Raw genomic sequence first — 108,939 nt, forward strand, 5'->3', positions numbered from 1 at the left:
TTACAATGTATTTATTTATGTCTCTTTCTTAGGAGAGAGGAAGGCTTTTCCAGAGGTTCCTCAAAAGCCTTTCCCTAATGTCTCTGTGGCCAGAATTGGTTATTTACTCAACAGTAAATCAGTTGTAGGCAAGAGGATGGGGAGTTCCATGACTGGTATAGAATGATCAGTCTGTACTGCTAGAAGTGGGGTGTGGGGAACTGGGACTGGGAAGAAGTCTGAGCAAAGCTGGAGGGTGGGAGTAGACAACCAGCAGTGTCCACTACACTGTCATACTCAATTTGGTGAATTGCACAGAGATCTACATATTATATCTAGATCCATATCTATGTATCTACTTTTATGTCTATGTTTACATATAAAATAGGAAATCTGGCACTTTTTCTAAGAAAAAAAATTTAGGACAAATTAAAAAGTGTTACCCAATGCCCATTAACCAGTATACGGACACAAGCATTAGATGATTTAAGCTGGAGTGGAAAAGTCTGGGGCTGTGGGAAACAAAGTACTTATTCTAAAATCTACAACCTTGTTGGGTCAACAAAACAGAACTAAAACAACCTACTAACATAGGCAAATGGATTTTTTCACCCACTTGACCAACAGTTACTGGGTGATCACTATAAACAAAGATCTGGGGACGCCTGGGTGGCTCAGCGGTTGAGCGTGATCCCGGTGTGCAGGATCGAGTCCCACATCGAGATCCCTGCAGGGAGCCTGCTTCTCCCTCTGCCTATGTCTCTGCCTCTCTCTGCACCTCATGAATAAATAAATAAAATCTTAAAATAAAAATAATACTAATACAGGGAGTAGGGGAAAGGTATAGACAAAACAAGATGGTGATTTGAGCCTTGTTACAGATGGCTGTTGAAGGCTCATCATAATACTCGGCCTACCTTCGCGTATGTTTGAAATTTACCCTAACAGAAAGCGTAAAGCAAAGCTTATTGATGTGCTCAGGGATTCGGTGAAGGGAGGTGTTCGGGAAGCCCCGCCCACTGCCCTGGGAGGCCCCGCCCCTGGCCCCGCCCCCTCCGCCGTCTGCTCTCGCAGGGTTCCAGTTTATAGTGTCTCCCGACTTTCTCACCTCTCCTCGGGCATCCACTGCCCTCGCACCCCTAAGTCGCTCTCTCTGTTCTTCCCCAGGCCACACAGGCTGCTCCGAGTCCCCAGAAGTCACCCGCGGCCTCCGGACCTGGAGCCGCTGCCGCCCGCTCCCCTCCGCCCCACGGCCCTGGGGGGTTTGGTAGCGTCCGACCGCAGACCACACCCCCTCCCCGGAGCGCGTCCGCGTCGTCATGGCGACGCTCCCGGCGGCGGCCGGCGCCCGCGGAATCCCGCCCTGGAACCATCTCCCGTGTGAGCAGCCTGGGACCTGGGGCCAAGGGGCCCCCCTGGGCTGCAGCTGAAGCAGCCGGGGCCCCGGGCGGGTGTCCAGCCTCCGGTCAGCCTGAGCTGGGGTCAGAGGAGAGGTTAAGTGAGGACTGGGATGGTGCGTGGGTCTGGGGTCGACCCCTACCCCCAGCAGGTGATGGAGTAAAGGGGCGCTGAGGGGAGCAGGCGTTTGGCTGGGGTGAGAGGGCCTGCCGAGTAGAGGATGGAGCGAGGGGACCAAGGGTGGGGGGTGTGAAAAGAGACAAGGCATCACCCTGGAGTGAGTGAACTGGGATAGGAGCACTGGTGAAAATGGTTTAGCCTCTAGTGGTTCCTGCCCGAAGTACCCGCAGGGAATTTGAGGGACCCGAGCAGAGGGAGCTGGGAAGTGAACTTGAGGCAGGTGTTGACCGGATGGAGGGGAACCAAGCAGGTGTGGTGGAGGCTGTGCTGAGGAGTGGGGAATTTTCAGAGATGCTAGGGAGAGGGAGTAGGAGTAAGGGGAAAGGAGAAACTTTCACAAAATGGTTGTTAAGTACTTTCTTCAGTGTACTCAGTGTATTTTGCTTGATGTTGTGGACTGTGGGGAATCTAAAGCTATGACCTTCTCCAGAAAAAAACAAAACAAAAACAAAAACAGACACATAAAGATCCACATAGGATTCACGTTCAATCTCAGTGGCATCACAGAACTGCACTCCCAAGCATGTACAAGGACCCCAAGTTTAGAGACTTGGCTATGGAAGATAGCAAGATGTGTGGGCTCTGTAAAGTGCCGTGTACACGGCGATGAATCATTAGTACCGATGAATAGTAGAGGCAGTAGTTGCTAAAGAGTGTTGAAGAGTGTTGAGGTCGGTGTGGACTTTATGAAGAGGGTAGAGTTTAACGTGGATGTTAAGGAAAAGAAAGTCCGACAAAGGGTCCACATGAAGGGAACCCTAGATCCTGTGACAGAAGTCCTAGAAATCCCTTCTGTTGGTGCTAGAGGAGGTCGATTGGCTACTCCACCTCCTCATCACTCCAGAGACAGGCACATGAAGGTAGCTCAAAAATGCTAGTGTCTGATTTCTGAAATCAGAGAGGGAGACAAACCATGAAGGACTCTTTAGAAAACAAAGGGAGGAAAAAAAAAAAAAGAAAACAAAGAGAGGGTCGCTGGAGGGATGTGGCTGGGGGAGATGGGGTACTGGGGGATGGGCATTAAGGAGGACACATGATGGGATGAGCACTTGGTGTTGTATGCAACTGATGAATCACTGAACTCTACATCTGAAACTAATGATGTACTGTGTTGGCTATTTCTATTTAAATTAAGAAGTGTATATATAAAATAAAAACAACAACAACAAAATGCCAGTGTCTCCAAATATTAAAGGGTTTCATGATCACATGCAATGAAGAAACCAATTTGGAGAAATCTCAGAAGAGGCCTGTTGAATGATTTACTTCAGCATTTCCCAATTTTATTTGACTATGAGTGCCTTTATTTTTCCCTTCAGTTTGCCGCTCCTCATAGCTCGAGAGCATCTCAGGACTACATTTTGGGAAAAGCTCTTTTTTTTTTTTCCTAAAATTTTACTTATTTATTCACGAGAAACACAAGAGAGAGAGGCAGAGACACTGGCAGAGGGAGAAGCAGGCTCCATGCAGGGATCCCAACGTGGGACTCAATCCCGCCCGGGTCTCCAGGATCACACCCTGGGCTGAAGGCAGCACTAAACCGCTGAGCCACCCGGGCTGTCCCATTGGGAAAAGCTCTTGAGGAGAATTAAGGACCATGGGTGGGTTTTGAGCAATGGCATGTTATTGGGTCATGATGTGTGACACAAGATTAGATTAATAGGACATCCCTGTGTGGGAACGGAGTAGCAGGAGAGGTAGGGAGGTAGAGAGGGTCTGGTTCACAGTAAATCATGCAGTCACAGAGGTACATTTGTCCAAGACTGAGAAAAAAAATATGTGTGTGCTTTCTCATACTGCCTCTGTTTTTTTTTCTCCAGGAAATGACCTTTGGCTCTAAAAAGAAGACTCGTTTTTCATGATAAAATGGCAGTGGTGAAAACCCCCAGCAGAGAACTAAACAGTGCGGAAGAACCTTTTACTAACATATCCACCCTCCTTCTGAAGAGCCTAGTGGAGGAGCCCAAGAAAAGAACAGAAGTACCTAATCACCTTCTAGAATCAAGTAAGTGAGTAGAAGAGAGATTTGCTTTACAATTTACATCTTCCCAGAGGACCCAAAGTCCAGAAAGTGTAATGGGATTTTTGGTGCTGATTTCTCTATATTGTTTGATAGGCTCACAATAGCTTTTATTATTAGGAACAATGGTTCTATTTAGGTCCATCTACTCACGTGGTAGAGTTTTGTGGTGTAAATGAGTCACCAAGTTCTGTTGCTTCCACTTCCTCAAACATCATACCTATCTGTCCCCATCGCCTTGTTCCTCATCCTCAGCAGGTCACTAGGATATCATAGTGCTCTCCTCTGGATCACCCTTCACACCCTGTCAGTTTCCTTTGTGGAATCATGGCTGGCTCTGTCCCTATCTTGCTCAGGTACTCTCAGCAGTTCCCCATGCATATGGAAGAGAGTTGCATTTCCTTCACTTGACATTTGGCTCCCTCTGCTGTGGCTGTAAGACTGCCCACCCAGCACTATCCTCATGCTCCGGCACCTCTCATCCACAGCTCCAACCACACCATTACTCCTCCTCTTTCAAGACAACACCCACCTTATACCACCTCACCTTTTCCCATGTGCATCCCTTCCATTCCATGCATCTGGAAAGCCTAGTAAAATCCTCTAGCTTTTATATAAGAGGTTAATCATTTTGCCTACATTATTCTCACTTAATCCACACACATCAACCTCCATTTTTATTTTACTGTTGGGGAAGTCGAGACTCAGAAAGGTCAAAGGAATTCCCCAAGGTGGCACAGCTGGGTGGAGAGGTGGTGTTCAATCACAGTAGCCCAAGTCCACCTCTCTACCATCAGAGAAGTAGGTTGGTTACTTCTCACATCTTTCCAGGCCCTTTGAAAATTCTGGAAATGTAATATTTTGATGTGGCTCTTGTCACTGTAGAACCTATTGAGTGCAAATTAGTATATTTGACTATTTCTGGGAATTAACAGAAAAATACCTGTTTGATGTCTATTTTTCAGCCCTAAAAACTGAAGGAAAATGTTCAGCATTTAAAAAATTTATCAAGTAATGTTCATTTCAATACTTACAAAATGATCAAATAACCTAGAGAAATTACCCATCCCCCAGAAACATCATCCTTACCCCATTCCAGCCTTTTGGTCTGGCCCAAAGCCGATGACAGTGTCAGCTCATCTGGTAAGGAGCAAGAACACCAATCGTTCATATGCACCCCAGATGTTTACAAGAATCACAGTAGGCTAAACAATGCGGGAGGGTGTGTGTGGCTCATAGGGTTTGGTGATAGCCAAAGGTGAAAGGTCATGACTTGTAAGAAACCAGACAATGCATTGGTATTGAGGAAGGCAGTTTAGTGGTTGGAATCCAACAGACCGAGGCTTGATTTTTAAACTACCAGCTATGGGCAAGTTGATTAATCTCACTGTGTCTCAGCACCTTCACCTGCACAATGGAAATAGTACCTACTGCTTAGCGCTGGAGTGAGGATTAAGAACAAATGCCCGGCATAAGCAGCGGAAGCACAGAGACAGTTGTGTAGTGGGTTCTCAGTGCCGCCCCTGCTTCTGCCTAAATAAAGAGCTGGGAAAAGTCCAAGTTAGATCTGGACACCCTTGTGAGATCGGCTGTTTTAACCTTGTTCTCAAAACTGAAGAAAAAAAGAAAGACATTCACATTACACTAATCCAATTTGAAACTTTACTGTCCAGAGCGATAATTATTCAGAGCTTTACAATTATTCTATCACATTATAATTCTATTCAGAGGAAATCAAATGATAACCGGTAAATACACAGTAACAAAACTAAGCAGTTGGTGTTTGGATTCTTTGAACTGTGCATTCATTACATAATAAGTAATCTCAGTGTTATATGGAGCAGCAAAGATAGGGTGCGTGCTCTTACAAGCTCATGTTTTATTATGAAGACTTGTACAAAATGTGAAGAGCTGATTATTTTAGTAGGTAATAAACAATACATGAGAATTTGCATTGTGATGATAACATCTCCCAAATGATGTGTAAAAATAGAGGGAGAAGCAGTACAGTTCATTTGGAATAGATCATTAATCTTGTTGACAGCTGTATCCTCTGTTTGAAACTTTCATATGCTTAAAATATCCTAAATTAAAGAGAGCCCACATTAATAGGATCTTCATTTATTTAATATTTTCTTTTATGTCTCATCTCATGGTGTACTTATCTACATTGTTTTTATAGAGGTTTATGCAAAACTTCTGAAAAATAAGGTCATACAGGCAAAACCTGGCATATTGCATTTTGGAGGCTATCAAGTAGACAAACAACACCAACAGATTCTGGTAGGTTTTTTTTAAGTGGGATAATTTATCATAGTAATGAAATGACATGAATGTTCTGCATTTATATTACTCATTCATTTAAAGAACAGCAGCATCTGCAGAAGTGCAGATGTTAAATTGGGCCAGAAAGGGGGTTCTAGGATGAGAAATTCTTAAGTAACACCAGTGTCTTTGGAGAAGCTACTTTCCCCCTTCCAAAGGCTCCTCACAGCATTCTTTCCCAAGAGGTGTCATGGCTAACTGACTCTTAGAGGCTAAGAACTAGGAACTATGCTTTATGTCTCACATGATGCAATTTCATCCTTTATACCAGCTCTGTGGAGGTTGTTCTATTATTCTCGCTATATATGCGAGGAAACAAGGATTCCAGAAGGTTAAATAGTTGGCTCAAGAATACACAGCTAGTAAGTGATAGAGACCGACTGACTCTTAAGCTGCCCTCTTCCAAACTAGTGCCTGCTTGGTCCAGCCTACACCACCAGGGAAAGGGGTATTCCTCTTCTAGGAGGCTCCAGTGAGCTTTCTGTTTCACCTGCTCAGGTCCAATGCCCATGCCTAAATCAGCCATTCTGGTCAGGTCTAGAAATCAGATAGATTTTAGCCATGTCTGGGTGGCAAGGGTCAGCTCTACTGAACAGGTTCCAGAAGGGACATTTAAAAGGATGGGCTGCAGTCCACCACAGAGTTTCCTGGGTCCCCTTCATTGACCTGCATGTTCAGACTGGGTGGGTTCTGGGTGGCTATAACATTCCTAACCTCTATGCTTATAGGGACCTGAACAGTTGTTTTTTTGTTTGTTTGTTTGTTTGTTTGTTTTTAAGAGAGAGAGTAGGGAGGGACAGAAGGAGAAAGAGAGAGAGAATCTTAAGCAGGCTCCATACCCAGCCTATAGCCTGATGCAGGATTTGATCTCACAACCCTGAGATCATGACCTGAGCTGAAATCAAAAGTCAGATGCTTAACTGACTGAACCACCCAGGTGCCCCAAGACCTGAAGATTGAAGTCAGCTCTACAACCTTGGTGACCTCACATTGATCCCCTAAGGTCACACTGAGCAGGACATCTCAGAACTACTCCCACTGGGCTCTGGATCTGAGCAAAATGACCTCTGTGTGTGGTTGGAGCGGGGCAGAGGCAGGCTCCCTTCACATGAGCCCTCTGAGACTCTGGCTCTGTACACGATGTACTCCCTCTGGCTCTGTCTCCAGACACCACGAGAGTCTCTTCTTTTAGATGTGATGCATTCTTAGAAGCCATGTCTTAAAGTGGATCATTTTAAGAACGAATTCTAACTCTTGTATTAGATTTCTCAGAGCAAGAGGAAGAAGCTGACAAATGCTAAAGCTGTCAGGAAGTGAAGTTAGGTTTCTATCAGGCAGTTCCCAACAAACAGAGGATGCCATTTTTGTGCATTGAAGTGGGTAGAGAGAGAATAAATCCAGAGACAAACCTGTTAGGTGCCAAGTGTTTCCCCTAAGGAAAAGGGTTACTTATTTTTTTTAAGGGTTACAATTTAAAACAGCGATTTAGGAAATCCACCCATCAGCCTACAAGGATGTATTTCTTAGAATACCATCTCAAAGATGAAGGTTAATAATTGATTTTGGAGCCTATTTTTCCTGGTATTAGGTTTGACATCTCAATGGCGATAGGGTAGATCTAAAATCATTATCTTTCGTAATTGCTCACTGTTTATAATAAATAATGAATGTAATGAATACACAATTCACTCCCCACCCCCCAGTTCCCTCAATCTCCTTATTCCCCCCACCCAGTCTACTCCTACTATAGGCAATCATGAATCTGCTTTTGGTTGGTATGGATTTAACTGTTCAGGACATTTCAAATGGAATCATATAATATGTAATCTTGTGGGACTTCTTTCAGTTAGCATAACGTTTCCCAGGCTCATCCAGCTTATAGCATCTATCAGTACTTTGTTCCTTTTCATGACCAAATGCTATTCCATTATATGGCTCTACCACATTTTGTTTATTCATTCAACAATTGATGGACATTTGGGTTTCAACTTTGAGGCTATTATGAATAACACTATCTGGACATTCGTGCATGTGTTTTTGTGTGGACATATTTTCAGTAGAATTAGATTTAGATATATACCAAAGAATAGAATTATTGGGTTGTATATTATGTTAGCTTTTTGTGGCTGCTATCATAACCACAAATTGAGGATCTTAAAAAAACAGAAATTTATTCTGGAGGACAGAGTCCAAAATCAAGGTGTCAGCAGAGCTGTGCTCCCTCCAGAGGCTCTTGGGGAGAATCTTGTTTCACCTCTGGCAGTTTTTGGCAGATGTTCCTTGGCTTGTGGCTACATAACTCCATTCTCTACCTCTACCTTCACATGGCTTCCTCTGATTCTCTGTCTTCTCTTCTCTTAAAAGGATACATCACTGGATTGGGCCTACCCAGGTAATTCAGGATGATTTCACCTCAAGGTCCTTAACTGAAAATCTGCAGTGATCCTTTTCCCAAATAAGTTCACATTCACAGGTTCCAGGTATTAGAATGTGAACATACTTTCTTGAGGCCACCATTCAACTCATTATATATATATATATATATATATATATATATATATATATATATATATAATTTTTATTTTTATTTTTTTAATAAATAAAAATATATATTTTTATTTTTATTTTTTATTTTTTTAAGAAATAAAAGCTTACTGAATACACCACAAGGGAGCAGCAGACAGGACAGCAGAGCAGATGCTGTCTGCTCAACTCACTATTTGTATTTTTTTACTTGTACATTTCATTTGCATTTCTCTAATGACTAATGATGTTGAACATCTTTAGACCAGGAGCTTACGGGTCATGATGTAAAAAAAAGCTTGTGAAGGGCTTCTGGCTGGCTTAGTCAGTAGAGCGTGTGACTCTTGATCTTGGGGTATAGGTTCCAGCCCCACCACATTGGATGTAGAGATTACTTAAAAATAAAACCTTAAAAAAAGAAAAGAAAGCTTATAGAAGAGAAACCATTTGAGATAGCCTAAAAGGAAAGAGAAGTGGGAAGGAGATATTCAGGGCATAAAGGAAGATGTTGAGAGAGGTTCATGGTGCATGCTGCATATTTGGGCACTAGTATACCATCTGGTTTACCTGGATTGCAGGGTTTGGGGAGGAAAATAAAAGCTTCATTCTGTTGTAGAGCAGACACCGTCTCTTTTATACAGCACAATGCCTAACACATAGGAGGCACTCAGTAAACACTTGTGAATGACACTGAATTCACTTTACTGGAAGAGAGTGACTTGGTGAAGACTTACTCCAAGTAAATGCAGTGTAAAGTCTAAATAATCATACTGCTTCTCTCAGACATTAAAACAAACATGCATAGATAAAAGTACAAAATGATTTCATCTTTATAACATTCTGGGAAATCTTGGGAGGGCCAGCCTCCTATTTCCACCAGCAAAATTAAGCGGAAGGCTAAGGCAATTACCTTGAGATTCTGCCAAACAAGAGGGAAAATCCAGCTCTGCTTTTATCTTGGTTTTGCTACAGGAAACTATGCAAATTGCCCAAGAATGGAATGATTGAATGTGGGATTAAAACCACAATAAATTGTTCATTAACATTTGAGATTGATCCAGGTGGTTAAAGGATTTAAAGTGTTTTATTTGGATTCTTATTGAGATCAATGCTTTGACTTACTTTAAAATTTGAAAGAATGTTTTGCAATTTTCTCAAAACAAGATCTCTTAAATTGTTTTTTCTCCCCTCTGTAGAAAGATTTTGTTTGTCTGGAAAACTGTATTTAGTAAGTAAATAATTAGTTTTCTCATGAGACAACCGGTGTTGATGTTGCCAACCCAAAACAAAGTTGTTAGCCTATACAGCCTCATCTCAGATAAATTAACAATTCCTTAGGCTGATCTGTTCTGAAATAATATTAGTTTTCAATTCTCTATTGCAGCCTTTAACACCACTCCCTCAATACATAGCCAAATACATCTTTTATTATCATGAATGGGATCTATGTTGTTTTAATTCTTTGTAAAAATTTTTCTAAACATACATCTATTCATTTTAGAGAAAAAGAGAGTGCTTGCACACAAGCCAGTTGTGGGGAGGAGCAGAAGGAGAGGAGATAGAGAATCCCAAGCAGATGCCCCCCCTAAGTGTGGAGCTGGATGTGGGGCATGATCCCAGGACCCCAAGATCATGACCTGAGCTGAAATCAGGAGTCGGAGGATTGACCAACTGAGCCACCGAGGCACCCATTTAATTTTTAAGTTTTAAATTTCTTTTTTTGAGAGAGAATGAGAATGCACAAGCAGGGGTGGGGTGTGAGGAGAAGGTGGCAGGGGAGGGAGAAGGGGAGCAAAAATCTTAAGTAGGTTCCATGCCCAGTGTGGAGCCCAGCTTGGGGCTCTGGATCTTTAACCCCAAGAACATGACCTGAGCTGAAATCAAAAGTTGGGTTCTTAACTGACTGAGCCACCCAGGTGCCCTTATGTTGTTTAAATCTTTAAGAAATTAATTCAGTATTTTCTTATTGCTAATTATTATTCATTTGACAATGTAGATATTTTTACTAAATTCCAATGCTCAGCCTTCACATACAAATGAGTAGTTGGGTGTGTTTGAATTTGCTCTGCCACAGTCAGGTTGGAAGAAGCTTGAGGTTTCTGTATTTTTTTAAATCAAGATGTGGCTCAGCCATCACCCACAGGTGCTGGCTGCATCTCCAGTCTCAGGAGAGCCAGCGCCTGTCTCCTCCCTTGGGACCATCCAGGAATATTGGAACAGCTGAGCTGGCTCAGCAGCTTAGAGCACAGACCTCTGGTCTTTAGACTGTGATGCTGCTTGTTGCAAATTGACCTAAACCCATGAAGTTATTTCTCATTGTCAGGTAGATAATGAGAATCCAACTCTGACCAGAGGTGGGAGTCATACGTTCCTTCCCACCAACCTTGCTACTAGGTACATCTACTGCAATGAAAACAGGTCTGAGAAGAAATTCTACATGCATATGACACTTGCTAGCAAGCAGGCAAAAAAGAATGGCCATACTTGCAAGCTCCAGGAAAGCCCAGCCACTGTTCCTTGCAAGGAAGCTTTGCTAGCAACACATGTAGTATCATCCGTTGGTAGGGTTGGCCTGCCTTCCAACTGGCTGACGGAACTTTTTTGTGCTGTGCAAAAAAGGGATTTCTGGGTCTTTGAAGTCACTCTAAAGTATACTGGCCTCTGGGCTCACCAGATTCTCAGATCTCTTTTATTTAAGAGCAGGAATCCCTGTATGGGAAATTTCTAGTTAGTACATATATCCCGAACATCCCCTATGCTAATATTGTAGACCTTCCAGTGTCAGTTCAGGTGAGCAGGACTGACATGCTCTTAGTAGCCACCTCTGGAATAAGGACTCTGGATTAGGATCTTGCAGTGTGTACTAAGCACTCCCGGAGTGTGGATTACTGATTTCTTCTAGGGTTAACCACCCTTGAGATGCATATTAAAAGCAATCCCTATACCCTTGTTTGTTTCCCTGTCCTTATTGGATTTTTTTTTAAGTGACAGCCAATATAACCTCCTCTGCTCCCAGTTCTTCCTGAACTCTGGCTCAAGGTCTCCAACTTGAGGGCCTCCCTTGATGACAAGCATGGGGACAGAGTTCTCTGTCAAGACATCCAGGCTGTGGGGCTGCATGGTTACTTCTCCATCCCTAGACAGGTCCCACCACCCCAAGATTCTAGGTGTGATGGGCACAGATCCCGGACATCTTGGGTCCCAGCATACCTGTCTCCCCAGTCTCTCTTGGAAGGACCATCTTGTGGGTAGGGCCCCAAGCACCCACACCTTCCCCAACACTGCCCCTGCGCAGGGCACTTTGGAGGTCCAGAGCAGCCTGGAGAACTTTTTTTTTTTTTAACTTTTAGCATATTAAAAAAAAGAAAAGCTATGCCAAAACAGGTCAGCAGGTCACTTTAGGAATGTTTACAGGTGACAAATAACTTTTAACAAATGCAAACACCACTGTAACCTCATCCAGGAATAATGTCTGAATTTTAGTTTACGGATTCATTGAACATGAGGCCTTGGGCAATGGGCCCTGTGACAGGCCCACCCTCTGGCCTGGACTTTGGAAACCAAAGGCCTCTTAACTGTCCCCTGGCCCAGGTGAAGCTCAAATCCCCAGATCCCACGGTTCTTGATCCCATCTCAAGAAAAGGGGGGAAACACTTCTACTGAGAGACCCAGTTAATTTATGCAGCAGGTTGTCCTGCCTCACAGGAGTGGCCCTCTCCTGCCACCATCAGAGAACTCCTGACTTCCAACTTCTTTTCCATTTACCCCAGGGACGGATTGGAGGCTACACTAGCCACATGCTTTTTCCTGATTTTTTTTTGACCACCTAAGTGTTGCAGGGCCCCCAGGATCAGTGGCATGTAATTTGAGAAATTGTGGAAGTTGGTGGGTGGCTGGCTTCTTAGTTGAATCACAGAATGAAATGGAGTTGTGAAAATTGATTAATGAAAGACAACATGGTTCATAGTGGAGGTGGGAGGCTAGCAGCGAGAGCTGTCATGCCCCATCACTCCTCTGTGATTACAGACCCAATAGGAAGAGATGTGACTTGCAAGTCCATACATTAGGTATTGCTTGACTATCCTAGCAGGAAGAAGGAAAGTTTTCCTTCTTCCCCAGCAACAGCCCAGCCAATGAGGGACGGTCACAACTAAGCCCCTATACTTCAAACTCCCAGTTTACTCCAATGGACTTTGTGTTTATAACAATACTGCCCCCCCCCCATAAAAGACCATTCCTCTCCCTTGGTCTGGGGACTTGTCTATGATTTTTTTAGTATCCTACTTGTCCTGGTTTACAATTCTCTGCTATTCCTGAATAAACTCACTTTTGCTGGCAAGATAACTGAAAGTTTTATTTTTGAGGTTAGCAGAGCTCAACAAAAAGGCACACATGGTAACTAGTCAGGATTGGAGATGATAGGTACATAAGTAGGATACATGCCTGGGGACTGAGGCTCTGGTAAGTGCCCTAATCTAGGCAGAAGGCACTTGAGTATACTTTGTTATCCTTTACAGGGTGTTCTTTTCAGGGTTCCTGGCTGGCCCAGTTGGTAGACCATGCAACTCTTGATCTCAGGGTCATGAGTTCAAGCCCCACATTGGGGGAGTCTACTTTTAAAAAATTGTAAATAGTGTTGTGTTCATTGTTCTTTAAATGGTGTATAGTGCATTTCAAATCTTTTAAAAAGTTAAACAAGTTCTATCTCCTCAAATCCCTTTAGAAACAAAAGGAGGTATAAATAAATGAAGGGAATATGCAGATAGATAAAACAATGTTTTTTCTGAGTGCTTCTTTCTCTTGTAGAATCTGGTCAATATTTCCAACGGAGACATACATGTGCATATCTTACCCCCTCAAACCAAATACTTTCAGATCAAGTATGTGAAAAAGGTAAGCATGTCCAGTTGCCTCTTCTCTGTGGTGTTCTTTGTTGAGTTGTGGCTTTCTGTGTGGTGGATCTATTTGGGATGGGTGTGTAGTGTGCTGCTTCCACAGCCCTGCTGTGTGCCCCGAACCTACTTGTCTTCTAGGAACACTGTCTTGTCCCCGGCTTGTCCCTCACAATCACCATTACATTTTCTCCAGATGAGTGGCGATACTATTATGACTGTATTCGGGTTCACTGTCAGGTAAGTTTTCTTAAAATTGTTTTTTAGGGGGTTAAGGGAGGGGGGGGATGTCAAAACTTATATCCTGAGGGAAGAACAAAGAGGAATGGAATGAGAACTTTGTGTAGTTTTTCTCTGGTTTCTCGCCCAGTGCATGGGTTCCTTGGGCAGCCAGTGTGAGTGGCATAGAGGGTCCTTGTCCAGTGACATGGGTTCCAGGTACAAAAGCCACCAAGAACAAGGACAGAGCCATGAGATATCATTTGCTTCAGGTTTTCTGTCTGCCCTGGCCCAGAAACCTTATTTATCATGTAGTGCTAGGAGTTAAGAAAGTCTTTTTCAAAGAGCTTAAATAAACTCCTTTAAGTGCTAGGCTACCAAATTAGCAACACCCCCGAACTGTGATGATAAACCCTATGGACTAGGTGGTGTCATGTAAGAATGTCCTCAGAAGCAATTCTGGGGGTATGCAGGGAGATAGGAGCCTGTGTGGCCTGACCCCAGATGGCTGTGCCATGTGAGTCCCTTTGAGACTTTTCTAGGTTGCCCAGTTCATCCTGTGGCCTCCAGCCAGAGCCAGTTCTGCATGCTGTCAATCCCTTTCTCCAGACAATACCCCCTACGCTTCCCTTTGCTCTCCTAGGTCCAGCTCTTACAAGTCAAGAAGCCTTAAGATGAACTAAACTTAAATTTTTAGAACTAAAGTAGAAGATTATCTTTTAGTAAACAATGAGTTTCAGTCTTTAAAAAGAAAATTAAAAAGCTAAACTAAAAACAAAATTAGATGGGACAACTAACAGCTCAATATCCATCTTTTTATATCTCGAGAGACAGTTGAGCATCTGCCTTTGGCTCAGGGCATGATCCCGGAGTCCCAGGATCGAATCCTACATAGGGCTTTCTGCTTCTCCCTCTGTCTATGTCTCTGCCTCTCTCTCTGTATCTCTCATGAATAAATAAATAAAATCTTTTTAAAAAATAAAAAAATAAAAACAAAATTAGAGTACGCTTTCAGAAGGAGTATTTATACCAAGAAAATGAATCTCAGGGACAAGTATGGTACAGAGTGCCAGGGATCTCCTGCTACTCAATGGTAATGCTAATCATACCTATCTGCACTTACACAGTGCTCTTAACTCTTTCAGGCCATCATCTGCTTCAATTCCTAAGAATACCTTTCAAGTGAAGGCAGAAATATTACCATTTTGCAAAGGAAGAAACAAGGCTGGAGAGGTCTTGTTCAAGGTCATATATTAACCAGGACAGCCAGCAGCCCTCTGTACCCAATGTCAGTTCCTTGTTGACCAACGGGTGTTGTCTGGATCAGCTAACTGTGATGGTTTCTATGTCTCAGGCTACTAAAGATTGTGTTTGCTTATAATTTTCTCAAATAGAAGCAGGTAGATTACTGTCTTTGTATTTACATGAAGGCATTGAAGGCATCATTATCTTTAGCTTTCCTGGGTAATAATGAATACTGCTTGGAGGAAATGTACTTAAAATTTCCTGCACTTGGTTTATAGCTAGGAAAGCTCAGTATTTCTAATGTTATAAGTAAGCACTCAGGTTTCTTCAGGAAATATTTTTTAGCGATAGAAAACAACATAAGAAATAAAGTATCTACAAGTTCATCTTTGAAAATTATAGCCTCCAGTATGGTAAACTTCACCTTCTTTTCCCCCATTAATTTTAGGGAGATGAGACTCTGCTTATTCCCATCCATGCCTATCCTGTCGCCAACACACTGGACTTTCCCTCATTTATAAATCTATCCAACGTTCTCCTTGGTGAAAGGTGAGTTACAAACATGAACTACCAAAATGCAGGGATCCCTGGGTGGCGCAGAGGTTTAGCGCCTGCCTTTGGCCCAGGGCGCGATCCTGGAGACCTGGAATCGAATCCAATGTCAGGCTCCTGGTGCATGGAGCCTGCTTCTTCCTCTGCCTATGTCTCTGCCTCTCTCTCTCTCTCTCTCTCTCTCTCTCTCTGTGTGTGTGTGTGACTATCATAAATAAAAAATAAAAATAAAAAAAAGAACTACCAAAATGTCATAGGTCATGAAAAGTTAAGAGACATGCATATCGAAACTTAGATTTGTATTTTTCCTAATGCCAGGTTATGCTTGTGGCTGAGTTAGACTGTACTTATAGTTGAAAAGGCAAGACAAAAACAAAAGCCCACATCTAAATAGAAAGGGAATACACTGGGCCATATAACCAAGAGGTGGATCTTCAGGCATGGCTGGATCTAAGGGTTTAAATCAGCTTGCGGGAACCTGACTTTCTTCATTTCTTGGTTCTGCTTCTCTCTGTGCAGGCACCTTTCACAAAAGACTCCCCTATCAGGGGTAAGAAAGCTGCCAGAAGTTTCAAATACTATTGGCAATGGGGGTGGTAGGGGCTAAAGGGGTTGGGGGTGTTCAAGCAGAAGTCCCAGGATTAAGTCTTATTAGACTAACTTGGATCACATGCCTGTTCATTAACCAATCTCTGTTTTGAATGAGAAAGCAGAGAGAATAGAAAGTCATTATTCAAGCGAAATCTCAGATTCCTCACCTCTGTCTTATTGGAAAAATAGTTAAAGATTCCAATTGTAATTTAAGATATGTCTTGGGTTTGTTTTTTCAGTAAATATTTATTAAATACCTACTACCTGTCTCTCGAGATCTAAAAAGATGGATATTGAACTGTTAGATAAAGATATATAATGACCACAACAGTTGTTAATACTTCTATACTGGTTGGGAAATATATAATGTCCTGAGCACTCCTCCCTTCATAAATAAGTAATACCTACAAAAAGATGTCTAATCATCTGTAAGGTTTGAATGGTAATAATATAATGAACACTGGCTTTAAGACATAAAACATGACCAGTAACTTTGCAGCTTCTACTCAGAATTTTGTGATAATCATTTCTTTGATTTAATAGTTTCGACACATACCTACGCAGCTCTAAATAACACATTGTTTCACATTGCCAGTGTGTGTTCTTTATATAAATGGAATCATACTGTATGTAAGTTCTTCTGTAAGTTGCTTTTTTTTATTCAACATTGTGGTTTTGTGGTTTCGCCATGTTAACTCACCACTACTGGGGTGTCCACTGAATGGATTGACCATAGTTTTTTTATCTGCTTTAGTTCAAATGAACCTATGGGTTGTTAACACTTTTTTTTTTTTTGGCCATGACCAGCACTGTTGTTATATATTCCTGTTTGTGGTCTGGGGCACGTATTCTAGATTTTCTCCAGGGTATACAACCAGAAGTGGAATTGTAGGTCTAGCACGAGTTCCGTGTTAACTGTGTAATGCCAAATTGTTTTTCAGAATGGTTGTACCCATTCACAGGCCCACCTTCAGTGCATGAGAATTCCTGATTTCCTGCGTCACTGCCAACAATGGGTATTATCAACTTTGACATTTTCACTGACATATATTCTTGGCCTCTTGCTCTCCCATTCTTCTATTTATTTTCCCCTGACATTTTCTGCCAGAACTCCATCCCACTGTTTTCTCCCTCTCCCTCCTCAACCTTCCTGTCTTCACCCAGGCCTGTTAGTACTAAGTAGTCTGCAAAGGTGAATCCCTCCTGGCAGGACCCACTCACTCTATGTGTTTTGAGGCCAAACATAGCTGTTTCCTTTAAATGAGCGAACATAGCAACTTTTACAAAAACCGAAGTGGAAGGAAACAGATAGCTTCCTAGTTCATGATTCCTTTCTTCCTCCCTCCGTTCCTTCTTCCTTCCTTCTTTTCTTTCTCGCCTCCACAAATTTCACACTATGTTTTGTTTGGATAATAAAGTAGGCTTAGGAGTTGAGTACAATGATCTAATAAGCTGGTGGAAACGATGTGGCTTGTAATGCAAACATTAGTCTTCGTTCTTAATACATAAATCTAGCAACTTCCCTAGAAACTTCTCCCAAACTATTCTGAACATAATCCCCTTCATTTATAATCGAATGAAAATCTCAGCCAAACAGTTTATTAAACCAAGTTATTGTATATAGTAGTATAAGATTTTTAAAAATCCTTCAAAAGATAAGCATGCTCCTCTTTTCCTCTAAACATTCTGGCAGCAGGCAATGTCTTCCCAAGACTTAATGCACTTTACTTAATGGCTTTTTACCAACTCTTAACCATCCAAACTGTCCTCTGCTGCATTCACTCTTAAAATATTGGGTAGCAGGATGGAAGGAAAGCATTTGAAAGGGCTTTCACCTGAAATGTTCTCAGTTCTTTGTGGGCTACTTTGAAGGTTGAAGGTATCACCTGAGTGGGTTCCTTATTCAGCATTCACTCACTCTTCAGAGGTTTACTGAATGCTAGTATGTGCCAGGCACCACATTAGGTTTTGAGTATGCAGAGATGCTTGAGAGCTGATACCATGACTAAGCAGACAATTCTAACATCTAATCTGGTATATTCAGAGGAAGGACACCTAACCCAGCGCAGTGGGAAGTGAGTCGGGGGCAGTCAGGATGGAGGAGCTCAGTTACAACTTCCTAGAGGAGAACATGTCTGAGCTGAGTTTTTGAAGGACAACCAGAAATCAGCCAGCAGGAGAAGGGAACAGAATAGGAGAAAAGAAGGGTGTTCCAGGCAGGGCTAGCTTGCCCAAAGTCAGAGGTGTGAAATGGCACAGCACATTTAGGACTGTCCAAAACATTCGTGCAACTGTATGTGAGTTGCAAGATCCATGGCAGGGGAAGCAGGGCAGGGGCTGAGCAAGAAGGGCCTCATAGGCTTTGCTGGGAAATTTTAGATTTTTACTACTGAAATATTTAAGCATGGTCAGATCCACTTTTCAGAAACCTCACTCTGGTGACTGGGCCCATGCAGGCAATTGCAGGGGGCTTGGCCAGGACCATCCCCACCCCCCTACTCCCCCAGGACACCTGGGACACTTTAAACATAGCCATTAGTTGCAAATATGTATATGTAGCATGAGGGTCTCAGGCCAGTTTTTTTAGGCAGAAACAAGGATTCCTTGCATATGACATATTAAGGTGTTACCTACAAATGATGGGGGTTGCCCAGATCCCAGCCAAGGGTATTTCACTGGTGAAAGGTCAAGCAACAGCAGTTCCAGAGCTGGGTGATGAGTACACCAGCTGGGGAAGGAGCGTGCCAACAGCATCTACTAGAAACCTACAGTAAGCAAACTGGTCCTTGACTTAGATGTCCCCTCATCAATACTCCATCTGGTTTCATCTAGCTCTGAAGCTATACTTCTGACTGATGGTGTGGATTCCATAACCAGTTAAGCTGATATGAGCTGTACCAGGTGACAATCTCCTGGTGGACTGTGCTGTAACTGGGTAGTGCACCAGGTTAGCTGTCTCCGGGCTACCTTCCCTCTGCAGGACAGGACAGGGCCTAGGGAGGAGGCTTCTCTCCATGGCACAGCAAGAGGCAGGTCGCGGGAGTGGTCTCACCACACATAAGCAATAATATGAGATCATTGTCTGCAGAAAAAAAAATTTTTTTTAGGATTTTATTTATGCATTCATGAGAGACACACAGAGAGAGGCAGAGACAAAAGCAGAGGGAGAAGAAGGCTCCATGCTGGGAGCCCGATGTGGGACTCAATCCCAGGACCCCAAAATCACGACCCAAGCCAAAGACAGATACTCAACTGCTGAGCCACCAAGTGCCCCTGCAAAAAAAAATTTAAAGACAACAAAACCTTCTAGTAATCGGTCTGCTTTTGAATATCACCATGCACCAACAACTCTAAATATTACCGGTGATGAAATATTCCTCCCTAAAGGGCAGACTTGCTCCCAGCCACCGCCCAGACACACGGGAAGAAGCAATCACCTCATTTGTGATCTCTGGTCTCCCTGAGGCCTCATTTTTGTTCTTATCACAGTGTTTCCCCCCTCCTCCGGGGGGCCCATTGGACCATCTCCAGTGGTGCTGAATGCAGTGGGCTCCTGTTCTTCCTGTGCCTCAGCGTGAGGCCCTACCCCCTGTGTCCATGAACACCCCCAACATGGCTCCATTCATTTCTGCAGGGGCTGCTTGTGAGATCAGATTGGGGGATGGACGTGGGCAGAAGTGGATGCATTGCCCATGCTGTGCCCTACACTTGTCCCAGCTGCCTGGCGGCTTCTGTGTCCCATCTCACCCATTTTTCCTCCACACCCCACCCCACTCTGGGGCAAATCCAGCGAGCAGCTCCTTCTGCTTTGTCACTCTCTCACCCATGCATCACCGTGTCTTTCAGAGATGGGACCCCTGGCTGCTTGCCATCTGGCTTCTGGCTCTTCCTGTTCCCATCATAGCTGTTCAGCCTTAGCCTTTCCATTTGTACCTCCTCATGGGAAACCTAAAGCCCAGCATGGTTTTCTAGGGAAGTTTTAGATTGTTGGAAGACAAGGAAGAAGTGGTCAACCAAATAAGTAACCTTAGAAAAATCAGAGTACGTTCCTAGTAGAGGCGCCTGCGTGGCTCAGTTGATTCAGCATCTGACTCTTGATTTTGGCTCAGGTCATGATCTCAGGGCATGAGATTGAGCCCCACTTTGGGTTCCGTGCTCAGCATGGAGTCTGCTTGAGATTCTCTCTCTCCTTCTACCCCTCCCCTACACTTGTGCACACTCTCTCTTTTCCTTTCTCTCTAAAATAAATAAATCTTTTTTTTAAAAAAGAGTACCTACCTGTAGAATTGTTCTGAGGATTAAACAGGTTAAAACAGAACATATCAATAGTTAACAATATTTGAAAGTTTTTAATACATAATAGTAGTAAAAACAGCACTTAGCATGTAGCTACTGATTTGTGGTAGCTATCACCATCATCATCACCAAAGAGATTTTTCCCTAAGTAACACACAAGTGAGACCCAGACAGGTTGGCTCACACTTCAGCAAAGGTAGACAATATATAGAGAAATTGCAATGAGAAGCTTGGAATGGGAAGGCCAGTGGCCAAGTTGAAGGTAAGCTTCCAACACTGAGTGATGGGGCTGATAGCCGAGGGGCAAGCTCCAGAACAGCCAGTCAGGGACTGTGCTCCAGCTGAGGAGAGCAGCCCACTAGCAGGTCTGCAGAGGGGCAGGGCAGGGAGGAGAGTGTGGCTGCAAGTCCAGGAGGAGGTTCTCTTTTTCTTGGCCTTTATACTTAAAATAAAATAAAATTAAATTAAAATAAAATAAGTTTTACTGAGATACAAATAACATATCATAAAATTCACTAATTTAACATGTCCAGCTCAGTGGTTTTTAGTATAGGCAGCCGTCACCACAATCAATTTTTAGAACATTTCATTACCCCAAAAGGAAACCCATTACCCATTTCTCATTCCTCCTTCAAACTTCCTAGTCCCAAGCAAACTCTAATTTACTTTCTATCTCTATAAACTTGCCTGTTCTGGACCTTCATACAAGTGGAAGCATACATTAGAAGAGCTTTTGTGACTGACCTCTTTCACTTAGCATAATGTTCTAGGTTCATGTAACTTACAGCCTCTATCAGTACTTCATCCTTTTTATTGCCATTTAAAAAATATTTTATTTATTTATTTATTCATGAGAGACAGAACGAGAGAGAGAGGCAGAGACATGGGCAGAGGGAGAAGCAGGCTCCATGCAGGAAGCCTGATATGGGACTTGATCCCAGGACTCCAGGATCACGCCCTGAGCCAAAGGCAGACGCACAACCGCTGAGCCACCCAGGCATCCCTTTTTTATTGCCATTTAATATTCCAATCTGTGCATATACCACACTTTTAGCTACTTTGAATAATACCACTGTAAACATTTGTGTGTATGTTTTTATTTGGAGATATGTGTTCATTTGTGTTGGGTATATACCTAGAAGTAGAACCACTAGGTTATAGGAGAACTCTACGTGTAACATTTTGAGGAACTGCCAGACCACTTTACAAAGTAACTGCATGCTTCAATTTCTACCAGCAATGTATGAGTTCCAATGGCACTTATATTTGTAAACATTAGAGGAAAGCAACCATGTCTATAACTAAAGAAAAATTACTGTGCGTTATGGGAAAAGACAAAGGTTATGGGAAAACAAATCTAACAGAAGATAGATTCAGAGAATGTGTTTTCTCCTTGCATGCCGAACCCATTCAGACAAAATTTCCAGAAGTTATAGGATCTGCATTTAATACACCAAGTCTGCTTTCTTACTTTGATGTTGCTTTGGGGAGAGGCAGCCATGGTCTGGGTAGCACCTCTTAGAGGACTGAATAGCCTTCAGTACCTTTCCTACAAGATCATGAAGTAGACTTGTATACATTCATCAACTACATTTTCATTGGCTGGATTGGTTGTAAATTTTCCTTGCTAAAAGTAAATTCCACGTGGACATTTGCCAGCTACCTATAAACAACCATGGTGGCTTAAGATCTGGCAAAATGTATTTTGACAGCTTCTGTAAATAACAAAGAGTTGCATTCCAGTTTCTGTCCAACATCTCTAAACTAAGCACTGTGGAGTGCAGAAGACTTTTGGCTCTCTTTCCCTTTTGTAGGTTGAAATTCTGCTTTATAAGTAGTCTAACCACCATGGCTGATTAAATTTCATAATCACTTCATATCTGTTACTGTAGATAAAATACAATTTTCTCCTTCCTATAGATGCAAGTAAATAAGAACATGCTTCTATTAGGTGCTGAAATTTGGTATCTTTTCAAAAAGATTTGTATAGATTCATCAAGCCCTGTAGTGTCTCTAGCAGTGTCTACCTGGTACCAAATAACTGGTCAAAATCTATAACAAACACAGTCAGTTGGCCATTTCTCTCCATGGGGCATCAACTGATCTTCCTCGCACCAAAGCTGACTATCAGCCTGTTGGTTAGTGTGCTATAGACAAGCTTACATGAAAGTCACCTGGGTCCTCTCCTGGATTCCCTGTCATTTCCCCATTTTCCACTCTAGACCTGGTTGGTGCCATGGGTAAGGCAGTCCTACGGCTCCAAAGCACATGGTACTGTGAATTCATCTCAGGGCTACAGATGCTGTGTAAACCACAGGGTCACATTAACAATACAGGCAGAGTAGGTTCTTGGCTATACCATTCCCAAGCCAGGATGTTTTTATCTCTGGAACTTCTATAATTACAAGTTTAAGAACTTAACTAAGGATGTTTTTCCTTAGGCAGCGAACTTCATGGCTCATTTCAGAAAATGTGGTAGTCAAGGTCAGAATAAGATGTCTAAATGAAACCTAGTTCTCTCACTCCCCTAGAATTGAAAGCATGTGGACCACAAGAGAATGTGTATCCTCAAACTAGCACTGGGAGGGAAGGGTCGACAGTGAGGGTGATGGACATAGACAGCTACCAGGTCCTGTTTTGAACTGTGCCAGTAAAGAGCCTCTGTGTGAAGGGCCCATGAACCAGCTCTAACTGGGTTAGAATGAAGGGGTCAGAATGACTACAACATCAATATTCAGAAGGATTTTATGAAGCCCTTCCTACTCAAAGAGAGTAAGTTCACATTTTTCGACTCATCCAGGGAAACACACTTCTTACACTAGGGACTCATTTCTTATGTCCCTAGGCCAAAGTTGACTTGAAGGAGCAGCAGCATTTTATGGAAATATTCTGACAATCGTGACTTGAGGTCATCGACACACTTGTGCTTTATTCCAGTTCCTACTTGAGTTTATTGAGCAATAGTGAACTTATATTTCCAAATTGCTTCAAAATTGGTATTCAGAGAAAAAAAAATCACTGTCACTTACCAATAGCCTGAATTTCTCCTATATGAAAAATTCTACTATATTTTATAGTTAAAATTGCTTTGATTTAATAACCCTTTGCTGACCTACTATCTTGACCCAGCCTCTTTTAGTGAATTTTAGCAGGAAAAGAAAATCATCCCCTATACCATAGGGGTTTATATTAATAATGAAAGGGCATAAATGCATCCCCCTTTCATTCAGCAGAAGTGACTGCCAACTTGAGACGGTCAACAAAGGGAACTTTCCGTGGAAGGCCTGAATTATGTCTTTTTAAAGTTTTTCTTACAAAATGTTGAATTCTAAACTTTTGGCTCCTGGGAAAAGTGATGGAAAGGATAGAAAACTGAAAATGGGGTAGGCAATACTGACCTTTATTAAAGCCCGCCTAGGAGACTATAATACTCTGCTTTTCTCCCTTTGATTTTGTACAAATCTGATTTGGAAAATTACTCACTTGGTTTGCATGGGGTTAAGGGACAGAGTGACACCAATGTTTGGTCAGCATCTTGAGCAAATGAGTGTGTGTATCAGTGACAGTAATTAAAGGTGGGGTATTTCTGTTGCTGAGGGTCCTCTAGCCTTTGTATACGTTCTTGGAATGATTCCTTAAATTCCATAGCACATATATTTTGTGATTTATGTGAAACTACCAAGCTGGTGTCATGGACTAAGCTGTAAGAACTTTAAAATGTTCTACATTTTAAATTCTACAACAAATATTCAGGGTCGGTTCCTAATTCTGATATTTAAGAATACAACATGAGGGTACACCTGGATGGCTCAGTGGTTGAGCGTCTCCCTTCAGCTCAGGTCATGATCCTGGAGTCCTGGGGTCAAGTCCCTCATCAGGCTCCCCACAGGGAACTTGCTTCTCCCACTACCTATGTCTCTGCCTCTCTCTGTGTGTCTCTCATGAATATATAAATAAAATCTTAAAAAAAAAAAAACACGAGGAGTTTCCATATCTACCTAAAGCACATTTGTGGAAGAAGCAAAGACGAACATGGGATTTTTTTCAATGCTAGAGAGATGCTCTTAAGGGGAAAGTGTTTTCTGGGCACCCCTTGTCCTTGTTTGGTTTATGCAGCTGTCAAATCTCATACCAAACACTGTCTGAGCAGCCACATCTGGTCACCACTGCTTCTGTGCTCCATGCTGAGCATCACAGGTTTGTGATACCTGCATACACATATGTGCTTTTAACATGGTTTCTAGAGGGGCACCTGGATGACATACTCCGTTAAGCATCTCAGTTTTTTGTTGTTATTGTCTTTTCTTTTTCCATCTGACTCAGTTTTTGCTCAGGTCCTGATCTCGGGGTCGTAAGATCAAGGCCCCAGTTGAGTTCCATGCTCAATGGGGAGTCTGCTTGGATATTCTCTCCCTCTCCCTCTGCCCCTTCCCACATTTTCACTCTCCCTCAAATACATCAATCAATCAATCAATCTCAAACAAATAAATAAATTAAATTTAAAAACAAAACAAAATACAGTTTCTAGAATGTGATTATCTAATGCTTGTAAGAATACTTAAGGGTGATTAGCAACCAGTCAACTGAATTGCCTCCTTTTTCTTAAATAGGCCCCATCTTTCTCACAAAAAATCCTTATATACTATCATTTCAAGACCAAACTTATTTGCACCTAAGTTGCTTTGCTTTAAAAATTCATCTCTGACTCCTCTTCCAAGTGAGCTTTTTGTTCTAATAATTGCTGATGGGTAAGCCGCAAGACCATAAGCCAGCAGCTGGGTGCCCTGCCGACTGTGTCAGGCCCAACGTTGTAAGTCACAGAGCTCTGAGGGGGTATGTTTTGAAGGCAGACAGCATGCGGTTTCTTGTGCCCTCTATTCTAAATGAAGAAAAGGCCTAACAGTAATCTTTAGTGTATCTTTTTATCTTCTCTGAATAAATGCTATATTTTTCTCAATAAAAGAGAAATCAGCCTGCAGGAGGCTTTTCATCTCCCTTCACATCACAGCTCAGTTGCTTCCTTTCCCTTGAGTGTGACTTCCTTCCTGATGCCAGATGCCCCTGTGTTCTGTGGTCTCAGCCAGGGGCCCTGCCCTGACTCAGAGGAGCCACCCCTGAATTTTGCTCCTTACCCCATCTTATTCCACATTATCTGCAACTCCAGTGAGTTGTAATGGCTGTTTTCTCTAGTATTTATTATTTATATGAATACTTTAACTTTTTAGTGAAGTTAATGTTTAACTCTTAAAAGCTATTTTATGTTGTATGAAACCACTTATATGAGGTACTTGGAGTTGTCAAATTCAAAGATAGAAAATAGAAGAGATGGCAATTGCCGGGGACTGGGGAGTGGGGCAAGGGGCAGTTAGTGTTTACTGGGGACAGAGTTTCAGTTTTGTGTGATGAAAAGAGCTCTGGAGAAGGATGGAAGTGATAGTTGTACAACAATGCAAATGTGCTAAACTGTATACCTAAAAATAGTTAAAATGGTAAACTTTAGGTTATGTATGTTTTACCATATTTTTTTTAAAGATTTTATTTGTTTATTCATGAGAGTCAGAGAGAGAGGCAGAAGGAGAAGCAGGCTCCCTGCTGAGCTGGAGCCCAATGCAGGACTTGATCCCAGGATCAAGTCCTGAGGTGAAGGCAGGTGCTTAACCGACTGAGCCACCCAGGTGCCCTGTTTTATCATATTTTGTTAAAGTGTGTGTGTGTGTGTTTTTTTTTTTAAGTATGAATAAGGCATAGATTATCTCTGCAAAAAGTGGATAACACGTCATGGCCACCTCTAATTTTTTCTGAAGTCAGTTCTATTACAGCCCTTAGAGAAATGCCTTAGCTTCTTTTACCAAAAATGCAGACGTGACCTCATTTAATTCTGGTTGCTCCTTAGGATCAGTTTTCCTAAACTACAGAGGCGTGAGTAAAGGCAGGGAGTGGGGGGGTTTACCAACAGGGAGGACTAAGTAAGTAGGTCAAGGAAAGAGTTGAACCAAACGCAAGAAAAGAGCTCAAAGCCCAAGCCAGCAAGAGAAAGACATCAAACCTCCCTGATTCTTCACCTTCTTGCTCTTTGTCTCCCATATTGGTCTAGGCATAGGCTCAAATGAGGGTGGTGTTTCATTCTCCAGGTGTAAAAAATAATTAACTGCCTGCTACTTGAATATTTCTTTATGTTTGTCTTTATTTGACTCTATCATTAAGTATCATGGGCCCACTCTGCTTCTGGTTTGAGGCTCCAATCCTGGTGAGATTAATTGTGTCTTTGAAAATAAGATAAGCAGCACATGAAAGTTCATAAGAACATAAATTATCTTCGATAAAAGGGCATACTTTGAAATTTGAAACATAATTTACCCTCAGCTCTTTATATCTTTTCAAATCGTTGCCTATTTGGGAGGGTGGGGGGAGGGGTCTGGCTCATCAGGCAACTAATCACTTTATCTGATTTCTTTCTGGTTTGGATTGCATTCTGGGTACAACAATTGACATCTAAAACTTCAAGGAAAATAACTAGCCAGTCCTCAAATTTCTTCCTTTGACTCTATGTTGCATAGCAGTGCTTGAGAGGAGGTTGTAACATTTGAGAAGAGGTCTTGGGATTTTCTAGGCTTTTCTTGCTGACGGAATAATTAAAGGAAACACCTTCTAAAAATCTCAATAAATAAAGCACAGAGGGCTCAGTTTCATAGAGAATGTCAATAGAGAAGAGGACTACAGTGCAAACAATGGTATGTCATTAGCTATTCCTTGATATTTAGAGCCCACAGATAGGTAATGTAGCATAGCAATGAACAGCTCAGGTTCTGTGGTCCTTCATTTAATTTACACTCATCTCTTATGAAGTGCGTGCCTTTGGACTAGCCTATAGGTCAGCTCATTTGTCCATAAAATGAGCGTAGTAATAGTACTTAGCATGTTGTTAGGAGGGTTAATCAAAATACGAGCATAGTGATTGGTATATATAAGGGCTAATACAAAAAAAAAAAAAAAAAACCTTAAAATTGCCAAATTAAGACCGTAATCAGAAATGAGGGTAATCATTCACTAAAGAAGAAACAAGAAAGAGGGAATGCCATTTGTGTCTATTTTCCATTGCTTTGTAATGAACCACCCTAGAAGTAGTGATTTATTTTTTAAGATTTTATTTATTTATTTGACAGAGAGAGAGAGAGCACAAGCAGGGGAGCAGCAGGCAGAGGGAGAAGGAGAAGCAGGCTCCCCCCTGAGCAGGGAGCCTGATGTGGGGCTTGATCCCAGGCTTCTGGGATCATGGCCTGAGCTGAAGTCAGATGCCTAACTGACTAAGCCACCCAGGCACCCCAGAAGTAGTGGCTTAAAAGAACAACAATCACTTGCTTTGCTTGTGGGTATACAACGTGGGCAAGGCTCAGTGGAGAAGGTCATCACTCCATGTGGAGTCAGTTGGGGCTGCTCACCTGGGGGCTGAGAGTTCCACTTTGCAAGATGCTCCACTCACATGCTGGCTGATATCTGGGTATTCAGCTGGGCTGAGGGCTGGGAGCCTTGGTTCTCTCCACAGGTGCTTGAACTTTCTTACAACATGGTCAGTATGTTGCAGAATGAGTATCTCAAGAGCAGCTAGAGGTACCTGTTTCTTAGGCTTGGTCTCAGGAAAGCAGTACAGCATCACTTCCATGGCATTCTGGCAATTAAGTAGTCATAGAGCCCAGATTTCAGGCAAGAAGGCCTAGGATCCCCCTGTCAATGGAAGGAGTTTGGAAAGAGTTTATAGAGTTGTTTTAAAGCTGCCACAGTGTATGATCCCAAAGCTTGCCCAGATCTGATTTTTTCATGAGTCTCCTGTACATCTCCAAGGGAAGGAATGTGACATCAATACATCGTTACCACCCTTGTCTTTTGATCTATTCAGGATCCTTCATCAATGAGTAGTTGACAAAAAAAAAGTCCTACAAAATTGACAAGCAATAGTCAATGTTATAGTTTAAATTCTCCATACGTCTTTGTAGGGATGCCTTTCTTTATCTTGAGGATGTTACCCTCAGATTTTATACAGGTGTCATAGCTAATGGTTAATTTATTGTGCCATCTGAGTCCAAAATCTTGTCATAAGTTAGCATTTGTCATGCTGTTGCCAGTTAACATTCGTTCTTCAAAAAGAAGTTAAATCCTATGTATGGCAAGGTGCTTATTCCACTTTCTGCATACTGAGATTTTGGAATTAGGGAGGAAATTTGATTTTATGTTGTCTACAAATTCACAAGATCATTCCTTCTCTCAAAAAAAGCCTTGATTACTTCCTCAATAATACAATGCTAAATTTTAGGGTAAATGATGAAAATAACATCAGACTAAGGTAAAAATGAATGTTATATAATTAACTGGAAAACAGTGTGATGTTTGGCCCTTTATTTAGAGAAGGAAGAAGGAAGAAATTTGAATTTATATTGTTATTTTGAAATATCCAATTTCCATAAGGAAAATGTATACTCTCCTCTTTTAATAGGCACACAACTTGTATGTAATTATGATGTAAGTCTAGTATTTAAAAGGTTTGGGTTGGGAAGCATCAGGTTTGCTCATTCAGTGGAATCTGCAGCTCTTGATCTCAGGATTGCATGTTCGAGCCCCACATTGGGTGTAGAGATTTTAAAAATATTTAAAAAAATAAATGTGATGTAATGAGCAATGGGTGTTATATAAGACTAATGAATCACTGAACTCTATCTACTTCCTGAAACTAATAATACACTCTATATTAATTAATTGAGTTTAAATTTTAAAGATAGTAAAAAAATAAATGGTTTGGGTTGAATTTTATTCAAAATAGGGAATAATCCTTTAAAGAACTTGGTATATTTTTATACATCATTTAAAGTACTTTATATGTAGCCTTAGCATAACTGATAAAATGTTTAAATGATAAGGTAACGGGGATAAAAATTGTGGTTAACTTCAAAAGTACCTGCTTATATCTGCTTTGATATTTTAACTGGCTGCTTCCTCAAAGTTAGGAGAACTCAGGGTCCTGTTTGTGCCTGAGGAACCATAGGCATAAGATATGTGTATTTATTCATGTTTCTTCAGTGTGGATCAGTTTTAATGGTATTTAGGATGGGTATTTAGTTTAGAATTTCTTCTTTATAATATTATTTATTTATTTATTCATGAGAAACACAGGAGAGAGGCAGAGGCATAGGCAGAGGGAGAAGCAGGCTCCCTGTAGGCAACCTGATGTGGGACTCGATCCCAAGACCCCGGGATCACGCCCTGAGGCAAAGGCAGATGCTCAACCACTAAGCCACCCAGGCATTCCTAGTTTAGAATTTCTAAGTCCTCTTAGATTCTAACAGGATTCTGGTTTTTTCAAATATGAAAATTTTCTAATCAAACCATATATTTGTCAAAATTCCTTGTGACCCAAATTCATCTAGACTGTGCTAGATTTATGATTATGGTGATCATCTATGCTTATTCGACTTCCATAATATGAGCTGCAGTAATGAAAGCAAATCTGTGTTATTTACATTGCCATTTCTCATTCTGAATCAGGTTACTTGGAATTCTGTGCCCTTAAGGAATTGTTTGTTTTTCCAGACTAGTTAATGCATCAGGAACTTGGCTTCATGTAATCATCACTAAACAAACACCTTGACACCTTTTCTATGGGAATTATCAGAGCTCAAAATAGTCTAAAATTGGGGATATAAAAAAAGCCCAGTAGTCTTTTTTTTGTTTTAGTTCAGGAAAATGCAAATATGCAGCTCTTAGCAAAAACATTCTTGAGTAGCTGGCTTTACCCCCATGGGCAGCTCTGAGTAGATCACTGGGGTTACCAACCCAAGCGCTATCTGGCTCTGGTGGCTATGAGAGTTACTGGCCTGGTCTTCAGAGATCATGTCTGAGCAGTTTAGACTTCACATTGACCACTGCCCAAGACTCACTTCTTGGCGGGCATGTGTAACTTGTACTGTTAGTTTTATCTCCCCAGTGCTGTGGCATAGCTGATGTTCAGTGGGGCCCGAGAGTCTATTAGGGTAAATTGGCTTGAAAATGTAATGACCTTCATTCATTAATTCTGTGTTTCAGAATTAGGAAGCATCTCAGAGAGTTAAAATGGACTAGGTACTTCTAGAGAGCCTGACTGAGCACAGGATTTATAAGCTTGGTTAAAAAGCCTATGGAGGGCTCATCTCACTGTTGGCTGAAGAGATTACTCTAAATAATGACCCTTGTCTTGAATTTATATCACTGGATATAATTGACAAAATTAATATCTAAAATTTACAAATTAATAAGAGAACAGAACAAGTTCATAGAAAAATAGGTAAAGGATCTATACAGGTAATTCATAAAGGAGAGAACCCAAATGGATCCATATGAATAGAAGTTCAACCTCAGAAAAATGAATATGAAAATAAAATGAGATACCATTTCACCCTCATTGGGTCAATAGAAGTTAAAATGTCTGAAAATCCTGTGTTGGTTAGCAACAAGCACTCTCGTAGGCTGCTAATAGACATATACATTGGTAAAAGGGCTTTGGAGAACATTTGGGCCATATCTAGTAAAACTGATCATTTTACTTTACTAATACCCAGCAATTCCATTTCTCGGGTATACCTAGGGTAGCTCTGGTACAGAGCCATAAGGAGTCACACACAAGAATGGCCATTGCAATAGTGGAAAAGTCCAATCTAAATGCCCTTCAGCAAGAGTGGGTAAGTAAGAATGATATAGTCATGGAATAGAATACTCTTCACTAGTAAAATGAATGAACAATACTTCATGTGTCATAGATAAAAATTGATTATTGTGGATAAATCTCAGAAAGATAGCATTAAGCAGCATTAGCAAGTTTTAGAGAGATATTGTTGAAAACAAATAATACAATATTATGTATTTTGTGAGTACCTACATATGTTGTGGTATTATAAAATGCATTGGCATGATGGACAGTAGAGACATCCTTTCCTCTACCCTTGGGGAGGGATGAAGTAGAAGATGGGGAGAGGTGTACAGGGAGTTTCAAGTGTTCTGTAATGTTTTATTTCTTTAAAAATAAAACACTGGGGGCACCTGGGTGGCTCAATTGGTTAAGCCTCTGCCTTAGGCTCAGGTCATGCTCTCAGGGTTCTGAGATCAAGCCCCATGTCCAGCTCCCTGCTTAACAGAGAGTCTGCTTCTCCTTCTCCCTCTATCCCTCCCCTCTGCTTATTCTCTTTCTCTCTTTTTCTCTCTCTCAAATAAAAAAAAAAAACACCTTAAAAATAAAACACTGATTTGCTCAAAGCAGAAGATTCAAGAGCTTGGCAGTGGGTAAAGGGATCTCTGTTACATAATTCTCTATATTTTTCTTTACATTTGGAATAGTCCAGAAATTTTTTAAAGATAATGAATTTAAAGCCAAATAAAAATGTTCTTGGCATAATTTTTAAAACCACATCTAAACTATACCGTATCCCCAGAATTACTACTGAAAAATAGTTATTTTACTTTGCTCCAACAAATATTCGTTGAGTACTTGGCCTGTGCAGGACTCTGGAATTTCGTTGAGGTTATGCTGGAGAAGCAAGTAGGCTCAGCTCTGTCTTCATAGGACTTAGACTCTCCTAGTAGACAGGTAGGTAAGGAAGTGTGTCCTGAAAGGAGAAGTTTCCAGGTAGACTAGGTCGGGATGGGCACCACCCAGAAGGCAGCATGCTAGCTGGCCTGGCAGCTCTGCTGAACCTAATCACAGTCACGTTCTTCCACATGGACTGGAAAATGAGAGGGAGAAGGGCATTTGGCAGGAAGGCTTTCATCAAAATGTTAAGAGGTAGGGACCAACCATGGGGCGGGAGGGCAAGATGGACTGCAGGGGCACAGGAGTTACGAGGTAGATAAGGGAGGAGGCAGAAGGAAAGGCAGGGATAGAGGGCAGGGCTGAGTCTGTTAGGGGAGGAGTTCAGTATCCAGCTGCTGAAAGGAGTTCTGGTCACCTGTCCCAGCTCTGTGTCTGTGGGATGCCAAGTGACAACTAGAGAACTCAGCTTCTCCATACCTCACTCATCCTGCAAACTCTGGCCCCCTAGATAGAAGGAGAAGACATGAGGAGAAGCTCAGGGCTCTCTGAGAAATGCCACAGCCATAGCAACTCCTACAGTGCCATAAGGGACAACTTCAAGCACACTTGGAAGTCGGACTTGTCTTGGGAGAGGGAGCTGTCTAGGTCCTCTACTGCTTGTTGGCCTTCCTATCAAACAAGGAGTCTCTGGTACATTGCAGTCAAATACAACTGGAAGTGTGGTTTCTTTAACACGGTCTAGGTCCAAGCTCTGCAAAGGTCAGGGGCTTCTCAGGCTTCTTTGTGTAAAGCCTGCTCATTCAGCATTCCCTAGGTTTCCTGGGGCCCATTGTGTGGCAGAGAAGCCCTTTCCCTGTCACTCACAGTGTTCACAGGATAAACCTGACAGTACTCGAGAGGCAGTGTGGACAGAAGTACTTGGAGTGTTAGAAACTGGGCACAGCTGACCTGCCTTGAATCCCAGTTCTGCTACTAACTAGCCGAGTCACCTTGGGCACGACACTTACCCTCTTTTGTGCTTCATTTGCCTTGTCTGTAAGTGGGGATGACCATGGGATCAGAAGAGTTAATATCTAGGACATGTGTGTGATAGGTGGCACCCAGGAATTATTATACCTGCGTTGACTGTAATCCCTGTTGTGGTTGTTTTTATGTAGCTTGAGTCTCTATTACTTGATATCAAAAGAACTAGTTATAAAGAAATTTTTTTCCTTTTTTTTTTTTTTTTGCAGCAAAAAACATGTTCTCCCTTTGCAATGCAGCTGCCCTGTAGACTTCGAGTTTCATATCACTTTGGTTCAATCTCATGAAGCCTTCACTATTGACCCAGTATCAGGTAAGGACAGTCAAGATTTCAAGTTTCTGATTTCCTTAGAATTCTCAGATCAAAGAGGATTTGGAGAGTAGGCCTCAAGTTATAAAAGAGAGTAAACTACATTTCAATATGATATTTTCACATGTGTAACAATAACAAATTTGATGTGTCTGACATATTGTAAATTGGGATTGGACACTTGAGAGTGAGGACACTTTGAGATCATTTGTATCATGCAGATAATTTATAATAGTGTCCAGATAAATTTCTTCCAAGACCAAAACTTGAAATCTGAAGTTAACCATTCCTATTCTAATTTTGGCTCTTGGTGTATCCTTGGTGTGTCCATTTTATTCAATTTCAAATAAAATGGGAATACTATCTCTAAGCTTTCAATATTATTGAAGCTGTCGTGAATTTACTGCGTGCATGGTATGGACAGTCTGTCTTTGCCTGCCCCAAAATACATAGATCCTAATGCTGCTCAGAACTTTTGAAAGCAAAATCTCCATCTGAAGTGATTTCTGCTTCCCAGTATCTGTCTCTTGATATTTGGGTTTGGGCTTGAAATATCTGTCCACAGTGTTCTATTATGAACACAAAAATAGTTTTGTTTTTGAATGTCTGGGTAGCTAGCCATTAATATCCTGATTCCAAGTACATCTATGAGTGTTCAAAGCAGAAATTTTGAATTACTTTTAAATTATGAGATGTATGTAGATTATTTCTTAGAGAACCAGGGACCATTCTGAGATTTTTGAAATATAATATAGCTTACTATTTATATTGTAAAAATAAGACTCAATTCTCTTTCCAGAGAGAAGCTCTATTATTTCTAGGCTTTAAAAAGAGAGAATAAGGGATCCCTGGGTGGTGCAGCGGTTTGGCGCCTGCCTTTGGCCCAGGGCGCGATCCTGGAGACTCGGGATCGAATCCCACATCAGGCTCCCGGTGCATGGAGCCTGCTTCTCCCTCTGCCTGTGTCTCTGCCTCTCTCTCTCTCTGTGTGTGTGACTATCATAAATAAATAAAAATTAAAAAAAATAAAAATAAAAAGAGAGAATAAGTAGTTACCAGAATTATACTAAACAAGATTATATTTCTGCTTTTAATTATAGTTGGTGTTCTCACTGTCTTTTGGTAGAATCATAATAGTAGCCCTTACTTAGTGACTATTATGTGCCAGGTACTATTCCAAGTGACAGATATAGATACATTTTATATAAGTACATGTATATTTAATCCATACCAAAATTATGTAAGATTGGTATCATTATTCTTTCCATTTTATAGACCTAGAAATGAGGCACCAAGAGATTAAATGACTTGTCCAGGGACACTCAGCAGTTAAGTGGCAGGGGTAGGATTTGAAACTGGACATTCTGGTTCCAAAGTCTGTGTCCTGCCTCATAAAATAAAATTGAATTTTTACCTTAACTCTGAAGAGCTTGTAAGAATTTGACCTAGGAGGTAAGTTGGTAAAGTGAGCTACCTCCAGTGATCTTAGTCTAGACTCAATTTAAGAGATGATGGCAAGACAGAAGAGACTCTGGCCCACTCTAGGCCATCAGACTACCCTGACCCCCTGGGACTGTCACTGAAAGACACATACTAAGCATATCCAGATAAACCCTGGTAAAAAAAAAAAGTATCAGGTCACTGTAGGAACGTGGAGAAGAGAAAGGTACTGGAGGCAGGCCAGATGTGTCAGTAAGAAGAATCCCTATGGTGTAGAAAGGAAAAGCCTTGGGCCCGGCAGCTCCTGGTGCATCATTAAAGATGCCCAAATATGGAATTGGTGTTTTATTCAGTAGCTAGTTCACCATCAGTGAAGACTGGTGGGTGTTGCAGAGGAGAGTTAGCAGATGGGGCTTAGAGTTGGACACTACCCCAAGATGCTGAAGACTTAAGACAGTGATGAAGCCAAAAAACCCATCCCCAGTGATTTATGAGTCTGGTTTTCTGTGCCAGTAGCAAGCATCCCCCCCTCTCCCAGTGATCCTGATGGGGACATTCCTTGGAGTGGTGTTTGGCAATCACTGGACTAGGTTCCTCTAAACGATCCTGCCCCACTTGATGGTCTATAATTCTGTTAAGCTCCATAGGCAGAAGGGAACCACCTGTTGTTTGGGAAGGTCAGCACAGCTGCAGTGTGCAGGGGTGACTGAAGTGAATACAGGCAAGAGACCAGGAAACCAGTGTGTTGGGAATGAAATCACATAGGCTTTGAGAGCCTGAACTGAGCTGGTGTCAATGACAAGGAAAAGGCAGGGAGATTTTGAAAGCAAGCTAGAGATTCTTATGGCCAAGCTGTACTTCTACAAAGAACTATGTCCCAGGATACAGAGTATTAATCTACTAAAAGCGTTTGAAACACAGCCAATTCAAAATCTGAAGACTGCATACACAATAAACAAATACAGTGTTGAACATAGATGGATGAAAACTATACACGAAACACTTCAAAATTATACAGGCATTTCTCTGAGCCCTCAGATTATAAATTGCACAGCCACATGATTCAGACAAATGGGTGATCCATGAGCACTTTGATCCATCTGATAGGCTTTCTGGTTGTTCCCAGTGATTTGTTTGTTGCATGTCTTTTAAATTCCTCCTTTAAGTGAAATTAAATTGAATATACCAGTTTGGAGATAGGAGAGAGGTGTGAGCTAGGGGCATAAATTTCAGTGTCACCTAGGTACTGATGGAATGTACAGCTGTGGGATAGAGATGAGGTTGCCCAAGGAGTGGGTTTAGCTAGAGAAGAGGAGTGGATGGAGAACCAAGCCCTGGACACACTGGCCCTCAGAGGACACCAAGGAGAAGTGGGTCTGGGACAGAGACCTAGGAGGAAAATCAGAAGAGTGTGATGCAAGTGAAGGCATGAGTGAGGGAGAGAGGGAAGGAGCAAGACAGTAAGTGAGCAAGCAAGTGAATGAATGAACGGACAAATGAGAACAAGCCAGGGCTCTTTAACAATGGAGACCCCATCTTTATGATATTAAATGTTCTGCATCATGTGGATGGCATTGTTGATGTGGCTTTACAAGCTGGTCTAAGCTGGATCCTTCAGCCTTCTCAGGAGTCATTTTATGAGGTTTAGTGCATTCCTTGGTCCACTGGTCTCTCAGGCACTTTCTTGCTTTGGTTTCCTTTTGTTGAGGTCTCTATATACACCTGTTATACATCTTTGAGGCTATGAGAATTTTTTTTTTTGATGCTATGGGATTTACAATGACTTTTACCCACCGGCAGTAAAAAGCTCTGACTGCAAGGACAGTGAATGCAGTTCGGCTGGTATGTGGCCCAGGCAGATTCTGGGCTTTTGCGACTTGCCAGGCATCTGACTTGACTCATAGATTTTATACAGTTGGACAGTCATGGATCATTTTTTGGCCAGTAAGTCCTTATTGCCCCCATTTTACACATTGGGCCCTGATAGACAAAGCACCATGGGCAGATTTTATCCAGTTAGGTTGTATAAATATACATACTCTTGGGCATATTTTCGTAACTGATTGTCTACACCCCATGGAGACATCTGTGGTCCATGGGGTTATAAAGCAACATCTTCTCTAGGAACGAGAAACATCATTTATCCATGCCTCCCAGGCATTTTGTGCTCAAGCTTGCCAAATGAAAAAATTTGAATTAAGCTAATTCCATTTACAAGCTGTGAATCTGACATAGTACCCCCTGACTTTAACTCAACTGGCCATTTGCCCACCGGGCATCCTTAAGATGCATGAGTGCACTATAGCTGTCAGAAGCTGGATCTGCTGATGGTGCCAAGATCTTCTTGATTGGGGACAAGAGGTACAGGATTTTGTGACCTTCTTTATATTGCTGACAAGAAATCACATGCAATTAAAACATCAAGAACACTTTGTTGATCATTCTGGAAGAGCCAGCACTACATGACTTTGGCCAAGATCTTATTAGTGTTGGAGAACAGCCAAATGCCACACAAAATTGTTGGACTTGTTTACTTTGGACCACTTTGAGATCCTGGACATTTGCTTGGTGTCACACCAGGAGGAATGCATACAATTCATATAAATAGCAAATTGTAGCATAAAATGGCTAGTTAAGCAAGAGTCCCTGAGGACTTTTGCGTGGAGTTCTTATAGAAAGTTTTAATACTTTTGTTATCTTTTTTCTCGTTACCAAGGAATACATCAGCCATCATAAGTAATTTTATATTTTGCATTTTCTTATGAAATGCAAATTTATGACAATTTTATATTGATTTGGGCATAATCCCAGTACCTCTTCCCCTTCTTTGGACCCACACTACTTTTTGTTTGTAAGTGTTACCTATAGGCCCAGCAGACAGCACATCTTGACAAAGAACAGCTTCCCTTCCCCTGGGATGAGCACTAGAATGCCATAAACACTGCAGCCGACCTGTCAAAGTCCAAGGCACCTCTGTATACCTACTCTTGCGGGGGGATCATAAAGACTTGACTCCTAGTCCAATCATGTGATCCCAGTCGGATTCATTCATACTCCTGCAATACCTTCCAAGGTGCTCCTCATACCCCAGCATTTACTGGTTTCAAAAGGAAGTGAGTGTTGGGCAGCTCTGGTGGCTCAGCGGTTTAGCGCAGCCTTCAGCCCAGTGCCTGATCCTGGGGATCCAGGATCGAGTTCCACGTCGGGCTCCCTGCAGGTGGAGCCTGCTTCTCCCTCTGCCTGTGTCTCTGCCTCTCTCTCTGTGTCTCTCATAAATAAATAAATGAAATATTTAAAAAAAGGAAGTGAGTGTTAACTCATTTCTTTTTTGCCTCTTTTTTCTCCCAAGGGCCCCCTTCCCCATCCCTCCCCCATCCCCAGACTGAGGTATTCTATCATATAATAAGCCTCACCAGCAGGGTCCAGAAGCCTTTGGGAATCTATGAGCAAACCCATAATATGAATAGGGAAGGTTGCCCCTGCTTTTCTACCCACCTCACGATGCACCTGTGTTGTATAAGTGCAGGGGACAGACCAGGATTGTTGAGACAATGGTACAGTCTTTGGATGTTCAGCACACAAAAGAAGCCCCCATAAAATGTTTCTTGTTGGTGGCTAGGACCATCATGGATAGCTTCATCCCAGAAAAGAATACTGATCATATGGCTACATAGAGAAATGGAGACATACAGCTATATCTTTGGCAAGTGATAGAAATGAGTAAAATACACCAGCAAAGTGCTTCTGATCACCTTCTAGTTCAGCAAACCAGAGAAGAGCCAGAAGCCATATGCCAAGTTGGAATAGAATGCTTATGAGAAGTAAAATCAAGAGATCAGATGTTTTTATGACTTTCTAAAGCACCAAATTTAATAGTGAGTAAGTGAGAACAATTAGGGACAGTTAATACATCAAATGCAAATGAGTTCCCTAAGCCTCTTATTTAAGGACATATATAACTGATTTATAGCAGCATTCTGAAAAAAGCAAGAAAAGCTAGACAGGTGGTAATTCTTTATGCACAGGCTCTGAGCAGCTCTGTCACATGGGTAGCAATGCTGCATTTTACCTGATACTCTGTGTTCCTTGAGGGTGGCAGTGGTTATACACAGGGTAGCTGGCCTAATGCTAATAATTGCTCTCATTTACTAATTGTTAACCACATGACGGTCACTGTGCTAAGTATATTGCATGCACCTCCCCATTGCATCTCACAACCCTATGAGGAGGGAGATAGTAGCATGGCCTTTTACAGCAATCAACACCAAGACTCAGGGAGCCAGATGACATGCTCAAGGCAACAGGGTCTGTCTGACTCCAGACTCAAGCTCTCACCTTCTCCCCTAAGCTGGAAGAGTAATGATGCTAGGACACCTTGATACAGGAGAAGACAACAAATAGAACTTTATTACAGACTAAGAGTTTAGGAAAATTCTATTTTGTGAGAGGAAATTTAGGGAGATTAAAAATAGCTCTCAACCAGGCCTTGTGTATTCTTGCCTTCAGAGTCCCTATGTATCTCTTGTTCAAGATGACCATTTGTCTGGCCTGGTTTGAGTTCAGTTGGCCAGCAGGGTTCAGTGAACCTCACCCAGAGACCAATTCCTGTACCTTGACCAAACTCAGTACCTCTGCTGCTCATCCAGAAGTGCCAGTCCCACTGAGGCTCAGGGATGGCTTGAAAATCCTGCTGGAAAATCCTATCTTCCAGGAGACTGAAAGGTAATGCCAGCTTTGCTTGCAGGAGAGCAGGCCTTTCTGTGGGTCCCACAGGGCTGGTCTGAAAAAGATGATATACCCAAAACCGAGTAATAGCAAAAACAAAGTTTAAAAAAAAGAAAAGAAAAGCTCTGGGTGTAAATAAGTGTGGGAGATAATGGGTTGAGCAAACATAAATAGTTCTTTAAGAAGTGGCTTTGTAAAAATCAAGTATGTTTGTTATAAAAATATGTGTTACTTGATGCGATTTTAAAAAATGGTGAAGGGATCCCTGGGTGGCGCAGCGGTTTAGCGCCTGCCTTTGGCCCAGGGCGCGATCCTGGAGACCCGGGATCGAATCCCACGTCGGGCTCCCGGCATGGAGCCTGCTTCTCCCTCTGCTTGTGTCTCTGCCTCTCTCTCTCTCTCTGTGACTATCGTAAATAAATAAAAAAATTAAAAAAAAATGGTGAAGCCAAAGGAATTGATGAACTTCCTTGATATGCGTGATATTCTTAAAATTTACTGCTCAAATTAAGAAAAGAGATTATAAAGACATTAAGAGGACAGAGCCACTGTTGTCTTCAGCTGCACACTTGAAGTTCAGCTAGAAACTTGGCAGTGCAGAAAGGAGGGAGGTAGCATCCACGCACTGTCCCTCCCTCCCTCCTTAATGGCTTTGTGTTCCATGAGATTATCTAACCTTATCTGGGTTTACAGCATTTGCATCTGTCTTATAACCAGAAATGCCATAGTTACTTAGTTTCTATTTCAGTAGAACCGGGGTGTCACCTCCATTCTTTGATACATATTTTCTACATCCTAAATTTTTTGTCTATTCCGTTCCTGGCTTGTCTGGATTGTGTAATCTAGTAGCTTGTTAACCATAAGTTCCCTGAGGCTACATACCGAGGATGCTTACATTGTTTGACCATGTCTCTGCCGTCTGTCATCTTGAAGGACAACTTGACTTGTCTTGATTTACAATTCTGTTCCCCTCAGAACTTGGTAGACATCGCTCAACTGCTCTTTACTTTGAATGTGCTAGGAATTCAGAGGCTGCCTGGAATCTTTACCCACCCAAGGTGAATTCTGGATGCCCTTAGAATTCTTTTTGTTTTTGTTTTTGTTTCAGTCTTGAAGTTAAGTACTTTGCCAGGATACATATTGGTGTTGCTCTGTATCATTTGTTTTCCTTGACCATGGCATGTCCTTGTGATCTGGAGAAAAAGGACTTTCTTTATTTGAGGAAATATTTCAAATAATTAAAATTAGGAATATTTCAATCTTCTATTTGCTTTGTTCTCTTGCTCAGGAATATAAATTATATGTAGGTGTTGGCTACCCTTGCCCTTGGTATCTGCTATCTTCTTTGTTTTTTTTTTTTTAAGATTTTATTTATTTATTCATGAGAGACACACAGAGAGAGAGAGAGAGAGAAGCAGAGACACAGGCAGAGGGAGAAGCAGGCTCCCTGTGGGGAGCCCGATATGGGACTTGATCCCAGGACCCTGGGATCACAACCTAAGGCAGATGCTCAATCACTGAGCATCCCAGGTGCCCCTGTTACCTTCTTTAAAATAATTTAACTTTTTAATTTTGTGTGGATTCCTCATTCCTGCCTGCCATGGCTCTGCCTGTGTTTCCATACATGTGCATATATGTCTGTGTGTGGGGGTTTGTAGTTCTGTCTAATACAGTGTCTACCTCAGTGACTGTTCCTTTTCTATTTTCTGCATGATTCCTAAGTGCCACCAACTCTCTCTTCATCTCCTTTTAGTGTGTTCTTCTGTTGCTTCCTTGAAACTGGTGACTCTCACTGTGGCAAGATCAGGCTGTCTATAATTTTTTTAAGACTCTGGTGAACCCTCTGAGTTCTGAGGTCATCCCTCTTGTGCTGTGTGTTCTTCACCTGCTTTTACTCATGTCCTTTTCCTCCTTCAAAGTGTATTAATTTTTGAATTTGCAGTTTTTATGCATAGTAACTGTGTTAACGGCACCTGGGTGGCTCAGCCAGTTAAGCGTCTGCCTTTGGCTCAGGTCATGATCTCTGGGTCCCAGGTTTGAGCCCCACATGGGGCTTCCAGGTCAGCAGGGAGTCTGTTTCTCTCTCTCTCTCTCTCTCTCTCTCTCTGTCTCTCAGTCTCTCTCAGTCTCTCTCTTTCGCTCTCTCAAATAAATAAAATCTTTAAAAAATACCTTTTTTTGGTACTGGTTCTACTCAGCATCTTACTCACCTTTGAGTAAGGCCTGCTGCCAGCAGAAGAATAACATGGGAAAGGAATGATGATGGTGATAATAATGATCATAGTAGCTGATGCTTACATGGCACTTACCATGTGCCAAGCATCAGCACCACTCATTTCATACTCCCAACAGTATTTATGAGTCGATGCTATTAGTGTGTCCACTTTGTAGATGAGGAACCCAAGGCATGGGGTATTTAGATAAGTTGTCCAAGGGCAGAGCTGGGATTGGAAGCCAGGGTCTGGCCCACAGTCTGGGGTTTCCTGAATCCTGGGAGAATATCTCCCATTGCTGCCCCTCCCAGGCTCACAAGGGCCAGGTGAGTCGTCGTGTGTGTTGTATGCTGCCGTTGTGTGGTCAGTTCCTCCCTTCTGTCCCCATGATGTCACCTCCAGCCTTCCAGTCCCAGGTCTAAAACAATAGAAATGTCAGGTCAACATAGTTACTTCTACAGCTGTCTCCCTGTTCTTCCAGGATGCTGAGGTCACATCTCTTCTGTCCTAATCCCCACTTTTCCAGAGTCCATTCCCTATTTTGTCACTTTAATCAAAGAGTAGGTAGGTGTTTGTTTTCAGGGCCATTCCCCTTACCCTTGGGGAAATCTGTTGCCTTCTCGGCTCTCATCTCTCTCCTGCACCTTACTGTACAAGGGTTTGGAAGTATAGTCATTTCCCTCATTTAACAGAAGATTTTCTTTCTCTTTCATTTTAAACATTTTTTTCTTGTTGTTTTGTTGAGTTTTACAGGAGGGTAGTCAAGTTCAAATAGCTCCACTTCACTGTCTTGTACCAGAAATGCTGCTGGGCTTGTTTGTCCCTGTGGATGGGTTTAATCCTGCCCTGTGGCCCTACATTTGCATTCATTCTAGAACTAAGCACTCCATGCCTGCTGTGCATTTGGTGCTGTGGTAGGCGCTGGGCTGCCCCAGGAACGAGACAGACCTGCTCCCGGCTCTGAGGTCCTAGTATGGAGAAGAGAGACAGGCACACCAAGAGGATAGTGCCCAAGGTAGAAATAGTTGTGAAGAAAAACAATACACAGGGATGTGACCGAGTGACTGCTCTTATCTGGTGGTCAGGACCCAGGGAAGATGGTTTCAAGTGGAGGAAGCTCCCAATGCCATCAGGTTGGAACAGGCTTAGCAGGGTCACATTTGAGGGAAGCCCCAAAGCCCAAAGTGTGTGGACAGTGCACCCAAGGGGAAGAAGGTGTACCCAAAGGGAGACCAAGCTGGAGAGGCCTTGGGGACCTGAGAAGGGTAAGAGTTAGGGTTTGGTTCTGAGCTGGGAGGGAATCCAGGAGAGGGTTTTCAGCAGGGGGTGTGGCATGGCCTCATTGTGCTCCTAAGGGGATAGTGGGTTGAAGTAGCACCAATGAGACACAGACTGTGCCTTAGGAAGGAAGCCCAGCTTGGCCTGGATGGCAAATGGTAGCATGATCAGGCTTTACTGAAGGGTTGGTGAGGCTGGGGACAGGGGACATAGCTCCTGGCATCCCTCTGGGTGATGGGGAAATGCAGGCGCTGTGCATGATGCCTCATGCAGCTCTTAAATTCAGCGATAAGCAACCCATACAGCTTCTCTGGCCTCCCAGAGCTCTTTGTGTGCTGGACAGCGCCCAGGACGGTGGCCATGTAATACAGGTGTGCTGCACTCACTGCTCCCTGCCTGCAGGTTACAGCTTGACAGCAAATGAATTACTGGCCTGACTTGGCTCTCCCTAGCATCCGTCTACTCAGACTGCTCCTCAGCTTCCATTAGCATGGGCAGGGCCCCCAGGCTGTCCTGCTCCTGCTCCCAGTGTCTGCATTTTGGCCATTTGATGGTCAGGGAGGAAAAGATCCCCAAAGACTCCATTTTACTGATTATTTCTGGTTTCAGTCACCAAGGCTTGCTGGAGAGAGAAGGGAATTAAAGATTAAAATAAGTGCTAGGAGGGGTGCCTGGGTGGCTCAATCAGTTAGGCATCTGACTCTTGCTTTAGGATCAGGTCACGATCTCAAGGTTGTGAGATTGAAAGGGGACTTAGCACTGAGTCTGCTGGAGATTCTCTCTCTCTATCCTACTCTCATCTGTGTGTGTGCACTTTCTCTCTCTTGCTCTCTCTCTCTCTCAAATAAATAAATAAATAAATAAATAAATAAATAATAAATAAAATAAGTCCTGGGGTAATTAGCAGTATCTGTCCCACTTCTGCATCAGCTGAGCAAGTTCCCCAGGGAAACTTAGAAGTGAACGCTGGTAACTAAAAGCCTCAGCGCTCATATTTCACCCCTTTACAGAAAGTCCCCAGGCCTAAATTTTTTTTTTCTTCCGAGAGAGCGCATACTCATGAGCAGGGTTGGGGTTTGGGGATGAGAGGGTGAGGGGAGACACTTAACCGACTGAGACACCCAGGCTCCCCTGGGCCTAAATTTTAAAATAGACCTTCCCAGAGGCAGCCCAGCCCTTGTGTTTTAACTAGTAGAATCTCCTGCATTTGGCACTTTTGTGGTGCAAAAAGAAAGACCTAGTGCTTTGGGAAACTCATCCGTGGCTTGGCATCATGAGGCAATTGCATCTTCCTTCTTTAGAACTCAAATGGGTCAGGTACAGTTAATCTTTGATCATGCATGTTTGAATTGTGCAGGTCCACTTCTATGCAGATTTTTTTCAATAAGTACAGCACAATTGCAAATGTACCTTCTCTTCCTTATGATTCTTTTAATATCTTCTTTTCTCTGACTTGCTTTATGGTAAGCATATTACCTATCATACACAGAACGTGCATACAAATATGTGTTAATTGTTCATGTTATTGGTAAGACTTTGGGTCAACAGTAGGCTATTTGTTTTTTTGGGGGAGGCAAAAGTTATATATGGGTGTTCAGTTTCACAGGGGGTCAGTGCCCCTCGCTGTCATGATTCATAGTCAACTATATAACTTTTTCCAAGAAATATTTCCTCTTCCTGCAGGGAGCCTGATGTGGGACTCAATCCCAGGACTCCAGGATCATGTCCTGGGCCGAAGGCAGGCACTAAACCGCTGAACCACCCAGGGATCCCCTATTTTATTTATTTTTTAAAGATTTATTTATTTATTTGAGGGAGAGAGAGCACACAGGAGAGGGGCAGAGGGAGAAGGAATCTCTGGCAGACTTCCTGCTGAGGATGGGGCCCAATGTGGGGCCTGAAGTGGGGCTCCATCCCAGGAGCTTGAGATCACAACCTGAGCCGAAATCAAGAGCTGACTGTTTAACCAACTGAGTTACCCAGAGCCCCCTGACATTTTATATTTTGTAATTTTTTCTTTAAATAGGCTCCACGCCCAATGTGGGACTCCAATTCATAGCCCCAATATCAAGAGTCACACATTCCACCAACTGACCAGCCAGGAGCTAGCCCCCTCTTCCTGACACAATAAATTATTACTTATTTTGTTTGGCACAAACGTTGGGAAGGACACATTTATAGGACACACACTGTGTACTGAGTAATTAGCATTATCCCAGACCTTGCACATTCTTTTCTCCTTTAAACCTTGTCCCATTTTGCTGATGAGAAAACTGTGGCTTGGGTGAAGTAGCAAGCCAAGCCACAGAGCTCATACAGGGCCCAACGAGTCAGAGTCAGTGTTGTCCCTACGCCCTGGGCAGTGATGGTGGCCTGCAAGTGTCCCAGTCCATGGCATGTGATTCATAGGGGTGAGTCAGATGGGAGGAACACTCTTGAAGCCCTCCCTTCTGTAGCCCAGTGAATTCAAAACAGAGTTCATCAACAGCTTGTTCATGGACAAATTTTAAACTACACAGCTATTAAATTCCCACCCAAAGCTTAGAGAGATTAAGAAATTTACCCCAAATCACACAGCTCGTAAAACCCTAAATCCTGGAAGATTAAAACCAATACTTACTAACACTTCAAGCATGTGGCTTACATGACTCTGTGATAATTTAGGAAGGATAATCTGTGCTTTCTGAGGATTTTGAAGAAAAAGTTATTTTAAAAGTATAACAATATTGTAATGATGCTGTATGGACATGAAAGAAAAATGTTTAAAAAATGATCCCCATCCTGGGCCTAACCGCCCTAACAAATAACATACTTTTATTTTCCTATCTCCTTTTAGTGATTGGCTGTATTTATGCATACTTTACATAGTTATCATCAAGGCAAAGATCCAGTGATAATTTCTGGTCACTTCATTAATCATTACGGCATTTTTCAGGTTGCTACATTTTCTTCATTATTTTTTTATTGATAGACTAGAATTTTCTTAGCCTTTAATTTATTTCTCAATTTTCCTTTCCTCTCTCCCTCTGCCTTACCAGCCTCCCTGCCCTGTGATTTAACATTAGCCCCGCTGATGTTAAGGGTGGTGATCTGAAATTTAACTGAAGCCATTAAATCAGGGTTTGGGTTTTTTAAAACAGAGTTGTAATTCGGGGGCAGGGGAAGCCTTCTCACTTTAAAAACGGGAGACTTGGGGATCCCTGGGTGGTTCAGCGGTTTAGTGCCTGCCTTTGGCCCAGGGAGCAATCCTGGAGTCCTGGAATCGAGTCCCATGTCAGGCTCCCGGCATGGAGCCTGCTTCTCCCTCCTCCCGTGTCTCTGCCTCTCTCTCTCTCTCTCTCTCTCTCTCTCTCTCTCTCTCTCTGTCTATCATAAATAATTAAATCTTAAAAAAAAAAAAGCTTTAAAAAAAATGGGAGACTAGCAAGTCCCTTCTCCCATCATTAGTTTTCTCCAAGCAGTAGGCTGCCTCTGCTAGGTAGGCACGCCTCTAAGAGCTATTAACATCTGACAATCAGCTGCAGCCAAGTTCCGTTAACAGAGCTGTGCTAACTGGTATCCCTGATAATGGAAAAAAGCAGTGTATTCTGGTTGCCCGGGCTACACCTCCAGTGTGCTTTATGTATTAGGTGTGGGCTGAAAGCACTTAAAAATAAATCAGCCAGGTCAAGGCAAACATGAATCCTTGCTCCAGAGCTTGTTATTTTTTTTTGTAAGTTAATGAGCTAGAACAGAAGCAATAGAATGTTCTTCATCTAAAGCCCCCAGTGAACTACAGGTCAGATAGTGTATTTTCTGACCTAGTAGGTGGTCAAGGTACTGAACAGCACACCTTGGAGTTTCTGTTCAGCTGATCCTAGGTTGGCCTATGGAACATTGCCTTTCTGCTGATTCACTCACCCCTGCAGTGAGCTCTTGGGTCACTAGTGGATGTTATTTAAAGATCTGGACTTCTGGGGGCACCTGGGTGGCTCAGTTGGTTAAGCATCTGCCTTCAGTTCAGGTCATGATCTCAGGGTCTCGGGATCAAGCCTCATATTGGACTCCCTACTCAGTGGGAAGTCTGTTTCTCCCTCTCTCCACCCCCTGTTTGTGCTCTCTCATTCTCTCTCTGCCTCAGATAAATAAATAAAATATTGAATTTTTTAAAAAAAGATTTGGACTGGTACTTCAGGAAGTTGACAAATAGTTATTTCTGAAGCACTGCCCTAGGAATCCAGGGCTTTGGGGCCCAGTGTCAGCTTTAGGGCCTTGCAGTCTAGTGGGAGAGTTATGAACTTGAGAAGGTAACAGTCTAGGTGGCACCTGGGTACCACAGGGCTGACAGAAGTGTGTGGTGGGGTGAAGGTTCCTAAGGATGGAGAATCAGGAGGAGTTTCCTGTGAAACTTGGTTCATTCACTCATTCAACAAGTGTTTATTGGGCTGGGAACATAGTAACAGGCAGGTACCTTGCTTTTGTAAAACTGTATTTGAGCCTAGGGGAGGGCAGATGGCAAAACAGTGATTTAAGAGAGTAGGATTAAAAAACTAAAAGAAGATCTGGACAAAGGGCTTTCCAGGCTGAGGAAATAGCAAACGCCAAGGCCCTGAGGCAGCAGGAGCACACTGTGGGACGGTGAGTGCCTGGGTCCTTTTCCTCCTTCAGGTCTTGGCTGCAACATCTTCTCACCAGAGAAGCCTTTTGTTCATCCCCTCTTAAATAGCATGACATGTTTTGCCTGCCTCCCTCATACCCTGCTTTATTTTTCTTGTTGGTATTCATGACATGACTTTATATTTTACATTCATTTTGTGTTTGCTTGTTTGCTGTCTCCAGCTAGAATGTAAACCCTGTGAGATCTGGGACTTTGTTCTGTTTATTCCTGTTTCTCAGGTGCCTAACACATTGCCTGGCACACAGTAAGTGCTTAGTGAATACTTGGATGGCCAAATGAAAGGCTCATGTGGTTGAGCATAGAGAACAAAGGAGACAGTGGTACTAGATTTGGAGAAGTGCCTACATAGGAAGGAGGGTATGCCAAGTTAATATGAGGGAATTGTGTAGAGCCCCTACAGGGACCGTGTAAAGGCAAGATACAGGAGGGGCATAAGGAATTATCTAGAAGGCAAACCAAAGAGCCTTCAGTGGCAATCAGAGAGAACATTAGCCTGTCTTGTGTCTACTACATTGATGCTTCCTCTTTTCTTCCCTCTCTCTCGCTCCTTCCCTTTCTCCCTTTTATCTTTCTTCTCATGCTTGTTGAGCACTTACTATGTTCCAAGCCCTGTTGATACTAGAGATGCAAAAGAGGAATAAGGCATGGTGGGATATTGGACTTCAGAGGGAGCCGTGGTTCATCCCAAAGATTTGGAAGGAGAGATTCAAATGACACCAAAATGTTGGGAACTGGATTATTTGGACAGAAACTTGTATGTATGTTCCTAGCTTTCCTTGTTACAGCATTAACATTGACATCTGGGGGCACCTGGGTAGCTCAGTCGGTTAAGCATTCTGCCTTTGGGGCTCATGTCATGATCCCAGGGTCCTGGGATCGAGCCCCATATCAGGCTTCCTGCTCAGTGGGGAATCTGCTGCTCTCTCTCTGTCTCCCTCTGCCCCACCCCACTGTTTGTTCTCTCCCCCCCCCCCAAATAAATAAAGAAAATCTTAAAAAAAAAAACCCACCAAACACCAACATCTGGTAATTGGCTTAAACATTATAGTTCTAGGAGCACGTATCTGACTCACACTGATGGATGTTTATTTATATAACTGACAGTCAAATAATTATTATAAATAATTAACACAGCAATTGGCAAATAAGATCAATGCAAACATGCAGAGGTTGATTCACATGGATTTAATGAAAAGACTATATATAAAGAAAATAGAAATACTTGTGCTTACCACGGGAAGAACGTGTCTGTATGTGTGTGTGTGAGCCTCTTTGACAGGGCTTCACAAGAGAAAGAATCCTGTTGTCTCATTTCTTTCCCCTCAGGAATAATCCCAGCTAATGGGAAGATGAACGTGACTGTCAAATTCACACCATTTCAGTATGGGATTGCACAGATAAAAATGCAGCTGTGGATCTCACAGTTCAACTCTCAGCCATATGAATGTGTCTTCACCGGAACGTGCCATCCCAACGTGGCTTTACCGTATGGCAGCTTTGGAATGTCTTTGTTTCTTCCTAAAACTTTTTTATAAAAAGAATCCAAGTCTCTATTTCTTGCATTCTGTCTTTCTTATAACAGAATGCCATCAAAACCGTACTTAAAATGTTGAGCTTTCAGAAAATACTCTTTAAAAATATAACAGTAATGCATAGAATAGCTCTAGGCTTGTCGCAGTCGTTGTTTCTGCCAAGAGGGGAAAATATGATCAAGAAGAGGTGGAAGGAGGGATACTTGCTTTCCTTGATTACTGCTGCTGTGCTGGTCAACTTTTGACCATATGCATGTATTATATATATGTATGTTACATATATGTATATATATGACCATATGTATTGCACTCCTTCGATTTTATTTTTTTAAGGTTTATTTATTCATTTGAGAAAGGGAGTGCATGTGTGCACAAGTGGGAGAGGCTGAGGCAGAAGGAGAGGGAATCTTAATCAGACTCCACACTGAGCACAAAGCCCGCCCGACAAGGGGCTTGATACCACGACCCTTGAATTACGACCTGAGCCGAAATCAAGTGCCAGACATTTAACTGACTGAACCACCCAGGCGCCCCACTCTTTCAAATTTAAATAATAAGACAGGAAGAACATAACCATTTTTGAAATGCCAATATAACACTATAATTAATTTTTTTAAAGATTGTATTCATTTATTCATGAGAGACAGAGAGAGAGGCAGAGACACAGGCAGAGGGAGAAGCAGGCTCCTCACAGGAAGCCCAATGCAGGACTCGATCCTGGACCCAGGGATCACGCCCTGAGCCAAAGGCAGACATTCAACCACTGAGCTACCCAGGCATCCCGACATTATAATTGAGTGCCTGTTGTGTGCGGTGTCCATTGCAAAGCCTCATGGGACACAGTCCACATTCTGAAGATGCTCACAGCAGAGAAGCCAAAATAAGTCATGTTTAACAAGTGACTTCAGTGTAAGGCAAAAATGAAAACGTGCCACATGGGAGGTTTTGTTGGATTTTGGCGGGGGGGGTGGGTGGGTGTTGTTTTTTAGGAATCATAAGCATTCAGGTCAGAGTAAAGGTGTGAAATGGGATTAAGTTTTATTTCATAACAATTTTTTTCTGAACTTCTACTTCCTTTTGAATGTGAGCTTGTATTTTTATATCCCAATGTACTTGGTCAAAATGATAAGCTTCTCCTTGTATGCATGATTTTTATAAAAGCTAAAGGAAAACTTGTCACAGTATAAATTCTAACCTTGGGAAATCCTTACAGATTTTTGAAAATGATAAATAGCTGGATATTGCTTCTCTCCCCTCACATATAGATACACATCACATTTTAACATCATTACGTGTATTAAAAGTAGAGTTACAGGGGCACCTGGGTGGCTCAGTGGTTAAGCTCAGGTCTTGTCCTGGGGGCCTGGGATCGAGTCCCGCATCAGGCTCCCCACAGGAAGCCTGCTTCTCCCTCTGCCTATGTCTCTGCCTTTCTGTGTCTCTCATGAATAAATAAAATCTTTTTAAAAAGTAGAGTAACATTCTTATATCAAAATATGAACTAACCTCATGATTTATTATATGTTTTTTAATTTAAATTCAATTTGCCAACATATAGTATAACACCCAATGTTATTATATATTTATATTATGATTTTGTTCCTAAAAATTCAAAGCAGCCTAAATCAACTATAGAATGTTAGTGTGACCTGCTGAACCCAAATCCTGCAAGTAACCTTGGTAGATATAAACTAATTCTGGCAATAAACAAGCAGCATTGGATATAAATAAAAGAGAGTAGTAATTTTTCTGGTATTAGATAACTGGCCAAGAAAATGCTATTTACCATGTCACATCATATGCTGCAATATACAAATGGCTTTCTTAAGGACATCACTTGAGTGGGATTTTTGCTTCCCACAGACATGTTCTTAAATATACAAGAGCGTTGTCTGGTAGAAGCTGGAAGAAGCCCCCTGCAAATGCAGACATACACTATCTCTAAACTATTATGTTTTGGTCACCCAGCTGGAGTTCAGTTCATCTCATTTAGTGCAGTCTTAATGTTTGCAAGGACTACATCTCAAGACCTGCATGTCTCCCCAGACTGTGCATAGTACTATAACATATGAGTTGCACCACGAAGGAAAAAAATTATCCTAGCCACAGTGTTCTCTGAAAGTTTCACAGGTTGCTTTTTGTTGTTGTTTCAGAATATGGTGTGTGAGGGACCTACTCAAGTTCCATGAGTAACTCCTTATTACAATTTATCACTTTCTTAGACCCCTTCATTTCCATTATCAGCAATTAGATTCCTTAATCTAGGGACGCCTGGGTGGCTCAGCAGTTGAGCATCTGCCTTTGGCTCAGAGCCTGATCCTGGAGCCCCAGGATAGGTCCCACATCTGGTTCCCTGCGGGGAGCCTGCTTCTCCCTCTGCCTGTGTCTCTGCCTCTCTCTCTGTGTCTCTCATGAATAAATAAATAAAATCTTTTTTAAAAAAAGATTCCTTAATCTAATTTTTTAAAATATTTTTATTTATTTGAGAGAGAGTGTGAGCGAGGGGAGGGGCAGAGGAAGAGGGACAAGCAGACTCCCCGCTGAGCAGGGAGCCCTATGTGGGGCTTGATCCCAGGACCCTGAGATCATGACCTGAGCTGAGGGCAGACCCTTAACCAACTAAGCCATGCAGGTGCCTAAGGAACTTAATTTTTTAACACCTTCAAAAATGTTTTGTAACTTCCCAATATTTATAGCAGAGGTGATGTAAGTAAGCTCTGATGAGGTGTGGATGCTGGGCCACAGCCACTTCCATAACCCAGTGTCTCTGCCCTGCACATCATAGCCTATTGGTCAGTATGTATCTCATCAAAGGACACGTTCTCTCGGGCATTGAGCTTTCAGGGTACTCTTACATAGGCGACCTTAAGTTTGCGATTGCTGGCATGTCTCCTATGTTGTGCAGTGGAGCCTGTTCAGTAGGTGCTCAGCGAATGTTCATTCATCAGAATGAATGAATGTTGGTGTATTCTTATTTCTGTAATATAATGGACATATGTAATCCTGCAAAACAAGTGTTCGCACATTCTCCTTTAAGGAAGTGCTTCATGGCATTGAACATGATGTAGTTCTACTACAGCTCATAATAAATAACTCCAGGAATTTCTCTAGGCATGGTAGTAGCACTGTCTATACCTCCATATGTCCAAAGTCAGTTTTCATTAATCTGCACCACTTTTTAAAAAGATCTTACTATAAACAGTGGGCATAATCATGCTTTTACTAGGAGCATAAATCATTATAAGATTTTTTCAATGTAGTAGATTTAGCTATTGAAAACCAACAGCCTAGAAATGAATAACACTAGACCAGGAGAGCATTTTTCAGCATGTCACATTGTCCACTTGTTATGTTCTTTGAGAAGGTGAGGAATAGCAGGCGCTGGTAGACTATTTTGACATAGAGGATTACACTCTGGTATAGACATTACATTGATTTTAGTAGACCACTGTTTTAGCACACAGATTTATTTTTCATTTAGATATAGTCATTAACAGACCAAAAGTTATGATATTATCAGAAGGAACATAAAAATAGGAACCTTGTGGGACACCTGCTTGGCTCATTCAGTAGAGCATGTGAATCTTGATCTCAGGATTGTAAATTCGAGCCCCATGTTAGGTGCAGAGATTGCTTAAAAATAAAAAGCCTTAAAAAATAGGAACCTTGAGTTATTGGAACATATAGTAATTTAATACCTGTTTTAAACTATAGATTAGAAGAATTTGAAAGATTAAATGCTCTTTCTAAAAGAGTGGACGTTCCTCCAGAAAAGGCGATGACACAAATACATTTTCAGCGAATGCCACAAAAACTAAAGCCTCCAAAGATTAAGGTAACCTGGGCATTATTCTCAGCACGATGGAAGGAAGGATAGAGAAGCAAAATAATGAATTTTCCCTCCTGATTTTGGTCTCAGGAAATTGACTATCAGAACCTGAGATTCCCGGTAGATTTATCGAATCCATTTGCTGTCGCAACTGTTTTAAACCAAGAACCAGGAAAATTGAAGATTAAAGAATTAAGAGAAGGTAACTAGTTGATCCATTATAAATCAGCCGCTGGCAGAACAGGAAAGAATTATTGCTTGTCACATTTACTATTTATGAACAACAACAGCAAAACTGAGTTAGACTGCTGTTATGTTTTGCCATTAGAAATGTGTTTTTCTCTCAGCAAATGATTCTGATTTGATTACTAGTATAATCATTGTTTGCTCCTGCCCTCAGTCTTGGACCAAGGCCACGAGATTTCAAAAACAAGACAGATGAAGGAAGCACTCTTTGAACAGAAAGTCAGACACGACACTTATGAAGAGATTGAAAATCACCTTAAGTGGTAAATATTGAGCAATTATTTATACCAAGGGACAGTACAGTGTTTTTAGTAATGGCTTGTTATACATGAGACACGATGAAACATAATTGCTTTTTATGCCCTTTGAAAAGTTTGATTATTTCCTCTCCTCCAGTGAACTTTAGAAGTTTCCATTGGGCATAAATCACTGCGACCAAGCTATTTTCTTGCCTAAGTGACACCAGACAGTCGCATAACCTGAGTGAACTGTGGGAGACACCAGGACACTGCTCCCTGCTGGCCACTGCCACCAGCACCCCGTCTCTCCCCAGGTGCCCCAAATCCCTAAATTCAGTTTTGATTGCTGGGTTATTCACTGAATATTTTCTCCCCCGACTTTTTTTGTTGAAAACTTTTTAAACCTGCCAGTAACACCCATATACACTTACAGAGGTTCACCAGTTGTTGACATTATGCCAAATATACTTCCCCTGTCTACACACACACAAACACACACACACACAAATGCACACTTCACACACACCTTTTTTTGAAGCATTTGAAAGTAAGTTGCTGACATCATGAAGCTTCGCTCTTAGACACATTAGCACGTACCTCCTAAGACTAGGACATGCTGCGACATTACCATAATCACTGCTAAGAAATCGAGTGTTGATGCCATGACATTATAATCACCAGCCTATATGCAGATTTACCTGATTGTCTCAATAATGCCCTTTCTATCTGTACTTTTGGCTGGTTTGTTTTTGGAGAAGAATCCAGCATCCAAACAAAGGTCAGACAATTTGTATTTAGCTTCCAAGTCTCTCTAGTTTGCTTCGGTCAAACAGTTCTCCAGACAACTTCTCCCCTTTTAAAACCATAGCTACTATTTATTTTGAACATGTGCCAGGCTTCATGATTGATATATTATATACTAGAGTTGTCTAAACTGTGGTCAAATTCACCAAGCACAAAATTCACCATGTTAACTGTTTTAGAGTGTACAATGCAGAAGTTATTAGTATATTCACAGGATTGTGCAACCATCGCCACCACTCGACTCCCAAACATTTGCATTACTCCAGAAGGAAACCCCACATCCATTAAACAGTCACTCCCAGTTCCTCTCTCCCCTCTCAGCCCTTGATGACTGCCAATCTGATTTATATCTCTGTAGATTTGCCTATGTCAGACATTTCAAATAAATGGAATCATATATACCTAGGGGGCCTTTTTGTAACTGGCTTCTTTAATGTGATATGAAGGTTTATCTACATCATAGCATCTATCAAGACTTCATTCCTTTTTATGACTGCATACTATTCCATTGCATGGCCATATTACATTTTGTTTACCCATTTATCAGATGATGGACATTTGGGTGGTTTTCACTTTTTGACTCGTATGAATAATGCTGCTGTGAACATTTACATACAAGTTCCTGTGTGAACATATCTTTTCAGTTCTCTGGGGTATATACCTAGGAGGGGAATTTCTTGGTTATATGAAACTGCTAGACTGTTTTCCACTGTGGCTGCACCCTGCACCCTTTGTACACTCCCATCAGCAATGTACAAGGGTTCCAATTTGTCCACATCCTTGGCAAGACCTGTTTTTTTCCTTCACTCTTATCATCATCATCATCATCACCATCCTAGTGGGTGTAATGTAGCACATCAGTCATTGTGGTTTTGAGTTGCATTTCCCTAATGACTAGTGATGTTGATAATCCAGATTTTTTTAACTTATACATATTCAGTATGCATGGCTAGAAGAGAAGCTTCCTTTTGTAGAACAGTCTTCATGTCAGTTATGGTGCTGTAGTCTCTACATCTTCTCTCCCCCATGGCCCTCCTCCAGAATCTCAGCACCCTTCCTCAGCACCCTTTGTGGAGAATCAACAAGATACTCCATCTCCAAATTGACCATGGTATTCTTACAGGTTCTGGAAGCTGGAAGTTTTTTTTTTTCTCTCCAGGCAGGTGCACCTTGGTAAAGATCATATGTCTTTTAAATTTAGAAAAGACCTCACTGAACAACGGCAAAGAGAAAACGCCAAATATAAGGTCAGAATCACTGCCAATTCGATGATATTGATTGCACTAAATAGTTTGAACTCCTGCTATATGCAACATGCCACATCAGAAGAAAGAAAACATAGTTCAGTTGGGAGGGGAGGAGGCTGATGACAATTGTTAACTGTAAATCAAGGCTGGCTGTAGATGTCACAAGAGACCTATACTAAGTATTGTGGGGTGTCAAAAGCCAGAGAAGAGAGAGAGCTCATCTGAGTGGAAAACTTCCTGGAAGACATGGTATGATTTTGAAAGGTAGTAAAAGGACAAAGGCATTCGATTCAGAGGGAGGGTAATGCCTCGAATTCAGGCTGGAATTTTGGGCATGATGTACACCTATCCCATGATCTGCAGGGCATGAAAGTAAGAGGGACCCAAAGACAGTGACCAGGAGTGATGCCAGAGCCAGACAAAAGTTCTAAGTCAGAGACACACAAGAGGGCTGAGCAGGGGGTTGGAAACTGATTGAGAGGAAGGGATCATGGCAGGGTTCCCAAGGCAGTAACTGTGGGCTCAGAGAGGGGAGGGTGGAGATGGGAATGGTAGGTAGAGTGCCACACTCCCAACCTCACCACGGTGTGAGAGACCTTGTTCCCTGAGGGCAGGTGGCAGGGGACATTGGGGACAGGCCCATAGTCACTGGAGCACAGGACACACATGGGCCAGAGGAGATAGGACTTGGCTTGGGCTTCCTGTCTAAGGGGTTCAGCCTTTGTAGAACTTGCAGGGTAGGACTTGCAGAATCATCCCATATCATATTAGTCTGCTCGGGCAGCCATAACAAAGTGTACCATAGACTGGGTGGTGTAAACAACAGAAATATATTTTCTTGCCACTCTAGAAGCTTAAGATGAAGGTGCTGGTAGAGTTGGTTCCTTCCAAGAGATATGAGAGACTGATCTGTCTTCTTGACTTGTAGATCATCTTTTCCCTGTGCCTTCACATTGTTGTCTTTTCCAAATTTCCACTTATAAATTATAGGACACCAGTCACATTGGAGGAGGGTCCACCCTATGACCTCCTTTTAAACTGATTACATTTTCAAAAACTATTTTCAAAGATGTGACTAGGAGTTAAGATTTCAACATATGAATTTCAGAGGGACATAATTCAACCATAATACACATATTTAAGCTTGAGAGTGTAAGCTTCCCACACTCAGTGCTACACACAGAGGCGGCATTGGGTAGGAGAGATTGGGGGAAAATAGGGATCTTGTTGGATATGAATATATTTCTCAATAGAATACCCCTTTCTTCCTAGATTTTTTCTTTTTAAAAAAATATTTTATTTGTTTATTTGAGAAGAAAAGAGTATAAGAGCCGGGGGCAGAAGCAGAGGGAGAAGGAAACTCCCTGCTGAGCAGGGAGCCCAATGCAGGGCTCAATCCCAGGACCCTGATATCCTGACCTGAGCTAATGGCTGAAGGCACACGCTTAATGGACTGAGCCATCCAGATGCCCCCTCTAGATTTTCTTTCTGAGTCCAGATCAGATATTTGAATAAATTTATCTTGCATTTCTTTATTTTTTGTAAGAGACAAAAGAAAGAATATAGGATGATTACTTACATTAGTATATCTTAGCATTTAGGGAAGGCACCTGTTAGATTGGCATTTAAATTTAGTTTGATTGTAGTGCCATTTGCTGGCATTTGACTTTCTAAAACAAAATATTAAGTCTTCTGTCCACCCCACAATGGGATGATATTTTCTAGATGTTTTAAAGATGAAAGTGACACAAACGTGGGATGACCAGGTCAATGTGACAGTGAAGGCTGGAATTGCCAGCATTTGGTCGACAGGCAAACCCAACTGTGTCTTTATTTTGCAAGTGTATTTAATGAGGGGTCTTTGTCGGTAAGACTCTGTGCTAGTGAATAAGCCACCATCCCTGCCCTCAAGAAGCCACAGTCCAGAAGGGGCACAGAAACATTAAGAGACAATTTAAAATGTGCCAAGTACAGTGACTGAGGAGTAAAGAAAGGGAGAGGATAGGATGATTCCTAGGTGTCCAGCTTGGGTCCATGCTGGCGATTTTAAATGAGATTCCTAATATCAAAGAAGGGGGTGGGGCCCCTAGGTGGCTCAGTTTGTTAAGCCTCTACCTTCTGTTCAGGTCATGATCCCAGAGTCCTTGGATAGAGCCCCGCATCGGGTTCCCTGCTCAGCAGGGCGTCTGCTTCTCCCTCTGCCCCTTCTCCCACTTTTGCTCTCTCTCTTGCTCTGCTCTCTCTCTCTCTCTCTCTCTCTCTCTCAAATAAATAAATACAATCTTAAAAACAAGACAGGGGAAGACGAAAAGTTCAATGTGGGACATATTACATCTGGGGGGACTGGAGGGCATCCAGGTGGCAGCCACAGGATCAAGTCTACCTCAGCAGAGACATAGACAGTAGACCACGGAACAGTGCCATGACCTAGGGAAAGTGAATGGCACAAGGAGGGGTTGCTGAAGGTGGGAAAGCCAGAGAACCTCATGATTTGAGGGGAGAGCAGCAGACAATGAAGGAGACAGGAGGGAAATGGTCAGAGGAGCGGGTGTCAGGAGAACTGGATGATACTGAAAAAGCAGATGGGGAGGGGTCCAGGATGGCAAGGCCTGAGAAGCACATGATGTGTTTGGTCTCTTGGAAGCCCTTGTTTGCCTTGGCAATACCAGTCCTGGGAAACAGGGGAAGGTAAAAAGCCAAATTGCTATGGCTCGGAATGCATGGAAGTGAATAGATGGTTTCTTGAGAAGTTGAGATGACTGGGGGTGAAGAGTCAGGACATGGACCATTAGAGGGGGCTGAGGTGTCAAGGAGGGGGTTTCTAAGTTGGAAAACTTGAGAATATTTGTATGCTGAGGGCAAAGAGCAATCACAGAGGAAAAGGCTGAAGAAGTTTGGGAGTAGGCTGTGGTTGGAGAGAAAGGTTGACACTGACCAGAAGGGACCATGGTGTAGTCAGATTTGCATGCAGAGAGAGAGCTGTTGAAGGCTGCATGTGGACTTGTCCTTCTGGGTGGCCCAGGAAGCCAACCCAGCTGCAGAGATAGCCAGGAGCAGGGGCTGGAGAGAGGCCTGCAGAGAGGAATGAGCGTTTGCAGAGGTGCCCACAGGAAGCAGGAAAGGACGAGCCCCAATGCAGATGGATAGCAAGTGTTACAGAGACTGTATTCTGTGTGCCTGGAAGATTTCATCAGGCATCTGAATCCTGGCAGGTGACCCAGTGGCAAGGAACACCTGGAGGGCCAGGGCATGTGGAAGAAGTGGCAGGTGTGGGCGTTACAGTGGGATGATGGGCTTTCACTCAGGAGATGACCAGTGATGGTAAATTCTAGAACATTCATCATAAATAAATAGAGCCTTGATAAAGATATAAGACCTCACTCACCCTCCTCTCTCTTCTAGCTAACTACCTTGCCAATCCCTTTTTTTTTTTTTGAAAACTGTTTTGTTAGAGACAGAGGATTTAAGTATTTTGTTGTAATGATTTTTTTAAAGATTTTATTTATTTATTTATGAAAGACACACACACAGAGAGAGAGAGAGAGGGAGAGACACAGGCACAGAGAGAAGCAGGTTCCCTGCAGGGAGCCCGATGTGGGACTCGATCCCTTGACTCCAGGATCACGCCCTGGGCCAAAGGCAGATACTCAACGGCTCAGCTACCCAGGCGTCCCCCAATCCCTTTTCTAAGTTGTTTAATTTTCAGTGGTGGTGGATGTCTGAGTCTCTCCCCACAAAATCTACACTTTGAGGCAAAAGTCCATGGTCTCAGACTCAACTCCCTGAAGAGTGCTAATCAGACCTAGACAGCTCACCACCTGGTGACCGTAATAGAACTCTCTTCTCTTGTTAATGTAGTGACCAGAATAGATTTCTTCCAGTTAAGTGTTTTAAAAATGGACCATGAACAGCATACATACAAGCCAAGCTATATTTGGAAGTAATTTAACAAACAAGTAATAAAAACCACAGGTTAAAAACAAACCAAGCTATTGCAGCATATATGGTCCCCTTTTCCATGGAGGCAGGTGTACGTAGACCAATCCAAGCCCAGCCAGCCAGCCTGGAGGGGAGTGTCCCATGGCTCTGGGGGAATAGGAGAGAGCTGGGGGGTGGGAGAGGAGGCACAGGGAAGCCAGAGGTGGGGAAGGGGAGCAGCCTATGAGAGGACACTTACTCCAGAGAAGGGGCAGACCCTGATCCAGCTACATCACCCAGGAGAGGGCAGGAATTATGCGCCTTTGTTAAACCGCATCCTGGGATAATCAGCTCTGAAGAGCTTGCAACTTTACTGAGAAGTTTCTTTTAAATGAAATCAATCCACTCCCATGGTTACTCAGTTTCTTAAAATCTTTTCTGTGAATTTTTAATGGCTTGGAAATGATTTCTAGAGCCACTGTCCCCTGGTTATGAAAATAAAGTGCTGAATCCATGTGTCTGCAACAATCCCCTATATATAAACAGTGAATTTAATTACAGTGGTCACTTTAACCTTGTCACCCACTCCCAACCAGACCTCATGGGTAGATGTGACCAATCCTTTGATGGGTTTCTATCAGTTTTAAAGAGATAAACAGTTGTGTGTATTTGTATGCAATTTTAATATTTTCAATGATTAAAAAACCCAGCTAGATAGGGGAGATCCTGTTTTGGATGAGGAATTTCAGCGCCTCACGACAGAAGTCAACCACAAACGTGTTGTTCACAACCTAGAAGAAGTAAGTAACTTTCCTTTATTTGGGAGCTAATTATTGGCAGCCCTTTATGTGCTTATTTTTAAAACACTAAACAATTTTATAGACATGCTTTTACCAAGAGATGTTTACTAAGTTTTAATTTGCATTTACATTTTCATTTGTATTTTCAGAATGTCTTTTACTATATATTTGCAAGTGAGGCATCAAAAGTCATTATTAATGTTTCCCCTGAAATCAATAGCATTAAATTTTTTGGCTTCTCCTTTCTGCCTGTATACTTTCTCCTTCTTGGTCTCCTTGATTTCCTTTGCTCTCCAAGCCTCTGTCTGCAGGTCCTCCTGGTGGGTCCTTGGGCCTCTGTTCCTCATCCCCTGGCTTGGAGGGCAGGATATACAACAGGAAGCCAGAAGCAGAGACCTAGCTCTCCTACAGATTTGGGACCTGGGAAAAACCCAGTGTCCCAAACATAAAATGGGAACAGTGGCCCCTTCATCAGAGTCCTCTGTCATGTGATAATATCTGGTTAAAACCCCAATCTTTATTTTTTTAAAGATTTTATTTATTTATTCCTAGAGATGCAGGGATGTAGAGAGAGAGGCAGAGACACAAGCAGGCTCCATGCAGAGAGCCTGACATGGGACTCGATCCAGGGTCTCCAGATCACACCCTGGGCTGCAGACGGCGCTAAACCGCTGCGCCACCGGGGCTGGCCCAAAACCCCAATCTTTAATTGTAACAGTGACAAAATTCTTCCTGATGTCCCCCTGACCCCATCATTCTCAATTTTCATCTCTGGGATTGTCACATCTGAATTTTTTTTTTTACCTCTTTTCTTCTCTCCCACGTTTAATCTGGCCACAAAGTCTTGCCTGTAGCTATTGCACAAAGCCACACCTGAGTTCAGCCTTCATGTCTTGCCCTCAACTAATCAGACAGATTGTTTATTCATGTATCTGCCCTCCTCCCTCTCCCCTCTAGCCCACTGCATGTGCCAATGTGAGACTAATTCCTTTTTTTTAAAGATTATTTATTTATTTATTAGCTAGAGAGTGTGTGCACATGAGCAGAGGCAGAGGGATAGAGAGAGAATCTCCAGCAGACTCCCCACTGAGTGTGGAGCCTGATGCATGCAGGGCTCAATCCCACAACCCCAATGATCATGACCTAAACTGAAATCAAGAGTTGGATGCTCAGCAACGGAGCCACCCAGGCATCTCAAAAGACTAAATTGCTTTTTTTCTTTTTTAAGATTTTATTTATTTATTTTGAGAGAGAGCAAGAGACAGAGCACAAGCAGGGGGAGGAGCAAAGGGAGAGAGAGGCAGATTCCCAGCTGAGCAGGGAGTCCGACTCTGGGCTCAATTCCAGGACCCTGGAATCATGACCTGAGCCAAAGGCAGACACTTGACCAGCTGAGTCACCAAGATGCCCCTAATTCACTTTTGATGCCTTTTTCTTCATATTGCTTCTCTCTGAAGCACCTACAGTGCCTGAGGCTCTGGCTGGCCCTAGTGTACCCGCAGGCATCAGTTCCTCCACAGTCTATGCACCCAGTGCCATAATACGCAGGCACAAGGTGGTGATCCCAGGCAGGGGTGAGCGAAGTGGGGATCATAGGGTCTGCTCCTCTCGCTTATGTAGGCAGTGCCAGCACCCACCACGTAGGACTGATTTCACTATGACTTTCTTCATCTTCTTCAGGGCTGCATGTGTTTGCTTAAGCTTCTCTAACCACACTGTCAATTTCTTAAAACCCAAATCTCAAATCCCACTTTTGGTACCCCCACACAAGAAGGATTCCCTATACTGCTATGTACACCAAAAGTGATGAATAAATGCTCGTTCCATGCATGTCAGAACAAATAAATAATAACTTGATTTAGGATCAGACTCTAAAACATTTTTGTTAAGTGCTCATACCTGGAGTTAAAATTTAAATCTAAGATGTGCCTGTGTTCCATTTTCACAGAAAATCAAGGAATTCCATCCTAATTTTGACCCACTCATTAATAATACTTGGGTCAACAGGTTTAGGGCGCAGAGGCGGTTTCAACAAGCAGCACGCAAGGTGAGTCCCAGCACCAGACAGAAATTTTAATTTGTTTGGTCCTCTTCACAAGGAATCAAACAATGAATCTTAACAGCTCTATCGAGATATAATTCACTTACCATAAAATTCACTGTTGTAAAGCACACAATTTGACGGTTCTTACTATATTTACAGAGTTGTACAGCCATCACCATGATCTAACTTTAGAACATTCAAAAAAATTTTATTGAAGTGTCTGTCATTGACCTATGCTGTTATATCAGTTTCAGGCATATACAACACAGAGATTCAGCAATTAATCTTAGAACATTTTTTATCACCACAAAGAGAAAGCTAGTTCCCATTAGCAGGTCCTCTCCATCCTCCAGTCCCTGGCAACCACTCATCTGCTTTTTATCTCTATGGAGTCGCCTCTTCTGGACATTTCATATGCATGGAATCATACAGCACGTTGCCTTTTGTAACTGGCTCTTTCCACTTGGCTTGTTTTCAAGCTTCATCCATGTTGTAACTTCATTTCTTTTTATGGTTGGATCCTATCAGGTGTGATTACACCATATCGTATCTGTTATCAGCTGAAACATTTGTGGTGTTCTCACTTGTTGGCCATTATGAATAATAATGCTATGAACATTCATGTACATGTTTCTGGACATGTGTTTTCAATTCTCTTGGGGACATACATAGGAGTAGAATTGCTGGGTCATATGGAAACTCTAGCATAATTGGATTTTGATCAGTTAGTTCTAGAGAGAATACTTGAGAATTCCTGTGGGATCGTGTCTCATCCAGTCTTAAGGCTTCAAGTCATGTGATTTCACTACCATGCCTTTTTCACTTTCACATTGGTTTCTCCCCCCCAGCCTGTTAGAGCTTCCAATGGCTTCCTGCAATGGGCATAAAAAATGAAAGGTATCAAATGACTCCCTGGTCTGGCTTCAGCTACACGTGCTACACCCCGCAACTCCTCACCTCCACCCTTTGTGTTGTCCCAGTCCTCATCTTCTTCCAAACACACAAGCCTATTCCCTGCTACAAACCTGTGTCTCTGCTCCTCACCCTTCAATTGAGAAGCTACTCCATCTCCCCTTCATCAGTGCACACTTGTTCTTTGGGCCAGTGGAAGTTTATTTTCTTCTAAGAAATAGCCCCTGAAAGTGTTAGCTTCCAGAGATCCCCGTGGTGCTTCTTGCATCTTATACTGCCTGTAGATCTCTTGTCCCGGCCACTGGAGTATGGCCACATTGAGGAGGAAAGCCACACCTCAAGCCGGGGAGAACAGTGGTTGATATCTGGACTCTGGAGCCAGGCTGGCTGCCCCTAATTCTTGATGCCACTTATGAACTTTCTGGTCTTGGACAAGTTATATAACCTCTATTAGTTTCCTCCTCTGTAACTGGGGAGCACAATAAGACCTGTCCCACAGAGTTGTTGTGAAGATTAACTGGGTGAATATGTACAAGGGACTCCAAATTTTATGTTACAAGTTATCCTTCAAGCAGTGTTTTCGGTCTGGACTGAGGACAGTCTAAGGAGAAGAGAGGCAGAACTTGCTGTTCGGTGTGACCTGCCCTATAGGACCATGTCCCTGCTGAGGCCCTGTCTGCATGGGCTGCATGTGTAGAGCAGAGGTGGCCACAAGATGCTCAGCATGGGGAAGAAAGTGGTGGAGAGAGGTGGCACAAAGCCAGTGCAATGGCTCTCTCTGCTTCCAGTCCCCACATGGCAGCTGGAGCAGTATTCCCAGGGCTGAAAGGCCATGATACCCCTCCCAGGTAAAACCATCCAAAGCCTTCCCATTGCAGTTGGAATGAAGTGCACAGCTTCTTTCAAGGGCACAGGCCACTCTGGACTTCTCTCTGTCCCTTAGACATATCTCATTTCTTCCTGAAACAGAATCTTCATCCTTGCTGCTCCCCCTCTGCTCTGAATTCTCTTCCCTAGATCATTCTCTCCTCATCATTCAAGTCTTAGATCAAACCTCATGTCCTCAGTGAGGTCTTAGCTAATTACCCTTGCATCAGTGGCCAGACCACCCCCCTTTCCAGCCCCTCTGGCATGCCCTCATGCATTTACTCTTTTTCCTTTTCTTCATGGTAGTTATCTTGTTGATTCATTTAAATGTTTATTGTAAACCACCACCACCCCTCACCAACACACACACATACACACACACACACACACACACACACACACACACACACACCCCAGTTGGGTACAGCAGGGCAATTGTTTGATCTCACTGTATCTGTAATGCCTTGAACAGAACTGGTCACAGCATTGGCAATTCATACTATTTATTTGTTAAATGAGAGTCCCTGACAGGATGGAAAGTGGTATTAATTGTGGAAGGAATGGTCCTTTCAGCCACAGCTTCGTGCACAGATAGCAGTCCCTTCCAGCAGCATGCATTCAGAGTGCAAAGCCCAGTGGTATACAGTTAGCATCGCCCATGATCCACAGACCTAGTCCTATGGAATCATCCATTTATTTGGTCCCTCCACTTTGAAAATAACACGGTGGGAGCGTTATAATTCAGATACACTGAAAAGAAGGAATGTGGAACTAGTCAGTCTTTCCACTCTGAAAATAGAAAAATGGGGCTCATAAATTGGGCGGGACAAGGCCAGATGACAACTCCGTCTTTTTTTGTATCCAGGCCGGTCAACATTGCCAAGACCTTGAAGTCCCCATGGCCTCAGTTTAGGGCAGTGTGCCACTGCCCCTGTGAATTCTCGCTTAGAGCAGGGGGCTCAGCCATGGCTGGGGAAAGTGAATCAAACTGAATGTCAAAATGAACATGTGCCAATTAGTAATTTGAAATCATCGCTTCTAATTCCAGATCATGGTTCATCGAAGATTACTCAGGATGCTGACTGCTATTCATAATATAGACAAAGAGACCATAATCAGAAAGCTGAGCCAAGGAAGACAGTCTATAGTAACAGGTAGAGCACGGCTGCCAAGGGCAGCAAAACTTTGACCCTAAGTCCTCTGAGCATAACTTTTCTGTATAATAAAGTTAGCTGCATAGACGTAAAACATTTTCGTAAATCACATCTATTAGGTCCTTGTTGGTTTTTTTTTAGTGGCCACTGTAATGAATCACCATAAACTTCATGACTTAAGACAGAACAAATGTATGATCTTATATTGTTGGAGGTCAGAAGTCTAAAAATCAAGCTGCCAGCAGGGCTGGCTCCTTCTGGAGGTCTGTTCCTGGCCTTCCCAGCTTCTGGAGGCCCGTTCCTCACATCACTCTGACCTCTTGCTTCATTTGTCACATCTCCTCTGACCCTGACACTCCTGCCTTCCCCTCACAAGGATTCTTTGACAACATTGGGCCCACCCGGATAACCCAAGATAATCTCCCAATCTCAAGATCCTTAACCTACTCACACCTGCAAGGTCCCTTTGATCGTGGAAGGTAACAAAGTCACAGCTTCCAGGGCACAGAATGTGTACCTCTTGGGAGGGGAGCTGCCATCAAGCCTACTGCCCAGGACTTGATTCAGACCTCCATGCCAGGTTTGGCTGAAATGCCTGCCCAACCGATAGTTAGCTAGGCCAGCTGACCCAGCCAAGTTGTGAAATCTGTGAAGTTTGGCTGTGGTTTGACTTCTTGTTTCGTGCCCTCAGTTCTCTCTCAACACCAGAGAGACCAGGATGGTCGACATTCATACTTGTTGACTGACTGGCTGCACTGAGTGTTGTCACAATTTAGCACTTGGACGTAAAGCTTTATTTTTATTTTTTTAAAGTAGGCTTCATGACCAGCATGGAGCCCGACACAGGGCTTGAACTCTCAGCCCTGATATCAAGAGTTGTCCACTCAAACAGTTGAGCCATGGAGGTGTCCTGCATGTAAAGCTTCTTATCTCATTTTATCTTCGCTACTTAAAGGAATTCCAGTCCTTGGATGCCCTGGGTTGACTAAGCCATTGGAGGCACACTCTCAATGGCTTTTGTTTGGGCTCCCATCACCATCTTCTTCACCCTGCAGCTCATATGCAGACCCATGGGCTGGCGCCAGTCCTTCCAAGCCCTTCCTGCCCTCCCTAGCTTGAACCCCTGAGCCTGGCTCTTCATTCTTCCTCTTTCAAGAGCTATATGGGTACTTTTTTCAAAACATTTTATTGTATTTTAATGCTCTTGGGGTGTTTTTCAGCCTGATCCAAGTGCTGTTTATTGAGTCCATCATGAGAGGCAAAAAAATACTTGCCATTCATCACAAAAGGGAGCGGGCTGGACTTCACCATGGAAGGGTGGACCAAAGGAGTGGGCTGGGGGGCAGCAGGTGCAGGGCTTAGAGTCCTATAGAGGACAAGCAGCCTGTCTAGTCCTTCACAGTGAACACACCCAGCAGCCACTGAGCATGACATCCAGTGGGACCCTGTCCCTCCTCATAAACAGTGCCCCCAAACCATGTCCAGGGCACAGGATCCACACAGCTCCAAGGGAAGGAGGAACTCTGGTGCCCAGGCTCAGAACCTGAGCACCTGCTCCTCTTCTTCCTCCCTTGCAAGATCTAGATGGGTATTTTGTTTTTCAGAGCCATTTTTTTTTGCTCTTTAATTTTGCTTTTTAAAAATTCCTCCTATGTTATTTTGATGTCCATTATTGATGTCTCTAATGAAGAAATTCTTGTTTAAAATATTGTAATATTCATCTGTGAATTATGTAAGGACCCCTGTAAAATGTCTTCATGAGCTTTTTCTCACATCATCTTTTTCTTTACTGACAAGGACAAAGAATATTCATCAGAGATGCTTTCATTAGGAATTGTAGCTTTTGGAAGTAAATAAATCTTTAAAAACTGGAGAAGAAGGGCACCTGTGTAGCTCAGTGATTGAGTGTCTTCCTTTGGCTCAGGTCATGAGCCCGGGGTCCTGGGATCGAGTCCCACATTGGGCTCCCTGCAGGGAGCCTGCTTCTCCCTCTGCCTGTGTCTCTGTGTCTCTCATGAATAAATAAATAAAATCTTCTTTAAAAAAAACTGGGGAAAGGGTAGGGTAAAGAACAAAAGAAAACTAGAAATGGGACCATATGCATGCACACACATATATATATATTCTTCTCCAAATGGCATGAGGCAAGTGCCCACTGATTGGTGTGTGGCAAATAAAGATGATGGTTTCACATACAAATACTCCCCATGAGCTCCCCTAAAAGTGCTCTTTTGTTTTCACCCACAGACAAAAATGCTTCCAGATACCTCCTGGGTCAGATCAGTCAAGATGATTACTCCAGCAGGTTCTCTGTGTCACCTAAGGAAGTGCTCCCCTTCGCCTTCCCGTCCTACAGTCCTCCTCAGAGCTCCAATGAGTTGGTGGGTGCTGTTATGCTGTGGGGTAGGGATCGGGCACCATCAAATGGTGGTTGTTAGGCAGATATCAAGGCAAGAGACCTACCTTAGTCTCTGTCCTTCCACTTCCTCCTGAGAGGCTCCCAGGGGACATCTTTGCCCAGGGACTCATGATCAGTGGGAAACCAGAGATCATTTACTGCCACATACCTGGCACCTGATACACCTGTGCAGAGCTCCCTGGTAACCTGGGCTGGGTGCTCCAGCCTGGAACCCAACAAGAGTCCCCTCCTGATAGCCCAGGAACAGGGCCTGAGAAACAAAGGGCAGATGGAGAATCTAAGAAGGCCTGGCCTCGGCAGGCAGGCCCTGCTCAGCTGGGCCCTCCTGCTTTATAGGCAAATGGAGATGCCAGAGAAGAGTGGCCCCCAGATCTGATGCTCAACTCAAGAGACTCACAGTTCTGTCTTTCTCTGGCAAGAGGTGTGACAGTTCATTTTCTTGCCTGTGGGCACAATGCTGCCCACCTCATTATTTTTGAGCAGTTCCCATCTTACACATTTCATTTGGTGCCTTAGTTCTACAAAGACTTCTCTTCATCAACTTAGGGTTGACGAAAGAATGCTCAGCACTCCTGTCTATAAAGATTTGTAGTTCACTCCATAGATACTTTATTTCATCAATTCTTTTTATATTTAGTGGCTTTGAATTTGGGAAATGTCATATAAGCAACGGCATACTAGCAATGTATCATATTACTTTAATGATGGTGTCCTTGGGCAGCCCGGGTGGCTCAGCGGTTTGGCGCCTGCCTTCAGCCCAGGGTGTGATCCTGGAGCCCTGGGATCGAGTCCCACGTCTGGCTCCCTGCATGGAGCCTGCTTCTCCCTCTGCCTGTGTCTATGCCTCTCTCTTTCTGTGTGTCTCTCATGAATGAATAAATACATAAAATCTTTTTTAAAAAATGATGGTGTCCTAGATTAGGTGAAGTAGAGTATTTATGGAGTATCCATAGTAAGTCAGACACTGTTCCAGATTCTCTGGATGACTGAAGCAGACAGCATGCAGGAAAATAGTGCTTTGGAGATTAGCCCCTATGGAAGGGTAGCAGTGGGAACCAGTGTGGACAGGGAGAAGGAGCACGGCTATTCTGGACAAAAGCCTCAGCTGTACTCATGAGGAGCTCCAAAGCTGGAATGAAGTCAGAGGACCTGATATTTATACCTTTGTTTCAACTTGTGATTGAAGGCAGGCTGCCCTAGGAAGGACACATAACCTCAGTGAGACAGCTCCCTTCAGCCAAGGCAACTCCTGAAAAGGACTGATCCTTGAAAATTGTTTTCATTAACAGGACGCCTCCAAGTAGGGGAACTGAATCCTTTAAGCCTGAAGGGGATTCTGGATGTCAGTGGCAGTACCCACAATAGTAGAAAATAAAAAGGGATCACATACACCACAAGACAAGGAGGAGAGGTTGGTCAACGCTGCCTCCATGCCCTACACATCAAGTAGAAACTGTGGTCACAGGAAGGTTACAGGATGTATGGCAATAGAAACACAGCTACTTTTGCTCCTCATTGATTATGTGTCAATGTTTTTGAATTTCCACATTTTAGGCTCCTGATGGCCTTGGACCAGTTCCAATTAAATCTTCAGAAACTCAAATCAAGCAGAGTTATTCCTTCCTCAGTCTGCAGGTCAGACTTGTCATATGATATTAATTAATGGATTTCTTATGAAGTAAACATAATATTCTTGAATTTATATCATTTTATTAGTTTTGTTCTATTATAGATTATACACCATAGCATACTACATGTATTTTTCTGCTGTTATTTTATGTATGTGCAATTATAACACATGTGATTTATGGAAACCAGGATCTTTACTCTGTGGATATACAATGTATTATGCATACATGAAGCTATCTGAACTACATTTATTAGCGATTTTAAGAAAAAACACAAGGTGAATTGAACAAAAGTTAGTCAGCCTTTCTTGATGTATATAGCCACTCCTGGTTTTGAAAATACCAATATTGCAAATTCACAAACCAGTGTTCCATGTATTTCTACAGGGAAGCCCTATGGTACACAAGAGTAATTGCAAATATACAACACGTGTGCTGATACCCAGAACAGGGACCTGGAGCAGGTCTGGGACTTGTACTAACATCCCTCCAGTGCTGGGCATACTAATAGTTCCCACAATGTGATATTTACAACATGGTGGTCATTTTCCTTTTATCATCATCAGGCAACTCAAAAATGTGGCTATTGAGAATTAAATCCCATTAATGGGTGATGAGTGTTTAAGAACATTCAATCAGTTGTCTTCTCTGACCTCTGACCTTAGGTTCCTCAACAGTACAAAATTAAAGGGTATCAGCCATTCTGTGTCCAGAAATCATCAACAAGCTACAAACCTCAAAAGCTTGCTCGAGTTCTGAAGCAAGGGGCAGAGGTAATATATCCCCACCTTTAAGAATTGCCCTCACATTTCCCCTCTTGTCCTAACATCAAGACTAACACAATGCTTGGTCCCTTCACAGGATGAGGCCACCATCATTACTCTGCCCAAGCAGGACTCTACACCCCAGCTCCCTGGCAAGACCTCGGTCTTGGGCATGAGACCACCTGACGCCTTAGCCATGTCTCCAAATTATGACCCGCTTTATATATTCGTAAGTGACCACTCAGCAAGTCTCGTGTTCTATGTTCCCCTGTTTCAGGACTTACTTTATAAGAAAACAGAAGCATGAATTAGGAATATTATTTCTGTTTTTGGAGTTACAAATATTCAACGGTATCTCACCTTTGAAGTTGCTTGCCAGCATTTATTGTTTGAAGAATATCAATGCTTTAGCCTTTTAACAATCTCAGCATTTATTAATGTTTATGACAATAGCTTTATGATCTTTTCTAATGTCATATAATTATATATATGATATATGTGTGTATATATGCATATAGACACATACATATATATATGGAGTGTTAAAAAAATAAGAAAGAAAAAAGAAAACACAATAGAAAGTAAAATCAGCCCAAACCTCATCACTCAGAGCTATATTGATCCCTGATTCTATCCTTGGCAGTGTGTCCCTTCCATACTTATGCTTCTGCCTTATAGATTTTCTGTTCCACTTCGTTTCTGTAGCCACACTCAGTTAACTTCCCTGAAGCACCTCCTAACCACGCCACCGTCCTGCTCCACATTCACTAACTCCCCATCTCCTTCTAAATTAAATCCAAGCCTGCGTGAGGCCAACAACAGAACCACCCCCTCTTCTCTGCACCCCTGCATAAGTCTCTGCCAAACATCACACACTTCCCTCCTCCTCCAGGCCTTCACTTATGCCAGCCTGCCCTAATGGGACACCCCCTCCAACCCTTATATTTCCTGTTACCCAAGTCCCAAATGAATGAAACCCAGACAGGAAATCTGATGAGCTTGTATGTAACAGTGAGATCACCAGTGAAATGCCATAGTCGTTGCCCAAGTTATGGTCTATGTTTTTATTTTATTTTTTTTAAGATTTTTTTTATTCATGAGAGACACAGAGAGAGAGGCAGAGGGAGAAGCAGGCTCCCTGTGGGAAGCCCAATGCAGGACTTGATCCCAGGACCCCAGGATCACACCCTGAGCCAAAGGCAGACAATCAACCACTGAGCCACCCAGGCATCCCTGTTTTTAAAGACAGACACACACATACACACAGTTCTGGAGAATCTTAAATACTAATTGAGAAAGTCTCTTTTTGAGACTCTCCAAATGAGAATCTGTATCTCTAGTGTGGACAGAGATGCTGATGGTCATACTCAAGGTCACTCAGCCAGTCAGTGCAGGAGTCATGGACTGCCTGTTTCGTGGCTGCTTCCCTCAGGGGCTCTTCCTCTGAATTTTGCTGCCTTCCTACTGAGAGCTGTAATGTTTGCATTGGGTATCATGAGGCATTTTCTCATAGTCTTGTTGGTTGAGAGGAGTGGCCTTGGAGACTTAGAATCTTGGAGCTGGGAAAACCTCACAGGATGTTTAACTCTGTGCTTTTCAAAGTTCCTTTAGTACAAGAGCCCTCCAGTCACCTGAAACTTGACATACGAAGTCAATATATAAAATACCTAGAGTCCCACTTACTTGCTGGGATGGCAGTGGGGTAGGGGGCTCTCCTGAGGACGATGTCCATGCTAAACCAAGGGGTCCTGCACAGCAAGGTTTAAAAAACACTCTTCAATCTCCTATCTACCACCACCACCCCCAGATTCATCTATTACCACTCCCTTACCATTCTTAAAGTAAGGAAACTGGTCTAGAGGAGTTACAGGAATTTTCCATAGTCACACTCATACTTCCTTAGAAAATATCAGCAGTTATTTATTAATTCATTAATTCCACAAATACTTAGAACATGCCTTAGGTTAGGAACCTAAGGTTAGGGGCAGTTCATCAAAGGGACACAACAATTCCAAATATTTATGCACCTAATGCCAGAGCTTCAAAATACGTGAAACAAAAACTAATTGAATTGCAAAGAGGGGGAAAAAAACAGACAAATCTGCAATTATGACTGGTGATTTCAACACTTCCCTCTCAATAATCGATAGAACAAGTAAATAGAAAATCAGTAAGGATATAACAGATTTAAATACCATTATCAATCAACTTGACCTAATTGGCATTGCTAGAACACTATCCCCCAAAACAATAGAATGCAGATTCTCTTCAAGTATAGACAGAAGGTTTGCCAAGATAGACCATATTTGGAACCATTAAACAAGGCTCAATAAAATTGTAAATATCCAGATCATATAAAGTATTTTTTCTGACTTTGAAGAAATTTAATAAAAAATGAATAGCATAAAGATATCTAGAAAATCCCCCCAAAATTTGGAAGCTGAATTAAATATTTTAAATATTTTAAAATAGCCTATTGTCCAAGGAAGACATCAAAAGAAAAACTGGAAAGTATTTTTAACTTAATGAAAATGAGAACACAAAAAAATTTGTACGAAATTTATAATGCTATACACCTACATTAGAAAATGAGGGTAGAACTTAATGTCCTCAGCCTCCCCTTTAAACTCAAAAAAGAACAACAGATGAAATCCAGACTAAGCAGAGAAGAGAAGTAATAAAGATTAGATTGAGGGCAGCCCTGGTGGCTCAGCCGTTTAGTGCTGCCTTCGGCCCAGGGTGTGAGCCTGGAGACCCAGGATCAAATCCCATCTCGGGCTCCCTGCATGGAGCCTGCTTCTCCCTCTGCCTGTGTCTCTGCCTCTCTGTGTGTGTGTCTCTCATAAATAAATGAATAGAATCTTTAATCTGAAAACCAATGAAATAGAAAAAAGAAAAACAACAGAGAAGCTAGTTCTTTGAGAAGATCAATAAAATGGATAAACCTATAATCTAACAGATTAGGGGGAAAAAGATAAAAGACATGAACTACCACTATCAGGAATGAAAGAGTCTACAGATATTAAAAAGATAATAAGTTCATATTATAAAAAACTTTATGCCAGTAAGTTCAACAGGTTAAATGAACAAATTTCTTAAAAGGCACAAACTATTAAATCTTATTCAAGACGGGATTGATAACTCTACTAACTCCATATCTATTTAAAAATTGAATTTGGGGATCCCTGGGTGGCGCAGTGGTTTGGCCCAGGGCGCGATCCTGGAGACCCGGGATCGAATCCCACATCGGGCTCCCGGTGCACGGAGCCTGCTTCTCCCTCTGCCTCTCTCTCTCTCTCTCTCTCTCTCTCTCTCTCTCTCAATCTGTGACTATCATAAATAAATAAAAATTTAAAAAAATAAATAAATAAATAAATAAAAATAAAAATTGAATTTGTGGCACACGGCGGGCGGGGGGGGTGCTCCAGACGGAGGTGGCTGTGCCCCATTCCCTTCGGGAGAGGCGGCCCCCGGACTGCGGGCCCAACAGCACAGAGCCCCGGATCCCAGAGCACCCAGCGGACAAAGCCAACAATCCTGCACTCTCCCTGGACCAGGGTGGAGGCAGGGAGGGCACAGGATGGCGAGGACTCTCCTGCCACTGGGCGCCCCCAAGCTGTGCAGATCAGTGAACCACACTGGCCCCCGGAGCACCTAGGCCAGTGCGGACTGGGAGACTGCAGTTGGCTACACGCGATGAGCTGACTCCAGAGCTGGAAATCTGGCTGCTGCCAGTGCTGTTTTTCCTCTTTGTGCCTTGTGCCTGGGAGAGGCAAGGCCACCAGGGAACAGAGTCCTCAGGGGGTAAACAGCTCCCACTGAGCCCGGCACCCAGAAGGGGGCGGGGCATCTCCCCCAGGTACACACACCTGAGAATCAGCACAGTAGGCCCCTCCCCCAGAAGACCAGCTAGAAGGACAGGGGAAGAGCAAGTTCTTGACCAAGCAGTGCTGGATAGCTCCAGGACTGAGGGAAAATAGTATATAGAACTAGAAGGTCCTTTTTTTCCCCTTTTCCATTATGACTCATTTTTACATCAAACTAAGAACTTCCAATATTTTTTCTCCTTTCCCATCTTAACTACAATATTTTACCAGCTCTTCATTTTTAAGTTTTTTTCCTTTTGACTTTAATATTTCTACAATTACATGTGTTACATATATTTTTCACTTCTGAATTCCCTTCAACATATTCAATTTAATTTTGGTAGATATATGAGACAGGGGTTTTTGTTCTTTTGTTTTCTGTTTTTTCTGCCTCGTTTTGGTTTACAATGGTTGAAGTTAGCACCTTCTAAAACACGACCAACATACACCTAGAACCAAGTGGAATACTGCACTGTTGCAATCTGTGAGATTATATTCTCTCTTCCTTCCCATTCTGCCCCCCTCTTTTATCTTGTTTATGTTTTTGTCAATGTTGGGCTTTATATAAGTATTGCTGGTTTATATAAGTGTGAGATTAAGCATCTTCTAACAGACAAAATACACTCAGAACCAAGAGGATCACCCTCTAGGACTCCTCAAGTAGACTACATTCTCTCTCCTCTACCACTTCCTCACCACCACCATCTCCTCCCCTTATTTTTTCTTTTTCCTCTTTTCTTTATTTCTTTTTCTTTTTCCTTTTTCTTCTTTGTTTTTAGGTTTTGGCTTTTTATTTTTACTACTTTGTTTTAAAATTTGTTTTTCACATTAATGGTCCTTTTGTTTTCTTTTTTTCTTTTTTTCTTTTTTTTCCCTGGTCTCTGACCTCTTCAGAATCATCTAGGATGTATTTTACTTAGGTCGTGGTTGATATTTTTGACTTAGCCTGCTCATACAGCCACTCTGCACTGGACAAAATGACTAGAAGGAAGAATTCACCACAAAAGAAAGAACTGGATACAGTACTCTCTGCCACAGAGTTACAGAATTTGGATTTCAATACGATGTCAGAAATTCAATTTGGAAGTCCAATTATAAAGCCACTGGTGGCCCTGGAAAAAAGCATAAATGACTCTAGAGACTTCGTTACTGCAGAATTGAGACCTAATCAGGCTGAAATTAAAAATAGATTAAATGAGATGTGATCCAAACTGGATGTTCTAACTGTGAGAGTTAATGAGGTAGAAGAAAGAGTGAGTGACATAGAAAACAAGTTGATGGTAAGGAAGGAAGCTGAGGAAAAAAGAGAAAAACAAGTAAGAGCCCATGAGGAAAGGCTTAGGGAAATAAATATAGCTTGACAAGGAAGAATATACATCTAATTGGGATTCCAGAAGAGGCTGAGAGAGAGATAGAGGACCACAAAGTATAGTCAAACAAATTATAGCTGAGAACTTCCCAAATCTGGGGAAGGAAACAGGCATTCAGATCCAGGAGATAGAGAGGTCCCCCCCAAAAAAATCAATAAAAACCATTCAACATCTCAACATTTAATAGTGAAACTTGCAAATTTCAAAGATAAAGAAAAAATTCTTAAAGCAGTGCAAGGCAAGAGATTCTTAACTTATATGGGGAAAAATATCAGATTAACAGCAGACCTCTCCACAGAGACCTGGCAGGCCAGAAAGGGCTGGCAGGATATATTCCAGGTACTAAATGAGAAGAACATGCAGCCAAGAATACTTTATCCATCAAGTCTCTCATTCAGAATAGGAGAGATAATGAGCTTCCAAGATAGGCAGAAACTGAAAGAATATATGACCACAAAACTGGCCCTGCAAGAAATATTAAGGGGGACCCTGTAAAAGAAAGAAGTCCAAAGAAACAATCCACAAAAACAGGGACTGAATAGGTATTACAATAACACTAAATTCATATCTTACAATAGTTACTCTGAACATAAATGGGCTAAATGATCCCATCAAAAGACACAAGGTATTGGATTGGATAAAAAAAACAAGATCCATCTATATTCTGTCTATAAGAGACACATTTTAGACCTAAGGACACCTCCAGCCTGAAAATAAAGGGGTGGAGAACCATTTACCATTCAAATGGTCCTTAAAACCAAACTGAAGTGGCAATCCTCATATGAGATAAATTAAAGTTTATACCAAAGACTGTAGTAAGAGATGAAGAGGAACACTATGTCATACTTAAAGGGTCTATCCAACAAGAGGACCTAACAATCATGAATATTTATGCCCCTAATGTGGGAGCCGCCAAGTACATCAATTATTAACCAAAGTAAACAGATACTTAGATAATAATACACTAATAGTAGGAGACTTCAACACAGCACTTTCAGCAAATGACAGATATTCTAAGCAGAACATCACCAAAGAAACAAGGGCCTTAAATGATACACTGGACCAAATAGATTTCACAGATATATACAGAACTTTCCATCCAAATGCAACTGAATACACATTCTTCTCAGAAGCACATGGAACTTTCTCCAGAATAGACCACATACTGGGTCACAAATCAGGTCTCAACCAATACTAAAAGATTGGGATTGTCCCCTGCATATTTTCAGACCACAGTGCTTTGAAACTAGAACTCAATCATAAGAAGAAATTTGGAAGAAACTCAAACATGTGGAGGTTAAAGAGCATCGTACTAAAAGATGAGTGGATCAACCAGGAAATTAGAGAAGAATTAAAAAGATTCATGGAAACTAATGAAAATGAAGATACAACTGTTCAAAGTCTTTGGGATACAGCAAAAGCTGTCCTAAGAGGGAAATACATAGCAATGCAAGCATCCCTCAAAAAATTGGAAAAAAACTCAAATACACAAGCTAACTTCACACCTAAAGGAACTGGAGAAAGAACAGCAAATAAAACCTACACCAAGTAGAAGAAGAGAGTTAATAAAGATTCAAGCAGAACTCAATGAAATAGAGACCAGAAGAACTGTAGAACATATCAACAAACCAGGAGTTGGTTCTTTGAAAGAATTAGTAAAATAGATAAACCCCTATCCAGTCTTATTAAAAAGAAAAAAGACTCAAATTGATAAAATCATGAATGAAAGAGGAGAGATCACAACCAATACCAAGGAAATACAAATGATTTTTATTTAAAAAAAAAGATTTTATTTATTTTCTCATGAGAGACAGACAGAGAGAGAGAGAGAGAGAGAGAGAGAGAGGGAGAGGCAGAGACACAGGCAGAGGAAGAAGCAGGCTCCATGCAGGGAGCCTGACGCAGGACTCGATCCCAGGCCAGGATCACACCCTGGGCTGAAGGCAGCACTAAACCACTGAGCAACCCGGGCTGCCCTACAAATGATTTTTAAAACATATTATGAGCAGCTATATTCCAACAAATTAGGCAATCTAGGAGAAATGGATGCATTTCTGGAAAACCACAAATTACCAAAACTAGAACAGGAAGAAATAGAAAACCTGAACAGGCCAATAACCAGTGAGGAAATTGAAGCAGTCATCAAAAAACCTCCCAAGACACAAAAGTCCAGGGCCAGATGGCTTCCCAAGGGAATTATATCAAACATTTAAAGAAGAAATAATACCTATTCTATTAAAGCTGTTTTGAAGGATAGAAAGGGACAGCATACTTCCAAACTCATTTTATGAGGACAGCATCACCTTGATTCCAAAACCAGACTAAGACCCCCACCAAAAGGAGAATTATAGACCAATATCCCTGATGAACACAGGCAAAAATTCTCAATAAGATACTAGCCAATAGGATCCAACAGTACCTTAAGAGCATTATTCACCATGACCAAGTGGGATTTATCCCCAGGATGCAAGGCTGGTTCAACATCCTAAAACAATCAGCATGATAGATCACATCAACAGGAGAAGAAACAAGAACCATGTGATCCTCTCAATAGATGCAGAGAAGTCATTTGACAAAATACAGCATCCATTCCTGATTAAAACTCTTCAAAGCGTAGGGATAGAGAGAACATTCCTCAATATCTTAAAAGCCATTTATGAAAAGTCCACAGGGAATACCATTCTAGATGGGGAAAAACTGAGAGCCTTTCCCTAAGATCAGGAACACAACAGGGATGTCCACTTTTACCACTGTTATTCAACATAGTACTAGAAGTCCTAGCTTCAGCAATCAGACAACATAAAGAAATAAAAGGCATTCGAATTGTCAAAGAAGAAGTCAAACTCTCTCTCTTTGCAGATGACATGATACTGTATATAGAAAACCCAAAGGACTCAACCCCAAGATTGCGAGAACTCATACAGCAATTCAGCAGAGTGGCAGGATACAAGATCAATGCACAGAAATCACTATATACACTATAGTGTATATATACACTATATACACTAACAATGGGACTAAAGAAAGAGAAATTAAAGAATCAATCCCATTTAGAGCTGCACCAAAAAGCATAAGATACCTAGGAATAAACCTAACCAAAGAAGTAAAGGATCTATACCCTAAAAACTATAGAACACTTCTGAAAGAAATTGAGGAATACACAAAGAGATGGAAAAATATTCCATGCTCATGGATTGGCAGAATTAATATTGTGAAAATGTCAATGCTACCCAGGGCAATTTACACGTTCAATGCAATCCCTATCAAAATACCATGGACTTTCTTCAGAGACTTAGAACAAATTATTTTAAGATTTGTGTGGAATCAGAAAAGACCCTGAATAGCCAGGGGAATTTTTAAAAAGAAAACCATAGCTGGGGGCATCACAATGCCAGATTTCAGGTTGTACTACAAAGCTGTGGTCATCAAGACAGTGTGGTACTGGCACAAAAACAGACACATAGACCAATGGAACAGAATAGAGAACCCAGAAATGGACCCTGAACTTTATGGTCAACTAATATTCGACAAAGGAGGAAAGACTATCCACTGGAAGAAAGACAGTCTCTTCAATAAATGGTGCTGGGAAAATTGGTCATCCACATGCAGAAGAATGAAACTAGACCACTCTCTTGCACCATACACAAAGATAAACTCAAAATGGATGAAAGATTTAAATGTGAGACAAGACTCCATCAAAATCCTAGAGGACAACACAGGCAATACCCTTTTTGAACTTGGCCACAGTAACTTCTTGCAAGATACATCCACGAAAACAAAAGAAACAAAAGCAAAAATGAACTATTGGGACTTCATCAAGATAAGAAGCTTTTGCACAGCAAAGGATACAGTCAACAAAACTCAAAGACAACCTACAGAATGGGAGAAGATATTTGCAAATAACATATCAGATAAAGGGCTAGTTTCCAAAATCTATAAAGAACTTCTTAAACTCAACACCAAAGAAACAAACAATCCAATCATGAAATGGGCAAAAGACATGAAGAGAAATCTCACAGAGGAAGACATAGACATGGCCAACATGCACATGAGAAAATGCTCTGCATCACTTGCCATCAGGGAAATACAAATCAAAACCACAATGAGATACCACCTCACACCAGTGAGAATGGGGAAAATTAATAAGGCAGGAAACAACAAATGTTGGAGAGGATGCGGAGAAAAGGGAACACTCTTACACTGTTGGTGGGAATGTGAACTGGTGCAGCCACTCTGGAAAACTGTGTGGAGGTTCCTCAAAGAATTAAAAATAGACCTGCCCTACGACCCAGCAATTGCACTGTTAGGGATTTACCCCGAAGATTCAGATGCAATGAAACGCCAGGGCACCTGCACCCCGATGTTTCTAGCAGCCATGTCCACAATAGCCAAACTGTGGAAGGAGCCTCGGTGCCCATCAAAAGATGAATGGATAAAGAAGATGTGGTTTATGTATACAATGGAATATTACTCAGCCATTAGAAACGACAAATACCCACCATTTGCTTCAACGTGGATGGAACTGGAGGGTATTATGCTGAGTGAAGTAAGTCAATCGGAGAAGGACAAACAGTGTATGTTCTCACTCATTTGGGGAATATGAATCATAGTGAAGGGGAATATAAGGGAAGGGAGAAGAAATGTGTGGGAGATATCAGAAAGGGACACAGAACATAAAGACTTCTAACTCTGGGAAATGAACTAGGGGTGGTGGAAGGGGAGGAGGGCGGGGGGTGGGGGTGAATGGGTGACGGGCACGGAGGGGGACACTTGACGGGATGAGCACTGGGTGTTATTCTGTATGTTGGTAAATTGAACACCAATAAAAATCAATTTATAAAAGTAAAAAAAATAAATAAATAAAAAATAAAAAATAAAAACTACAGAACCCTTCTGAAAGAAATTGAGGAAGACACAAAGAGAATGAAAAACATTCCATGCTCATGGATTGGAAGAACGAATATTGTGAAAATGTCTATGCTACCCAGGGCAATTTACACATTCAAAGCAATCCTTATCAAAATACCATGGACTTTCTTCACAGAATTGGAACAAATAATCCTAAGATTTGTATGGAATCAGAAAAGACCCCAAATAGCCAGGGGAATATTGAAAAACAAAACCAATGCTGGGCATCACAATGACAGATTTCACATTGCTTTTTGTATTACAAAGCTGTGATCATCAAGACAGTGTGGTCCTGGCACAAATAGAGACACATAGAACAATGGAACAGAATAGAGAACCCAGAAATGGGCCCTCAACTCTATGGTCAACTAATATTTGACAAAGCAGGAAAGAATATCCACTGGAAAAAGGACAGTCTCTTCAATAAATGGTGCTGGGAAAATTGGAGAGCCATGTGCAGAAGAATGAAACTAGACCATTCTTTTACACCATACATAAAGATAAACTCAAAATGGATGAAAGATCTAAATGTGAGACTGGAATCCATCAAAATCCTAGAGGAGAACACAGGCAACATTCTTTTTGAACTTGGCCACCACAACTTCTTGCAAGACACATCTATGAAGGCAAGGGAAACAAAAGCAAAAATGAATTATTGGGACTAAATCAAGATAAAAAGCTTCTGCACAGCAAAAGAAACAGTCACCAAAACTAAAAGACAACCTACAGAATGGGAGAAGATATTTGCAAATGACCTATCAGATAAAGGGCTAGTATCCAAGATCTAAAAGGACTTATTAAACTCAACAGCAAAGAAACAAACAATCCAATCATGAAATGGGCAGAAGACATGAACAGAAATTTCACCAAAGAATACATACACATCAACAAGCACATGAGAAAATGCTCTGCATCACTTGCCATCTGGGAAATACAAATCAAAACCACAATGAGATACCACCTCACAACCATGAGAATGGCAAAAATTAAAAAGACAGGAAAATGTTGGAGAAGATGTGGAGAAAGGGAACCCCTCATGCACTGTTGGTGGGAATGTGCACTGGTACAGCCACTCTGGAAAACTGTGTGGATGTTCCTCAAAAACTTAAAAATAGGGCTACCCTATGACCCAGCACTTGCACTACTGGGTATCTACCCCAAAGATACAGATGTAGTGAAACGCCGGGACACCTGCACCCCAATGTTTATAGCAGCAATGTCCACAATAGCCAAACTGTGGAAGAAGCCTCGGTGTCCATTGGCAGATGAATGGATAAAGAAGATGTGGTCTGTGTATATGATGGAATATTACTCAACCATCAGAAAGGACGAATACCCACCATTTGCTTCAACGTGGATGAAACTGGAGGGTATTATGCTGAGTGAAGTAAGTCAATTGGAGAAGGACAGTCATCATATGGTTTCATTCATACGGGGAATATAAGAAAGAGTGAAAGGGATTATAAGGGAAAAGGAGAGGAACTTTGTGGGAAAAATTAGAGAGTGACAAACCATGAGAGACTCCTAACTCTGGGAAACAAACAAAGGGTTGCAGAAGGGGAGGTGGGCAGGGGGTTGGGGTAACTGGGTGACAGGCACTGAGGAGGGCACTTGATGGGATGAGCACTGGGTGTTATACTATATGTTGACAAATCGAACTTCAGTAAAAACAAATGAAAAAAGAAACCTCACTGTACTTCACCACTTTGACAAACTAAAATTAAAAAAACCATATGATCATCACAATAGGTGCAGAGAAGTGATCTGTCATTCCTAATAAATGTTCTCAGCAAATGAGGTACAGAAAGGAACTTTCTTAACCTGATAAAGAGCATCCATTAAAAACCTGGAGCAGTGCTTACTTCAGCAGCACATATACTATAAGTGGAATAAAACAGAGATGATTAGCATGGCCCCTGCACAAGGGTGACACAAATTCCTGAAGCATTCCATATTTTTACAATAAATGTATTTATCACCAAACAACCCAACAAAACAACCTGGAGCTAACATCATACTGAATGGTAATCAACTGAATATTTTCCCCCTGAGATTAGGAATAAAGCAAGGATGTCTGCTCTTACTAAGAATCTATTATTAAAAATCGAACTATAGCCAGTGTAACACAGCAAGAAAAAGAAATAAAAGGCATCCAGTTTTGAAAGGAAGAAGCAAAACTGTCTTTATTCACAAACAAAATTATTGTCTACATAGAAAATACAATTAAATCTATCCAAAAATCTGATAAAACCAATAAGTGAATTTACCAAGATTGCAGGATAAAGGCTCAAGACACAAGGATCAACTATATTTCTATACACAACAACAAACAATCCAAAATCAAAATTTTAAAAAGCCATTTCACTGAACAGCAGCACCAAAAAATATGAAGCACTTAGGTATAAATCTGACAAAAACATATAAGACTAATACACTGAAGATTAAGAAATGTTGCTGACAGTAATCAAAGAAGACCTAAAGAAAAGGAGAAATACACCATGTTGGTGAATTGGGAGATTTAATACAGTTAAGGTGTCAATTATCTCCAAACTAATCAAAACCAAACCAAACCCAGTAAAAAACCAGCAGCCCCCCTCACCTTTTTTTCTGGTAGACATTGACAGGCTTATTCTAAAGTTTATTTGGAATGCAAAAATATCACAACAGGGCAGCCCTGGTGGCACAACGGTTTAGCGCCGCCTGCAGCCTGGGGCGTGATCCTGGAGACCCAGGATGGAGTCCCACATCAGGCTTCCTGCATGGAGCCTGCTTCTCCCTCTGTCTGTGTCTCTGCCTCTCTCTTCACTCTCTCTGAATGAATAAATAAATCTTTAAAAAAATATATCAAAACAACTTTGAAGCACAAATACTTCAAAGCTTTCTATAAAGCTACAGTGATCAAGACAGTATGTTGGCATAAAAATAGATAAACAGATCAGTGGAACAGAATAGAGAATTCAGAAATATATGCATCCATACATACGTAGCCAGTTGATTTTTGACAAAGGTCGGACATTCATGGGAGAAAAGATAGTCTTTTCAAAAAATAGTGTTCAGGATTTCATTTCTCTTGGTGCTTGCAATTCTTGGTCACTCTGCATCAAAGAATGAAGAGGTAGACCAGACGAAGAGTGGTAGAGAGCAAAGCATAATTTATTGAGCGATAGGAAAGCAAAGTTGATTGAGTGATAATACAAAGCTCCTGAGAAGGGAAGGGACTCCAGTTGCCAATTTGGCATTTAAATCTAGGAGCTTTTATGGGCTCTTTGGTGTGGGCTATTTTAACCTGATTAGCCCTCCATGTGCCTGTCACCCAATCAGGTTTTTGTCAGCACACTCATCCATCTATTTGGGAAAGGCACTGCCTGAAAGCATGCTGGCCAGCACAGGCCACCAGATCAAGCTCTTTGAATATTCCACTGGCTAGTAAGCTGGCCCCAGGCCTGGGTTAGGACACCAAAGGCCATTCCCTTCCTGTCACATACAAGTTATAAGTCCTCCCGGCAGGAAGACTTAAAACTGAGGCACTGAGTAAACCTTAGAATAACAGGAAGGGGTCTTTTTCCTTTTAAGGGTAATTTCATCTTAGGACAGGGGCCCCGTCCCTGCCTGCCTTCCTTCTGACTATCCCTCATTAATAGTGCTGGAACATTTGGATATACATTTATCAAAAATGAAAATAGGGCAGCCCGGGTGGCTCACCTGTTTGGCGCCGCCTTCGGCCCAGGGCGTGATCCTGGAGACCGGGGATTGAGTCCCACGTCGGGCTCCCTGCATGGGGCCTGCTTCTGCCTCTGCCTGTGTCTCTGCCTCTCTCTGTGTGTGTCTCTCATGAATAAATAAATAAAAATCTTTAAAAAAAATGAAAATAAAAGAACTTCAATCTGAAACCCATACCATTTACAAAAGTCAGTTGATCATAGACCTAAATACAAAACTGAAAACTGGAAAACACACAGGAGGACATCTTTGTGACCTTGGATTAGACAAAGATTTCTTAGATACAACACCAAAACCACAATCCATGAATGGGGGAGGGGGACTGGACTAATTGGACTTGGTCCAAAGTAAGAATTCCTGCTTTTCTAAAGACACTGCTAAGAAAAGGAGAAGGGGTACCTGGGTGGCTCAGGGGTTGAGCATCTGCCTTCAGCTCAGGTGATGATCCCAGGGTCCTGGAATCAAGTCCTACATCAGGCTCCCTGCAGGGAGCCTGTTTTTCCCTCTGCCTGTGTCTCTGCCTCTCTCTGTGTGTCTCTCATGAATAAATATATAAAATCTTTTTTAAAAATTGAAGAGGAGAAGATAAATCTCATATTTGGAAAAAATCTTGGAAATTTTATACCTGGTAAGATTTGTATCCAGAATATAGAAAACTCTCAAAACTTAATACTAAGAAAATAACCCATTTTTAAAATGGGAAAAGTATCTCCACCAGAGATACACAGATGACAAATACACACATGAAAAAAACACTCAAAATAATGCATCATTAGCAAAATGCAAATTAAAACCACAGTGAGATAGGTCTCATTAGAATATCTAAAATTAAAAAGATTGCTGGTGAGAATGTAAAATGGTACAACTACTTTGAAAACCAGTTTGACAGCTTCTTTTTAACAAAGTTAAAAAGTGGGATCCCTGGGTGGCGCAGCGGTTTGGCGCCTGCCTTTGGCCCAGGGCGCGATCCTGGAGACCTGGGATCGAATCCCACGTCAGGCTCCCAGTGCATGGAGCCTGCTTCTCCCTCTGCCTATGTCTCTGCCTCTCTCTCTCTCTCTCTCTCTCTCTCTCTCTCTCTCTCTCTATCATAAAAAAAAAAGTTAAAAAGTTAGTACTAAACATGTACCTATCATATGATCCAGCTATTCTGGTCCTAGGTATTTACTCAAGATAAACAGAAGAATGAGACTTATGCAAAAATGCTCATAGCAGCTTTATATGTTCCCCAGCCTGGAAACAAGTATCCACCAACAGGTAAATGGATAAACAAGCTGTAGTATTACTATACAATGGAATACTCTTCAGTAATAGAAAGCAATGAATTCCTCTTTTTAAAATTGAAGTATAGGGGCACCTGGGTGGCTCAGTCAGTTTGATTTTGGGTCAGGTCATGATCTCAGAGTCATGGGATCCAGCCCCATGTCAGACTCTGTGGTGAGCATAGAGCCTGCTTGGGATTCTCTCTCTCTCCTCTCCCTCTGCCCCTCACCCCCCTGCTTTCACGCTCTCTCCAAAAAGAATAATAATAAAATAAAATTGAAGTACATTTGACATGCGATATTAATATCCGGTGTATAATGTAGTGATTCAACATTGATATGCATTACTCAGTGCTCACCACAGTAAGTGTAGTCACCATACGGTGTTATCACAGTGTTATTGACTATATTTCCTATGCTGTACTTTTTATCCCCATAACTTATTTATTTTAGTATATGTGCTGCCGAAGCGAGCACTAACTTATTTATTTTATAATGGAAGTTTATGCCTCTTAATCTTCATCTATTTCACCCATCCCCCTACCCATCTCCCCTCTAGCAACTACCAGTGCGTTCTCTATATTTAGAGTCTCATTTCTTGTTTGTTTTGTTTTGTTTTGTTTTGTTTTGTTGTAGATTCCACGTAAATGAAATCATTCAGTGTTTGTCTTTCTCTGTCTGACTTACTTAGCATAATATCCTCCAGATCCATCCATATTGTTGCAAATGGCAATATTTCAGTGTTTTTAGGGCTGAGTAATATTTCATTTTATATATGAACCATATCTTCTTTATCCATTCATCTATTGATGGACACTTGGGTTGCTTCCAATATCATGGCTATTGTGAATAAAGCTGCAGTGAACATAGAGATGGGTATATCTTTTCAAATTAATATATTCAATTTTTTAGGTAAATACTCAGAAGTAGAATTGCTGGATCATATGATATTTCTATTTTTAATTTTTTTGAGGGACCTAGAGAGAAGTGAACTCTTGATACATGTAACAACATGGATGATTCTGAGAATAATTATGCTAAGTAAAATAAATCAGACAAAAAAAAAAAGAGTGCAGACTGTATGATTCAATTAGCTTTAAGATTTATTTATTGGGGCAGCCCAGGTGGCTCAGCAGTTTAGCGCTACCTTCAGCGGAGGGTGTGATCCTGGAGACCCAGGATCAAGTCCCACATCAGGATCATTTCATGTCTCAAAGATAACTCACAGGAGAACTAAATATAACAATATGATTTTCAAAATTGGAAGGAATACGTTTGGAAGGAGCATTTGTGTACATGAACAAAATCTTTATCTTGCATAGCAATGAGTCAATGGATACTCTCTGTCTGAGGTTAATAATAGAGAAATGGAAGAATAAGTATAATGTTTAGAGTAGTGACCATTAGAGACACAAAACTCAGAAATAATGGGAAGGAACAGCCTCTGGGATATGGGCCAGGGGACAGGAAGGGTCCTCGGGATCCCCATTGCTTTTCTTCATAAATCCTTCCAGGCTGAGTGAGTTGCTACCACATGCACGCATCAGTTTGAGAAAAATTAAAACCATTATGGGATGACCACTCAGACCACTTGCTCTGGTAAGAGAGGCCATGCCTGGCGAATGTGAAATATGACAACTACTAAAGACAGTAATACTGCCATTTCCAAAAATATGTCACTCAATCTGCTTGGCCCCCAGGACAGATTGAGAGAGTTGGCCACATAGCAACTTCACACACACCCTCAGTCAAGCAGTATAAGGGATACTGCTGAAGGTCACGCGCTAAGCTCCCCTCCCCAGGGGGGTCTCTGTCACTCCTACCCTATTCCCTCTGGAGTTCCTTCCCAGGCATGTTCCTGATTGGCCTTTTATCACCTGGGGTGGGGTGGGGGGACTCCCTGCCAGCAGGAGTCAGCAGTTATTAGCCTGTTATGCTACAGTGACTCCCCCTACCCAGGAAGTGGAGTTGTACTCCTTTTTCCCTTCCTCAGACCCACTGGTCTCCCCCACTTCCTGGCCAGGGGGTGGCCAAAGTTCTCCTTGCTCTTCTTCTGGATATCTCTGGGGTATAATTATGCAGAGGGCCTGGCCCACCCAGAGAGGATGGGAGGGTGCTTTCTCTGTCTTCCGTCCTTGAGTTCTTCTTCCATAATACACTGGAACAGGAAATGTCCCCTACTTCCCCTGCCACCACCCTCCTTGTCCTCTTTCCACCCCACCCACCTTCCCATCTGTTCTCAGATTTGTCCCACTAGGGCCCCCACCTTTCACCTGTTTCCCTTCCAGCCCCCCAACCCCCTTCTGGGTAAGGGTTCTTCCCTTGAGCTCCAGAGGGTGGAACCCAATGTTACATGTTCTTCTGTCTCTCTCCCCACGCAGTGCTTTGAGGAATCCACAAAGAATCTGCTGCTGTCAAACATAGATATGTAGATATGTACCCTAACTCTTCCTCCAACCACAAGTGCTCCCTGAAGGTTTTGCTTGTTTCTCCATTGCTATGGGTGATGCAGACCCCTATAGGTGGGCATCCTCCTCTCTCTGCCCTCTGGCTTCCTTTGTATTCTCAAGTTCAGCCAAGGCTCCTCTCCCACCTTCCTCTCTAGCTCTAGCCACAGGTCAGCCTGTCTGCACCAAGAGCGGACACTCTTGCAGTGTTCCTTTTTTTTAAAAAAAAAGATTTTATTTATTTATTTATTCATGAGAGACACACAGAGAGAGGCAAAGACATAGGCAAAGGGAGAAGCAGGCTCCCTGCAGGGAGCCCAGTGAGGAACCCGATCCCAGGACCCTGGGATCATGACCTGAACCGAAAGCAGAGGTTCAACCGCAGACCACCTAGGTGTCCCTCTTGCAGTGTTCCTGCCTGGCCCACACCTGATTCCTATGCCACAGTGAGGCTCTCCCTTCCCTCACATCTGGGTGCTCTGGTGCCCACACCCCTCCCAGTCTAGCTGTATTCATCGTGGGAGACTGTTGGTTCTTGGCAGAGAGATGGGGTTTCCATAAGCTATGTGGAGTTCATTGTTTTGAGAAAAAAAAAGTCACAAAAAATCATAAGAACGGAGAAAAAGAACAAAATGGCAACCTAGCTGTTCTTAAACATCTGATATGAAACAGCCATGAGGGGCAAAAGCTCCGTTGTTGTGTGGGACAAGAGTACGTAGGATTTGTTAGACCAACCCCAGAAAGGACACGAAATTGAAAGGCTCTCTATTTTCATATTTTGATATAATTCCTCTGGGCTTCCATCAGTTCTGTTGGAAAATTAGGGGAAAAAACAGGATCTCCCTTAAAACCAGATACTGCATCCAAATGGAGCCTTCCTGAACCAAAAACATTACCAAAACAACATTAAATGTTGACATTTCCTGATCTATCAAATGTCATCCTCTTCTTGTCTTTAAAGTAGTTTTTAAGAAGCTATTTTTGTTTTCAAAACCAGAAGCTCATTTGCTTTTTAGAACCAGTTTGCTTATTTAATAAATTCCCCCTGATTCATCAAATTTAGAAATAAATACAGAACTTTAAGCTGTTTTAAGTCCTCTAAGTCCTGGCTTCAGTTCTAGTTGTTTCCATGAGAACTTAGTAAAGCCACATGGCATGCACTGAAGCTCTTAAACCAGGAAGAGTGACAGTTATGAATAACTGTGACTGCTGCCAGTTTGAGGACGCTCTCTGTAGCTGCTTCTCTTTCCCAGACAAACTGACAGGGACGCAGAATGTTAGTGCTAGCAGGAGCCACGGACGACATTTGCCGTCTCCCGCCTGGCCTGGCCTGGCTTAGAAACTGGTAAACAAAAGAGATTTTTTTTTTTAATCTCTCTCTCTCTCTCTCTCTTTCTTTCTCCCTCTCTCCTGCAGAATCCCAGCCCAGGATTATTTGCTGTGATGCACCCCCTGACCTACGCAGAAACCCTGATAGATTACCATCTGTGCCCTCACCCCAAGTACAAGTTCATCAAGGAGTCCCACAGGGGGTCCAGCATTCCTCTCACCCAAAAGCAATTTCTCCATCACACGGTAATGCCAACGACAGGCTCAGCGGCTGAGCTGGCCCTGGGCTTCAGGGAAGGGCAGGGGGGCAGGGATGCAGGGATACAGCTGGAGTTGAGAAAAAGATTTGCAGCCAGAGCTGCAGAGTAGAAAGAGAACACTCTCATACTGGCCGGCCACGGCTCTGCTCTCATCCTGTCCATACCCACCTCCCTAGGGCTGTCTGTGGCCCTCCTCTCCATCTTTATTACTCTATTTTGCACTTGAAAGCTGTGCCTAATATTCATTTTAGTCCTAGTTCAATCATGTAAAAACTGGTCACGTGCCAGGCGAAACCCCATAGTCTGACCTCCTCTTTCTTTGGCTCCAGCGAGTATAACATCAGAATGGATGAGGTGGTGATGTGACCAATGCACAGTATGGAAGAGGCTCCAGAGAATTCCTTCTCCCCTTAGATGACCAACCTGGCCCAAATGGCCAGAGACATCTCTTAGAGGTGGACCTCAGGCCCTGTAAACTCAATACGTCCCCCAACTCAGATCACTATCTGCCCTGCTGCTGCCAACGACACCTCATACCACCTCCTCTTCCTGGGCTCCCCACTTCCCTTTCTGATCTACATGTTCTTATGCAGGGACCCGTGTGGCCCTTAATCCCACCGTCTCCTGCATCCCTCACACCTACCCATCACTGGATCCCCCAATCTGCCCCATACACAGAGGGGCAAGCAAATCTCCCACTTCACCCCGTGAGTCATCACTGTGCAGTGGGCCCTCCCTGGAAATCTTCCCTTGACACAAGTGCCATGTAGCTTTGTTTAATGTCTTCTGCTAGAGACGTTGTCTTTTAGCCTCAGAAAAATTCAGTCGAATTTAATGAAATGATAAATTTTGTAGCTAAGCTTTCAAGACTGCCAAAAAGTCAGTTGCATGAAATGAAAGTCCTTCCTAGACCTGACCTCACTAGCCAGTTCCCTTATATGTGGGACTCTATGCCTGACTCTCACTACAGGACATCATTCCGGGGATAATGCACTGGAAGAAGTTCCAGCCCCTGGCTCTCTCATCCCTGCCTGAAACCTCGAAGATAGACACAACACAGAGGTAAGCCACAGCCCAGCTATTCGTCTCCCAGAGATATGTTTGCCCCACAGATTACAGAGGCCGTGACCCTCAAAGTTAACTGCCAATATTGTGTCAAATCCTACTATTAGTGCATGAGGGAAGTTTGCTAGCTGGGGAGATATGATGATGTATAACTGATTCACATATTTTGAATTATCTTAATTGAGATATACTTTTAAAAAAATTAATGTCACAAGTGGTTGATCGTCCATATTTTGATAAACGTGGACAACCAATCCATGTAATTCAGTTGAAATACTCATGGTCAATTTTTCACATTTTTGAATTGCCAAAATTAGCCTTCTACACCCTCTATATCCAATTCCAGAGGAGGTACTTCTCTCTCCTCTACAGCCTGGCATTTTCTGTGAGGTCCCACAACTACCATCATACACAGACAGAGCTCAGCTTCAGAAACAGAACAGGCAGGCAAGAATATTGTTGAACCAAAGAAAAAAACCTAGAGAAAACACATTTTTTGCTAGTTTACTCATTTAGCACCTCTTCAAAGCCCTAAGATCTCATACAAGGAGTCCAACACCTTTTCTTTGGGACTTTGGTTCGTTAGTTATCCACTCCTAAGCCTCTGAATTTGCTTATTTAGCCCATTGTCCTTACAAACATAGTTAAATAGGTTATTGGCGAGTGGATGTCACTAGTGTCCAAAATGATGGCCATCAGCAGTCACCTTTCGTTCAAGTCCTTTGATCCAAAATGAGCCTACCCCAAGAAGCTTGAGCTCTGCCACTATGCAGGATCAGCAGGTGAGCAAGATACCACTCCACCACCCACCCCCTAACTCCCACGCCCTCACTCCCACCCCCTGACTCCAAGCAGCATCCCCTGGATCCTCTGAGGCAAGAACTCAAGCCTCCCTAGAGTGCTGCTGGCCTTCAGGAGCTGTGTGACATCCGCCATGCTCCTCGGCCTCTTCTCCCAGTCCTCTTGTCTGTCAAAACAAGGGGATCAACATTTTCATTTTATAGGAGTAAGAAAGCTCTCTGGATGTGCCATGACCCTGTATATACTACCTGTCTCTCCACCCTCCCCAGGTATTGGCGGGGTCCCTGAAAAGCCAGTCTGTGACTCTAGGACATTGAATTTAACTTCTTCATTGCTGGAGGAAAAGCCCCTCCTGAATTAAGCAACATTCAGCCTCCCTCCCGTAGGCATTTGCACACACTGTCCCTTTCAGGTTATTTCTGTTAGCGCATCGCAGCTACTATCCTCTGCCTGGAGATTAACAGAAGACAAACCAAAAAGCACCCAACCTGGGGTGTGGGACCTGGTAGGGGCTCAAAAAAATAAGTTTATTTTCTGTGGGTTCATCCATGCTTCATCCATCCTGGAACCATCTAGAAAAAGCTCAGCATCTTTGCCCTTCCCTTGAGCGTATTTCTACAGTCTGAAATCTCCAGAATCAGAGGAAACAGTGGCACTGCAGAGAGAATGCATATCTTGGAGGGGCCTTGGACACCGCCTCTGCTTCTCACTAGCTGAGTCACCTGCTCTGGGTCCTTGGGCAAGTTACTTATTACCGAAGCCCTGTGGACAATCCCTCCCTGATCGGTGAGGCAGAGACGGTGATGGCGTCTTCACCAAGCCCTTGTGGGGATCAGAGTGAAATGATGATATGGAGCATCCAGCACTATCCTTAATAACTACGTGCCCCCTTGCCCCCAGCCACTAAACCTTGCGGTGCCTCTGCTGCCACCAGATGGCGACAGTCTGCCACCCTGCCTGCCTTCGCTGTGGGGTGAGGACACTTGACTGGCTTCACCCACATACTCAGTAAACGAGGCGGAGCTGTCTATGGGGTGCAGTCAGGAAACTGAATAAGCAAAATGAACAATGGATAAATGGCGAAAAGTGGCCACCAGCCGTCGGCACACACAAGTCTCAAGAATTAAGGGGGGAAAAAATCCTATTTTTTTTCCCAAAGCAATGTCCTTGGAAAAACCTCCTGAGGCTGTTCTTTCAAAAAGCAGTGAGCATGCACTTACCTGGGCTGGAATTAACCATGAATTAAACATGAATTCTACATGAATTAAAGAAAACTCTCCAACTATGAGTTGTTACTTTCAACTTCTGTGCCTGAGTGCTCGGTTGGGCCAATTCGTTTCAAAATAAACCATAATTGCATAACAGATGATAAATTCAAGAGAGGAGGCTACATTTCCTTATCATAGATTTCCATGATGTAAGATTCTAGACCATGTCTTTGTTTTTAAAAAAAACAGTTACGAAAAAAAGAAAATAAAAATAAATAAATAAACAGTTATTAAATAATAATGGTATTCTTGTTTATTCCTATAAATCCATTAGTGATACTTCAACCTCGCAGTCATTTTGCTTGAATAAATTACCTATTAGTTATGAGATGTTTCTTTTGCCCCTGAGAATTATCCATGTGTTGTCAAACCACGTGGTGTAGTTATTTACTGCTTATTTATTCCAAGTCCTTTTTGTATTCATAATAAGCAAAACAGCCCACTTTGCTTTTTTGCTCTTTAATAAATTCTGTGAGAACTTGCTAAGTCTCTCCAGGACTTCCATAAAAATCTTGAGAGTCAGCAGCCAACAGAAGAAATTATCTAATCCAGTAGCACCCTGACTTCTGGATTTTATGGATGAGTGAAATGTCCAAAAGAATTTTTTTAATTTTCTTTTTTTTTTAATTCAATTAATTACCATAGAGTCCTGTCCAGAAGAATTTTGAGAACCATTTTAGGGCTATCAGAGTTTTGCTTTGCCAAGAAAAGCATTAAAACAAAGGAAAGCAAAACAAAGTACCCAACCTCCATCTACTGTCTTCCCCATTTCAATTTCAGAAGAATGTATTAACACACACGCAAAAGAAAGAGGAACGTGGTCTCAGAATGTAAAACTTGGATAAGTTTGGTCTCATGAAAAGAGCTTGATGGTGGCCAGGCTGGCTTCCCAGACCAGCCTGCTGCCCCGGGGAGTGGTCCGGACTCTCCACTTCCCAGTAACTGCTCGGCCAGATTCCCCTCTGACCACCCTGCTCTAAACTGGCAGTGGCCTTGTCTGGTAGGACATGCGTGCTTTGTCATGAAGTCAGGGTGGTGGCACCCAGCTCCCCTTAGTGAGGGACAGTATTAAAACCAAAACCTGGCTGCTAGGTGTACACAGTGCTACTGGGAGGGTTTGTTTCTTGGCCTCCTCAGCAGACAAGCCAGACACACACACACACACACACACACACACACACACACACACATACCTATAGTGTGCACACAACCACACATACGCACGCAGTTTACAAATTATGAATTTCATACCAATGCTTACGGTTCCAGTCCATATCCATGAAGCTATGGCCTGCTTTCGGCCATTCTGTATTTGTATGTCCCTTCTTCCACTGTGAGATCCCTGGCTCCTAACACATTTACTCATTAATCAGTTTCATAGAACGTCCAAAATAGTTTCACAATTGCTTCACCTATAACCACTTTAATAAACATGATAAACAGAGTTCAGGCTTATTTGCAGTTCCCCTGTACCCACATCCCACCAAAACTATGACTAGATAACAACAACAACAACAACAAATCTATGACTAGTCAAATACTGTAAGTTTCTTGAATTAGTTCTTTCTTTTTCTTTTTCTTTCTTTCCTTCCTCCCTCCATTCCTTCCTTCCCTTCTTTCTTTTTTCTTTTTCCTTCTCTCTTCCTTTTTCTTTCTCTCTTTCTTCCCCTTCACCATAATGATGGAATCCACGTGAAATAGTATTTGCTTCAGTTTACTTTCATTCTGGAGTTTTTTCCAGCCCCTCTGTTATCTTTTTAATCTTTTTTTTTGTTTTGTTTTGAATACGTAGAACAATAATATGCTCTCCAAATCAGAACTACACAAAAAGGCATACTCAAAGAGGTGTCAGTGCTGCCCACCTCCCTCCCATCCTTGTCGGTAGCTGACTGAGTCTCCTAATTTATTCTTCCAGTTTTTATAATGCTGAGCAGAATATATTTATTTTTCTTACTTCCCTTCTTCCTTTTTATAAAAAATATTTATTTAAGTCATCTCTATACCCAACGTAGAACTCGAACTCACTACCCTGAGATCAAGAGTAACACGCTCCTCCAACTGAGCCAGCAAGGCGCCCCTCCCCTTCTTTCTTATACAAAAAGTGCCACACTAGATATGCTCTTCTGCACTTTGCTTTTTTTACTTATTACATCTCCTGAAAATCACTGGATATTAATTTATAGCTCTTTCTCACTCTTTTGTACAGCTACAAAACTACTCATCGTTGTTTTATTCATACTCTGTACTTGACAAGCCCGTGCATTTTTGCACAAGAAAAAACAGAGAAAAAAACTTATCCCTGAGACATATGTGCACATGCCAAAGAGACTTCAGTTAATCCTCCTGTTTTTCCATGTCTGCCTCCTACCTTACCCTCAGCTTGCAATCTTTCTACAGTCCATGAGGAGGTTGGTTTCCTTCCTGTGTGTTCTACGCTCTGTCACTGTGTACTCTTTTTCACAAGACAACACTCTTCCCAGCTGCCAGAAATTTATTCCAGCATACTGTTGAAAACTTTTATCTATGTGTATTTCTTCTCCTGTTCTCTTTGTTGTGTGTTCCATTTTTATTCCTTTAGAAGGTTTTTAAGTAGAGACACCTGGGTGTCTCAGTCAGTTAAGCATCCAACTCTTGATTTCAGCTCAGGTCATGATCTCAAAGTCATGATCTAAAGGTTGTGAGATCAAGCCCTACATCAGGCTCCACGCTTGGCACGGAACCTGCTTAAGATGCTCTCTCTTACTCTCCCTCTGCCCTTCTCGGCTCACGCTTGCTCACTCACTCACTTTCTCTAAAAAATTGTTTTCAATTTTAAAAATAAGTAATTTATTTTTTTTAAATAATAGAGGTTTATAAGTAACTGAGACAAAAAAAGCAAATGGTTGTTCTACCATCTTGAAACAGTCTTCTGCAAACTTCTAAAATAATATTTTTTCTCTATATTTTAATGCTTTTAATGTGCTCAATACCCAGAAATTTTTATATAAAGCTCTAAATAGGGATCCCTGGGTGGCGCAGCGGTTTGACGCCTGCCTTTGGCCCAGGGCGCGATCCTGGAGACCCCGGATCGAATCCCACGTCAGGCTCCCGGTGCATGGAGCCTGCTTCTCCCTCTGCCTGTGTCTCTGCCTCTCTCTCTTTCTCTCTGTGACTATCATAAATAAATAAAAATTAAAAAAAAATAAAGCTCTAAATATATAATACAAAATAATACACCAGAGGGTGGGGAGGAGGATTTGAAATTGAATAAAACAACTAAGGAAGACTGTAAAGATGGGGGAAAATATTAAGAAAAGTGAACTATCCAAATATAATCCTGTGTCCTCCAGAAATAATATTATTTTAGACACTACCAGCCTGAAAGTTCTGTTTCCAAACTCAAAAAAATGGCTTCTTTGGCCACATTCTCTAGGATTTGCCTGGTACCTATCAGACCCTTGCCTTTGTAGGGAAACATGAGCAGCTTTTCAGGAGCAAGGGGTGGAATGGTAAAGTCCTCCCCAGAGGTAAAGCAAAAGTGCTTTAGCAAATTGTGTGAAGATCCCAAGAATGCAGATGTGAGCATTTATCCTTGCCTCTGTGATTCTTCTACAGCTGTGATTCCTTCAATTTAGCCATGCTTCCTAAAAATGTCCCTGCCCTTCTTGATGCCCTACCAGAAGAAGACAGATTGGAAACAGCTGAATGGTACTTTTTTACCTTTAGTTACTTTTTCTCTCCTTCCTTTTCTTTTTAAGATTTTATTTATTTATTTGATGGGGGAGAAAGAGAGAGAGAATGAACGAGTGAGAGCACAAGAGCAGGGAGAGGGAGAAGCAGATTCCCGATGAGCAGGGAGCCTGATGCAGAACTCAATCCCAGGACCTTGACCCAAGCCAAAGGCAGATGCTTAACTGACTGAGCTACCCAGGTGCCCCCATGTTTGGTTTCTAAAGTGGTCTGTTCCACAAAAATGCACTAGCTGCTGTGAGGGATTTCCAAAGAGCACACAGTGCAAGTGTGCAACACAAATGAGCTGAAGCCAACACTGACCCCTACCCCTAGCTACGGAATAGCATGCTAAGTTCTTGGTGGGGAATAGTCGATCTCTGCAGCCTCACGTTTGCTGATCCTTAGGTACTCGAGGAGCTCAAGGGAGGGGAAGGCAGAGCTGGTGCTCAATGGACTTGGGTTAGTACTTGAAAGAAGATGGGATTTAGAGAAGCAAAAAAACTATAGGCTTCAAGCCAAACAGCTTATGTTTCATTTTACTGGTGAGCATCCAACAGCCTTGAATCTCCTGTTGCTGTGCCCATTCCAACATTTTTACATGTAAATAATTAGTGAAATCCTAAATATCTGAGGCATATATCCAGTTCTAAGACTTGCCCATGCACACCAACATTTGGCAATACCTACCCTGAGTGTTTGAAGCTCCAAACCCAGGATGGTTCAAGTGCCTTCTAGTGAAACCATTATACGAGGACACCAGTAGGGTGCTGGATGGTACACATCTGCATGAGGTTCAGAGGAACAAGTCCAGTCTAATGGGGCAATGGGGAGATGACCAGGAAGCCAAAACTTAGCTAACCTCTCTTCCACTCAGCAGTGATGTGGGGCCTATCATGACCCAGTATCCCCATCTTTGAAATGAGAATAATAGAACCTATTTCTTGCAAGTTGTCAGAGTTACAGGAGATCATGCTGACTCTGATGACGAGGGTGGTAATTACAACAAACATTTACCAAGCAATATCTGTGTGTCCAGCACAATGCTTTGTATGCAGTCTCATTTATCCCCCACGGTGAGGTCTTGCTGTTATCCCCACCTTAGAGACAGGAAACTATTCACGGGAAATTAATGCTTGCCAAGCACCATCATGCGGCTGCTTAGCAGTCATTAGTTTTCAATCGTATGGGACTGGAACAGCTCTTGTGTCTTCCAAGGGTACTTTCCATAACAGAACCTTGCTATGCCACTTCTGTGTATCATGGCTGAATGGTCTTCTGCTTTTATTTTTTAAGATTTTATTGATTAATTGATCAATTGATTGACAGAGAGAAAAAGAACACAAGCAGGGGGAGCAGCAGAGAGAGGGGGAGAAGCAGACTCCCCCTGAGTAGGGAGCCTGACAAGGGGCTTGATCCCAAGACCCTGGGATCATGACCTGAGCCAAGGGCAGAAGCTCAACCAACTGGGCCACCCAGGCACCCCTGTGTTCCTGCTTTTAATTCCAAATTTTGACACCTTTGTTGATCTTGGAAGCATTTCTCTTAGCTGAGCCACTATCAAAATCTCCATTCTCTTCTAAAATAGTAGAGTTGTTGAAACTAGAAATGATATTTCCCAGCCTTCCTTGCAAGAAAGTCATCCATTTGACAAGGCCCTGATCCAAGGAATGTGAGATGAGAGATATTCCACTCTCTCTGAGATATCAGGACCCTTGGAGGAGTGACTGTATCTCCTCCATGGTCTCAGTCTGTCTCTCTCTCTCTTTCTCTCTCTCTCTTCCCTTTCCTCCAGCTGGAACCCATACCTGCAGCAAATAAGCTTTAACCATCAGACAACAAAGCTACAGGCCAGGAGTCAGCAAATTATGGCCCATGGCCAACTCTGTCCACCACTTGTTTTTGTAAATAAAGTTTTATTGTAACATAACCATACCCATTCATGTATGAATTTTTTTTATTCCTTTCATGCTACAAAAGCAGAGTTGCAAAAGAGACTGTATGACCTGCAAAGTGCTTTACAAAAAAGTTTGCTGACCCCTGCTCTAGCAGATAGCAGACCACAGGATAAAAGTCACCTCGATCTCTTTAATTTCTTCTCTTACCAAGTTATTTAGAAATATATTATTTCATTTTTTAGGGATGCCTGGGTGGCTCAGCGGTTGAGCATCCTTTGGCTCAGGGTGCAATCCTGGTCCCGAGATCAAGTCCCATGTTGGGCTCCTTGCGAGGAGTTTGCTTCTCCCTCTGTCTGTGTCTCTGCCTCTCTCTGTGTATCTCGTGAATAAATAAATAAAATCTTCTTTAAAAAAAAGAAATATATTATTTCATTTTTAAAGCAGTTGTGGATTTTTTTGTAATTGTCTTCTTCACTATTGATTTCTATTTAAATTCCACTGGGGTCAGGGGTGCCTGGGTGGCTCAGTGGTTGAGCGTCTGCCTTTGGCTCAGGGTGTGATCCCAGGTCCCGGAATCGAGTCCTGCATCAGGCTCCCTGTGAAGAGCCCTCTCCCTCTCTGCCTATGTCTCTACCTCTCTCTCTGTGTCTCTCATGAACAATAAATAAATTCTTCAAAAAAAAAAATTCCACCGGGGTCAGAGAACATACTGTGAATGATTTCAAGAGATTGAAATCATTCAGGTTTCCTTTACAGTCCAAGATATGGCCAGTATTGGTAAATATATCATGTGCAATTGAAAAGAATATGCATTCTATAACCCCACTTTAAAAATTATTTTTTAGGGATCCCTGGGTGGCGCAGTGGTTTGGCGTCTGCCTTTGGCCCAGGGCGCGATCCTGGAGGCCCAGGATTGAGTCCCACGTCGGGCTCCCGGTGCATGGAGCCTGATTCTCCCTCTGCCCGTGTCTCTGCCTCTCTCTCTCTCTCTCTCTCTCACTGTGTGCCTATCATAAATAAATAAAAATGTAAAAAAATAAAAAAATAAAAATAAAAATTATTTTTTAGGGTATCCCTGGGTGGCGCAGTGGTTTGGCGTCTGCCTTTGGCCCAGGGCGCGATCCTGGAGGCCCAGGATTGAGTCCCACGTCGGGCTCCAGGTGCATGGAGCCTGCTTCTCCCTCTGCCTGTCTCTGCCTCTCTCTCTCTCTCTCTCTCACTGTGTGCCTATCATAAATAAATAAAAATGTAAAAAAATAATAAAAAAATAAAAATAAAAATTATTTTTTAGGGTATCCCTGGGTGGCTCAACGGTTTGGCACCTGCCTTTGGCCCAGGGCGTGGTCCTGGAGTCCTGGGATCGAGTCCTACGTCAGGCTCCCTGAATGGAACCTGCATCTCCTCTGTGTCTCTGCCTCTCAATCTCTCTCTCTCTCTCTCTCTCTCTCTCTCTCTGTGTGTGTGTGTGTCTCTCATGAATAAATAAATAAAATCTTAAAAATAAAGGAAGTCACAAGAATTGCAGAACTCTTAAATGATCACAATATTACTCTTTTTATTTTGGGAAGGAAAACCCGTTCCAGCTAAGCATCTTCTTCCTTTTCAGTGAGCTCTGCGAACAGAATATAGAAGTTATGTTGACTCCAGAAATGATTGAAGCAGAATTCCCTATCTTGGACCACAAGGACACCAAAAAGGAGAAGTAAGTCTATGCCTTAGGCAAAGGCAGCCTTTTGATAGAATTTGTCCTACATGAAGTAGAGAATTGTCATGTTGTCTAAATCTAAATATCTCAGGCTTAAAAAAAGGAGAGGTTTGTGTGTATCTTATTTTATGCACTATTATGTTATCTCAAATGTGGTTGGCAAGTAAATATTTAATAACTGAACCTAGTTTTCCCACTTGCTTATCATCTAATTTCAGAGGTGTGTTTGTTATTTATAACTGAATAAGTTTCATCCGGTATAAGGAACCTGGGCTCTGGAGCCAGAGGAGACCTGCGGCCAAGTCTCAGCCCCACCATTTATTACCTGTGAGATCTCCAGCCAAGTTGCTTCCCTCACTAACTGAGCTTCAGAGTCTTCATTTATGCCCTACACAAAATAGTCTCCCTCACAGGTGGTGTGAGGTTTAAATGAGATATTAGTGCCAGGGTGTCCAGCCAGTTGCTTGATGTGAAATAGATGCTCAGCAAACATATATGCTTCCCCTCCCCCTCTCCATCAAGGGCCAAAGAGCTAAGCAAACACATCATCATCATCCCTCAAAAAATTGGTTTCAATGAATATGGGTGTAATGGAAATAACCACATTATAGTTCCCATGACTTATAAGTTTGAAATTCCAGATAGGCTTTTAAAACTTCTTTTTCTTTAAAAAAAAAAAATGCCTTTTTTATTACTAAAAAATCAGAAATACAGAAAAATATTTAAAAAGGTTGCTTGGAGGGATCCCTGGGTGGCGCAGCCGTTTAGCGCCTGCCTTTGGCCCAGGGCATGATCCTGGAGACCCAGGATCGAATCCCAGGTCAGGCTCCCAGTGCATGGAGCCTGCTTCTCCCTCTGCCTGTGTCTCTGCCTCTCTCTCTCATTCTGTGTGACTATCATAAATTAAAAAAAGAAAAAAGAAAAAAAGAAAAGAAATTTTAAAAAAGGTTGCTTGGAAAAATAAAATAAAATAAAATAAAATAATAAAAAGGTTGCTTGGCTGCTCAATTGTAGAGCATGTGACTTTTGTTCTCAAGGTTCTAAGTTTGAACCCCACATTGGGTGTAGAGATTAAAAGATAAAATCTTAGACTTTTTTAAAAGATTTTTGCAAAGATTTTGTTTATTTATTTATGTATTTATTTGAGAGAGAGAGAATGAGAGAGCACAAGCAGGGGAAGTGGCCAGCAAAGGAGAGGGGGAAGCAGACTCCTTGCTGAGCAGGGAGCCTGACACAGGGCTGGATCCCAGGACCCCAAGGTCATGACCTGAGCCAAGGCAGATACTAGACCAACTGAGCCAGGTAGGCTCCCCTTAAAAATTTTTTTTAATTAAAAATTTAAAAATAAAAACAATAATGCCACCCAGAGGCAATAACTTGTATATTCTGATGCTAAGTCTTCCAAATATTTACTTATTTGATATATATATTTAATATATATAATGATAATGTATATTAATGTTAATACAATTATAGTAATTACATATTATTACATGTTTTGACAAAATTTAATCATTTTATTCATATCGTTTTATCTTCTGCACTTTTATTTAGCAATATACTATGAACATATTTATATAGGTATATATAGCTATATATCCTTATATTTCACCATAATTTATTTAACCAACCCTTTTCTGATGAACATGTAAACTCTTTTCAGTGTTTTGTCGTTACCAATAGTGCCATAATTCCTCACATACTTATTAGGAACTATTTCCTCAAGATAAATTTCTAGAAACATAAATGCTAGATCAATGTGCATATTAAGATTTTATTGCATATGGTTTAATTGCCATTCAGTGTACATCAACATACCTCCTACCAGCAGAGGTCATGACTGTCCACATTCAAATGCCCTAAATAATGTGGAAAACTATCATTTTTTTCTTCTTTAGCAATAGGATTGATTTACAAAGGACCTTCTCATTATTTTAACTTTAACTTCTGTGTTTACAAATGAAATTATAAATGTGGGCAGCCCAGGTGGCTCAGTGGTTTAGCTCTGCCTTCAGCGCAGGGCGTGATCCTGGGGTCCCAAGATGGAGTTCCACATCAGGCTCCCTGCATGTAGCCTGCTTCTCCCTCTGCCTGTGTCTCTACCTCTCTGCCTCTCTGTTTCTCATGAATAAATAAATACAATCTTTAAAAAAAAGAAATCACAAATTTTCCTGTGCTACCAATTACTTTTATTCTTTAATGAAGGACTTACTTTGCCTTTTCTGTAGGAAGCATTTATCTATTTCTTATTCATTTATGAGTCTCTCATACATTAAGGATAATTACCCTTTCTTAGATGTTATAAATATCTCAGTTTGTCTTATAACTTTGGAGTGGTTTGGGGAGGCCCTTCCTTTTCTGAAAGGGATTCTCCCCACATATCTTAAAGTAGTATGGGCTTCCTTTGGCTTGTTTGTGATGGTTTTAGAGGCCTTCAGGAACCAGCACTTCTCAGAAAACTGATTAGCGGTTTCTAGGAAAAGAAAATTTAGGAAATAAAAACATTAAATAGAATTTCAGTGAGCCTGTTTGCTTTGATCAGGTAATTACCAATAAAATATCATGTTATACTACATAACACATAAACCCCCATAGGCCTCAACAGATAGATGCACTTTGCATTGCATTTTGTTTTAGATTTAAAACAATAGACTGAGACTTTTAAATAAAAACCTTTTTTTTTTCTATTTCAAAACTTACCCCCAAAAAAATAATGCTTGCCACGTGAATGGAGTAATATCCAATACCCTCTCTGCTCACACGTGCTCTTAAATGTGGCTTTCACCCTTTATACTACAGAGCAAATGTTGAACGCCACTTGATTATAAACTTATTATTTTTTTAAAGACTTTATTTATTTATTTAGTCATAAGAGAGGCAGAGAGAGAGGCAGAGACACAGGCAGGGGAGAAGCAGGCTCCATGCAGGGAGCCTGATGTGGGACTCAATCCCGGGACTCCAAGATCACACCCTGGGCTGAAGGCAGATGCTAAACCACTGAGCCACCCAGGCGTCCCTCAAATTATTACTAAATGAAAGAAGTTATTACTTTATGTATTCACCCAAATGGTATTTTTTATGTATTTCCCACAAAAATAAACTAACAGTGAACTCTAAGCATTTCCTGCATGACAAATTAGCTTCTAATTTTTTCAAAACACAGATACGTTCTACCCACTTTCAATAAACATATCATGGCATTTTCAATTCATCCACTTTTCAGTTTAAATTATTTTATGTACATTTTTTCAGGTCAAAATTATCAACATAATTATCATTTTCTTGGCTGAAGAATATTCCAACAGGTTGATAGCCACTGGATGGTTTTGGAAAGTTCCATTGGTTCAGAAATTCTCTTCAGCTCATATCAAGCACTATCCGATGCTCAGTTTTGTCTTCTGTGTCCATATTCATTCCCTTTCCTCACCTTTTCAGCCTCAGCCAGAAGCCACCAGCATCCTTGCTGTCAGACACACATACAACCAGAGCTTGGATAGAACAAAAAGAACGTATCAGTGATGTTTCATTTCCCATGAAGACTATTTGGTCTTTGGAAAATTCTGTTTTCGTGGATGCAAAGAATCATCCCTCCATGCCTGTGTAATTTTTTTTTTTATTTATGATAGTCACAGAGAGAGAGAGAGAGGCAGAGACACAGGCAGAGGGAGAAGCAGGCTCCATGCACCGGGAGCCCGATGTGGGATTCGATCCCGGGTCTCCAGGATCGTGCCCTGGGCCAAAGGCAGGCAGGCGCCAAACCGCTGCGCCACCCAGGGATCCCCATGCCTGTGTAATTAACTCAAGAGATTCTTTTCTGTCTGGTGGTGATCTCAGCCACCTCAAGACACACTAAAGCGAATCATGTAAAATATCCAAGAAACTGCGAGAGTGATGATTTCCACATGATCACTCAACCATTAGTATCTTTAAAGGGAGACATGACCCATATATGTTTAAAGTTGCTTCCATTGAATGACACCAATTAATATTTTTATGACACGCATCAGGGGACATTTTAATTCTTCATTTTCAGATATTTCTGCTTGTTCAAAACTACCAGGCATTTGCCGGCACTTTACATTTCACCCCGTTTAGAAAATGTTCCAGAAGTACTTGAGATTATATAATATTCTCCCATCTAGGCAGATGATATAGCTGAGCTCACAATCTTCAGACATCTGTCCTTTCAGCCGAATGCACCCCTCAGTTCCTTCCCAGATATCTGGAAAGTTCACCCAGCAACCCCCTTGCCACACCCAGCAAAGGTCCAGGCACCACTCAGTCCAGGTACAGAACACTTGCTCTTGAATCCCCCACTTCTGGAGCCACTGTCAGACTCACAGTTATTACAGGTCTACTTTATTTGCAGACATAAAGAAGCAACTAGTACTGACTGAACATTTAGAAGACATCATGCTAAGATGTCTATGAGTAGTTTCTCATGTCACCTTTTTAACAACATGGAGAGAGGGAATGACCACTGTCTGTCCATCAGGAAACAGAACCCGAGTTAGGGAACTTGGTCATACTAAGTAATTCTTGTAGCAATGGATGGAACTGGAGGGTATTATGCTGAGTGAAATAAGTCAATCAGAGAAAGACAATCGTCATAGGTGGAGTATAAGAAATAGTGTAAGAGACTATAAGGGAAAGGAGGGAAACTGAGTGGGGAAAAATTAAAGAGGAAGATATACCCTGAGAGACTCCTAACTGGGAAACAAAGGGTTGCAGAAGGGGACGTGGGTGGGGGGATGGGGTGACTGAGTGACAGGCATTAAGGGGGACACTTGATGGTATGAGCACTGAGTGTTATACGATATGTTGACAAATTGAATTTAAATTTTTAAAAAATTAAGAAAAGAATTCGTATCAGAAGCCAGGTTTGAATCACAACAGCCAAGTGTTTTCACTGGAAACTAAATTATCACTAAATATTGTTTAAATATATATATGTATGATACCAATCATATATAAAAACATAAAACAAGTCCTCCAGCCTTTCACTGAACCCTTGCAATCCTAAACCAGCATCTGGGCGTGGATGGGTAACCCGAGCTGTCACCAAGTACCCTAATGTGTCCTTGTTGGGTGTTTGATATGCAGAGAGGCCAAAGAACAAGCACAGCCAATGGAGAAGGGAGGAGAAAAGGTGCTGGAGGAGATGAAGACTCTGCAGGGCAAAGCTCTCAACTCCTACCTGATTCTAGAATAAAAATCTCCAGTGTCCATTCCTCTTGTTGGCTTTCCGCCAGTCGCTGTGGTCCTCTGAGTTCATTTACATTCCAGCCATTTTCAGAATTAAACTTCCTAGAGGATCAACCTGAAATGTGGATAATGTATATATTTTTAAGTGATAATTTTTCTTTCTAAAAATAAAATGTCCCTAGTGTGATAACAGTGTTTGAAGCTTCTTGGTCCAAGGTTCAGTGCTGTCACAGAGACTTCTGGAACAAGCTGCCAGCCACCCACTGTGTGGAGAGACCAAGAGCCAAGAGCCAGTGCTGACCAGCATCCCTGAGAGCCTTTTGTAGGTGCAGTACATACGAGGTGGGCGGGCGGGGCGGGGGGGGGGGGTGGTTGGAGCAGAGGTAGGAGGAGCCAGAGGGGGGCTGCTCTCTCCCTTCTGCATAGGAGCAGCCCCTCAGCCCCTGAGCATCACAGCCCTGGTGAGGACACTGGCTCCCCAGGCATGTATGTGACAGCACACACTCATGAGCATGGATTGGAAATGGAGGGGGACACTACTACAGGTGACTCGAGCTTGCAGATCCGTTTGGAAGTAACTGGAAAATATCCCTCTGGAAACTCTCAGAAACACTTGAGGCAGAAGGTCCTTGCCAAGGGGTCAGGAGTCTCTGCGAACACCTCAGTGAAAACCAGGCATTTCGATTGTATATGTTAACAGGACTCCATTTGTACAAGCTGGCTGCCATCAAGACTGATGGCACTAGGGTTATAGGATAACCTATAATTATCCAAGGACATTAGGATGTATTCTCTTCATCCCTTTTTTTTGTTTGTGTGCATACATTTAAGTAGCTGATAGCAGACTATATGCACAGTTTTAAAAGGGCTCCTCTTTAACTCATTGATTCTGACATTTTTTTCTGGGATTTTTTTTTTCCATCATAAAACCAAAACCCTTTAGGGACAGGACTCCAGCTACGGTATGTTTGAGGCAATTACTTGCATTAGATAATTACATGTTGTTAATGACCATTTGGTCATTGTCGGTATAATAGATACACAAGTGTGCTTCAGTCTGTAAAACCCATTTCTTTTTTTTTTAACTTTTTATTTATTCATGAGAGACACATACAGAGAAAGGCATAGTCATAGAGGGAGAAGCAGGCTTCCTGTGGGGAACCAACGTGGGACTTGATGCCAGAACCCCCGGATCAAGAACTGAGCCAAAGGTAGATGGTCAACCACTGAGCCACCCAGGTGCCCCGGGCTCAGGGCTAGTTATGTGGCTCTGAACCTGGGCTCCTGTCAGTGTATGTATTTATATCCATCTCAGTTTCCCCATCTATAAATAAGGGACAGTTTCTTCTACTTCTCCCCCTGCCTTCCCAGGCTCCATCTGATGGCAGTGGGCCTTCTGAAAGATTGCATGCCTGTGTTGGGGACCTGGTGCCACCTGGTGGATGCCACAAGAAAGGCCTCATCTGCTTCCCAAAGACTCTCTGTAGCCGGAGATTCCCACCATGAAACAAACCAACTTCCAAAGATAGTCTCTCTATGCTTTGCTTCCTTTTTTCAGACCACCTTTATATGGGAAAAGGCAAGGAAACCTTATATGTATTGTTTTCCACGATCAACCCCATTAGAAAAAGTTTCTTCAGTAGAATCACTGACATCATGAAGTTTGGGGACTTCCTATCAGATCAGTTAGCCAGGTTCTACAGGGATTATGGATATAGTCAAAGGTTGGCTGCGTGAATGAGGAGCTCAGGGTTAAACAGTGGTCTCTCAAGACCTGCCAGCTCCTTCTCTCTTGTGTTTACTCGGATTATCTCAGCTTTTCCCTCTGAAGCCAGAGAAATAGAAAACCATAGAACCTTAGGGTAAGTCACTACCATTGCTTCATTTTACAAGTAATTATAATTGCTTCCTTCTTTAGGGATTTCAGTTTCTGAAGTATTTTCTCAATGATCCTCACAATGTTCTGAGACACACAGACTGCCTGTTATTATGGAGACATATATGGGGAAACTGAGGCCCAAAGAGGTTCATGGACTTGCCCAATTAACAGACGAGCCAGGTTTGGACAGAACCGGGACTGCCTGATTCTGAATCCAGTGTTTTCTATACCACATGAAAATCAATGAGAGTTTTACAGTTTTATATTTCTTTTTTTTTAAGATTTTATTTATTTATTCATGAAAGACAGAGAGAGGCAGAGACAGAGGCATTGGGAAAAGCAGCCCCCTGCAGGGAGCCTGATGTTGGACTCAATCCCAGGACCCTGGGATCATGCCCTGAGCCAAAGGCAGACACTAAACCACTGAGCCACCCAGATGTCCTACAGTTTTAATATTTCTTTATTTTTTATTTAAATGTTCAGATTTGGGGTTTCTGAGCATCACATAATGATATTTATATTTTACTTAATTATTTGTTCTTTAAAATTTGTAATGTGGAAAAAGCAAAAATGAGAAAATTTCCTGGCCCTAAAATCAATCAGTTTGTATCTAAAGAAATCAGACAGTATGTTTACCCCACAAGGACAGTAGCTACTTTTATGTGTCCCCAGCATACAACAAGATGTTTGGTACAACACAGGCTCTCAATAAATGTTTGTTGAATCAAATAATATGAAGGAAATATGACAAGTGTCTAATATCCATTTACATTCTCACAGACATGTAGGTTTATAGAGTGTATTTGCTATAGAAAAAAAGTAGGAGTTGAATATAATAGATGAATTTAGAATCTAGAACATGGGCAGCCCCGGTGGCACAGCGGTTTGGCGCCACCTGCAGCCTGGGGTGTGATCCTAGAGACCTGGGATCAAGTCCCACATCGGGCTCCTTGCGTGGAGCCTGCTTCTCCCTCTGTCTGTGTCTCTGCCCCTCTCTCTCTGTGTCTATGAATAAAAAAAAATAAAATCTTTTAAAAAATCTAGAACATAAGAGATAGAAGGATATAGAACATCATCTAATCCTACCCTGGTAAATATGGGTATGTCTCTGCAAATAGCAAGTCTATGTAATCTCCTTGCCCTTTATTAAACAGGTGGAAATAACAATATTAACTTTATGGGGTGGTTGTGGGGTTAAATGAGATGATACTGTCAGTGAGTCCACAGTAAATATTAGCTATTATTAGCATCTTAGTATTTATTTGTTGAGGGAATGAAGCTGAGTCCTTACCTACTACCCCACCTTCCTCAATTCCCCTTGCCACCCTCTACTATCATCTCTCATGCTCCAATGGCTAAGCTGAGAACTGCACATAGAAGAGAATCTTCCAGATGATGAGGAGGATGAAACATTGCACTAAAGAACACTAAGTCTCTCTCTTCAAGCAGGGTTTGGGAATATGAGTTTAGGTTAATATTTAAAGAATGTGAATGGTTGGAATGTGGGCCTCCTTGAAAGTGGGGAATGGACTGATTGCCTCATTGGTTTCTCATGTCCCTTCCAAAAATGGAGTACTTCATCTTGGGTCTCTGTCCAGATTTTGCAGCCTTCCCCTTCCTGGTCAAATCATAGGCCATTTTCCCTCCTCCTAGTAAATGGCATCACGGAGAGGGGTTCATTTTGAAGGCAAGGAGAACTACCTCTTCTAGAGGACATCCAGAAGGTCCCTTTAACCAGGAGGCAGCCACTTCCAAGGTGGAGAGCCCATGACACCTCTCCCCTAAATCCAGTCAGAGCAAGTAAACACCTTACCCAAAGGCTATTGGTCAACAGGAGACCAGGGACCAATAGTTTGTCTTTTAAAAGATAAACCAAGCTAGGGTACCTGGGTGGTTCAGTAGATTAAGTATCCAACTCTTGATCTCAGCTCAAGTCTTGATCTCAGGGTCATGAGTTCAAGCCCTGCATTGGGCTCCATGCTGGACATGAAGCCACTTAAAAAAAAAAAAAAAAAGGGATCCCTGGGTGGCGCAGCGGTTTGGCGCCTGCCTTTGGCCCAGGGCGCGATCCTGGAGACCCGGGATCGAATCCCACGTCGGGCTTCCGGTGCATGGAGCCTGCTTCTCCCTCTGCCTGTGTCTCTGCCTCTCTCTTTCTCTGTGACTATCATAAATAAATAAAAAAAAATTAAAAAAAAAAAAAAAGGCTGAGCTCATCTGATCCCTTCTCTCAGGAATCTGAACCAGGAAGTTAAAAAGATACTGAACAACTTAGCAACAGAAGCTGGATGGTGGGGATTCCTGGGTGGCTCAGTGGTTTAGCGCCTGCCTTCAGCCCAAGGCATGATCCTGGAGACCCGGGATCGAGTCCCACATTGGGCTCCCTGCATGGATCCTGCTTCTCCTTCTGCCTGTGTCTCTGCCTCTCTTG

At 42.2% G+C, this 108,939-nt stretch overlaps 1 protein-coding gene and 1 non-coding gene across 2 annotated transcripts; both read left to right on the plus strand.

Annotated features, from left to right (window-relative positions):
• Nucleotides 1-3,423: 3,423 nt before the first annotated feature.
• CFAP221 (cilia and flagella associated protein 221) lies at nucleotides 3,424-104,678 on the plus strand. Its single transcript, XM_055316399.1, has 23 exons — nucleotides 3,424-3,562; nucleotides 5,760-5,860; nucleotides 13,232-13,318; nucleotides 13,459-13,557; nucleotides 15,230-15,330; nucleotides 33,001-33,104; nucleotides 48,741-48,900; nucleotides 52,661-52,781; nucleotides 52,866-52,977; nucleotides 53,176-53,284; nucleotides 55,224-55,311; nucleotides 59,940-60,029; nucleotides 61,978-62,076; nucleotides 64,901-65,006; nucleotides 67,254-67,387; nucleotides 68,980-69,060; nucleotides 69,719-69,826; nucleotides 69,915-70,046; nucleotides 88,807-88,965; nucleotides 89,950-90,041; nucleotides 95,708-95,800; nucleotides 99,326-99,421; nucleotides 104,528-104,678. The coding sequence occupies exons 1-23, from the start codon at nucleotides 3,424-3,426 to the stop codon at nucleotides 104,634-104,636; spliced, it is 2,520 nt and encodes an 839-aa protein (XP_055172374.1). The 3' UTR covers nucleotides 104,637-104,678.
• On the plus strand, nucleotides 81,816-81,920 carry LOC129504046 (U6 spliceosomal RNA). Its single transcript, XR_008663283.1, has one exon. It is a non-coding gene; the product is annotated as a U6 spliceosomal RNA (small nuclear RNA).
• Nucleotides 104,679-108,939: the final 4,261 nt, after the last annotated feature.

This window comes from Nyctereutes procyonoides, unplaced genomic scaffold, assembly GCF_905146905.1.
Source record: "Nyctereutes procyonoides isolate TBG_1078 unplaced genomic scaffold, NYPRO_anot_genome, whole genome shotgun sequence".
Taxonomy (NCBI): Eukaryota; Metazoa; Chordata; class Mammalia; order Carnivora; family Canidae; genus Nyctereutes; species Nyctereutes procyonoides.

Excerpts from the sequence above, each read along its gene's own strand:
- CFAP221 (XM_055316399.1), top strand. The coding sequence starts at position 3,424 with ATGGCAGTGGTGAAAACCCCCAGCAGAGAACTAAACAGTGCGGAAGAA. Across the intron at positions 52,782-52,865 it reads TAAAGCCTCCAAAGATTAAG|GAAATTGACTATCAGAACCT; the intron begins GTAACCTGGGCA and ends TTTTGGTCTCAG. Across the intron at positions 90,042-95,707 it reads AAGATAGACACAACACAGAG|CTGTGATTCCTTCAATTTAG; the intron begins GTAAGCCACAGC and ends ATTCTTCTACAG.